Source organism: Podarcis filfolensis, assembly GCF_964270895.1.
Source record: "Podarcis filfolensis genome assembly, chromosome: 11".
Taxonomy (NCBI): Eukaryota; Metazoa; Chordata; class Lepidosauria; order Squamata; family Lacertidae; genus Podarcis; species Podarcis filfolensis.
In genome coordinates, this window is record NC_139613.1 from 51,978,548 (window position 1) to 52,108,505 (window position 129,958).

At 43.4% G+C, this 129,958-nt stretch overlaps 1 protein-coding gene and 2 long non-coding RNA genes across 5 annotated transcripts; 1 reads left to right on the forward strand and 2 right to left on the reverse strand.

Annotated features, from left to right (window-relative positions):
* Positions 1–19,948: 19,948 nt before the first annotated feature.
* On the reverse strand, positions 19,949–20,796 carry LOC310745172. The gene is made up of 2 exons (XR_014540011.1): positions 20,717–20,796; positions 19,949–20,286 (listed from the first exon to the last, which is right to left on the reverse strand). It is a non-coding gene; the product is annotated as an uncharacterized lncRNA (long non-coding RNA).
* A 7,351-nt stretch (positions 20,797–28,147) lies between these two features.
* LOC310745146 lies at positions 28,148–29,853 on the forward strand. Its single transcript, XR_014539984.1, has 2 exons — positions 28,148–28,834; positions 29,203–29,853. It is a non-coding gene; the product is annotated as an uncharacterized lncRNA (long non-coding RNA).
* A 5,273-nt stretch (positions 29,854–35,126) lies between these two features.
* LOC310744926 (kelch domain-containing protein 3-like) lies at positions 35,127–114,742 on the reverse strand. 3 transcript variants are annotated; one of them, XM_083576956.1, is made up of 19 exons: positions 114,549–114,742; positions 113,008–113,079; positions 111,859–111,931; positions 111,441–111,483; positions 109,530–109,608; positions 101,075–101,163; positions 96,435–96,581; positions 94,725–94,776; positions 85,620–85,720; positions 83,800–83,885; positions 81,575–81,656; positions 76,714–76,799; positions 68,998–69,082; positions 63,003–63,051; positions 57,913–58,003; positions 51,193–51,293; positions 45,613–45,697; positions 42,970–43,074; positions 35,127–36,148 (listed from the first exon to the last, which is right to left on the reverse strand). In XM_083576956.1, the coding sequence occupies exons 2-19, from the start codon at positions 113,067–113,069 to the stop codon at positions 36,044–36,046; spliced, it is 1,521 nt and encodes a 506-aa protein (XP_083433082.1). In that variant the 5' UTR covers positions 113,070–113,079; positions 114,549–114,742; the 3' UTR covers positions 35,127–36,043. The 3 variants fall into 3 exon arrangements, with proteins under 3 accessions (XP_083433082.1, XP_083433083.1, XP_083433084.1); XM_083576957.1 differs by having other exon boundaries at positions 113,008–113,076; positions 114,549–114,692; XM_083576958.1 differs by lacking the exon at positions 42,970–43,074 and having other exon boundaries at positions 114,549–114,692.
* Positions 114,743–129,958: the final 15,216 nt, after the last annotated feature.

Sequence of the window (129,958 nt, forward strand, 5' to 3'; positions counted from 1 at the left end):
TATAAGAAATATGTAACTGTGCGGTATAAGATAATCAACAGATAAAGTACAGTGAGACTAATTGGAAGTCATTTTTAATTTCTTGTTTTACAAGCTTTACAATCGTTCACATCATTGGGAGTACAAAGGATGTTAGTTATAAGAATTGTGTTGTTTCATATATTGCTACTGTCTGCCAATTTATAGTTTGTTTGAGTGTATTTTTTTTGTTGGTTTGTTTGCTTTTCTGGCATAAATTTATCTATTTTAAATATATATATATATATATATATATATATATATATATATATATATATTTTCACCACCCCCTCTTCTTCCCCAACCTTATACTGTACACAACACTAATATCTCATAACAAATGTAACTGATCTGTAGAAAAGACTGTGCAACTTGAAAAAAGAGACAAGGCATGTACTTTTGTAAACCAAGAAAATCTTTAATAAAAAGTTATTTTTTTAAAAAAAGTCACCCTTTTGTTAAGCAAACAAGATGTCCATCTTTACCCGTTTTTCACTAAGGTGGGTGAGGAAAGGATTCGTCAGGAAACAGTGCCAGATTACCGAACAGGCAGAGTAGGCACTGGCCCATGGCTCCCCGCGAGAACAGGTCAAAATAATATTTATTTGATCTGGAAAGAAAATTACAAAAATGTATTAGGAGATAATTTGCAATGCGCCCCCCCCCCCCACTCCAAGATTTCGACTGCCTGGGGGCCTCCACAGGGTTTAATCCGGCATTGGTAGGAAATTCCAGAAGGAACTATGGAAACTGAAGAATCACTCATTTACAGCCCCCTCTCCACTGACATGCCTTGGCAGAAAAGTATTTTTTTAAAAAAAAACACTATTAGATTCAGAGGTTAGTTCGCTCGAATCATTCCAACAGGAGAGCACTTATACAGCTTTGCTTTAAGGACAGGTGTATTTTCCTTCCCTCTCTCTCCTTCTAGCGTGGGTTTATGGCAAAATCGTCATGCCCATGTAGGCCTCTTAGAATAGTTAGGGAATGTTTTACTCTTTAATTAAGGTGTGTATTGGCTACCTGATTAGTCTGTGACATTGTTGTCTAAAGCAACATTTTATGTGGAAATTGTTTTCCATTTGGTTGTGTACCTCTTCATGCGTTTTATTTATTTATGATTTTTGTTATGTTGGTAATTATGTAAATCTTGTCATGTTGTAAGTCACCTTCAACATTGTTTTAATTATGGAAAGGCGGCATACAAAAAAATTAAAATAATGATGATATATATTCTGTCACTCCTGTTTTATATAATAAACCAAGCTTTCTTTATTTCTTTGTGTGAGAATTTCTTGCGGGTTAAAGAGTTAAGAGAGTTAAAATCATAGAATTTAAGAGTTTGAAGGGACCCTGAGAATAATCTAGGTAACCCCTTGTGATGCAGGAATTTGCAGCTGCCCCATAAGGGAATCGAACCTGCAACCTTGGTGTTCTCAGCACCAAGCTCCAACCAACTGAGCTAACTCTTTTAACTGAGTTAGGGTCAGGGTTACGGTTAACTGAGTTAGAGTTAACTCAGGGACTGAGTTAGAAGTTAACACACATCTAAGGTAAAGGTACCCCTGACCGTTAGGTCCAATCGTGACCGATTCTGGGGTTGCGGCGCTCATCTCGCTTTATTGGCCAAGGGAGCCGGCATACAGCTTCCGGGTCATGTGGCCAGCATGACTAAGCCACTTCTGGCGAACCAGAGCAGTGTACGGAAACACCGTTTACCTTCCTACCGGAGCGGTACCTATTTATCTACTTGCACTGGCATGCTTTCGAACTGCTAGGTTGGCAGGAGCAGGGACCGAGGAACAGGAGCTCACCCCGTCATGGGGATTTGAACTGCGTCCTTCTGATTGGCAAGTCCTAGGCTCTGTGGTTTAACGCACAGCGCCACCCACACCCCTAACACACATCTAGGGTTGCCATATTTCAAAAAGTGAAAATCTGGACAGAAGAGCATTTTTTTGGCCAAAGTCATTGAACTTTTTTTTTGCAGAATCACAAAGAAATTGGATGGTTTTTGAGCTATTTCTGAGGGAAATTGGCAAAAACGGCACTCCCGGACATTTCACCAATTTCCGCCCACATACTGCTTGAGGCTGCAGTATTCCGAATATGTCCGGAAAATTCCGGACGTATGGCAACCCTACACACATCCCTAGCAAGTGCATGTCCAGCAAAAGATCCTAAACCTCTCAGCTGGCCGCACACAGGTGAGTCCAGGTACACACCCATAACAGCATCTCATGAAATCTGGCATGATGAAGCACATCACGGTACCTCTGGAACATTTGTGTTGGGAAGGAATCGGCTGGCATGATTGGAAGAACCCGAAGTTGTGCAGGAGGCAGATAGAGTGGAAGAAGGAGTTTGCCATAGTGATATAATAATGAGTTGACCAAATCTGCCATAGTTAAATAGTCAAGCTCTTTTCACAATGTTAGGGCAGGTGGAAATCATACCAGGCAGCTCACCATAAAACCTATGGAAAGCTAGTCTGCACCTGGATTCGCTTCCTTCCTTGAATAATTGCCTAAGGTGATCAAAGACAACTTTCAGGACTCATCCTGTGAAGTTATGTTTTGTAAATTCTAATGATCAAGTCTTAACAACAATTACCATATGAATACACAACTTTACCTATGAATGCCTCTTGATTAGTTTCTAGTATGCGCCTCTTGTTCAAAGAATCAAGGTAGTGAAGGAATAATAAAGCCTTTTCTTTCTTTATGGTTATACTTGCTATGTTAATCCCTGTCTTTATTGACTCTGAGGACAATTACAGTAATTCAGTTTAAAATAACAGCTCTGTCTTTAAAAACTCATGGGGGGGGATGTAGTAGCTGGTTCTTTGACCATTTTTAGCCATCCTAGCAGCATTGAAATGATGGTTAACAGGCATATCCCTTAATCTGCACTATGAATGCCTCACTGGACTCAGGCCTGTGGGCACATATCTTCTAGAAATCTAAGGTTCCTACAGGCACAGTGGCATACCTGTTTCCCTCAGTGACATCAAATCATCAAATTGTAGAATTGGAAGGGATCCCAAGGGTCATCTAGTATAAACCCCTGCAAAGCAGGAATCTTAGCTAAAGCATCCATGAGAAATGATCATACAACATCTCCTTAAAAACCTGCAAGGAAGGAGAGTCCACCATCTTCCAGTGGAGTCCGTTCTACTGTCAGACAGCTCTTACTGCCAGAAATTTCTTCCTGGTGTTTAGTTGGAATCTCCTTTCTTGTGACTCACGAGACATTAGATGTTGGGGTAGGCCAGGCATGGGCAAACTCGGCCCTCCAGATGTTTTTGGGACTACAACTCCCATCATCCCTGACCACTGGTCCTGTTAGCTAGGGATGATGGGAGTTGTAGTCCCGAAACATCTGGAGGGCCAAGTTTGCTAATGCCTGGGTAGGCTCAGCCCCCTTTCATCCCAAACTCCCTTCTTCACTCATTTTCTTCCTTCAAAGCCCCCAGACAAACCCCCTTGCCTAGACTTCTCCCACTGCTCCCATGTTCTCCCTTAAGGCTCACCTCGACTGAGCCTCTTTGAATTTTGTTTAGATAATGGCTGTCACTCAGGAAAAGTTGGCTACAAGCCGAACTTGCAGACAGGGGGATGTTTCTCTGCATCCCTGTGGTTCCTCAACACATGGAGGATCCACTCTTCTCACTGCTAAGATGTGTCCCATCCTGTTCCCAGCACTGGCTGGCCTTCGCTTCCACGGACCCCTCATAATCTTTGTTCCCTGCAAAACTGGGGTCCCCCAGCTGTGCTCGGTTGGGGTCCTTCCGCACACACCCAACCCTTCCCGGGTTCCATTTTTCTATGCAAAGCTTGGTTTAGGACTAGCAAAACAACAACAAACAAACCTATGGTCACGTAAAGCATACTCAATAAACACACGAGACGTAACCGGCTGTGTTCTTAGATAAATAAGGTCTACTATTCATGTATCAAATCATAAATTTCAACGGAAGTAACTCATTAAGTTCAACAAACGAACAAAGCAGAAGACCCAGTGGATCAAATCATTCTCTAATCAGTTCATGCATAAGGTCCATCCGCGTAATAGTGTCTATTCCACCTGTCTGTTCATAAGGTCCAAACAATCCACATTAAAGGTTGTTACAGTTCCACAGAATCCTTTCACAGAGTCTAAGACAAGGATTTCCGGAATATTGGCCTTGTTTCGCTATCCTGGGCTTCATCCAGAAAGCTCATATGTGATATTACAGGACAGTGGATCTTATGGGATAGTTTGCCATATAGGGTAGCATTTCTGCAGGCCCTTCCTCCCCACAACCTCCATGCCCCACAGCAACTAGGATTCACTAGCTGGGCTCTCTTGGGGCCTTCCATCTAACCAGCCCCTTGCTTCCTGCTTCCCTCCTTTTTTAGCCGCCCAGAGTGGCTGGGGAAACCCAGCCAGATGGGCAGGGTATAAATAGCAAATTGTTGTTGTTGTTGTTGTTGTTGTTTTGCTTTCATGCCCCCATGTAAGAAACACCAACCCATCCTTGGACACCCTGCTTGGATCTGGAGGGTTTGTCGAGGCAGCACCTGCTTAAATTGGGGTACCAATGGGTAAGCTGCTGAATCAGTGCCGGATTTACATATAAGCTAAGCAAGCTATACCTTAGGGTCCCACTCTCTTGGGGGCCCTCAAAAAAATTAAAGGAAAAAACCCACTGGGTGTACATTTACAAAATACAGTCATACCTCAGGATGAATATGCTTCAGGTTAAGCATTTTCGGGTTGCGCTCTGCAGCGACCCGTAAGTAACGGAACGCGTTACTTCCGGGTTTCACCTCTCGCGAAGGCACAGACGCTCAAAATGACGTCACGTGCATGCGCGGAAGCGGCGAAACGCGACCCACGCAGACGCGTCTTATGTTCGTTTCAGGATGTGAATGGGGCTCCGGAACGGATCCTGTTCGCAGCCAGAGGTACCACCGTATAAGATAAAAAACAAATAAAATAAAACCTACATACAGCAACAGTGTTTTGTGTTGTGTAGGCTCCTATGATGTAAGCCTGTTATATAAAGGGCCCCATTACCTTCAGTAGCTTAGGGCTTCATCAAACCTAAATCCGGCCCTGCACTGAATGAATCTTCCCCAACACTGAATGGACTCAGCTTTGCAGCCCCAACAGCAAAGTGGATCCTGGATTTTGCAGGGAGGACAAAAGATGGAGACATGTGGATTTGGGTAGGGGGCTGCACACCCAGTGGGGTGCAATGGGGAAAGGGAGAGGGTTGCTCTGGCTTGCTTCTGGCTCAGGACCCCCTGCAATTCCCTGGCTGGGCATCCCATTCTATTTGCCTCGCTTTAAGGTCTAAACCACAGAGCCTTGGACTTGCCAATCAGAAGGTTGGCGGTTCGAATCCCCGCAACGGGCTGAGCTCCCGTTGCTTGGTCCCTGCTCCTGCCAACCTAGCAGTTCAAAAGCACGCCAAAGTGCAAGTATATAAATAGGTACTGCTGCGGTGGGAAGGTAAATGGTGTTTCCATGCGCTGCTCTGGCTCACCAGAAGTGGCTTAGTCATGCTGGCCACATGACCCGGAAGCTGTACGCCGGCTCCCTCGGCCAGTAAAGTGAGATGAGCTCTGCAACCCCAGAGTCATCTGTGACTGGACCTAACAGTCAGGGGTACCTTTACCTTTACCTTTTAACATACACATAGGTGGAATCTATAAGAAACGCTGTGAAAATGCTTTAAAAAAAAATGTTTCGGAAAGCACATTGAATTTCGCATAGCTCACATATTTAGAACATTTTAATTGCAGCTGAGTCCACAAACATCTAAAGGGGTAGCTATACTAATCTGTTGCAGCAAAAACCTAAATGAGTGATGCAGTAATTTAAAGCCTAACACAACTTATAAATGCATAAACTTTATGTCAAGCCAACCACAACAGATAGATGCATGGGTGCTCTCGATGGGTTGGTTGGTTGGTAGGTAAACATACAGTGACACCAAAACATCCCCTAGAGGCACAATTAGTTTCTATAGTAAGGTTTCTTGTTCCTATTAAGCCATAGCTGTCAACGTTTCCCTTTTTTTAAAGGGAAATTCCCTTATTCCAAATAGGATTCCTCACAAGAAAAGGGAAAAGTTGACAGCTATGTATTAAGCCCAAGATGGAGGGATTCAATTGCAAATATGGCACAAAGTCAGCCACTTCCCTCAAATCTCTCGCAAGCATTTCTTTTTGTTGTCCTTCGGTATAGTGGTACCTCGGGTTAAATACTTAATTCATTCTGGAGGTCTGTTCTTAACCTGAAACTGTTCTTAACCTGAAGCATCACTTTAGCTAATGGGGCCTCCCACTGCTGTGTGATTTCTGTTCTCATCCTGAAGCAAAGTTCTTAACCCGAGGTACTAATTCTGGGTTAGCTGAGTCTGTAACCTGAAGCGTATGTAACCTGAAGCGTATGTAACCCGAGGTACCACTGCAGAAGCTTTTTTGTTGAAGAACAGGCACTTTCGTTTGTTACAAAACATACTGAACATTGAAATACACCTTCCTCAGTTTCTATATTGCTGGTGCGGCCTGCTGTGCTGGAGTTACTTGAATATATAGGGAAACGGAGGGTCCCCCCCCCCAATTTTTATATTTGATTTTCAATTTATATAGTTGGCATCACAGTCTGTTGTAGCAGCTGTTTGCTCAGTTTTGATGAGTCAAGCAGAACTGTTAAAAATCACAACTGAAACAGGTCCCTCAAAATTCCATATCCAATTTTATATTTTAGCAGGAAGGTATTTATTGGAAGGAATCAATAATAATAATAATAATAATAATAATAATAATAATAATTGTATCCTGCCCTCCCCTGCCGAAGCTGGGCTCAGAGCAGCTAACATCATATAAATAATACAATATACATAAAAACAAGCAATCAAACGATTAAAATGAATCCTAAAATTAATTCAAATAAATTGAAATTAAGATTAAACTGGACAAATAGCAATCCTCAGATTAAAAATGAAAACAGTTAATACTCGCCAGGACCAACTATTCCCACTGATATTATAAGGACCTGTGAGCAGGCTGGGAAACCTCCTTCGTGTTTGTTCTTATACAAAGAGAAAATGAGTCAGGCTGGTAGAAAAGTTGGTAGAAAACATGATTAAATAGAGAACAGAATTATAAGCATATAGGAGAGCAAGCTTTGCTAAGGAAGACTTGGAATGATCCGGCAAGGAAAAGTCCTGCTTCATGACATTCTTTGGATTAAAGAAGTCATCATCCATTAGATAAATAACTGGTTAAAGTACAGGAAGCTGAAGGTAATAGTAAGTAGGCAGATTTTGCAATAGTAAGTAGGCAGATCTTGCAACGCAGGCAAGTAAATAGTAGGATCTCTCAGAAATTTCTAACAACCAATTCTTCTTCTTCTTCTTCTTCTTCTTCCTCTTCTTCTTCTTCTTCTTCTTCTTCTTCTTCTTCTTCAATCACTTGTAGCCGAGTAAGATTGTCTTCCATAAACACGGTTTTAACAATGAGTCTGTAAGTGACTGTGGAGGTCAATTCCGGATCCACACGCCCTTCCATAGTGGGGACACTGGTTTCTGGGTGGAAGTTGATCACCCAAGCATGCCTTTCTCTTTGCATGTTTCTCCCTTGTGTCCTGAGTCTTCAAAGCCCATGACACCTTTGGTAAAGGCTGCTCTCCAGTTGGAGCGCTCGCAGGCCAGTGTTTCCCAATTGTTGGTGTTTATACTACATTTTAAAAAATTTGCTTTGAGACAGTCTTTAAACCTCTTTTGTTGACCACCAGCATTACACTTTCCATTTTTAAGTTTGGAATAGAGTAGTTGCTTTGGAAGACGATAATCAGGCATTTGCACAACATGACCAGTCCAAAGAAACTGATGTTGAAGAATCATTGCTTTGACACTGGTGATCTTTGCTTTCAGCTTGTTGAAACCCCCTGCACACTAGAAAGAGTTCCAAAAGGATGTGTAATACGCCACATGTTCACACACAAAAATCATTCACAGTATGCTAATGAAGCCTAAGGTGGGGGATTAACCAAGAAACAGATGTTGGATCATATTGATTAGTTCAATGAAAACATCAACTCGCGAGAGAAATGTGTAATCCTGTAGAGCAGGACCTGTTGTGCTGCCAAATTCAACACCTGTCTATGGTCTTCAGCCCAAACTAGGAGGACCCCACCCAAAACACATCCACAGGCACCTATGAGTCAGTGCAGGGTCAACCAGGGGGACTGAGGCTCGACCAATAGCCTAATTTACCTAATCGGCTGACTCTTATATGCCTCAAAGCACCTACTCTTATTCTGCACCTCTTCCTTCATCTTATCCAGCCTCACATTTCCAAGTTCATTTGGTTGATTGCTAGCACCTGCTGGTTAATAGCCTAGCAGATATTACTATTCATCTCAGAGACTGCAGGGGTGCCAACTGGAATAAAATATTTGAGGGGGGTGGGGGAGGGAATGGGACAGGTAAGCTCTGCTCCGCTTAATCAATCGCAAGATGTGGTGCACACACACCATTTGAATGGCAATACCCATCTACTTTGGGGGGCCCAACCCTCTCAAATATTTTTTTGGGGGGCCAAAGGGACCTCGGCCCCTGGGAGTTGGCTCCTATGTCAGACAGGCAGTGTGGTGTAGTGGTTACCGTGTTGGGCTAGGACCTGTGAGATCAGGGTTCAAGCCGCCACTCAGCCATGAAGCTCACTGTGTATCATGGGGGCCAGTCAGTCTCTCTGAGCTTAACCAACCTCACACAGTTTTTGTTTGGATAAAATGGGTAGATGGGGACTGTGCTGGGCCCGGGGGTAACCTGTGAAACGTGGTCCAGGACCGGTCCAGAATCTGAAGATTCTGCTGGGAGACAGTCCGACAGGGCCAATGCAGGACACGAGGCAGGAAACCAGGCAAGGACAGGTACAGGATCTCAGGCAGGATCTAGCATACAGCAATGTTGCTCCTGCAACCCAGGGTGGGGTCCTACAGCCTTCTATCTTTGTCGGGGTAGCGGCCGGTCCTGATCCCCTGGTGACTCACCTCCCTGTTTTGCCTGAAAGCGAGCACTCCTCCTGCGAGTTCTCAGGTTTTTCCTTCTCTCAGACCTTAGTCTCTGCAGCTCGGGAGACGCTGGTGGGTTACTAGACCCAGAGGCCGCCTCAGCCTCCGCTGACCCAACCGGTAGTGGAGCAGCTGTAAGTGATGGCCCAGCTGGAGGCAACGAGGTAATCCCCACATCTGGAGCCAGGGCAGGCTCAGGCCCCTGACTTGGCCCAGCTGGTGCTTGTTGCAGGGGAACCTGTGCAGACTGGGACTCTTCAGGATCAGGCCCCAGACTGGGTTCAGATGATGCCTGAAGCAAAGGATCCAGTGCAGACTGAGTCTCCTCTGGTTCCGAGTCCGAGCCCGAGTCCCAGGCCAACACAGGGACCATGCATGCTACTTTGAGGAACTATGGGATATAAAGGCAATATGCGATTACTAATTATCAACTTCAGCTCCTCCACTGTACGCAGCACAAAATGACTTGCACATCACACCAACAGGGCGTTGTGAGTTGTCGGACCCTGCCCTGCTTTCCTTTGATGGCTCTCAAGTGATAAAAGGAGGCAATATCTGTCAGATAAAGAGTCCAGAGATTCAAACTGAAGACAGGTGAGTAACAAGCAGTTACCTATTACAGTGGTACCTCGGAAGTCAAATGGAATCTGTTCAACTCCCAAAACGTTCGAAAACCAAGGCGCAGTTTCCGACTGGCAGTAGGAAGCTCCCCGTCTGTGGAATACTCTCCCCAGGGAAGTTTGCGAAAAGGTTCCTTTTTAACCAGGCCTTTGGTTGACCTGACTGATATCCTATACCCTTTTAAAACATGGCTCTTTTTTGGAGGGTGTTATTGGGTTATTGTTTTTATCTTGATTTTATATATTGAGATCTTTTTTGTGAATCAGGTTGTGGATTCACTTCCACCTGGAGCTGGATTGGGTGGCTCCTGCGGACCAATCAGACTGCTGCATTTTGGATCCTATTGTTCTAGGACCAATCAGACTGCTGCATTTGGATCCTATTCAACTCAGTACATAACAAATAATAATAATAATAATAATAATAATAATAATAATAATAATAATAATAGTAATAATGAGTTGCAGTCCTCCAGATGTGGCTGAACTCCATGTTTGCCATCCCTACTCAAAAGTAAGCATTGCTGAATGAAGTGGTGCTGATTTCTGAGTAGCCATGCGCAAGATAGGCTACCTGAGAGACTCATTTCAACTACCATTCTGCAGAAATTTTTCATTGCCGTCCAGGAGGGATCTCTACAGAAAAAACAAGGTGTGCTCTTGTCCTTCACAAAAATACTAAATACAGAATATATTCCATCTTTTCCAGAATGGCTGACTTGATAAAGAACAAGCTAAGCACTCCTTAATATCTCATGCCACAGTGTGGTCAACACCACCCCCTTCAGAGTTTTGTATTACACTTCTCAGATTTAAAAGCAACCCTAAAGGCCATTACTTAAAATTAAATAATCACTCATTTTTGTAATACCCTTCTGGGCCTCTGATCTCTCTGCTTGTTCTACCTCACTTTCCCTTATTAAACCATCCTTTTTCTGTTGCTATCTCCAGGATGATGCACTTCCTTTCTGTGAACAAAATAATTGCCATCTTTTGGAATATCACAGAAACTTGCACTATATCTGGGGTGCAAGTATGCAATTACAGAGGAATGTAGCGCAACTTTACAGTGTTCTGCTTTTTGCCAGGTGGTCAATGCATTTTTTTATTTTTAAGGTTCAGCTGCTGTCTGTTGTTTTTGTCACATTTATTTACCCCTTGAAGAAATATTGTTAGCCTCACAAAAATAATGTACAGTGGTACCTTGGTTCTTAAATGCCTTGGTACTCAAACAACTTGGAACCCAAACACTGCAAACCTGGAAGTAAGTGTTCCAGTTTTTGAACTTTTTTTGGAAGCCAAACATGCTCTGTTTTGAGTGTTACGCTTCCATTTTGAGTGCCACACTTCCGTTTTGAGTGTTACGCTGAGGTCTGTCCGTTTTTGCTATTTATTTTGCTTTTTTGTTTTTGCGGCTCTTTTTCTTTTGTTTTTGTGACTGTGTGGAACCCAGTTCAGCTGCTGATGGATTGATTGTGTGACTGCAGTACATTGTTTATTGCTTCCATTTTATGGATCACTGGTCTCGTTAGATCGTAAAATTCATGTTAAACTGCTGTTTTAGGGATTGTTTTTAAAAATCTGGAATGGATTAATCCATTTTGCATTACCTTCTATGGGAAAGCGCGCCTTGGTTTTGGAACGCTCTGGTTTTGGAACGGACCCCGGAACGGATTAAGTTTGAGAACCAAGGTACCACTGTAGATGGAGAGATAGCAGCCTGTCCAGGAAGCAAGTTGCTAAGCTTTGTAGCTCAACAGGGATTAACCTGACTTTCTTATGCACACATTCATATTTGCTGCAGATGCCTCCTGCATCCACAAATTGCTCTGGGAATTTAGTTGTGTTCCTATGACGAGAATGCACCAACTCCATATAAGTCCAGACTACCTGAAAGATTTCTTTCTCCCATGATATGAGCCTTGAACTGAGATCATCCAGAGATGCCCTTTTCTCTGTCCTGCCAACACTTGACATGGAAATAGAGGCAATCTTAGTGCCCAGATTTTTTAATTCCCTAAAGGGTGAAGCCAAACTAGCCACTTCATTGATGGCCTTCTGCCAACAGATAAAACTCTGTTTAGTTAAATAGTTGTTTGATCTACTGGGCCAATTTTTGTTTGTTTGCTGCTCTGTGGTTTAATATGCATTCATCCTTTTAATTACGTTTTTATCTACTCTTACTTGACTTTTATTGTCACATTGCTTTCGTGTTTGTGGATGTTTTAACCAGTCTTAATCTTTCTTACTGTGCCATACTATAAATATAAACTCTTTTAACAGGAGCGAATAACAGCAAAGGCATTGTGGCAGTGCTTCTGTAATCATTGACAAAATAGCTGTGCAAAGGAGGCCCGGTCTGGGATGCTCTTGGCAGATACTCAAATATAGGAGATAATAAACCAATTAGATGCCCACTATTGTTTGTTTTCGGTAGTTTGCCATTACATGGCACTGTAACAAACTGATTAAGGTCATTCCCGGAGCAAGTTGCAACAGAGTTAGGATGTTTGCAGAAGCGATACAATGGAGGCGATCCTCTGTACCTTACTTAAAGGGATGCTGAGGATTTTTTTCTGAGTAAACGTACATAAGATCAGTCTGCATAAGGCTTTGAAAAATCTGCAGTGGCTCATTTATTTGCATTTACTATTTTTTCAGGGCCAGTGCTATCATTAGGGCAGCTAGAGTGCTCAACTCAGAGGAATGCAGTATGCTACAGATTAGTTTTTGTTATATTTTATAAATTTCTGATAACGTTTTACTTTCATATTTGGAAGAATTTTATCATTTTAAAGCCATTCATAAATTGGAATTGTTTTTTTTATGTATATACGAAATAGACCGTAGAATCAATTGGAGGTTTTGCTATATGCACATAAAAGGTGAAAATCCACTTAATTTTAAATCTTACAGTTACCTGTACATCTAAATCTTATTTAGAAAATGGATTCATTTTTCTTTTTCTACAATTTTTATTAAATTTCCTGTTTTACAATTTAAAATAATCATTTAAACATCCTTACAACATCAGTGACTTCCCTTCTTCTCTTTCCATGGTTCATTTTGCATAACATAAATCCCTGCATATTTTATATAAACCATTCAGTATTCCATTATTACATCCTTCGAAACTTATTTGCACTGTTGAATTTATCTTAAGGCTGCCCACGTTTTCAAATATATTTTCCTCCATATAATCAATAAACATTTTCCAATCTTCTCTAAACATATGTTCTTCTTGTTCTCTTATACTGAAAGTTAGGTCCGCAAGCTGCGCATACTCCATGAGTTTAAGTTGCCATTCTTCTTTAGTTGGGACTTTGCTCATTTTCCATTTTTGGGCTAACAAAACACGGGCCACAGTAGTGGCATACATAAATAACCTTTTTTGACGACTGGGAATTTCCATCTGAATTATCCCCAACAAAAATGACTGGTTTTTTTTGGAAAAGTACTTTTAAACATTTTTTTTAATTCATTTAAAAAAATGGATTCATTTTTCCAGTGAGCTATGACTGGTAAAAAATTAACACCTGGAGCCCAGTACAACAAACGAGAGGCAGATAACAAAGCAAAGAGGGACTTTTCCTGAAATACCGTTGCACACAGAAAGCAACTGAACAACAAGAATATGACGAGGCTCTTATCTTGTCGAAAGTAGCAGTGAGGGAACTGAATGTGGTGCTCCTACTACAAATGATATAAACTTTGAGACAGAAGTCTCACAAATTGGAGATATCTCTAGAAAACACCCAGAGGAAAAAGATGTCATGAAAAAGTAAGAGTACTGCAAAAGATTGTGCCTGACTTGAATTACAGTGAAGGTGCTAACTATTGCAGTGATAATTTACAGTTTATAATATAACATGGACCACAGCAGGTTGTATCACATGTGTTGTAAACAAAATCTGCCCTTTTCCCCTTATGGGATATCCAAGAGCCCGTATAGAGTCCTTACATGGGTTCCATGTTGGTAGGAGAAAATAACAGAGGCCAACCAGAGAATATTGAGGAGCAAAGCAGCTAGTAAGCCTGATCTTTATTAAAGCTGTTGCAACAGGCTGCTCCCCTCACACGCAGGAAAGGAGGAGGACCCTGAACTCAGGTGTGCCTGCCCTTATATAGACATTTTAAATTCCCTGCCCTGGAGCTCAAGACCACCCCTCCATACAGCACAAATACATCACAGAAGGGGTGTAACCCAAGACCACCCCCCACAAACATCATACCTACATCACAGAAAAGGTGGTCTACAACAGAAATTTGAATGTTGTTGTTTTTCCTGTCTGCCAGGTTATCTGATAATGCCTTATCTGAATGCCCTTCCTGGTAGTCTGTCACCCTTTGAGATGGTGATTTCCCACTTCCGGAGACAATGGGAAAGTTCCCTCACCCCCTCCCTCTTTGCAGAGAAACATTTGGTCAGTTTGGGAGTCAAAATGGTCTCAGAAAGGTCTTCCTGTGCTGCTCCAGACATGGGTACATTTATGAACATATATATATATATATATATATATATATATATATAACCTTAAAATTCTATTACACATGCTTTTCCCAAACACAAAAAATAAAAATAAAAAATTCCCCTATATAGTACAAAAGGAGACTAGCAAATGGTGAAGAAGTATGCAATCAATGGTTGATATATTCAGCCTCAAAATAAGTTTTCTTTAAAAATAAAAAAGTTGCAAGAAACATGTTCAGAAGACTAGGATAATATTGGAGCAATTTTGTCTTCACATGAGAGGAATACTAACCATTTAGAAAACCAACTGGGGGAAAAGCGGAATTGTGCTTATCTAAAGGAAAAACAGATGAGATGTCTGAGCCTGAGGTTATCATAAGAGAACATTTCTTGGGATTTGTTCCACTAAAGGAGAATGCAGGTGCCTTTATGAAACTCTTTTTCAGCAGCTTGAGCAGATGGAATTAGCATTTGAGAACCTGTATGCTCAAGGTTATAATAAGGGGAGTAAACATGGCAGGCAGGCAGGCAAAAAAAAAAAAAAAAAGGCGAAGAAAACAGTGTCACGCCCAACCACATGCGCCAGCCTTCCCTTGAACGTGGGGAATCGTGGTCTGCCAGGAGGTATGACAAATTTAGAAAATGATTCCTATTTTTCTAAGGATCACAAATATTTTGAGAGAATTTTAGAGCGTCAAAGCAGTGTTTGCACTGCTGCATTATTACTGTGACGGAAGTGTTATAAGAATTTTAAGGTCTTAGATATATAATAAATGTTCATAAATGTACCAAGCAACCACGTACATAAATATATAAACCACATGTCTGAAGCAGCACAGGAAAACAGTTCTGAAACCATTTTGACTAACCAAATGTTTCTCTGCAAGGAGGGGTAAAGATAAAGGACCATTAGGTCCAGTCGTGACCGACTCTGGGGCTGCAGCGCTCATCTCTCTTTATTGGCCGAGGGAGCGGCATACAGCTTCCGGGTCATGTGGCCAGCATGACTAAGCCGCTTCTGGCAAACCAGAGAAGCGCACAGAAACGCCGTTTACCTTCCCGCCAGAGCGGTACCTATTTATCTACTTGCACTTTGACGTGCTTTCGAACTGCTGGGTTGGCAGGAGCAGGGACCGAGCAATGGGAGCTCACCTTGTCGCAGGGATTCGACCCGTCGACCTTTGGCAAGTCCTAAGCTCTGTGGTTTAACCCACAGCGAAAAAACCTTATTACAGGAATTGGGTAATTACCATTTCAAAGGAATGGCCAGACTACCAGGAAAGGCATTCAGATAAGGCATTATCAGATAACCTGGCAGACAGGAAAAACAACAACATTCAAATTTCTGTTGTAGACCGTCTTTTCTGTGATGTACGGATGATGTTTGTGGGGGTGGTCTTGGGTTACACCCCTTCTGTGATGTATGTATGATGTATGGAGGGGTGGTCTTGAGCTCCAGGGCAGGGAATTTAAAATGTCTGTATAAGGGCAGGCACACCTTTGTTCTGGGTCCTCCTCCTCTCTCCTGCGTGTGAGGGGAGCAGCCTGTTGCAACAGATCAATAAAGATCAGGCTTACTAGCTGCTTTGCTTCTAAATATTCTCTGGTTGGCCTCTGTTATTTTCTCCTACCAATAGGGAACCCACGTAAGGACTCTATACGGGCTCTTGGATATCCCATAAGGGGAAAAGGGCAGATTTTGTTTACAAGAGAAGTCACTCTTTAAAAAAGTGGAAGTGAAATAGGGTGATCTCGTGCTGACACCACTCTTGACTGATTAGTTCTGTTGCCAAATCTGCCTGCCGTTCAGCACAGTATAAAGATTCCACAGGGACCTGCACAATTCTATAACTGAAGACATAATGTCTTGGGCACCTCTGAGCTTGATACTGCAAGCAAGCCCCTAGTTTTATCCTATACCAAGTGAAGAAGGAGAGTGGACAGGGGGCTGGTGAAGGAATTATATATATAATTTTTATTTAAATTTTCCATTTTACAATTTAAAATACTCATTTTACATCCTTAAGATACCAATGACTTCCCTTCTCTTTCCATGGTTCATTTTACATATCATAAATCCCTGTATATTTTAGAAAAACTACCATTCATTATTCCATTCTTGCATCCATCAAAACCTGTTGACACTGTTGAATTTATCTTAATGCTGCCAGCGTTTTCAGCTGTACACAATTATTTCCCACATATTCAATAAATGCTTTCCAATTTTCTTTAACCGTATGTTCTTCTTTTTCTCTTATTCTATATATCAAGTCTGCAAGCTGTGCATATTCTGTCAATTTAAGTTGCCATTCTTCTTTGGTTGGGACCTCGCTCGTTTTCCATTTTTTGGCTAACAAAACATGGGCCACAGTAGTAGCATACATAAATAACCTTTTTTCTGAAACCTGGGAAATCAGTCTAAATTATCCCCAACAGAAAGGACTCTGGTTTTTGGGGGAAAGTACTTTTAAACATTTTTTTCAATTCATTATGAATCATTTCCCAATACAGTCGTACCTTGGAAGTCAAACGGAATTCGTTCCGGAAGTCCATTTGACTTCCAAAATGTCCATAAGCTCCTGCAGCCAATCAGAAGCCCCGTCCGACTTCCAAAAATAGTCTGCAAACCAGAACAGTCACTTCCGGGTTTGTGGTGTTTGGGAGCCAAAATGTTCAAGAACTAAGCTGTTCAAAAACCAAGGTACGACTGTACTCTTTTACCCTTTACAAGTCCAAGGGAGCTGGTGAAGGAATTAGGCATGGAATAGCAGCAGGTGCATTGCTTTGGAACCGTTAAAATTGTATACAATGTTACCTCAGGTTACATACGCTTCAGGTTACAGACTCCGCTAACCCAGAAATAGTGCTTCAGGTTAAGAACTATGCTTCAGGATGAGAACAGAAATCATATTCCGGCGGCCCGGCGGCAGCAGGAGGCCCCATTAGCTAAAGTGGTGCTTCAGGTTAAGAACAGTTTCAGGTTAAGAACAGACCTCCGGAACAAATTAAGTACTTAACCCGAGGTACCACTGTACAGTGGTACCTCTGGTTGCGAACGGGATCCGTTCTGGAGCCCCGTTCGCAACCTGAAAGGAACGCAACCCGCATCTGCGCACGCGTGGGTCGCAGTTCACCGCTTCTGCACATATCCGTGACCTCATTTTGCGCGTCTGCACATGCGCGAGTGGCGAAACCCGGAAGTAACCCTTTCCGGTACTTCCAGGTCGCCGTGGGACACAACTTGAAAAAACGTATCATGAAGCAAACGTAACAAGAGGTATGACTGTACAGGATTTGTCGGTTGCAATATGGCAACTTTATGCAAAGGGAAAAACAGCAGTCTTCTGGCATAAGTCAGAGGTGGATTTTGGGAAGTGCGACCAGTTCTGCCACACTGGGCACGGAGCTTTGGGGCTACTGCAGGGCATCACAACTATGGTGTAGTGAACTGAGCAGAACGAAGGGTGTGAGGCAGGGGGCACCACTAAAATCTGAACACCCAAAGTCCGCCCCTGTGTAAGTTGGAAGTAGGAAACCGGTGGCTCTCCAGATGGTGTTGGACTACAACTCTTACCAGACCTAGTTGACATGAATAGCGACAGAGGAACATGAGAGTTGCAAATGCAATACAGGAACATCTGAAGGGTGAAAAGTTCCCCATTCCTTCCATAAGCTTTTTGTGGACTAGCACCTGTTCTTAACAATGGAGCACTGTGAAGAAAATGACAGAGCTGCATTGTGAAGAGAATGCAAATGCCCCAACATCACTAAGTATGAAGGAATCAGAGTTTATCGCCATGGACTGTTCTATTTTACTTGTATGGGAATACATATATAACCAGGCTTCATTTCAATAAATTGTTTGTATGGATTTTTTGCATACTATAAGGCATGGTTAGGCAAACTAAGGCCCGGGGGCCGGATGCGGCCCAATCACCTTCTCAATCCGGCCCACAGACAGTCGGGGAATCAGAGTGTTTTTACATGAGTAGAATGTGTCCTTTTGTTTAAAACGCATCTCTCGGTTATTTGTGGGGCCTGCCTGGAGTTTTTACATGAGTAGAATGTGTGCTAGGGACGTGGGTGGCACTGTGGTGTAAACCACTGAGATTTGGGCTTGCCGATCAGAAGGTTGGCAGTTTGAATCCCCGTGACAGGGTGAGCTCTTGTTGCTCAGTCCCAGCTGCTGCCAACTTAGCAGTTTGAAAGCATGTCGAAGTGCAAGTAGATAAATAGATACCAGTCAAGCTTGCAAAAATCTATCATTTGCCCGATAATAAATGTTGGAAATGTAAAGAAAATGAAGGTACATTCTTTCACCTTTGGTGGACGTGCCCAAAGATTAAGGCTTTCTGGGAGATAATATATAATGAAATGAAAAAGGTATTTAAATATACCTTCCTGAAGAAACCAGAGGCCTTTCTCCTGGGTATAGTCAGCCAATTGGTGCCAAAGAAGGATAGAACTTTCTTTATGTATGCAACAACAGCAGCAAGAATACTTATTGCAAAGTATTGGAAGACACAAGAGCTACCCACCCTGGAAGAGTGGCAGATGAAGGTGATGGATTATATGGAATTGGCGGAAATGACTGGCAGAATCCGAGACCTGGGAGAAGAGTTGGTCGAAGAAGACTGGAAGAAATTTAAAGACTATCTTCAGAAACACTGTAAAATTAATGAATGTTAAAATGATGTTGGATTGAAAATAACTGGCATTAGCAACAAAGTTAATAAGAATATGCAAAAATGAATTGATAAATGGATGAAAATATAGAGTTATAATATGTTAAGATATAGAGTTAAGATAAACGAAAGAGGGTAAGGATTTGCTGATTTGATTATTTAAATGGGAATACAAAAAGGGGAGGTGTGAGGAGGCCAAGGAAATAAGATAATGAGTTAGGGTTACAAAAATGGATTTGTTTTTATTTTCCTTTTCTTATTTTATGTATTTTTCTATGTTTCTTTTATTGTATTTCTTTCTTTTTATATGATCTTTTAAATTCATGTCTTTGTAAAACTCCAATAAATATCTTTAAAAAAAAAGATAAATAGATACCGCTCCGACAGGAAGGTAAACTGTGTTTCCGTGCGCTGCTCTGGTTCACCAGAAGCGGCTTAGTCATGCTGGCCACATGACCCGGAAGCTGTACGCTGGCTCCCTTGGACAATAAAGCGAGATGAGCGCCGCAACCCCAGAGTTGTCCACAACTGGACCTAATGCTCAGGGGTCCCTTTACCTTTAGAATGTGTGTTTTTATTTAAAATGCATCTCTGGGTTATTTGTGAGGCATAGGAATTCATCCATTATTATTTTTTTCAAAAGATAGTCCAGCCCCCCACAAGGTCTGAGGGAAAGGGACCGGCCGCCTGCTGAAAAAGTTTGCTGACCCGTGCTATAAGGGTTTCATATTTTTACCTGTTTGTTCATTTACGGATATTAGGGTTTACTTGGAAACCTAGCAAACAATTTGAAGCTCAAACATCAAGGTAGCAACTCATTTGCGGAGGTGAGAGATGTTATATCTCTCAGCAGAGGAGCTTTTTGACTTCACTGGGAGGAACATGTAGCAAACTCCCTCAGTAAAAATGGGAGTGAAGTAAACTTAAACTTCTGATGCTCCCTCTCAGAAGCAACTTTGAATTCAGAGATTCTATGTATGTTGTAGCATTTCTTATAATTCCTCTACAAGGACTCTTATTGCTGTGGGGTTCCTGGGACCACTTATTCCTTGAAATGGGAATAAATTTAAGAGGAGGCACGATGAAAACAAAACTGGAACTTAATTAGCAAGCATCCAATGTAGGATAAAGCTTAGTGGTTTTATAGTGTAATTAGTTTCAGTCAAAACTTCTTTTACAGATGTGATTGAGAACTTAAGATTTTTTCTCTATAAGACAATTCCTAATAAGTCCAGTACCTTCTAGAATGGCTCTCTGTTTCACCCCCAGCCTCTTTCTAGGATTGTTCAGGAAAGTAAAAAATAAAAATAAAAGGGTTAATTCTGAATAAGTTAGCAGAGGTAACTCATTCCCCATCTTGCAGTTTCAGGCATCTTGTGACTGTCTTATCAGTGTTGCTGGGCGGAATTGGCACATAACCCTGTGTAGATAAGGAGCACAGGTTACAACATTCGGTGTGGGGGACAGTAGGAGAATTTTGTGAGACTGCGTGGGGCAAGAAGAGGAAGAACTGGAATTGTGGACAAGACTGAAGACTTTGTGAAGAGTTGCAGGACCTTGAAAGCTATGGAACTAAGGACTTAGCTGCGGACTTTAGCCCAGAAAGGACTTTGAAGAACCCTCTCTGGGCTCAGAGAGAGAAGACTACTTGTAACATCTGTAAATAGTGTGTGTATGCATAGTGGTGTATGTTGGTGTCGGCCTAGGAAAGACAACTCTGCTAAATGGCATGTTAACCATGAGCTTAACCACTTGATTTTCTGCAGCGCATACACAAAAAACACCTAAAGAAGCACGACTGGTGTCCTTTGACAACACTGTTTCTGATGGTGAGGCATGCCTGTTAATACCTTAACTTCTAATTTCCTGGCTTTGTGGAGCTTGAGCTAACACAAGAAGGCCTTAGCTCCAATAAACTAGGTTTTTTTAATCATTGAATTGAGATTTTTCAAAGACAAGTGTCCGCAGAGTGTAGAACACAGGGCTTATACTGACTTATACTTGGTTAGCGTATTTGTCCATCTAGCCCACAATGTTGTCTGCTCTGACTAGTGGCAGCCCTCCAGGGTCTCGGGCAGAGAGGAGTATTTCCCATTTCCTGATCTTCTTATTGCAAAGGAGTGCATCTTGGGCCTTCTTCATGCTCAGCATGTGGTCTGCCACTGGCTCCAGGTCTTCGCTCTATTTATGATGTGGTGTAGGACGTGGGTGGCGCTGTGGGTTAAACCACAGAGTCTAGGACTTGCTGATCAGAAGGTCGGTGGTTCGAATCCCCATGACGGGGTGAGCTCCTGTTGCTCGGTCCCTGCTCTTGCCCACCTAGCAGTTCAAAAGCACCTCAAAGTGCAAGTTGATAAATAGTTACCGCTCCGGCGGGAAGGTAAACAGCATTTCCGTGCGCTGCTCTGGTTCGCCAGAAGAGGCTTAGTGCTGCTGGCCACATGACCCGGAATCTGTACACTGGCTCCCTCGGCCAATAAAGTGAGATGAGCGCCGCAACCCCAGAGTCGGTCACGACTGGACCTAATGGTCAGGGGTCCCTTTACCTTTTAGCAGCAGCTGAAACTAGAGGTTAGGAAGCAGACAACTCTGACTTATCTCGGGGTGGCTCTACAAAGTCGGGGCCAGTACTGAAAAGGCCCTGGCCCTAGTTGAGACCAATCTAACCACCTTGTGACTTGGGACCTCCAAGGTGTTGTCATTTGTGGATCTTAAGGTCCTCTGTGGGGCATACCAGGAGAGGCGATCCCGTAAGTACATTGGTCCTAGGCCACATAGGGCTTTAAAGGTCACTTAGTATTTATATGCAGCCCTGTCCCTAAGTAGTAGTAGTAATTCTATACTTCATTTACTTCACCTGTTTAATAAAAACCTGGTAGCAATTATGTAGACTCCCCCCTCCCCCAATGCAATAGACTGAAGCAGGACTTTTATTTTTGGAGTTTCAGTTTGCATCTCTCCCAAATAAACTTGGTTTGAATTAGTCTTGAGTTTGGTGTGTGTTGGGCAGGCGGGCTGGAGTTATGTAACCAAATACATTTTCCTTCCATGAAAGAGTTTTCTTGTTGAAAGGGTGAGAAGTTCTTCCATGATTCATAATACTGGCATTTTGTTCTGAACCACTTTAAAGTCAACACCTCGGATGTCTGCAACTTGTATCACCACAGGAAAATTCTTGATTCTTTCTTTCTTTTTTTCCTTTGTAGGTTTGGGAAAATTGGAATGAAAAAATAACAGTGAAAAATGAAGGAAGTTGTGTGTGATGAGGAACAGCTGAGATTTTTATGGTCAACTTGCATAAACATTTGTAACCCAGAAACTGAAAGTGAGTTCAGCTCTCCTCGAATAAAGCAAAATAATAGTAAGTTATCACAGCTGTAATAGTTAAAAAGAAACCCCAAAACATTGGTATGCAGCTCACTCTCATAATGCAACACAATTGCATTGAAACACCTGTAGGAGGTTTCCAGAAAATGGGAGAAAACAGCATCTTCCCATGTCAAATCCTTAAATTCAAGTTTTAGGTTATGGAATTCTATCCTGTGTAGATAATAGATAACATTAAATCTTTGCAAAGGGAGCCTGGGGGCTGACGCAAAATATGCGGCTTCTCTGGCCTTCTATTCAGCCCTTGGGACCCTTCACAAGTGACACCCCTACTTCACCTTTCCTGGTCCTTTCCAGGATTTCTGAAATGTATCTTCTGGTCCTATGTGCTACCAGCATATCAGACCCTTCAACTGCCCCAAATAAATTGGACATCCCATTTTGGGCAAGTTTTGGGTTTTCGAACTGCTAGGATGGCAGGAGCTGGGACAGAGCAACAGGAGCTTACTCTGTCACCGGGATTCGAACTGCTGATCTTCTGATTGGCAAGCCCAAGAGGCTTGGTGGTTTAGACCACAGCTCCACCCACTTCCTGAATAAACAAGCACACAATCACTGATGGGTCCACCCACCATTGTGAGGCGCAAAGCAATAAAGATGATTCCTCCCCAGCTGTTGCCATTGGCTGTAGGTTTCTTGTGATGTCACAAAAGCACTTGGCAACTGAGTGGATATAAAGGCAGGCCAAGGGGAAAGCCTGTTTCCAGCAGGACACACCTGGCAATGGATGTGACCTTCAGCACTGTCCAGGTTTCTTCCACTTGCAGGAGGCAAACTGGTGAATGGAAGGAGGCAATCCTCTGGCAGTGGGATGCTAGGGAGCGATAATAAGGCAAGTTTGCTTGCTTGAAGGCTGCTGATATCCATGGTTGGAAGCTGACGGACATCTCATGATGGACCTAAGAGAAGCTGGCAGATGTTGGTGAAAACATTATCTGGAGAGCTCATCTCAGACTGCAGCAAGCAGATGAAGGGTAAAGCTAAAGGTAAAGGACCCCTGGAAGTTAAGCAACTATGGGGTTGCGGCGCTCATCTCGCTTTCAGGCCAAGGGAGCCGGCGTCTGTCCACAGACAGCTTTCTGGGTCATGTGGCCAGCAGGACTAAACTGCTTCTGGTGCAACGGAACACCGTGACGGAAACCAGAGCGCACAGAAACGCCGTTTACCTTCCTGCCACAGCAGTACCTTTTTATCTACTTGCACTGGTGTGCTTTCAAACTGCTAGGTTGGCAAGAGCTGGCAGGGATTCGAACTGCTGACCTTCTGATTGGCAAGCCCAAGAGGCTCAGTGGTTTAGAACACAGCGCCACCCGCAACTCTGAGGTAGTCTCATATATATTACACTCTGGCATGAGATGACGGAGTTTAAAAACCAGACTTGAGTTCTCTCAGATTGTTGTCGAGGTATTGTGTCTGGGAATGTTCAGAAGTGGTTCAGCTGCATCACATTTCTACAGTACGATATTCGGCTATTGAGAAATTAAACTACTCCCCCCCCCCATTGCCATGGCAGCCTCCATCTCTCACATAATCTCTCCCTTTTCTTAGTATATTTGTTACTAATGAATGTTTTGTTTCCAGTACATTAAAAAGGCTACGTTTGAAGATAAATCATCTACTTATACCGCTTTTCCTGCCGCCGTCAAGAACACCAAGAAAAAAGGAAGTAATTTTTTTAATAAAAGAAACCAGAGCAGAGACTTTTTAGAAGTCTGGAAGGAAACGAAATGGAGTTTTCTGTGTTGCTGAGAAAGGCTGCTTGACTTCTTAGCCTTCTTAGCAGTCAGTCAGTAATTGTCAGGTTTGCTGAACTAGACTGTGGTTTTGCCTCCTGAGTTATAAAACCACAGTTCTACTTTTGGACACCCCCAAGTAGCATAAAAGGGGAATTTCTTGGCAGCCAAGAAGTAGAAAGAAAAAGCAGAATTGGCTGGTGAAACAAGGAACAAAAGATTTCAATTTTGTGGAAATTTTGTCTCTTATTCTCCAGTAAGTAGTCTGATGGTGCTATATGAAAATGTTTTCTTGAATCTTTCACTCAGGGAACTCATTCATCCTTTTAGATCTGTTGCCTCGTGATGGCTCCCTGAGTGACAAAAATTAGATCTGTTAGGATATGGGACAGATCCTCTGCACTGTGGCTCCCACACAGTGGAACACCCTTTCTGAGATCTCTATCAGGCAACATATCTCAGTCTCAGGAATGGCAAATCTATCAATTTCAGTTTCTCTATCTTTTTGCAAGTCTCTCCCCCCCCCCCAACATCAAGCTCAGTTTGCCACCTTCATGATTTCAGGGGGGGGGGAGTCCTCACGGAAATCAAGCAACATTTTAGTGCAGATTTCTCATATATACATTGGGCAAGGCCCACTCAGTGCACGACTCCTGAAAAGTAAGGTAAAGGTAAAGGGACCCCTGACCATTAGGTCCAGTCGTGGCCGACTCTGGGGTTGCGGTGCTCATCTCGCTTTATTGGCCAAGGGAGCCGGCGTTTGTCTGCAGACAGCTTCCGGGTCATGTGGCCAGCATGACTAAGCCGCTTCTGGCGAACCAGAGCAGCACATGGAAACGCCGTTTACCTTCCCGCCATACCTATTTATCTACTTGCACTTTGACATGCTTTCGAACTGCTAGGTGGGCAGGAGCAGGGACCGAGAAACGGGAGCTCACCCCGTTGCGGGGATTCGAACCGCTGACCTTCTGATCGGCAAGTCCTAGGTTCTGTGGTTTAACCCACAGCGCCACCCGCTTCCCTTAAAAGTTCAGGACCCGCATCCTGAAAAGTAAGGATGCTCAAACAGGGGCTGTTCCAAGGATGTGATTAGATTAGATAATTTATTACGGTTGGAGACCAGCTTATAAAACACACTTGGGGGTACAATCCCAGAAGGGAAACAAACATTTAAAACAATGTACAACAATAAATTTAAAATTTATAAATGTGATAAGCGTATAGACACTTAAACTGTGGTAGATAAGCTACCACAGAGAGATGACCCAGAGTCACCCATGGAACCGAGTTTGGGGATTTTCTTAACGAACTAGTTTGGGTTGGGGGATGCTCTGCACCTACAGATCTGTACACAGAATCTGGCGACCATCCAGGTCGTCTTATGTTCCAAGGGTGTGGTTCGAGTATATATGCTTTTGCATGCATGCACCATCCCTGGAACACATCTCTCATGCAAGCCACAGTTGTACTGTTTATGGTTTTTGTTTAGACATATACAGAAGTTAGGCATAAGCTGGAAGGGCTTAGAGCAGCGTTTAACAATTAGCTGCGGAACCTCTGTTTTTCAAAAGCCAAGCCATGGACCCCGTACTTTTGAAATTTTTGGCATCTCTATTGTAGTTTTCGTTATGTGAATGGTGCCGCAAACCCCCCTGGGTGGTTTTTGTCCAAAGACCACCAATTGGGAACCAGTAGCTTAGAGCATTCACACTCCAACAGAGCTTGCTGCCCGGTTTGGTTTCTAGAGGAGCCCTTCAAGTCATCGATTTGGACCAGCACAGAAAGTCTTCCGAATGTCTTCACAGCTCTCAGTTCTGCATGAGACCAGCCCCTGGTCTATTGCTGTCTTACACACCCTGATTACATCTCTTTTATATATAAAAAAAAATTAAAATATTTTTTACATCCTTGAAATATCAATGACTTCCCTTCTTCTCTTTCCATGGTTCATTTTACATATCACAAATCCCTGCATATTTTACAAAAACTATTCCATTCAGTTTTCCATTACAGTGGTACCTTGGGTTAAGTACTTAATTTGTTCTGGAGGTCCGTTCTTAATCTGAAACTGTTTTTAACATGAGGTACCACTTTAACTAATGGGGCCTCCTGCTGCTGCTGCGCCGCCGGAGCACAATTTCTGTTCTTATCCTGAAGCAAAGTTCTTAACCCGAGGTACTATTTCTAGTCAAAACAAAAAAAAAATTTTCCTTCCAGTAGCACCTTAAATACCAACTAAGTTAGTTCTTGGTATGAGCTTTCGTGTGCATGCACACTTCTTCAGATACACTGAAACAGAAGTTGCCAGATCCTTCTATATAGTGAGAAGGTGGGGAGGGGTATTACTCAGAAGGGTGGTGGGAATGGGTGGTTGGCAGATAGCTGTGATGAGCCTGTTGACGACTCTTAACGACTGCAATAGGTCTTACAGGAAAAAGCAAGGGGTGAGAAGGTGAAAAATGGCTTTGTCATGTATAATGAGATAAGAATCCAATGTCTTTGTTCAGACCAGGTCTCTCCATGGTTTTAAGTTTGGTAATGAGTTGCAATTCAGCAGCTTCTCTTTCCAGTCTATTTCTGAAATTCCTTTGTAGTAATACAGCTACTTTGAGATCTTGTATAGAATGTCCTGGGAGATTGAAGTGTTCTCCTACTGGTTTCTCTGTCTTGTGATTCTTGATGTCCGATTTATGTCCGTTTATTCTTTGGTGTAAGGTTTGACCTGTTTGTCCAATATAGAGAGCTGAGGGACACTGTTGGCATTTGATGGCATATACAATGTTAGACGATGAGCAATTAAATAGTCCCGAGATGGTATGTGTGATGTTGTTGGGGCCAGTAATGGTGTTGTCCGGGTGTATGTGGCAGCAAAGTTGGCATCTGGGTTTATTGCAGGCTCTGGTGCCAGTGTCCGTGTTACGTCTGGTTGTAGTATTATTGTGGGTTAGGAGTTGTTTAAGATTGGGTGGCTGTCTGTAGGCAATGAAAGGTCTTCCTCCCAGAGCTTGAGAAAGAGAACTGTCATTGTCCAGGAGAGGTTGTAGATCTATTATTTCTAGGTTAGTGGAGTCTGTAACCTGAAGTGTATGTAACCTGAAGCGTATGTAACCCGAGGTACCACTGCATTACATCCATCATAACTTATTTACACTGTTGAATTTATCTTAATGCTGCCAGCGTTTTCAGCTGTACAAAATTATTTCCCATATATTCGACAAACGTTTTCCAGTCTTCTCTAAATGTATGTTCTTCTTGTTCTCTTATTCTATATGTTAAGTCTGCAAGTTGTGCATATTCATTCAACTTAAGTTGCCATTCTTCTTTGGTTGGGCCTCGCTCGTTTTCCATTTTTGAGCTAACAAAACATGGGCCACAGTAGTAGCATACATAAATGACTTTTTTTTTACACCTGGGAATTTCAGTCTGAATTATCCCCAACAGAAAGGACTCTGGTTTCATCTGGGGGTGAGGAGAAAGACCTGCCTTCCTTTAGCATCTTTGACTTAGTTTCTGTGGCAATTGCACACCTGTACACATTAGCCATGTGAAGAGATGCTTAATGGCTTTACCTAAGTTTGTTAATAAAGTGACTAGTTTGAGGAGCCTTGGGCGGAACCTGAATATGATATCCAGACCAACCCACCAATCCTATAACAATTTTTAAAAATTGTAGTTAATCATGTTTTATTCCCCCCCACCTCCTTATTAGTTCTGCAAGTCTGTTTCTTTTTTTAAAATTTTTTTATTTATAAAATTTTCAAATTTAACAATAAAAAAAAAAAATTCCATTTGAATTATGCATCCAGTTCTAATCTTTCCACTTTCAGACTTCCTTCAGTCTATCTGGAAATTTTCATGTTTTCACAGTTATTCACATTTCTTGCATCTATATTGTTTTTTTAAAAAAACCAAATTAATCTTAACAATTATTATAAAACAATATTTCTTTCCATTATTATCACAGAGCTTCTTGAAAACCTACAAACGTTAATTGACCTTCACATATATTCTTAATATACTCTGTAAATTTATTCCAGTCCTCGGTAAATCTCTGGTCTCGCCGGTTCCGAATTCTCCCCGTTAGCTTGTCTAATTCTGCGTATTCCATCAACTTCATTCTCCATTCTTCTTTCGTCGGGATTTCTTCCTGTTTCCAGTCTGTTTCAAGTGTTTATTTTTCATGGAAAATTGATTTACATAGCAATTGACATACCCAGGTGAATGGGCAGTCCACATTTTCAGCAGGATTCACTTTGCTGTTGTTTTTTCGACAAACAGGAGACTGATATATGGCTCTCCGAGGAATGGGGCAACAGCTCATTAAAACAACTACACCAAGAGTCTCCTATTCCCTGCACAAACAACATGAAGATTTAAAGCAGAAGGCAAACATGCCCTCCAATTCAACTCTTGGAAGCACAAAATATTTCCCCCTTGATCCTTTTATCATCTAATCAAATTCAGTTGGGAAGCACCACTGCTTAGTGTCGAAGTACACATTTTGCATGCAAAGGTCCCCAGTTTAATCCTTGCTATGTCCAGGTTTCTGTCTGAGTCCCTAGAGAACTGCTGCTAATCTACGTAGACAATGCTAAACCAAATGGGAGTATGGTTTGACTTGGACAGACTTGGTGCTGCTCATAATGTCAGCCTATATTTTTTGTTCCTTTCATCTGGACGTTTCCTTACCATGAAAAATAAAATAAGCTGATCTGTTATACATCTGCAGTCCATGTTGCTGTGAGAGCTCCTTAGCACTTCGGGGTTTTTTGCAGAATGTTACTTGACATTTAAAAGGGTGGCCTCTATTGCCATAACCCTCTTTTTCTTTGCTCCTCAAATAAGTAAGTAAAGGTAAATGGACCCCTGACCATTAGGTCCAGTCGTGACCGACTCCAGGGTTGCGGCGCTCATCTCGCTTTATAGGCCGAGGGAGCCAGCGTACACCTTCCGGGTCATGTGGCCAGCATGACTAAGCCGCTTCTGGCGAATCAGAGCAGTGCACGGAAACGCCGTTTACCTTCCCGCCGGAGCAGTACCTATTTATCTGCTTGCTCTTTGATGTGCTTTCGAACTGCTAGGTTGGCAGGAGCAGGGACCGAGCAACGGGAGCTCACCTTGTCGCGGGGATTTGAACCACCGACCTTCTGATCGGCAAGTCCTAGGCTCTGTGGTTTAACCCACAGCGCCACCCGCGTCCCTGCTCAAATAAGTAGATTTGTTATAATAAAAACAAATGTTGGGGGCTGCTTAGTGCCCTGAACGAAGTGGTTTTTGTGTGCCAACCTTTCTGTAAACTAAGATATTTCCTCTTTCCCATCCTCCTCCTCCCCCCCATCTGCTTCCTCTGCCCACACATTCCCCCACTCCTCAGGCCCATTACTGACAAACTGCTAGGTCTGTATGGCCTTTTCTTACCTAGCATGCTACCTAAAATTAATCTCCAGCTTTATTCCTTTTTTAAAAACCACTTAGTTTTTCCACATTCATTTTCTTCCTGTGTGTTTCCCCTGTGAGAAGGAGACAGATGTGGGAAACACCTGGATTTTGAATTTTCAAAAGAATACTCAAGCATTGAATGTTTCTTTTCCCCATCAGCCTTACATGGAACCTGAAACCTGCAAAGCATGAAAGAGAGCCTCATATGAGTATCGGCTGCCTCTTTGCACTTTCTTTCTGAAGTGTGTAACTCGATGCAGGCTCTATCCATGGATCAAACAGCAGCGGATTCCCTCCCTTCCGTCTATAATTCCCACACTTGTTTTGTTTACCATCTCGTTTGATTAAGAGTCCCAAAGAAATCAAAAGCTTGTGTGCTATTTTGTAATGTTTCGGCTTCCCTAATAAAGATATCTCCCTAATGTGAATTATAATATTTTATTTATATCAATTTTCTCCTCTGGGTTCAGTAGGGTGAAATTGGTTGCATTTAATGGAATAAGATCACAAATAGGATGAACCATGATCAAGGTTGATTATTATTGTCCTTAGATTCTATGTAGAGTTATAGGTGCATAAAAAAGGTAAAGGACCCCTGGAAGTTAAGTCCAGTCAAAGGCGACTATGGGGTTGCGGCGCTCATCTTGCTTTCGGCCTGTGGGAGCCAGCATTTGTCCACAGACAGCTTTCTGGGTCATGTGGCCAGCAGGACTAAACCACTTCTGGCGCAACGGGACATTGTGATGGAAGCCAGAGTGCACGGAAATGGTGTTTACCTTCCCGTCGCAGCAGTACCCATTTATCTACTTGCACTGGCGTGCTTTCGAACTGCTAGGTTGGCAGGAGCTGGCATAGAGCAATGGGAGCTCACCTCGTCACAGGAATTAGAACTGCTGACCTTCTGATTGGGAAGCCCAAGAGGCTCACTGGTTTAGACTACAGCTCCACTTGTGTCCCGAATAAACACGCACACAATCACTGATAGGTCCACCCGCCATTGTGAGGCTCAAAGCAATGAAGATGATGCCTCCCCAGCTGTTGCCATAGGCTGTGGGTTTCTTGTGACGTCACAAAAGCACTTGGCAACTGAGTGGATATAAAGGCAGGCCAAGGGGAAAGCCCTTTTCTATTTCCAGCAGGACACACCTGGCAATGGATGTGACATTCAGCACTGCCCAGGTTTCTGCCACTTGCAGGACGCACACTGGTGAATGGAAGGAGGCAATCCTCTGGCAGTGAGATGCTATGGAGCGATAATAAAGCAACTTTGCTTGCTTGAAGGCTGCTGGTACCTGTGGTTGGAAGCTGGTGGACGTCTCATGATGGACCTAACAGTAGCTTCTGGCACAATGGGACACCATGATGGAAACCAGAGCACACAGAAATACTGTTTACCTTCCTGCCTCAGCAGTACCTATTTATCTACTTGCACTGGTGTGCTTTCAAACTGCTAGGTTGGCAGGAGCTGGGACAGAGCAACAGGAGCTCACTCCGTTGTGGGGATTTGAACCGCCGACCTGATCAGCAAGCCCAAGAGGCTCAGTGGCTTAGACCGCAGTGAGCGCAGTGTGTCCCTCTATAGGTGTATGAGATCTATTGAAAACCTGTGGAAATGTATGCTGTGTGTTTTTCAACAATGGAGGTCAAAGAAGCAGTGCCCAACCAATCTACTGAATAAGGGAAGTGGGACAGCTCCTAATCCATTGGTTGCTGTTTCAAGCACAGAAAAAGAACTGGAAGCCTGGAAAACCACTAGAGTACATGATGACTTCAGTTTTGTACTGAAACACGTGTGTTTAGAAACATGGGAGAGAAGGCTCAGTGCCTCCCGAGACAGAGGCCAAGACTTTTCAACCATTACAATTTTAGACTGAATAGCAGCCTTGCTAGAGTGTAGCTGCACCTGCAAGAAACCAAAAATGTATCAATAACTATCTATGTAGTTGGCAGACTTTGTTTTGAGATTTCCCAGGATTTGAACAGCATGATGCTAACTGAAGCTGAATAGAAGCCTCTTCGATTGGGGAGGGGGCTAAACGCTATAGCAACCATTTTTCATGCTAGTTGGAACTTTAGCATTCTTACAGATCCGAGGAAAGTGCTTTAAGATATATAGCTTTAAGGGCTCACCATAGAATACCGATGAGATGACATACTAAATTCTTGGAAACGTCTTCTTGTTGATGTTGGGGGATGGGAGAATAAGTCATCGATCTTGTATTCCTGAAGAATGATATGCTTGGAGTCAAATGCCCCTTAGAACAACTCTCTATTATTTAAAATGCTTCCAAGGACAAAGGCAACATCCACTGAGAAAGCTAAGCTTTTCTTTTTTCCACTTATCAATTTTGATGTGATTGTGGTGTGTGCAACAACCCTCAAAACCATCTAGAGTAGCTCTACCAAAGTTAGCAAGATATCTTCAAAGCAAATGGTTCTCAATAAATTCTAGATAAGAAATGTCCTACTGTGCAAAGCCTCTTTAGGCCTGGCCATAAATCACTTCAGTCAGGATGGTCTACTCTACCACCCGGATACCCAGAATGTAATTTTAAAACCATCTACCTATAGAGTGACATAAGAACTTAAGTTGAGTCAAAGGCCCATGTACGAGGGTCGCTCATTAAAGATTTCCCCTGACACACTTCCGGTTATTGTAGGAGGATGAAATTGCACATGTATAATAATACATCTCTCCACAGGTAACGTGGTAATTTGTGGGGCTGAACTCCTAACAGGTTCTTTGCTACTGGTGCTAATGTGGAGTAACGTCTGATAATGGAACCAGTTGAATGAAGAGCGGTCATCAGGTTCCTGTACTTGAAAGGGCGCACACCACGGGAGATGTTCAATGAGATGGAAGGGACTTATGCCCCATCGTATGACATAGTCGAGCATTGGCATCATCAGTTCAAGTGTGGTTGGACTTCGGTGGAACGGCTCCAATTCCTGGGCCATTGCTGAAGACACCATCCGGCAAGTGGAGGACGCCATTTTGGAGGATCACTGCATAACTGTACACCAACTAACTGCAGATGTCAAGATCAGTGTGGGCTCTGTAGAAAAACATCATCCATGACCATTTGCACATGGGAAAGGAGTCCGCAAGCTGTCCAGCATGAAGTTTGGTTGTGGAGTGGCAGGGAGTAATTTAATTTAATGCAAGTACACATATCAAAGTTGAGAGTGTGCCTTGTGCACCACCCTCTCTGGTTGTTCCTTTCTCTCCTCCTTTGGACCACTCCCTCCCCTTGCAAAAGGTAAAAAAGGTAAAGGACCTCTGGACAGTTAACTCCAGTCAAAGGGGACTATGGGGTTGCGGTGCTCATCTCACTTTCAGGCCGAGGGAGCCAGCGTTTGTCCACAGACAGCTTTCTGGGCCATAACTCAACAGCTTCTAGCACAACGGTACACTGTGACGGAAGCCAGAGCGCAGGGAAATACCATTTACCTTCCCACCACAGTGTTACCTATTTATCTACTTGTACTGGTGTGCTTTCGAACTGCTAGTTGGCAGGAACTGGGACAGAGCAATGGGAGCTCACTCCATCACGGGGATTCGAACCGCCGACCTTCTGATTGGCAAGCCGAAGAGGATCAGTGGTGGAGTTTTTTTTTACAATAATATTTATTAAGTTTCAGTAGTTTATTAAGGATCTGTGGTTTAGACCACAGCACCACCCGCATCCCTCCCTGTGCACATGTGTGCACACACACATACACGGGCTCTTTGTCTTCCCATGGTATCTGGGTGAGCGCTGGATCTGAACTGGAATGGGTCCTCTTGAATTTGCGTTACTATGCATGCAGCCCTGCCAAAACACAATCAAATTAAAGCTTACATTGGTAGACTGCCTAGCAAAAACTAGGGCTGTGTGAGATCCGCCCCCATCACACTGGCTCAGGTGTCTATTCACTTTGAATCACTTTTGGGGAGGGAGCTCCCCATGGAAGACCTCAGCTCTGGGCTGGGCTCTGGACTGTTTCACCTCAATATTTGGGAGTTTGATGAATGACATCACCATCAAATCACAGGACATATCTGTAGATAAAGAGGTAACTTCTGATTATAGTTTTGAGATCTAAATTCTAATTCTAAAAATTATGTGACTCCATAAGGATCTGTGGCTTGGAGCCATATTTTTTGTACTGTGGCAGTGATGGATCTATAGTAGCCATGGTTTTATTGTTCAGTTAATGGAGACAGGTGTGAAGTGTGATTTGATGGTCATGGGGGATGCAAACCCACAAAAAATGTCATTTCAAGAGAATCCATTTTAGTGGCTCTAGCTTGTGTGCATGCTGGCACTCCATTCTCTCCCAATTCCTGCGACACTTTGCTTTCTCTCCCTACTTCCCCTGGTCACTCAATTTTCCTCCTTCCTACAATTTTCACCCTTCTATAGCAGTGGCCACCCTGCTTTCTGTTCAGCTGCTGATATGAGCCTAGAGAAGAACACAGAACTGAAAAAGCAAGCGAGAAAGAGCATTGTTCTTCCCACTTTCTCTTTCAGCCTCAAATGCTTTTCAGGGTTCTGATTGGCAGCTTGGTGCCAATCTGAGCCTTGAAGAGCACACTGAGCTTAAAGAGGACGTTCCCTATACTTTTGACGGGTGGGTGGATATAACTATCCTTGCCACCTTATGGGAAAGGGGACAAGGAATGGTGGGGCAGTGGTGTCCTCAGAGGCTTTGCAGGCAGGAAGACAAGTCCGTAAGGCAGTGGTTTCCAACCAGTGTGCCATGGCACCCTGGGGTGCCCTGAATGATGGTCAGGGTGCCGTGGACAAGCCTGGCCTCTGTTCTTCTTTCCTTCCCCTCCCTCCTCTGATGACCTCTCACGTCTCTGCCTCTCGAAGTTTGTTGCAACAGCCCTGGCTACAAGCTCCCCAGGCGTATTGTGCCTCTGGGGTTGGCCAGGGGATGCTTCCCAGGCCCCCGTGGGGCAGTGTGAGGAGGCACCTCCTCTTTGGGACAGGGGAAGCAGCAGCAGCGGCTGCCCAGAGGACTCCCAAGGAGTGGGGAGAAGAGAGAAGAGATGAGGAACACTCCACAAGTGAGGGAGTTTGAAAAAGGGCGAGAGGCTGCCAGCTCTGCAGGCAAGGGGTGACATAACTGGGCTCCTGAGCCCCACAGGGGTGTCACAGAAAGAATGCAGTTGGTCAAGGGAGCCATGGACTCAGAAAGGTTGAAAACCACACAGTAGCTACATGCAAGGCACTGCGGACTCCAGTTGTAATGCTTGTTGTTGTCCGACTCTTCGTGACCCCATGGACCAGAGCACGCCAGGCACTCCTGTCTTCCACTGCCTCCCACAGTTTGGTCAAACTCATGCTGGTAGCTTCGAGAACACTGTCCAACCATCTCGTCCTCCGTCATCCCCTTCTCCTTGTGCCCTCAATCTTTCCCAACATCAGGGTCTTTTCCAGGGAGTCTTCTCTTCTCATGAGGTGACCAAAGTATTGGAGCCTCAGCTTCAGGATCTGTCCTTTCAGCGAGCACTCAGGGCTGATTTCCTTAAGAATGGATAGGTTTGATCTTCTTGCAGTCCATGGGGCTCTCAAGAGTCTCCTCCAGCACCATAATTCTTAGCCTATTAGACTGCTTAACTTCCCAGGGAAAGTTTTACTGGACTTATTTATGTGTTGCCATGCTTCAGTTGATGATTAATGTGATATTTAAGGCACTAAATAAACAAATATTACGAACACAAACTTTATTCAGATAAAAATTCTCATTTTCTTTCTCTCACTGTATGGCACAAGGTGCTTTCTGATCCTCAAACTACCTGCAGGAAAGTGATTTTCAAATAATCACATCAATGGTACGGTATGTTTTTCAGACTTTTCCACTGGCACAGTAGCGACCTATCTTTGATTCCAGCATGATTGTTCTATCAATCCTCCCAAATCAAAATGCATTAACACACACACACACACACACACACACACCTACCTCTTACTGAAAACTCAGAGAACACTGTAGCTATGACACTCACGAAAAGTTAAGAGTTAATGTGCACAGATCCAACATGCCCAAATTTTTGACAAGGAGGGAAAATGAATTTACATTTCGCCCTTCCCTCCACCAGTCCTTTCCTCCTAAAGTCATATGTTCTCAGTAGTCCTCAGTACTGTCATTTCAGATAGTAACTTCTACCAGGTAAGTATTGTAGCAGAATTCGTGGTCTCCTAGTGTATCCCATTCCAAAATCTGAAAAAGGGGGAGGGAATCAAAGCGGCTTTCTGATCATAATCTCTCTCCCTGTTTCCTAGCTTTGCAAATCCATTAATCTTTCTTAACAAGAACAAATTTTCCAAGTTATGAATACAGCATTATATTCCTTTTGTCCATTTTAAAATGCCATGTCAGCACATACAAGCACCTGAGATATATAAATACACATATAAAATACTGAATCAAAAACTCAGAATATTTCCCAAAGTGGGTGGGGATTTAATTGAACCATCGTCCTGGGGCCGGATGGAAAGTTATCGAGATCAAATTTCAGTTTGTATGGTAACGGGATCTTCGTTACATAAGAGCTCAGTTGTTCAAGTTGTGCTGTGTAGCTGCTATGATCTAGAGCATGTGACCAGGCTTTATTCAGCAAACGGTTCACATTCCTTTGAACTGCTGCATTATAGAAAGGAGCTGCTGATTGCGCTGATAAACACTTTGCTGTTCGTCTCTCAATCTTTCCTGGTCATTGAGAATCTCTTCCTGCGACAAAACAAGAAAACCGGGTTTTAGATTATTTTTTCCAGCCACGGGAATGAAGAAGAGTTTGGATTTGATATCCTGCTTTATCACTACCCGAAGGAGTCTCAAAGCGGCTAACATTCTCCTTTCCCTTCCTCCCCCACAACAAACACTCTGTGAGGTGAGTGGGGCTGAGAGACTTCAAAGAAGTGTGACTGGCCCAAGGTCACCCAGCAGCTGCATGTGGAGGAGCGGGGAAGCGAACCTGGTTCCCCAGATTACGAGTCCACCGCTCTTAACCACTACACCACACTGGCTCTGCAAGATAGGACATCTTCCTTTAGACCTGCCCCGCAATGCTGTAATTTGAGCATGCGTTTTACAACCTATCCATGTTTCTTGCAAAAAACATATAACAGGTTGTTGTTGTTGTTTAAAAAAGACAAGTCTCTGGGTTGTAGTTAACACTGTGTAACACTTGCTTATGCAGCAAGACTTCCTGTTATTCTGCCCTCCCCATCATCCCAATCTGCTCTACAAGGTCTCTTGGTGCAGATTTTGAGAGGTGCATGGTTGGCGACAGGGAAGAGAAGGGAGAAGTTATGTTGGGCAACAGGAAGCCTGCTGTACAAGCAGAACAGCGCAGTTGGATACAACCCTCTGTCTCAGGCCATGAACACATTAGCTGCTTAGAACACAGTGAGGCCATCCCACCGTCCTCCTGTGCTTCAAGTTGCATTGGTACATTGCATTACACGCCAAAGGGGGGAGTGGGCCAATGTTCAGGGATGCTAGGACTTGTAGTCCCGTGACATCTGGGGAATCACAGATTCCCAATTCATGCTATGGAGGATTAAGTGGAGTTGAAAGAATCCAAAAAGAATTAAAATACTTGACGGCAAAATCCAACTCCAGAGTGGACCAAATGAGGCTCTGTTGGTTTCTCAATGGGCCAACTCATAGAGAGTTTATTCATTACTGAGTTACTAGTTGTACCTTGGAAGTCGAACGGAATCTGTTGGAAATTCATTCGACTTCCAAAATGTTCGGAAACCAAAGCTCGGCTACTGGTTGGCTGCAGGAAGCTCCTGCAGCCAATCGGAAGCTGCAGAAGCCCCGTCGGACGTTTGGGTTCCAAAGAACGTTCGCAAACTGGAACACTCATTTCTGGTGTTGTGGTGTTCAGTAGCCAAAACGTCTGAGTACCAAGGTACGACTGTATTTGAAGCTCAACAGATCACTCTCCTTCCCAGGCTGAGAGAAAAATGGCGAAAACAGGATATTTATTGGGAGTTGGACAGTATGATTTTTGCAGCTGCTGCTAAGGTTGCAAAACAATGGGGCACAGGACGGAGCAATGGAGAAGTTCTGAAACAACAGTGGGATATTAGCTCCGCCCAAGGCATGATGGAGAACAGCAACAACCAGGAAAGGGTTGACATAATATTTTACAAGGACAGGAAGAAACATCACGGACAGAATAATTGCCACGCACAGGGAGAACAAGGATATAGTTTGAATGCTTCACCTGTAGATTTATAAATCATTTAATGTGTCAATACGAATGGAAGTCGTTAGTATTGCAGTTGTTGTATGAGGGAGTGTAGTTGAAATTAATATGATTTTGGAATGCAGAAATAAAGCAAATCATCAAACTATCAGTTCTAGCACGCGGGAGGCCAACTAAATTGTATAATTTGGCATCTGAAGGATTGGTATTAGTAATTGTATTATTATTGGCATTGTTATAATGAGGCTATTATTGGATTTTTGTAACTGAAAACTAATAAAAATTATTATAAAAAATCCAAACTCATAGAGACCTTAGATAGGCCAACTGGCTTATGCTTCACCTAGACTAACATTTTCAGCTCAGGTTCAAGTGGGCTTTCAATGGAGCAGTTGTTTTAAGCTGCAATCTGATACCCACAAGAATATGCCCAGCTGAATTCAACGGAGCCTCTGAATAGATGCATAGACCGAGCTGTGAGTCTGCCATCAGAGGCACCAACCACGATTCAATTCAACATCACAAAGACATGTGATGTGCAGAGAGGCACCCTGAATCCAGAAGATCTTGAAGGTGCACCTTGCTTGCAGTGCCGGTGTACTGCAGCATGGGTTACATGAGTTAATAATAATAATATTATAATAATTTATTATTTATACCCCACCCATCTGGCTGGGTTTCCCCAGCCACTCTGGGCGGCTTCCAGCAAAATATTAAAATACAATAATTCATCAAATGTTAAAAGTTTCCCTAAACAGGGCTGCCTTCAGATGTCTTCTAAAAGTCGGATAGTTGTTTATTTCCTTGAGATCTGGTGGGAGGACGTTCTACAGGGCAGGTGCCACTACCAAGAAGGCCCTCTGCCTGGTTCCCTGTAACCTCATTTCTCACAGTGAGGGAACCACCAGAAGGCCCTCAGCGCTGCACCTCAGTGACTGGGCTGGACAATATGGGTGGAGATGCTCCTTCAGGTCTACTGGGCCAAGGCCGTTGAGGGCTTTAAAGGTCAGCACCAACACTCTGAATTGTGCCCAGAAATGTTAAAGTGTGAAGAGGATCCTTCTTGGGAGGTGAAGGTTAGAATGCATGACTTCTTAAGTTCTTCCAACCTTGAGGCTATAGTTTCGTTTGAGGGTACTATATGGAAATGTCAAAAAGGCAGACATGTGGAAAAATGGTCTTCTGCAAAGCATTAGTCTGAAGAGATTCTCTCTGAGAGCAAGTGCAGCACTGGCTGATGTAGGTGCCTTTGTTGGGAATTCCATTCCACCCTGGCTGCAGATATGTGGGTGGGATTGTAACATGTCACATGTCTGTTTACATTCCAGCACAGATTGCTGGAGTCCTGTGAGCGGAACATCCGCTCTGCATTGCTTTTGTTTTTCTCTGTCTCTGAGAAGAACGACAAGGAGAGAGGCCATGTATTTCTTTGTCCTGATTTACCGTATTTTTTGCTCCATAAGGCGCACCTAGTTTTTAGAGGGGGAAATCAAGAAAAAAATATTATTGAAATATTTTTCCCACTCGCTGTCTTGGCTTCTTTAGCCACGCGCAGCCTCTCCGGCAATTCCTCCACCTCCCGCAAAAGCCCACAGGAGCCGCGCACCCTTTAAGGAGCGGGCAGCTCCTGCAGGCTTATCTACGAGGAGGGAGAAGGGACTGACGCTGCCAGTCAGTCCCTTCTCCCTCCTGGAGAAAAGCCCGCAAGAGCCGCACAGAGCTTGTGTGTGGCTCTTGGGGGCTTTTCCTGCCTGCCTCCCCCCTGCATTCGCTCCATAAGAAGCACACACATTTCCCCTTGCTTTTTAGGAGGGAAAAGGTGCGTCTTATGGACCGAAAAATACGGTATGTGTAATAAATGCATAATTTAGTATAGTATCCACGCCTCGAGCCTGGTCTGTTGTGTGTTTACTCTGCTGAGTAATGTGTGCTCTTGCATGCAACAGCAGCATGAGTCATGGATGAACGTCAGAGGAGGATGACTGATGGATCTCTGCAGCAGCAAGGCTGAGAAGGAAGATGCTCTGGCTGGGGCCAAGTCAGCTGGCTTTCCATCCCACAGTTCCGACAGCCTTTTCCCCACTGATTGGGCGCATGCCCACACCATTTTGTAGCCCCATCTCTTCTTCTGCTTTTTGGCAGCCATTTTCTTCTATGTCATGTCCCCACAGCGGTCATTTTGGGACTGGTTCCCATGGTACTTTCTCAAAAACTCCAACTGTACTAGGAAAAGATAAAAAAGGACTGTAGAGAGGACTGTTGTTAGGCTATGGCTCAGTGCTGCAAAAAAAGTGCTGAAATTGATCTAATTTCGGTTATTTATGCCATAGTTACCACAGTCCTGGAGGGAGAATTATAGCACAGTTCCGTTGTTTTTACCATTTCTCAAGATGCCTGGAACATACCGTACTTGGATGTGCTCTCAACAAACAAAAAGGAATGATTCCGACTTAGATTGGTAGCTGCGCACCCCGATCTGTATGACTTCAGGATAACTTATTTCCAAATAAGTGAACAAAGAGTTCTCTTTAACATTTCAAGATACATATGGATTTTAAGAAAGATTTAAAATGACATAAAAAGTAAAGCTGCTTTGGTAACAGGCCCATATCTTTCTGAAGAGCAGAATTATGTGCTTGGTTTAAAGTGAACAGCAAAAATGATCTGAAAAGCATACTTCAGAACCTCCAAGTGTCCCTATTTTCCAGGGACGTCCCTGATTTAGAAAAGCCATCCTAGTTTCTGATTTGATCCCAGAATGCCCCACTTTTCCTTAGCATGTCCCTATTTTAATTGAAAAAATGTTGGGAGGATATGGCGTCTGAAGGCAATCCAGTATAGGGAAGTTTTTTAAAATGTTCAATTTTTTATTATGTTTTTATAATTGTTGGAAGCTGCCCACAGTGGCTGGGGCAACCCAGTAAGATATGTGGGGTATAAATAATAAAATTATCATTGTGGAATGGGACGTCCCTATTTTCACTGGAGAAATGTTGGAGGGTATGATATTTTACATGCAGAAAGCCAAAAATAAATAAATCACTTGTTTCATATACTGTTTTGTTTAAATAATATAAACAGTAGACAGCGCAAGAACTATGGTTTTGTTTTAAAAACCGAACCCTCAGCACAGGAATTCTCTAAAATCAGTGATGAATATAGGTCTGAATGGGAACAAACTATGTTTATGGCCCCACCAACATGGTATCCCTGAAACACTGACAGTAGAAAAGTCTGTGCACACACTCACACAGCAAGGAACTGCAGGCTATAGCAAATTACACTCTCCGAAAGCAATTTAATGCTGTGAGTCAGAACAAGCAATATGTGAGTCATCTCTGCATTTCTGTTTGGGTCACTTCCTTGTGTAAAGGCAAAGGGAAACAAGGCCCATCCGTTAAACTGTGCTATTTCTACTTCTGCAGTCAAAGAGAGCTTGCTGCTGATCTTTTAATCTTGGAATACTGTCTTTGTGAAAAACATACGGTAACTTTGGTCCTTTCACCAGGCACATGGCAAGTGAGCTAACTCCATATAAGGGCAAACTTGCATCGGAAACTTGCAGTGTGGCCAAGACTGGAAATTTAGTACATGAGAAAACACCCAGATAGCATAAGAACATAAGAAGAGACTGTTGGATCAGGCCAATGGCCCGTCTAGTCCAGAATCCTGTTCTCACAGTGGCCAACCAAAAGCCCATGGGAAACAGGTGAACAGGAACTGAGCAACCCTAAGCTCTGTGGGGGGATAAGGTTTCTCCTGACAACTCCCATCGCCCTTGACAGTTCCCAAGATTACACTGGGGAACATTTTTTTTTTCATTTTCTGTTGCGTGAAATTTTTCAACTGTTCTTATATGTTCTTTCAATGCCTATTTCAAATCTGAAATCGATTTTTGTGTACATGCTATAGTTATCTTTCAATTTCCGATTTTTGCCGATATGTCATATTTACACTGGGGATAAGTGGACACTGACACGTTGATCTACCCTACCCACATGGTAATTATTGTTTTGCAAACTTATTTTTTCTTTATTTTTATAGTTTTGTAACCTAAATATTTGTATTTTTCAGATCGGACCATGGCTTCTTCAAGTAGACAAAAATGTGTAAACAAGCCTGATGCCTTTTGTTATGCTATTTTTGTCTGGTCAATACGAAGGGTATTGGCAAGAAAAACCGACATTCTGTCGCCTATCCCAGTATTCCTTCACCAATTAGACATATCCCGCACTCTGAGGAACTCCCAATTCCAGTTGCAAGTGTCAATGCAACAAAAAAATTGTTTCCCAGTGTTATTTGAGGGAAGCTATGCATGTTAAAGCGCTACAAGACTGCCTTAAATATAAGGTATGAAACAGATTAACTAACAAGTTTTATGGCTGGCAGAACTAAATGCTGGAAGTACAGTTCTTGCAAAGCGTGTTCTCCCTCATGGAGAGCATGGGTTGCAGTTGGAGATGACAAGACACCTCACTGTTGCTGGGCAAAAGAGTTTGGCCATCCTTTAAGCAGGGGCGGGCTGCTACTGGGGAGAATTATATGTTGCCATTTATTGATTGACAGCCCTATTTGTTAAATACAATGCACACAGCGACGAACTTCCTCTTTTCACTGCGTGCTTCGGATCACCCGCCCTCCCTTCCCTAATTTTAGGCTGTTTGCTTGACCTTGCTATGCCTGTCATGGGGTCGTCTGCTTTGGGGCAGGGGCCCAGTAGGAATTTTGTCCATTTGGCTGATTAGTGTGTGCCATTTGGTTTTGCCTACTGCGTAGCAAATCGTCACAACTTGTAAGGTTGCGGTTAGGCATTGGTCTGGGAATTGGTTGGTGGAGGGGTATGGATTCGGCTGTGCCTGCCCCTCCAAAATGCTGCTGCTGCTGCAAGGGTTTTCCGTTAAAGGAACCCAGGGGCTCCCCATGCTTTTGTCCAAAAACCCCTGGCAAGGGGCTAGGGCCACGCAAGCCCCTGGGAGCATTCTGGGGAGAGGTGAGGCATGGTTCCCAGTCCCGTCTCTCTCCCCAGGTGACTTACCCTTGCTGACTTCGCGGGGGGTGTGAATGTCAGAGCTGTCCCCGTGTGGGGTCAGTTAGTGCTACCAATGCCTAAGCAACCACTCACATTGCTGTAAATTGAATAAAGTTGTGGCCAAAATTATGCCAAAAACCTTAAACAAAAATTAAGTGTCAATTGTGTTTTTCTTTGGGGGGTGTCTTGGGGACCTCGACGCGCAACAGCAGTGTACAGTTCTAAGTAAACGTTCCGCGAATAGCATGGAAAGCAAGCCTTAGGGACAGGGCATTAGGAAAAGCCCAAACTTGTAATAATTACCCTCAATTTGCAGAGCTCTTTTCTTTCTTTGTCATTCTCTTCAGCTCTAGCTTGGAGCCACGCTTCATTCTGAGCTTTGTGCTTCTCCAGCATCTCTTGGAGCTCCTGTTTTTTTTGCAAATAAAATAAAATCCACACTCGTAAAGGTTTTAAGTGTTTTTCAGTCACACATTTAAAGTTATAGGATGAGATCCAACATAACAGTGAAAGGAGTGGAAGAGCTGGCACAGCTCCACAAGCTATTTTCATTGCACAGCCAGGAGTGAAAGCAGAAGTAGCAGAACAAGACCAAAAAGTACCGTATATGATAAATCAGGGTGGTCCAACTTTCAGTATGAAGTGGGCCGCAAGATAACTTTGACACAGAACCCACACACTGAATTAAATTTCCACATCATAATTTAAAGTTACAGGTAGGTAGCTGTGTTGGTCTGCCGTAGTCGAAACAAAATAAAGAAATTCCTTCCAGTAGCACCTTAGAGACCAACCACCGTATTTTTCGCTCTATAAGACGCACCAGACCACGACGCACCTAGTTTTTGGAGGAGGAAAACAAGAAAAAAATATTCTGAATCTCAGAAGCCAGAACAGCAAGAGGAATCGCTGTGCAGCGAAAGCAGCAATCCCTCTTGCTGTTCTGGCTTCTGTGATAGCTGCGCAGCCTGCATTCGCCCCATAAGACGCACACACATTTCCCCTTACTTTTTAGGAGGGAAAAAGTGAGTCTTATAGAGCAAAAAATACGGTAAGTTTGTTATTGGTATGAGCTTTCGTGTGCATGCACACTTCTTCTAAGGTGCTACTGGAAGGAATAATTTAAAGTGTTTGCAATATATTCAGTACTATTTAATATCATTTTAGATGCACAATTAATACATATAATTACATACACAATAGATTTAATAGATGTAATTTTGAAACAAACTTAATACACAAACAGATGTGTGCGCTTTCATTAACAATGCATGACAATGGAAGATAACAAGGGGACAACAAAGATGGATTCTCCGCGTGTCAGTGGTAGCCAAGAGACTCACATTGACGAAATGGAAGAATAAAGATATGATCCCCTTTAATTAATGGATCGACAATATGATAACACTCGCAACTTATGAACGGACTGCTTACAGACACAGATTTTGCTTGGATAAATATGACAGTATTTGGAATGAGTTTATACAAAATGTAGTAGGCTGTTAATATTTATATACATATTGGGATAATAATATCAAATCTATAAAAGAGTAGGGTTTTTTATATATATTCATATATTGGTTTTTTCTCTCTCTACACATTTTTGTGCCTTTTTATTTTTCTCTTCCTCTTTTTTCTTTGTATCACTTTGCAGTCAAACATCAGTTCTCTAATGGCTCCGTTTTTGAACGTTTCGGCTCCAGAATGCCGAAAACCCAGAAGTAAATGCTCCAGTTTTCGGAACCCGAATGTCCAACATGGCTTCCGCATGAGTGCAAGAAGCTCTTGCAACCCATCGGAAGCTGTGCCTCGGTTGTCGAATGTTTCGGAAGCCAAACTGTCTTTCGGAATGGATTACGTTTGACAACCAAGGTTTGACTGTATTTCTTTATACAGTGGTACCTTGGGGTTAAATACTTAATTCATTCCGGAGATCCGTTCTTAACCTGAAACTGTTCTTAACCTGAGGTATCACTTTAGCTAATGGGGCCTCCCACTGCTGCCGCGTCACCGCCAAGTGATTTCTGTTCTCATCCTGAAGCAAAGTTTCTTTAATTCTTTAATTTTCAATGGAAATCTTTTTGCACCAGCCTCCGATTGGTGGATCTTGGGGTTGTAGTTTAAAAAGTTCCCACAAAACCAAAAGTCCACCCATCCCTGGCCTAGAATTCTTCCAACTATTTTAAATATTATTTTACCATAGGTAACAACAACAAAAACCAAGCAAGCGGACAATATTTCAAAACGATCTAGCGACAGAAGCATCACTGCATCAAACCATTAAATCACAATTAAGGTAAAAGGTAAGGGATCCCTGGATGGTTAAGTCCAGTCAAAGGTGACTATGGGGTTGTGGCGCTCATCTCACTTTCAGGCTGAGGGAGCTGGCGTTTGTCCACAGACAGCTTTCCGAGTCGTGGCCAGCATGACTAAACCGTTTGTGGCGCAACGGGACACCATGATGAGTGCCAGAGTACCTGGAAACGCTGTTTTCCTTCCCACTACAGTGGTAACTATTTATCTACTTGCACTGGTGTGCTTTCGAACCTGCTAGGTCAGCAGGAGCTGGGACAGAGCAATGGGAGCGGACTCCGTTGCACAGATTCAAACTGCCGACCTTCCAATCGGCAAGCCCAAGAGACTCCGTGGTTTAGACCACAGAGCCACCCGCTCCCACAAATCACAATTAGCGGGACTCAACCCTCAAACATCTCTCCAGAGCAGGTCATGTGTTGATGGTTGCTAACCATGTTCTCCATGTCAAATGTACCCCATTAAGCAATACCAGCCATCCCAAAAGTTTACTATGGTCATCACTGGATTTCCTCTTGCTTCAACCTGTTTTGACCATTTACTCATCAGTGTACCAAACAATTGTCACATGTGAAAGCTACCTAAGAAGATGTAGGAATGTTAGGCCCAGAATTTCATGGAGGAGCAGAAACTTACCTTCTGTTGATTTTTAAAATGTTTGTTGAACTGCTCTTTTTCACGTTGAAAAGTCAGTGTTTCCTGGACCAGTTCAGCTTTTGCACTGAAAAGACGATCACAGGAGAAAATAAAAGGTTTAAATGTTTGGATTCAAGAAGCCACAATGATCATGAAGACTGGAGGAGCAGAAAAGATCCTCCTTGAATACAGGGATCATTCTTCCTACCATACAGATGTTGAGATTGTTACGGCAAAAATCTGGGTGCGAGGCTGCTCTGCCACCCAGCTCGTCGGACTAAGTCCGCGGGTCCCTGCGGAGGAAAAATGAGCTCAGCCGGAGACAGGAGCAAGCTGCAGAAGATCCAAGTTTATTGCGCAACAGGTTCAAGGCGAGATTGAACAGCGAGAAAGGGGTGACATAAACTTTTGAAACTTCCCTCCATGTCCCAGAATACAGTGCAAAATACATCCCAGTTACATCATGAATACATTAAAGAGAGGTTGGGTTACACAGATTACATCATGAATACATTAAGAAGAGGTTGGGTTACACAGGATTAACATATGGAGGAGGGAGGGGGGAATATGCAGAGCTGGAGATATGCGCAGATAAGCACATCCTGATGAGAAGACAATGGTCCATGTACTGGCATTTCCTGGAGGAAAGGCATGGCAGAGTGATTTGACAGGATTAGGGTCTTGACACCTTGCTTGAGGGATTATGGAGGACAGGGGAGGTGTGATGGAGTCCTAGAGAAATTGAGCAAATTGGCACGTTGGTTTTCTATGAATTTTATAGATTTTAGTCCCTTTTGACATTGACAATTGGAAATAAATTGATATATTGTAGCGAAGAAGAAGGTGAAGAAGACATGCCCCCCCCTTCCGTATCAAGATAAAAACAGTGGTAGTCTCTACATCTTCCTTTGAAGATGAGTCTTGATGGTTGATTGAGCTTGAAGAAACCCTAGACAAGTGAATCCTGCCCCCCCTATTTTAATTAAAAACAAGGGAAAAAAGAGAGAATCTCTGTGACTGATTCAGGCCTGTGCCAGGACAACACAGAACTTTTTGTTTAATTAGGGATGAAATATCTTAATGCTTTAAATATTTTTGAGAACCTTTCCATTTTACAAGTTTCCTGCTCAGGGTTAAGAATTACCTATGCTTCTGTTTGGTTAAACTGGCAAGCAGTAGTTCATGGAAAAGCACCCTAATAATAATAATAATAATATTATTTATACGCCACCCATCTGGTTTCCAACAAAATATTAAAATACCGTAATGCATCAAACATTAAAAGCTTCCCTAAACAGGGCTGCCTTTAGATGTCTTCTAAAAGTCTGGTAGTTGTTGTTCTCTTTGACATCTGGTGGGAGGGCGTTTCACAGGGCGGGTGCTACAGAAGATAGGATGAAAGAGCAGGGATCTAAAAATATGAACTGGACACGTCAAGGTCAAGGCAGGTGAGCAATCACTTTGCCTGTTGACTGGTAATTACTCAAATGTGTGCTTTTATGTTAAACTCAAAGGTAGAAATCTATAGATCACTTTTAAGTAAATCATAGTTAAATGTTACGCTAATATAGGTCCAGAAGATTTAATTTCAGGGCACGGGGGAGTAGAAAGCTGAGTTTCATTCATCTGTGAATTATTTTAGTGAGGTTGGCACCACCTGTTTGCTAAAAAGAAATATTGTGTTTCTCTCAGACAACTCCTCCCATCCCCCATTTAGAGACAGAAGCTTTTGGTCTGGGCAATTAGTTTGAGAAAACTGTGTCAGGGAGTAAAGTCTCTCTTTCAGAGAGAGACAAATGCTTGCAATGTTCTTTTTTTCTGGCTTGGGTGGGAAGTATGATGTAGTTTTGACAAGATTCAGGGACAGAATTAAAGGAAGGGGAAGGAAGAAGACCTAGAATCTTGGTATAAGTCCTTAATTAAGAGAGGACTAATTTTTAATGTAGGGACGCGGGTGGCGCTGTGGGTTAAACCACAGAGCCTAGGACTTGCCAATCAGAAGGTCGGTGGTTCGAATCCCCGCCATCGGGTGAGCTCCTGTTGCTCGGTCCCTGCTCCTGCCAACCTAGCAGTTCGAAAGCACGTCAAGTGCAAGTAGATAAATAGATACCGTTCCAGCGGGAAGGTAAACGGCATTTCTGTGCGCTGCTCTGGTTTGCCAGAAGCCGCTTAGTCATGCTGGCCACATGATCCGGAAGCTGTACGCCGGCTCCCTTGGCCAGTAAAGCGAGATGAGCGCCGCAACCCCAGAGTCAGTCACGACTTTAATTTTTAATGAGGAGTAAAGTTATTCAGGGGTGTAACCAGAATGTAGCCTATGAGTTGAAATGAGATGGGTTTTATATTAGGGAAGCTTATAAAGAAGTGGAACTTAGTTTGGCTGGGGGCTGACTTTTTCTCTCCTGGTTTTTTCATACAACTTTTCAGCTTGCCTTGGTTTTCCTCCGTGGATATTTTTATCCCTCCTCGAACTGCGCCTTCCCGGGTGGCATGCCGGCTTGGTGTTTTGGAGAGCTGGAAAGTGGCTCTGCGCTTTCTGCATTTCCTTTGGCAAGCCTGTCTGTTTGCTAAGAGGAGACTTTGGGCTGGAAACCAGGGAGCTATTTCTACCAGCACCCCTGCTGTGTATCAAATCCCATTTGTATGTCATTGTACACATCAGCAAAGCCTGATGTGTTTCCAAGTCAACCACAGTTTGTCCACACAGGAAGACACAAAGGGGGCATGGATATCTTCATGCGACTTACATTTTCTCTCCACTCCCCCAGTTTATTTTTTATTTTAACCAACCAACCAACCAACAAATGCACAACCCCCATTTAAATTTTCAAATTGGATCTAATCTGGAGGTTTTTCAGGGGACAGATCAAAATGCAGTATTTTTCAAGAAACTACAGGAACACATGTGAATTGTGGCTAAAGTCTGAGTACACAGCTTCACAAACCAGCAGTGGGAGCATGCTAGATGCAGAGGAAAGCAGAATGTGTACTCCTTCCAGGATAGGCCTCTCAAGCTGTGTACATAAAGGTAAAGGGACCCCTGACCGTTAGGTCCAGTCGTGGCCGACTCTGGGGTTGCGGCGCTCATATTGCTTTATTGGCCGAGGGAGCTGGCGTACAGCTTCCGGGTCATGTGGCCAGCATGACTAAGCCTCTTCTGGCGAACCAGAGCAGTGCACGGAAACACCGTTTACCTTCCCGCCAGAGCGGTACCTATTTATCTACTTGCACTTTGATGTGCTTTCGAACTGCTAGGTTGGCAGGAGCAGGGACTGAGCAACGGGAGCTCACCCAGTTGCGGGGATTCGAACCGCTGACCTTCTGATCGGCAAGCCCTAGGCTCTGTGGTTTAACCCACAGTGCCACCAGCGTCAAGCTGTGTACATACTAGAGTGCAAATTTTATTATGTACGCTTTTGTCCAAACCTGAGGTGAACTCAGTTTTGGACAAAACCTGTGTTGCAAAAATTCTAAGGTCCCAAATATAAAATGATGTACAAGGCAAACACATACATAAGTATATAAACCACATGTCTGAAATAGTACAAGAGAACAATCCTGAACCATTTTGACTCTCCCAAATTGACCTCAAATATTTCTCTGCAAGGAGGAAGCAAATGGTGAAAGCCTCTACATTGTCTTTTGCTTACCTGTCTTAAGGGCATATTTGTGTATGAATAGGGTGAGTATGTGACCTGGATTCAGGAACTAAAAGTATTTACCATCACAAAAGAGTGGCCAGGCTGCCCAGGTAAAGCACTCAGTGACCATTATCAAGTATCCTGGCAAACAGGATTTCTGCTGGAGACCACTTCCTGTGATGTATTTCTGCTGGAGACCACCTCCCTCTGTGATGTATGTATGATGTTTCGGGGGTTGGTCTTGGGCTACAGGGTGGGCAGTTTCAAAAGTCTATATAAGGGCTTGTGCACCATTGTTTTGGGTTCCTCCTTCCTCCTGCATGTGGTGAGTGAGGACCCTGTTGCAACAGTTAATAAAGATCAGGTTTACTAGCTACTTTGCTTCTCAATATTCTCTGGTTGGCCTTTGTTATTTTCTTCTACCGATAGGGAACCCACTTAAGGACTCTATACGGGCTCTTGGAACCCCCATAAGGGGAAAGGAGCAGGTTTTTTCTTCTTATAACACCTGAGTTCTCAGCTGAACTCTTGTCAGTGTTTCCTGTCCACACTAGTGGGATGTATTGATGGAATCTATTCACACTCTGTCTTGTCCCCTCTCCTCAATTAGTACTTCCCCACTCTCCCTGAGATCTGGAAACCTGAGATCCACTGTGGGCATGTCCTCAGGTTTTTGTTGACCTATGCCAAGGCCAATCACTTTGTAAAATATTTAAGATACAAGCTTTCTGATATACCAAACTTCCACGAAACAGTGGATTAAAAACTGGGGCAGGGGAATACATGTGTGTCGCGCCCGGTCCCACCAACGAGGAGCTCACCAATGTATACAGGGTGTAGTGTGGTGATAGATTGTACCCCGCAAAATGACACCCCACAAGGTTGGGTAACATGTGGTTTTATATTGGATTCTCCCCTCCCCCACCTTACCACATTGGGGAAATCCAAATTAAATTTGCAGTGAGGTTTTCCCACGCCTTAAAGTAATGAGAACAATCATCCAGCATTTTCACAGCAATAAACTTTCTATGACTTATTGTCAAACATATGCTGATTTCAATCATCTAAAGACATTGACCGTTGTCTTTCACTAGAGACCAAACCTGGGTCTCCAGTTGTTTTTGGACTACAACTCCTATCGTCCCAAGCTAGCAGGACCAGTGGCCAGCGATGATGGGAACTGTAGTCCAAAAACAGCTGAAGACCCAAGTTTGGGAAACCGTGCATTAGATGCAACAACATTTCCATTAAGTGTAAAGAGAAAGAAGGCACATTCTACCACATGTGGTGGACATGCAAGATGACAAAAGCATATTGGGAAATGATTTATAGTGCGTTGAAAAAAATGTTTAAAATTACTTTTGTGAAAAAACCAGAAGCTTTTTTACTAGGAATTCTAGGTCCACAAATACCAAAGGAGCAGAAAAGATTGTTTATGTATGCTACGACAGCTGCACAGATGTTATTTACCCAAAGATGGAAGACAAAGTACCCACAAGAGAAGAATGGCTGGTAAAGATGATGGACTATGCCAAAATGGCGAAAATAACTGGGAAGATCAGAAATCAAGAAGATGATCAATTTAATAAAGAATGGGGAAAAATTATATGTTACTTAAAAGAGCACTATAAACAATTAAAAACAATGGTAGGATTATATATTTTTTAAAAAAAACACTTCCAATGTAAGGAGAACTATGGTGAGATTGGAGTATTAAGTAAATATGGAGAACCATAGACGATGCAGTTGGAAAGGAATAACGAGGGAAACCACTGAGGGGTGGAGGGAAGTCTGGGGATTTGTGATGATAATTGTTAAAGACAAAAATGAATAAAAAAATAAGAGAATGAAGGATCCAGAAGAAGAAGAAGAAGAAGAAGAAGAAGAAGAAGAAGAAGAAGAAGAAACAACATTTCCATTGATGCCAAACAATACCTACGTGCTGAGCTTCTGAAACTCGGAGTCCAGCAAAGTAAAGGCCTTTGTAATCATGTCCATTGCTTGGTTACGCACTGAATGTAAATCCTGCAGCTGAGGTGTCTGAGTGGAAAGCCATTAAGTATTAGTTAATATGAGCTACTATAAATAAGGATTAACGCCCCCCCCCCCGGCCACCTCTTTTCTAAAAAATAACTTCTCTACTATGAGAGACAGCAGGCTTTCAGTGTTAAGAGTCACATTTCTCCCCCCTCATAGCGCAGCCCCCTTTTCGGCACAATTATTTCTTCCTTGGTGGCAGTGAAAAGGGAGAGATGAATATTGTTGTTACAATATTGATCCAGAATTAAAGTGGTCCATAATCTTGTTCTCTCATTCATCCTACTGTCGAACCCCCTCTGCAACAACTTATTAGGAGATCTTCCTCTGATTTTGTATTTGATTATCCTATCTTATGTTCCAGCACCTAAAGCGATTAGGGCAAATCCTCGGCATTTATTTAATTAATAAAGCTATTATTAATAAGTCGTAGCACAATGTAACCAAACCTATTCTTTTAAACACAATGCCCTCCTGCTTAACAAGTCATTTCTCAACGTTCACTACTAATTAATTCATTTGCCAGGGAGTATGTTATGTAGACAAATATTTAATTGGTGGTTTAATTGCTAAGCAAATTAAGTACAGAGTAATTAATCTGCTAAGCAATGGTGATAATGGGGCAAGCCGGGAAATGTATATAAGCAAATGATTCAAGGATCGTTTAAATGGGTCCCTCCAGCAAATAGTTTATTTGAAATAGCATCTGAGCAATGCTTTTCAATTCACATCTGCAGGAGACAATATATGTAGATTGTAGAGAGGCAAAGACTTTCTCTTGCAGTGCTGGAAGAAGTACAAAAAGGAGACCTGAAGGGTTTCTAAGGGGTCCCTTGCACAACAAGAATGGCAAACACAGCTGCGATAGAAAAAGGGTTCATTTATTTATATTTGTTAAATTTTAAGCCTGCTGTTTGGTCCTCTGGGGCAGGGATGTAGGCAAAACTGCTCCAGTTGCACCTGTGCATGGGAATCAGTACTTACACAACAGCGGCCTGCCGAATTTAGCAGCGGCAAAGCATCTCAAGGAATATCTCAGCACCCCAATATGTGTGCAAGAAATCAACTATGCCCTTGGATCCATTTGTTTAAAATCTGCAAACACCACCCTTAATCAAAACTGACCGCAGGACAGTTTACAATAATATAACATTTCGGACTCAGCTAGTCAAAAAACAGCACTCTGAATGTGTTATAAACATGCAACACCAGATGGCGCTGCAGAGTAAAGAAAAAGGTCTTTGTGATTTTACATAGCGTTTTTTCCCCCTTTTGTCATAACAATTTAATTTATGACTTATTTATAGCGTTTTCTTCCTGTGTGCAGATCCACCCTGAGTTAGATATGTGCTTTCAGCTGTATATCTTGCACCCCGTGTTAACGTGGAGAGCTCACAGGAGGAAAAGGTAATTCAATTTTTCAATTTTGAAAATCGAATTAAGTCTACAAGTCGATCTCTTGGCTACAGAACTAACTTAGCTTTTGAAAAATGCATTGTTTTCCCCTCGCACACTACCCCGTGTAACATCTTGCCTGGTGAAGTTCTAGAGAACTTGAAAGCTTGCTGTGTTTTTTAACATCTTGATTAGTACTGGGGTTCTAGAGGGTTTTCCCTCCCTTAATAAAACTGCCACCTTTGCTTCTTTTTCAAGGGGCAGTTTCCACACTTCCAAATTTAGCATTTAATCCAAAGGGCGGGAAGCTGTGCTGCGGGTGTGTTGTGGGAAAGAAAGCTATGTCTCTCCTTGCTGTTGCTGCCCAATGCCAGGAATCAGCCACATCGCCAACAAATTACCATGTTTGGGCTCTGTGGGTCAGAGACAGCCTGGGCTATTTTGGTCCGGAGGCACAAATCCAAATCAGGTGGGGTAAAAATATAATCATTTTTCATGGTACCCCAAAATCTACTTCTTGAGGCAGGATATCTCTTGGTGCCCAATAGCACAGGTTGCCAAGGGGGTCAGGAAGTGATGCAGTAACCACGAGCCTGTGAAATATTACCTGTCTCAGTAGGGGAAATAGCAGACCCACCAGGGACAGTCCCAGATTTACAGAAGCCATCCCGGTTTCTGATTTGAACCTGGAATGTCTTACTTTTCCTTAAAGGTAAAGGTAAAGGGACCCCTGACCATTAGGTCCAGTCATGGTGCTCATCTTTCTTTATTGGCCGAGGGAGCCGGTGTACAGCTTCCGGGTCATGTGGCCAGCATGACTAAGCCGCTTCTGGCAAACCAGAGCAGCGCACGGAAACGCCGTTTACCTTCCCACCAGAGTGGTACCTATTTATCTACTTGAACTTTGACGTGCTTTCGAACTGCTAGGTTGGCAGGAGCATGGACCGAGCAACGGGAGTTCACCCCGTCACGGAGATTCGAACCGCCGACCTTCTGATCGGCAAGCACTAGGCTCTGTGGTTTAACCCACAGCGCCACCTGCGGAGATCTCTATTTTCATCAGATAAACGTTGGCAGGTATGGAGTTATCTGACCCCTGAGCCATCTGAAGACAGCCCTGTATAAGGAAGTGCTTGGTTTTCTTAAAAAAATGTTCAATGTTTTATTATGTTTTTATATATGTTGGAAGCCGCCCAGAGTGGCTGGGGCAGCCCAGTCAGATGTGTGGGGTATAAATAGAAAATTATCATTGTGGAACTGGACGTCCCTGTTTTAATTGGAGAAGTGTTGGAGGGTATGAAATAGTATTCTTTCCTTACTACTCCCTAGGAAAAACATTGCTTCTTTCTTTCTTTCTTTCTTTCTTTCTTTCTTTCTTTCTTTCTTTCTGATGGAAAAAAAAAACTTCCAAAAACCAACCAAGCAGAAATCCTAGACACATATGTCAAATCCATCTGGCAGGAAGTCATTCTTTTTAAATTAACGTAAGGCTTACGGCACTAAAGGAAGAATGCTCAAGACATTCAGCACACTTTACCTTTGTCTTATTTTTCACCGATGCCCCTGCGAGGATGACCTATGGCACCAGAACCTGGTTCATCTCAGTGGACTGGGGCCTGGCATAAGTCATGGCATACCTAGCGATATATATATATTCCCCTTTTGCATTTTCTCCTGCTCTGACCAAATTGTCTCCACAGAATACCCCATGACATGACAGAGATACCTTGGCTTTAAATGTAGGAGAAGAGCCAGGCAACAACAGTGGCAAACCATCGGATGAGTCCTTAATACAGGTCCATACCCTCCAGGTGCCCCTATTTTCCAGGGACAGTCCCGGTTTCTGTTTTGATCCCGGAATATTCCGCTTTTTCTCAGGACGTCTCCATTTTCATTGGAGAAATATTGGAGGGTATGGAGTTAAGCAACCCTGGATCCCAGGAGATAAGTAACTATATACCAACCTTTAGAAGACATCTGAAGGCAGCCAGGTGTAGGGAAGTTTTTTTTAATTTTTAATGTTGTTTTTATATGTGTTGGAGGCCACCCAGAGTGGCTGGGGCAACGCAGTCAGATGGGTAGGGAATAATAATAATAATAATACACCCCTATTTTCATTGAAGTAATCTTGGGGGGTATACCGGTCTTGAAGAATTCTTATCCAGCCCTGTGGGCAAATCGCTCCCCCTGGCTAGGAGTGATTTTCTCCCAATTATAAATTTTATATGGCAAGGCTCAAGGGTTATGTATCAAAAAGGTGTTCAGAAAAGCTGAAGCCATGCTGCACAACTGCCTGGGGTGGCGACAGTGGCAGGGAAGATGAGTCAGAAACATATGATATGCCCCCTTACCATTTTCTGAGAGTAAGGAAACATTCTCACTATGGGTCACCTTTGATTTGGATCTCACTAACAGCCCTCCCTCATATAATACAACTAGGAGAGGGAAAAGCGCATTTAGGCAGTTGTGCTTTGTTTTTTTAAAAAAACGTTTATTGGCCTTTTTTAGCTCCGCCGTGTCACTTTCGCTCTGCCCTCGCAAAGACAGCTTTCATTTCATTTTAGGCCATGAAGCTTTGCAGAAGGGTTTTGATGCCTCAGGTTCGGAGCGGCGAACGAGAGCAAGAGACCTTGCAGGCCTAAGGCACCCCACTCCTGATTCTGATTAAGAGGCTTCCCCCCCGACATTTTTATCCTTCTGCCGACAAGTAGTGGCTCAGTTGGAGCCAGAAAAAAGGTCTAACTTGGCAATCCCAGCCGATTTCTACAAATTTGTATGAACGTCCGCCATAGTTCCAACCCTCGCCATTTTCCTTCTCCTAGCATGGAATATCTTAAATGGTTTTGCTTAAGAGTTATCAGTGTGTCAGGACTATAATCAAATGCATCTACAATTGCAATTACAGTGGTACCTCTGGTTACGTACTTAATTCGTTCCGGAGGTCCATTCTTAACCTGAAACTGTTCTTAACCTGAAGCACCACTTTAGCTAATGGGGCCTCCTGCTGCTGCCGCGCCGCCAGCGCACGATTTCTGTTCTCATCCTGAAGCAAAGTTCTTAACTGAGGTACTATTTCTGGGTTAGCGGAGTCTGTAACCTGAAGCGTATGTAACCCGAGGTACCACTGTAGATGCCCGTGTTGCCACACTTAAATTAGTCCTAAAACTGCACTGTTCTTTATATGCTTTTGATAACAACAATATTAATTTTATTATTTATACCCTGCCCATCTGGCTGGGCTGCCCCAGCCACTCTGGGTGGCTATAAAAACATAGTACAGTAGTATCTCGGTTTGCGAACTTAATCCATTCCAGAAGTCTATTCTTATACCAAAACCATTCTTAAACCGAGGCGCGGTTTCCCTAATGATGCCTCCCACCGCCAGTGCCCTTCCACTGTTCGGATTCCATTCTTAGATTGAGGTAAAGTTCGCAAAGCGGGACACTACTTCCGGTTTTGTGGAGTTCGTAAATCGAATCGTTCGTAAACAGAGCTGTTCTTAAACCGAGGTACCACTGTAAAAGATCAAACATTAATAATAATAATAATAATAATAATAATAATAATAATAATAATAATTTTATTATTTATACCCCGCCCATCTGGCTGAGTTTCCCCAGCCACTCTGGGCAGCTCCCAATCAAGTGTTAAAAACAGTACAGCGTTACATATTAAAAACTTCCCTGAACAGAGCTGCCTTAAGATGTCTTCTGAATGTCAGGTAGTTGTTTATCTCTTTGACATCTGGTGGGAGGGTGTTCCACAGGGCGGGCACCACTACTGAGAAGGCCCTCTGCCTGGTTCCTTGTAACTTTGCTTCTCGCAGCGAGGGAACCGCCAGAAGGCCCTCAGTGCTGGATCTCAGTGTCCGGACTGAACGATGGAGGTGGAGACACTCCTTCAGGTATACAGGACCGAGGCCGTTTAGGGCTTTAAAGGTCAGCACCAAAACTTTGAATCGTGCTCGGAAACGTACTGGGAGCCAATGCAGATCTCTCAGAACCGGTGTTATGTGGTCCCAGTGACCACTCCCAGTCACCAGTCTAGCTGCCGCATTCTGGATTAATTGCAGTTTCAGGGTCACCTTCAAAGGTAGCCCCACGTAGAGCACGTTGCAGTAGTCCAAGTGGGAGATAACTAGAGCATGCACCACTCCGGCAAGACAGTCTGCGGGCAGGTAGGGTTTTAGCCTGCGTACCAGGTGGAGCTGGTAGACAGCTGCCCTGGCCACAGAGTTAACCTGCGCCTCCATGGAAAGCTGTAAGTCCAAAATGACTCCCAGGCTGCGCACCTGGTCCTTCAGGGGCACAGTTACCCTAAACAAGGCTGTCTTCAAATATCTTCTAAAAGCCAGATAGTTGTTTATCTCCTTGACATATGATGGGAGGGCGTTCCACAGGGCGGGCACCACCACTGAGAAGGCCCTCTGCCTGGTTCCCTGTAGCTTCACTTCTCTCAGGGAGGGAACCGCCAGAAAGCCCTCGGAGCTGGACCTCAGTGTCCGGGCTGAATGATGTGGGTGGAGACGCTCCTTTTATTCTTCAGTTTCAATAAATGAACTTTTCCTTTTCCAAAACTTGGTTTGTGTGCTTGTTCTTGGGTCACACCCCACTTAAGGCATACTTAGAGCAGCACCTTTCGCAGGGCCGTCTTTAGCAGATGCAGCGCCGGAGTGCAAATATCCGATTAGCGCCCCCAAATTACCACGGATGGGGGGCCCAAGCTGCACACTGCCAGCCATGGGGGTGCACCCCTGTGCAACTCTTCCCCCATACCTCTGTGGGAGGGTGATCCCCACAGAGGCTTGGGAGGGAAGCTGCGCGCCCGCCCGCCATATTGTTGACAGAGCACAGCTGGCGGGCGTGCAGGGAAAGGGTAGGTCGCTAGCAAAGCCGCGCAGCTCCTCTACTTGCTAGGGTGCCCCTGAGAGGCCGGCGCCCTGGCGCGATGCACCACTTAGCCGTATGGGAAAGACGGCTCTGGCCTGTTGCCTTTTCAGCAAAAGATCTTGTTCTTTGCTGGGAGGTGGGTGAGTTGGCAGATACGCACAGGGATCCCCTCAGATACTTGAAGCACATTTAAGGTGTAATGTCACAGTGAGAAACATATCCTGCAAATCCACAGGCGCCCAGCTGCAAGGCAAAGGAGCCTCTCACATGTTCCTATGTCCAGCACGGAGAAATTGTAAAGATTTCTTGATCAGGCAAAATGGAAATAAGGCACTTACCAGAACAGGAGGCGGCGGAGAAACGGATCCAGTTAGCAAAGGAGATTCTGTCAATTCGTATTTCACTTTGGGGATTTTGGTGGGAGTAAACCTGCACATTCAAACACAAGGTGTTTTTTTTAAAAGATTGATTTTAGGATTATACTAATTTCACACGATCATAATGAAACAGAGAGAGGCAGAGAGGGTATTTCACCTGCTTTGAATGTAAAATATGCACGTAATTGGAGATAAGGTTTTGGAAAGCTAATTGCTTAAGGGATTCAAAGCCGTTCCTGAACGTGTCTCTCATCTATATTGTTATGAATCTGTGGATACAAGACACCTTAAATTCCAGATTAAGCTAGTGTTAGAATTTAATTAAGGTTGGAGTGTTAAAAACTGCTTGTTAGACCTGTTTATGAAGATATGTATTAGACACATACTATATAAATAAGATGCTATGAAAAAAATTAAGATTTTCAGAGGTGAATATTCTTTTGAACTATATGCCTGTTTTATGGAAAGTGATAACAGGACAGCAAAATTGGATTTGACATGCCCTAATGGTGGCTAAGAGATGAATACTGATGAACTGGAGGACCAGAGATATGATTCCCCTTAACAAATAGTTTGACAACATGACAATAGTAGCAACATGTGAACAGACCGCTTATAAACGCAGACTTTCTTTGGATAAATATAAAGATAATTGGAATGACTTTATACAGAATATAAAGTATATATAAAGGTTATTAATAAAGAAATTTTTACTAGGATAATAAAATTATATACATCTGTATACTAATGTATAGAGATGTAATTGAGCATTTTTCTTTTCTTTTCTTCTCATTTTCATTCACTTCTCTCTTTTTCTTTTCTTTTCACCACTAAAAAAGAATAAGAAAAAAGAGACACTTCCAAATCCTAGGAAATTAAAATGTGTTAAGAACTAAGCCAGGTTTAGTTGCCATGTGTCCTCTTTTTCCAGGACATGTCCTCTTCTTCAGGGATAAAAATTCTGCTGGGTGGATTTTTTTAAAAAATTGCCAAAACGTTTCTGGCTGTACTTTTTGGATGAGACATAGACAGAACTTGTGGTTGAAGACTTGCTTTGCTCTTCTCCTCTCCTGCCCCTTTTGGCAATATACCGTATTTTTCACCCTATAGGACACACATTTTCCCCTCCAAAAATGAAGGGGAAATGTGTGTGCGTCCTATGGGGCGAATGCAGGCTTTCGCTGAAGCCTGGAGAGTGAGAGGGGTCGGTGCGCACCGACCCCTCTCGCTCTCCAGGCTTCAGGAAGCTATCCGCAAGCCTTGCGAGCCCGCGGGAGTTCCCGCCGGGCTCCCTAGGCTTGCGGAGAGCTGCCTGCATCCCAAAGCCTGAGCGGATAGCAGCCTGTCCTGGGGGCTGGGGTCGGGGGAAGCTCGGGCTTCCCCAGCCCCGCACCTGGGGGGAGAAATAATTTTTTTTCTTTATCCCCCTCCCCAAACTAGGTGCGCCCTATGGGGCGAAAAATACGGTATTTCAACTTCTATAGCCTGCATATAGCAGGGGTATTTAAAATGAGAGTCGTCCTAACATCCCCTTTTTGGCGCTTCAAAATATGCCAACCCTACTCAGGCTGTGCTACTGCATGAAGTGGCAGCCTGCAGGGTAATAAGCCATTAGAACACGAAGCATGAAAGGAATTCAATGTGTGAGGTTGCAAATAGGTGGGGTACAGATAAAGGGAAGCCATGTGTTTTAGAATAGGTCAGTGTTAGGAGTTAAGCAACAGAGAAGGTAGTAGTGGTCTAGACCAGGGGTCAGCAAACTTTTTCAGCAGGGGGCCAGTCCACTGTCCCTCAGACCTTGTGGGGGGCCAGACTATATTTTGAAGGGGGAAAAATCAACAAATTCCTATGCCCCACAAATAACCCAGAGATTCATTTTAAATAAAAGGACACATTCTACTCATGTAAAAACATGCTGATTCCTGGACCATCCGCGGGCCGGATTTAGAAGGTGACTGGGCCGGATCCGGTCCCTGAGTCTTAGTTTGCCTATCCATGGTCTAGTAGAGAGACACTTAGAGGGCTATAGCTGGGGGTTGTTTGAATCCAATGCTGAGCGTATGGGAAGAGGGCAGATCCTCTTGGAGTGTGACTGCTGTGGATACCGCCATCCAAGGCTCAGGCTGTATAGATTTGTAAATAAACCATATATCATAAAGACACCACATTCTCCGCTGTGCCTCATCTTTCCCAAAAGGAAACACAGACCCTGGGTAAGTGCCTCCAGCTCCCTGGGATCCCACGTTGGAGATTGGGGTGTGTGTGTGTGTGTGACAATATATACTAGGAATAGCTGAAATGATGAACATTTTGCAAGTGGCAGGACCTGAATTGAGGTTTTTGTCGGTCTTGTCCTTGAATCCTTAATCACTCCCTCTTCTCTCCCCATCCACAGCAAGCCTCTTTGAAAAAAGTCAGAGACCCATCCCTTCCTTTGACGTCTTCAAGCAATTTATTTCATCAACATCCCATTATGTAAAAAGGAAGTCAGCTAGATATTTATAGGCACAGGGGGGTGTTGTATGTGAGCAACCAGATATCTCACGTCATTTGGAAACTGTGCAGATAACCTGACCATGTTCGTATGGAACCCTTGAGAAACAAGAAAACATTTTCTTCGCCCGTGGTAACAATTCTATTGTTGCACGTGCAAAAAGCAACATCTGAGCGCTGGATTCTAGTGTGCCAATTTCAAGCTCATTTTCTTGAATTTATGTGCCACAGGTTTTAATAGAATCTATGAAGAACAATACTGCATTAAGGCAGTGATGGGTTTATGGCTTATGGTTTGCCTTTCTGTATAATCAAGTTTCCATAGTCCATATTTCTTTTTAACATTACTGTATGATGATTTGTTTCTTTTTTTACCATGTTTTTCTCATGGTTGGATTTTCCTTTATTCCGCTTTTTGTTAGCTCGTTTTAGATTTATGCAGTGCGCTGTCCCATACAGTGGTACCTCTGGTTACGTACTTAATTTGTTCCAGAGGTCTGTTCTTAACCTGAAACTGTTCTTAACCTGAAGCACCACTTTAGCTAATGGGGGCCTCCTGCTGCCACCGCTGCGCGATTTCTGTTCTCACCCTGAAGCAAAGTTCTTAACCTGAGGTATTATTTCTGGGTTAGCAGAGTCTGTAACCTGAAGCGTATGTAACCCGAGATACCACTGTAATGCTTTTTAAAACTGAAAAATGGCATATATGATGACGAGTAAGTATATATACAAAGTATCAAATGTTGTGACAGTAATAATAATACAACAAAACAACAACACCACAAACTGGCTTATAAGTATAAAACCAGTCTACTAACATACTAAGGTGCCATGTGCAAGACAAAACCTGCAGATACTGAAAACATGGAGTGGATAAATGTACAACTCTATCTTAACAAGTTACACGTGCAGTAAATGTTATACAGACTGAGCTGCAACTCTGATTATCCCTGACCAGTGGCCTTGTTGGCTGGGGCCATTAGTGGTTGGAGTCCTAACCTCTGGTGTATAAGCATGCGGCCTAACAAGTCAACTCTATACATGTCTGCTCCCACTGAGTCCCACTGAGTTCAATGGGGCTCAATCACAGGGAAGTGGATATAGGTTGCAGCCTAAAAACTGAGGGAACAATCCCAAACTCATTGTGTTGATATATATGGGAGAGAAGAATGGCAGATTAAGTTGATGGATTATGACGAAAGGGCAAAAATGACCGGAAGGATCAGAAATCAGGAAGACCAAGATGTTAATAAGGAATGGGGAAAATTTATAATTTATCTTAAAAACCATTGTAAACAGTTAAAATCGTTAGTAGGTTTGGAATAATTGGTGAATTTTGGACACGGTGGAGAGGTAAAAGATTCGGATTATCAAAAAGGATGCAGGAGGAAATGACTAACAAAGCGTGTTCTCACTAAAGGAGAGCACGTGTTGCGGATGGGGCCTAGCAAGACACCCCATAGTTGCCAGGCAGTATAAGATAGAGGGGCCTGGCAAGGATTGGCTGTTTGAGTTGCTGGGATAAAATTGATGTTGCCAATTTGGGGGTGGGAACAGGCTATTTAAACAAGGTTCACAGCAAGCTGCTTTCTCTTTCAATGTGGGAACCGGATCGCCCGCCCGCCCTCCCTTTTGGGCTTGTGCTTTGACCTTGCTATGCCTATCATGGGGTCGTCCGTCTTGGTGCGGGGGCCTGGTAGGAATTTTTCCATTTGGCTGATTAGTGTGTGCCATTTGGTTTTTGCCTACTGCGTAGCAAATCGTCACAACTTGTAAGGTTGGCGGTTAGGCATTGGTTTAAATTGGTTGGTGGAGGGGTATGGATTGGCTGTGCCTGCCCCTCCAATGCTGCTGCTGCATGGGAATTCTGTTAAAGGAATTCAGGGGCTTACCATCCTCTCGTCCAAACCCTTGGTGCAGGGTGCGGGCCGCGTAAGCTCCTGGGAGCATGCGGGGAGAAGCTGAGGGTCTGTGTCGCAGCTCCAGTTATCCCTGATCTTGTTCCTCCACACTGTCTTTCGGTGGTGCCCGGAAGTCAGTTCTGTCCCCAGGCGGGGGGACAGATAGTCATAACCAATGCCTAAGCAACCACTCACAATTTGTATGTTTAATAAAGTTGTGGCCAAAACTATGCCAAAAACCTTAAACAAAAATTTATGAGTGATGTGTGAGTTATTGGGGTAGGGGTGTTTTGGGGGACCTCAGCACGCAATAGGACCTACAAAGGGGAGGAGGGAAATCCAGGAGATTCCTTGGAATCTTGTTTTTATGTTGTATGTTGGATATGTGATTATAAAACTTTAATTTGAAAAACTATATATATATACACACACACACTGTGTGTATGTGTATATATATGTATATATATGTATATATGTGTGTGTGTGTGTGTGTGTGTGTATATATATACACACACAGAGAGAGACAGATATACGGGAGAGGTTTTCCTTACTATTTCCTTACATACAAACTACCATTATTACAAGAATAATTTGTGTTTCCAGCCCCTTTCCCTCTGAGAATGTATAAGACGAAAAGAAGAATGACAGACACAATACCTGCTGCTTACTCCCTGGATTCCCAGTTCTGAAAGAATCTCCTTCATAACTGAAAAGAGACAGAAACATCCATTGGCTCGGCACTAGGTTTCAGTTAAAAAGAAATCAACAGCTTACCATTTGATCGTTAGGAAAAAACCGTGAGGTCTGTTTTGTCCAAGGCAACGCAATTACCATTATGCATATACAGGGCTTGCTTGGTAGCTTCTGCAGGTGATAAATGAGCCTAGCAAAAATGCTATGGCTTTCTTCCTCCAAGACTGAGGGTATGTTCACATCAGCAGCGTAACACTTTATATCTTCCAATATTTATTTTTACAATATTATAGCCACCTTGGGTGCCTCAGGAGAAAGGCTGTACATAACGCAATACATAAATAAGTCTAAAAGTATAGTCGTTTTTTATCTATTTGTTTGCTGACAAAATTTAGTCTGAGAGAGTGGCGTCTAAGCACTAATAACAGATACGTTGCTGAACATCCAGCTGTCAAAAACAACAGCTGTTTTAAATTCTACCCCCCTCTTTGTAACAACTGAACAGAACGTAATACGTTTCATGATATCGGAAATTTCACATTTAACTCTCCATCCCACGCGACTGCCAAAGATGCGGAGTGTGGGAGGAGAAATGCAGAATGTTGTGATGTTCTGCTAAACGTAACAGAGATGGAGCCAGCCCAGGTATTAGGCAGAGTGAGGCAGGTCCAACCTGCCTCAGGCGGTGCCCCAGTCAGCTCCTTGCCTGCCCTACTGGCAGCATTCGTGCTGATTTGGGGCAAGATCATGTGAGATTTTGCAGAGCCCCAAACCAATGCGGATGTTGGTGGGGTGGGGTGAGCAGCCTAGATGGTGGTTGCCATGCGGCACTTCCCATTTTACCCAAAGTGGCGGAATGGGAGGTGCAAAGGTAAAAGGTAAAGGACCCCTGGACGGTTAAGTCCAGTCAAAGGCGACTATGGGGTTGTAGGGCTCATCTCGCTTTTAGGGCAAGGGAGCCGGCGTTTGTCCACAAACAGCTTTCTGGGTCATGCGGCCAGCAGGACTAATCTGCTTCTGGCACAATGGGACACTGTGACGGAAACCAGAGAGCACGGAAACGCCGTTTACCTTCCTGCCACAGCGGTACCTATTTATCTACTTGGACTGGTGTGCTTTCGAACTGCTAGGGTGGCAGGAGCTGGGACAGAGCAACGGGAACTCACCCCGTCGTGCGGATTCGAACTGCTGACCTTTTGATGGGCAAGCCCAAGAGGCTTGGTGGTTTAGACCACAGCGCCACCCGTGTCCCAAATAAACAAGCACACAATCACTGACAGGCCCACCCGCCATTGTGAGGCTCAAAGCAATGAAGATGATGCCCTAGCTGTTGCCATTGGCTGTGAGTTTCTTGTGATGTCACAAACGCCCTTGGCAACTGAGTGGATATAAAGGCAGGCCAAGGGGAAAGCCCTTTTCTGTTTCCAGCAGGACACACCTGGCAATGGAAGTGACATTCAGCACTGCCTAGGTTTCTTCCACTTGGAGGAGGCAAACTGGAACACCGTGATAGAAACCAGAGAGCACAGAAACGACATTTACCTTCCTGCCACTGCGGTCCTATTTATCTACCTGCACTGGCGTGCTTTTGAATTGCTAGGGTGGCAGGAACTGGGACAGAGTGATAAGAGCTCACCCCGTTGCAGGGATTTGAACCGCTGACCTTCTGATCAGCAAGCCCAAGAGGCTCAGTGGTTTAGACCACAGCGCCACCCGCATCCCTGCACAGAGAACTACATATGCCCCTACAGCTTTGGCTGAAACAGCACATTTAGTATAAAGTCTACTTTAGTAGCTCTGTGCAGATATGCAGTAATCCAGACACTAATTTCTTACTCTGTTTTATAGGGTGGAATAGTGACATTAATTCTTCAGGAACATATGAGTGTTCGATGGCTTTCAATAAAGCCACAAATTATCATTGCTTCTGCACAATGGCAAGGGTCAAGTCAATGTATAGTAATTCCATTATATCCGCAATGCTAACATTATGGTGTTCACTGTTTAAATTTACAGAGAGAGATCTAGGAGGATTTGTTTCTTGTTTTTAAATAATGTTCCAATGCTCAAAGCAAAATAAAATTGGTAGCTTATATGGATCTCTCAAGCCTTTGATGCATAAAATGTAGTTAACTACTTGGAAGAACCTCTGAAATGTATTTCAAATTTCAATCATTTCTACAGCAGTTTTAATGTTCAAAGTGCTTTTCAATCATTATAAGTCAGCAATAATCTTATCAATCCCCTTTCTGTGATAATTCTGTGATAATTTATCAGTCAAGGAGAAATGGCAAGTTGTCCAATGAACTATAATTTGTTCTTTTTCTCCTCCTGTGTTTAAAACCCTTTTATATTTTTGGATTATCAATTGATTTAAAGCATTTATATATTGTCTTTCTTTAATGAGCTCAATGTGGCTAATGAATAAATTAAAACAATGAGTGATATCCAAGCCCATTCTTCTAACAGAGAAACATGATTGTAGTCTCTCACAAATTAGAACCTAAAATAACATTAAAATGGGAAAAGAAACTAAAGTCTATTGATTTCAGTGGATCTACTCTGAGTATAACTTAATTGGCTATTGCCCAATAATGTTACAATGAAAAGAGACAGTTTGACAAGAACAGTAATTGATTTACATGGTTTTAACATTCTATTTCATATTGCTCTAACCTGCCCTAGTGGGTAATAAACCTAATAATGACAATAAACAATGAAGCACTCAAACCACAGCTGGAAAACACGAACAACCGTTATATAACGTTTAATCACAGCAATTAAAACCACTTCAAGAAGGGAGCAAACACTTATAGCCCCATTCCCATCATTCTGCATAAGACCATAAGAGAGAAGTGTGGTGTAATGGTTAGAGCATGGGTAGGCAAACTAAGGCCCGGGGGCCAGATCCGGCCTAATCGCTTTCTAAATCTGGCCCGCAGACGATCCTGGAATCAGAGTGTTTTTACATGAGTAGAATGTGTCCTTTTATTTAAAATGCAACTCTGGGTTATTTGTGGGGCATAGGAATTCGTCCATTATTTTTTAAAAAATATAGTACAGCCCCCCACAAGGTCTGAGGGACAGTGGACTGGCCCCCTGCTGAAAAAGTTTGCTGACCCCTGGGCTAGAGCATTGGACTATGACCTGGGAGACCAGAGTTCAAATCCCCACTCAGCCATGAAGCTCACTGGGTGACCTTGCGCCAGTCACCATCTCTTAGCCTAACCTGCCTCACAGGGCTGTCGTGAGGATGAAATGGGGAAGAGGAGAACCATGTCCAACCCTTTGAGATCGGGGGGGGGGGGGAGAGGTGTTATATAAATGTAACAAGCAAGCAACTGCTTTTCAGAAAGCAGCCTGAGGAGCTGCTGTATAGAGTCCCCCCACTCTCCAGACCAGATATTGGGGGGGGCGTGGGGGGGAGAGAAAGGGAAGTTTTGCCGCACAGGGATGTCCTTGCAAATTGACACAAAACCATGAAAACAAGCAATAGCATTGAAATGGCACCAAAAGGAAATAACAATCAGCCCAGCAAAACCAGAGTATAGTGGTACCTCGGGTTAAGAACTTAATTTGTTCTGGAGGTCCGTTCTTAACCTGAAACTGATCTTAACCTGAGGTACCACTTTAGCTAATGGGGCCTCCCGCTGCTGCCACGAGATTTCGGTTCTCATCCTGAAGCAAAGTTCTTAACCCGAGGTACTATTTCTGGGTTAGTGGAGTCTGTAACCTGAAGCGTATGTAACCCGAGGTACCACTGCAGAAGAGTAGAAGAGGGTGCCCCAGAAGGTCTCCCTCAAACATTTGCTCAGTTATTGCCATGGTTCAGTCTTTTTCGGCACAAATTTGCAGGAAGGTGGATTTCATATCTAAAAGGCAATCCAGATTGTAATGTAACCCTAATTACACAAGAACTTGAGAAGCTGCCTTTTACGGAGTCAGTCCATTTAGCTCTGCACTGTCTGAAGGAATGGGTTTCCCAAACCCAAAACTGACTGTGCAGGCAGTTTGAAACGGGCACCAAAATCCCTATTTTCCCTTAGCTAAAATCCATTAACTTGAGCTCTGAGTCAATGTATAAACAAAAACCCGGCTGAATAAACAAGTGCTCAGAGCCCTCTCCTTTATCCGTTCATGACGGGAAGGATGGCCTTGACTGTTCCAGTAGAACAGGGATGACACGTCTAGGTCTTATCTTACGTCCTGGACACACTCTGACACACAGACCTAGTCTGGGATCAGCGCCAGAGTGTGTTCTTGGAGTTGGTGACCTCTTGCTCCAAGATAAGAGTAGGAACAGGAATAGCCTCTTATGGTCAGAAGTACAGGAAGGAATACCCTTTTATGGTTAAGAATACCGGAGCAGGAACATATGTGATGTCAACCTGCGTGTATAGGTTGATGTGGTTGGATTCCTGGGGAAGGGGGAGAGGGTGCCTGGAGGATATATATACTGCATGAAATTTCTCATTTCTTTGGACTTGCTGTGGACACACCACGCAGGTGCCTTTCTGCTGTTGCAGAGAGCAGAAATAAAGAACTCTTTCTCTGAACCAACCCTTGGTGTCATTTGACTTCCTTCCTCCTGTCCGGGAGCAACGCAGAGCCCACCAATCGGTAAAGTCTAATATGGCTACAGTCTACTCTGGCTATAGATCATTGATTCATACAACTGTTGAGCTGGAAGGGACCCGAAAGGTCATCGAGTCCAACGCCCTGCAATGCAGAAATGTGGCGGGTTTCCATGGCTTCGCACAGCAGCCTCTCCTAACGCAACCTGGAGATGTCAGGGACTGAATCTAGTTCCTCCTGCATGCAAAGCAGTGCTTTACCACTGAGCTACAGCCTTCCACAGCAGCTGCAATCAAATCATATTATTCCTCCAAATATGGTTAGCTAAGATTGAAGGAATGGGTTTCCCAAACCCAAAACTGACTGTGCAGGCACCAAAATCCCTATTTTTCCTTAGCTAAAATCCATTAACTTGAGCTCTGAGTCAATGTATAAACAAAAACCCGGCTGTGCTCAAAGCTCTCTCCTTTATCAGTTTGTGACGGCAAGTATGGCCTTCACTGTACCAGTAGAACAGAGAAGACACGTCTGTGCCTTATCTTACGTCCTGACCACAAAGACCACAGACCCAGTCTGGGAACAGTGCCAGAGTGTGTTCTCGGAAATGGTGACCTCTTGCTCCAAGATAAGAGTAGGAACAGGAAGATCCTTTTATGGTCAGAAGTACAGGAAGGAAGATCCTTTTATGGTCAGAAGCATAGGAAGGAATACCCTTTTATGGTTAAGAGTGCCGGAGCAGGAACATCTGTGATGTCAGCCTGCATACATAGGCTGACGTGGTTGGATTCCTGGGGAAGGAGGGAGAGGGTGCCTGGAGGATATATATACTGCATGAAACTTCTCATTTCTTTGGACTTGCTGTGGACTAATCACACAAGTGCCTTCTGCTATCCGGAGAGCAGAATAAACTCTTTCTTTGAACCAACCTCGGTATCATTTGACTTCCTTTCTCCTGTCCGGGAGCAACGCAGACCCAATCGGTGAACTCCAATAAGGCTACAAGATTTATAGCGTATAGAAATTTACCTTTGGTGAAATCAGTTTTATGAGGCTTAACTCATTCTGTGATACTGATTCATGAGACAAACTAATAGAGCATATTCAGCAATGAAATCAGGCGAGCGAGGAAGTTATGCACTTTGAGTTTGAATTATTTTGTTTTTTAAAAAAAGCTGGACAGTAACACTTTATGTGAATATCCAGCACACAAAACTAACGTTAGAGAAGTGTGTTCAATGATTAGTTGGTTCTGTGAAGAATAAATGATTTTGGAAACCTAGAACTTTCTAGTTGCCTCTTCACAATGGTGAGAGTGGTGCGGAACTGAGTGATGGGAACGGGTTCAAATTTAATGGCGCGTCATCAAAAACTTAACGAAACTTACTCGGCTGTCTGTCAGAAGGATTTATCAGCTTCATTCCCATGAGATCATTTAATTCTTTTTCATTTGTGCCGCCAAGGATATAAAGCTGTGAATACAGAGAAAGAAGAATGAGCAGTAACGTATTAGCTTAATTTGCATTCAAACAATGGTAACACAAATCACATTTATGGAAGCTTTTGGTCTGGAGCACACACAAACACACACACAATTTCGTAATTTCATAATTGTCTCTTTGGAAATTGCCATTGTGGAGGGTTTATCCAACAAAGTCAAGATGCCAGGGATCTCCACTGGTCTCAGATAATAAACTGTAAGCAAACTCCCACTCTGAAATCTGCACTTTGAAATTAGAGCAGACAGTGTTCAAATTTTGCTGTCATTTGTCCTATACTTGCATAGTGTGTTTCATCGAAGAGCCAAAGAGGGTTGACATATCGCAAATTAACAGTCTTTCCTCCCAAACCAGGCCCATTAGGTATGACTAACAAGCACTGGAAAATGCATGGAGCTTATAAATTTTGCTATCCTTGCTTGGGCCCTGTAAGTTATCTACTCCCCCACCCCAAATCCTGACATTGTCTAATGGGGAAGGGCTGTGCCTGCTTATTGCTTTCTGAAGAACAAAAACAGCAGCAGCAACTCTTGAACCTTTCAGAAATATGATAGGATAAGACTGTCTTCCTCAATCTAATACCCTTCATAAATTTGGGGTTACAAGCACTGACCAGTCACTTTTGCCTTTTTAATGGATCTGGCTTTGACTGCAGTGCTCAGGCCAGGATCCAGGCATCCCTCACACTCCCAATATTCAGTTCTCGATATTAGTAAATCCCTCTCCCAAATGATCAGAACACATATAAGAATATAGCTAACATTCAGTAATTGCTATCTATGGATGACCTTATTGGAATTCCTAGTATCATTTTGTTTTGAACAAAATGGGGGTGGAAGTCAGATCAGGACTGCAATACAGGGGAAGGTTAGGGCGAATTAGGAACTCTGTCCCATTAATTTCTTTTCTATTCTCTCTTCCACGTTGCACCCGTTTGCACCCTCCTAACCTGCCACCCAGAAGGACGCGGGTGGTGCTGTGGTCTAAACCACTGAGCCCCTTGGGCTTGCCGATCAGAAGGTCGGTGGTTTGAATCCCCGCGACGGGGTGAGCTCCCGTTGCTCGGTCCCTGCTCCTGCCAATCTAGCCGTTCAAAAGCACACCAAAAATGCAAGTAGATAAACAGGTACCACTCTGGTGGGAAGGTAAATGGCGTTTCCATGCACTGCTCTGGTTTCACCAGAAGCGGCTCAGTCATGCTGGCCACATGATCTGGAAAAACTGTCTGTGGACAAACGCCAGCTCCCTCAGCCTGTAAAGCGAGATGAGTGCTGCAACCCTAGAGTCGTCTGCGACTGGACTTAACTGTCAGGGGTCCTTTACCTTTTAATCTGCCACCCAGGGCACATGCAGTGCCGGATTTACGTATAAGCTAAACAAGCTATAGCTTAGGGCCCCACTCTCTTGGGGGCCCCAAAAAAATTTAAAGAAAAAAACACCTGGATGTACATTTCCAAAATATAAGGTAAAAAACATATAAAATAAAACCTACATACTGTTGGTTTCTGCTTTCCTTCACTGTGCAGCGAAAGGGCTTGTCACGAGACAGGTGTTTACATTCCACAGTCTGTACTGTTGGAGTTTCTCACGGGAAAGGGAGACTGGATGTGACGTACACTGGTTTCCTGTTTTTCACTGTTCTTTGCAGTTTCACTTTGGTGATTCTCTCCGAGCTGTCGAGGAGAGAGGATGCATTTCTCTGCTCCGGCAGAGGCAAGATGTCTTTCTGTAATATAATCGCTTTGAACTTTAAATAAAGCAATATAGAGTATGCAGCACGTACTCCTCATCCTTCTGCTGTGCACGGGACTCTGCTTTAAACTAACACGTGGTTATGGGCCCAGAAGTCGAATCGGAGTACCGGCAAGGGATCGGAATGCAGAGGGACAGATCGGATTGGAATCTGCTCTGCGTGTCAAGATGATTGATGAGGTATGTGCTACTGCTCCGGGCAGCCTGCCAGCTTCTAGTTAATGGCCTTATGGCTGGACTTTTAACTTTAAAGCCGTTTTGCTGGGAAGAGGCAAAAGGCTCCCAGGCACAAGTTACTATGCTGGGGAAATCGAAAGTAACTTTTAAGTGCGCTTTTGGAATAAGGCAGCTGCAGCAGTGACGCAGCAAGATTTAAAGCAGCATATATGACGCTGAAGGCTAATGCCAGAGTCATGATGGCCCTTCAGGATGCTTGTGGGATTCCAAAGCTCAATAAGAAGAATTACGCGGACTGGGTTCTGTATGCAGAGGCAATTCTGCGGAAAGAGGGTTTGTTTGAGGTGATTACAGACAACCCCCCAGCTCCAGTTACAGATGTATGGGCAGCTAAGGATTCCAAAGCAAGGGGAACTCTTACATTGATAGTATCCCCGGAAGAGCTCTGTCTGTTGCGTGATAAGACCTCAGCCAGAGAAATTTGGGACGCTTTGAGAGAGGCTCACTTAAGGACAGAAGCTGGATCCACTATGTTTTACTTCAACAAGCTGCATAATATGGCTCTTGCTGAAGGTGGAGATGTGCGTTTACATCTGATGGAGATGCAAAATCTGAGACATGAGCTGCAACAGAGAGGACTCAACTTTCCAGAGGCTGTGTATTCTTTCATGATACTACAATCTTTGGGTTCAGGTTGGGAGTCTGTTGCAACCCAGATTGCTGTGCAACCAACAGCTCAGCTAACAGTGGATTATGTTACTGCCGTGATTTTAAATGAAGCAGATCGCCGGGGTGCTAGCTGCATGGGCAAGGGGGAGTCTTCACAGACGTCGTCCCATAGTGCAGTGGAACCACCAGATGGCGCCAAAGCTTTGAAGGCAGTGAAATGCTACTCGTGTGGACGTCTAGGCCATATGAAGAGGGAATGCAGATATCCCAGGGCCAAGACAGAGCAGCGCAGCGAAAGCTCATCGCGCGGAAAAGGCCGAGGCAAAGGCAAAGGTCCGGTGTCAAGGACAACGCAGCACAAGGCTATGGTTTCACGCTTCACTCCAAAGGTTGCAGAGGTCCAGAAGACGTCTAGATCTTTCTTCGTTGTTGATTCAGCGGCGACCCACCACATGTGCAACGATAAGAGACTGTTTGTGTCTTTTACACCGCAGGAAGGTGCGATTCACCAGGCGGATGACCACACAATTCCCAGTAAAGGCTACGGAACTGTTGTTCTTCACAGTTTGGACTTATCGATACAGAATGTGCTTTACGTGCCAGATGCCAAACATAATCTGCTCAGCGTTGGACAGCTGAATGAGCGGAACATTGACGTTTCCTTCAAGAACAGGAAGTGCATCATCACAAAGAAAAATGATTATGTATTGCATGCTGAATATGTTGATCGTTTGTTCGTTTTGTATTATGATGATGTTGTGCAGGATGACACTTGTTGCATTGCAGGTTCTAACAAAAGTTTGCATGCAGAATGTATTCATGATTTTCATAGAAAATTTGGTCATTTGCATTTTGAGGCAGTATCTAAAATGCCTGCCTTGGTTGAAGGTATGACTATTAAACCCTGCAGGTACCACATGAAGTGCAAAGCATGCGCAGCAAACAAGGTAAAAATGGCTGCGAAAGGTAAGGTGTCTAGTAGGCAAGCTACGGAACCATACCAGATTGTTCATGCAGATTTGGTTGGACCACTAGCGCCCTCTTTGGGTGGCAATAGGTACTTCATGGTTCTCATTGATGCATTTTCCAGATATATTTTTGTGTACAATCTCAAGCAGAAATCAGAGGCTTTTCCTAGGTTCAAGGAATTCTGTGCTTGGTTGGAAAATGTGCATGGTAAGAAGATAAAGACTCTTTTCAGTGATCGCGGGGGAGAATTCACTTCTCAGCAGTTTGAAGCTTTTCTGACTGAGAAAGGAATTCAACACGATTTGTCTAGTCCTCGCTCGCCATGGCAGAATGGACTTGCGGAAAGGGCAAATCAGACATTGCTTCAAGGGTTAAAAACCTTGCTGCATGATGCCAATCTTCCAGAGAGTTATTGGGCCGAATCTCTCTCGTGTTTTGTTTACAGTTACAATCGCAGGTTATCTTCAGCGATTGGTTGTACCCCCTATGAGAAGATGTTTGGCAAGAAGCCATACATTAAACACATGAAAATTTTTGGTTCTGACATGTGGGTTCATTCACCACAAAATTCCAAGTTAGACAAGCGTGGATTGCATGGTATCTTTCTAGGTTATCAGAAAGGGTCTTACAGAATAATGATGACTGACTCTAAGGCAATTAAGCTCACGAGAAGTGTTGAGTACAATGCAAAGTGGGGGGAGAATGTGGGAATTTTCCAATGTTATCCTGATGACGGTGATGAGACTGAGGAAAGTCAAAAGCAGCCACAACAACCCACACCCACTGATGAAGGTTCTGAGTCTGAATCTGAAACTGAATCGGGTGATTCAGAGGATTTCAAGAGTGCGAAAGCCTCTATGCGACCCTCTGAAAGCTCTGATCAAGAATTGGAGGAACCATTGTTCACAATAGGTCGTTTTTCTCCTAAGAAGGAAGAGGAGAGTGTTGAAGACTTAAGGCTAATTCGTAGGTCACAGAGAGCCACAAAAGGCAAACCTCCAAAGAGATTTGCTGATGAATTTGCTACGATAGCAGTAACAGCTGTTAAAAGCTCCAAGAAGGTATTTGAACCTTCTAGTTTCCAAGAAATCCAGGGTTTGGATTCAAAGGAAGCTGAGCCATGGTTAAATGCCATGAAGGCTGAACTTGATTCCTTAGAAAGGAACAAAACATGGGAGCTAGTTCCAGTAGTTCCAGGAATGAAACTGCTTGGAAGCAAATGGGTCTTCAAAGCGAAGACAGATCAAAATGGCAAGATAGTCAGACACAAAGCCAGATTGGTAGCCAGAGGTTTTGCACAGGTACCAGGTGAAGACTATCACGAGACCTACTCACCCACAGTGAGGTATGAAAGCATAAGGCTTATGCTCAAGCTAGCTGCAGAGGAAAATCTACACATTAGTCACCATGATATTAATACAGCTTTTCTGTATGGATCTCTAGATGAATCACTTTATATGCTTCCACCTGATGGCGTACAGGTAAAACAGGGATTTGTTTGTGCTCTGAAGAAATCCCTTTATGGTCTCAAACAAAGTGCACGGTGTTGGCACACAAAACTCACTGAAGTATTGTTTTCTCTAGGTTTTCAGCAAGGGAAAGCTGATCCATGTGTATTTGTCAAAGAGGAGGGGCAGAAGAAACTGTACTGTTTGTTTTATGTTGATGATTTATTATTCTTTTGGAAAGATGTCGCAATGTACAATAACGCCCTAGCTCAACTGAAAGAGCACTTTGACATGAAAGATCTTGGTGAGGTAAACAACTACCTATCTCTGGAAATAGAGAGAGATCAAGATGGTAACATTCTAGTACACCAGTCACGGAAAATTGCTGATGTGTTAAGCAAACTAAATCTGATGGATGCTAACCCTGTAGACACACCGATGACAACAGGTTATCAGATAGATGACACTGAAGAAGCATTTTCTGACACTACATTGTACAGAAGTGTGCTAGGCAAGCTAAACTTCATTGCCAGATGTTCAAGACCAGACATTGCTGTTAGCTGTAATTTGCTAAGCAGACAAGTCAACAATCCTAGTATCAAGGATTGGAAAGCTCTGAAACGCATAGCGCGGTATTTGAAAGGCACTATGCATTACAGACTGAGATTTAACAATCGAAAGTCTGGTGGTCTTGAGATATTTGCAGATGCAAGTTTTGGAAGTGACACTACAGACAGGAAAAGTACGTCTGGAGTTTGCTACATGTACAATCAGGGTCTGTTTGATTGGTCATGCAAGAAGCAAACAACAGTTAACTTAAGTTCTTGTGAAGCCGAACTGAATGCACTGTCTTATTCACTTAAGGATTGTGAATGGTTAATACAATTGTGCAAAGATATGAAAATTCCTGTCAAATGTCCAATCCGGGCTTACCAGGACAACAAAGCATGTTTAGCTTTGCTGAAGTCTGAAGGTTGTAAGCAAAGCACAAAGCACTTGCAATTAAAGTTGCAGCATGCTAGGGAATGTATTCAGAAGGGACTCGTAACGGTGTCCTATATGCCAGGTAATGAAATTCCTGCTGATGTATTGTCCAAGATTGTATCCAGGGATCAACACTGTACCTATGTGCAAAAGTTGGGTTTGTACTGATATTGTACGAACACGCTGCCCAGTGATGTTCACAGAAAGGGGGAGGATGTTGGTTTCTGCTTTCCTTCACTGTGCAGCGAAAGGGCTTGTCACGAGACAGGTGTTTACATTCCACAGTCTGTACTGTTGGAGTTTCTCACGGGAAAGGGAGACTGGATGTGACGTACACTGGTTTCCTGTTTTTCACTGTTCTTTGCAGTTTCACTTTGGTGATTCTCTCCGAGCTGTCGAGGAGAGAGGATGCATTTCTCTGCTCCGGCAGAGGCAAGATGTCTTTCTGTAATATAATCGCTTTGAACTTTAAATAAAGCAATATAGAGTATGCAGCACGTACTCCTCATCCTTCTGCTGTGCACGGGACTCTGCTTTAAACTAACACATACAGCAACAGTGTTTTGTGTTGTGTAGGCTACTATGATGTAAGTAATGGGCCCCGCTTGCTAGCCCAAACCCTAAAATATCACTGGTTTGCTCATTTCTATATATAGGGTTGGGACGCGGGTGGCGCTGTTGGGACGCGGGTGGCGCTGTGGGTAAAACCTCAGCACCTAGGACTTGCCGATTGTCAGGTTGGCGGTTCGAATCCCCGCGGCGGGGTGCGCTCCCGTTGCTCGGTCCCAGCGCCTGCCAACCTAGCAGTTCGAAAGCACCCCCGGGTGCAAGTAGATAAATAGGGACCGCTTACTAGCGGGAAGGTAAACGGCGTTTCCGTGTGCTACGCTGGCTCGCCAGATGCAGCTTGTCACGCTGGCCACGTGACCCGGAAGTGTCTTCGGACAGCGCTGGCCCCCGGCCTCTTAAGTGAGATGGGCGCACAACCCCAGAGTCGGACACGACTGGCCCGTACGGGCAGGGGTACCTTTACCTTTACCTTTATATATAGGGTGCCTACATTCTGCATGTGCAAATGGCTTTAGATACCTATCAGGTCCATAAATTACCACATAGCATATATTCAACACAAAAAACAGTGGTGATTTGTTGTTGACAAAGGACAGCTGGACATATAAAGGGCCCCATTACCTTCAGTAGCTTAGGGCGTCATCAAACCTAAATCCGGCCCTGGGCACAAGTCAACTTCCCTCATCCCACCCTTGATCTTGATTGCTCCCATCCCCCACAGCTGATTCTCTGAAAAGAGAAAAGATGACAGGAGTATTGAATTCAATGGGGCTTACTCCCAGGTAGGTGGGATTTGGGTTGCAGCCTTAATCACTAAACCCATATGATGCACCCAGTCTCACTTTCTGAGAGTGATCTAGCAGTCCCCGTTACCTGTTTCCATTTCAAAGCTCAGCATATTATTAAGTGCTCTCTTGTATTCTGCATTCTTTCGAAAGATGGAAAAGCTCTATGGATCCGTCCACTGAGAGAGGCTGAAATGCAGTAAAATTCGAAGAATAGCAGGCTCCTGGCTTCAAAATGATTTTCACTTACATGGCTATGAAGAATAAACGCCACATGGTTCCGTCTGCAAGCGGGGGGGATTCCTACGTAGAGTGGCATCTTCCATTTCATCCGCGCTGAACGGCACAAAAGAAAATAATAATAATGAAAGCAAACTCGCTGGCAATAATCTAAACAATCATTCTTTCCCGTGGATTATGCCGAAGGTGCTCTCAGTGCTATAAATATAGTGCTGAGAAACCTCTGAATGCCTGAGCTTTGTATAATTGTTGTAAGAAAAGCTACAAGGGATCTGTAACAAAAATGAGTTAATCCTCCATTTGTGCTTGGGTAGTGGAAAAAGAAAAAGAAAGATCATTGGAGAGAGATTATTGCCTCTTTTTTTTTTACCGACTGCAGTTACTGAATTTAAAATTACTAAAGCCAGCCACAACTTCAATCTAAATAGGCTAGATTCAGGAACAGAAGGGGAAAGCCAACTGTACTGCAATAAACCTGCCACCTATATAAACTATCTTGCATTTGTCAGTTCTCTCAAAATGCTTTACGAGTGCTGAGAACAAGAATCACATAGTACATTATTTTGACCCCTTGATCTAAGACATTGATCGTTTAGATCACTCACAATTTTTATTATTATTATTAATCTAGATTTTCACAATAGCCCACAAAAGAGAACCATAAAACAAATATAAAACAGATCAAAAACATCAGAAACAAAAGCAATTATCATAGCAACAGTAAAAAACAAAGAAACAAACAAAAAACCCCACCAACAATAGGTATAAAATCAGTTAAAATCCTGGGCAATCTTTTATTTTGTTGAAAATGTCTAAAACTTGGCTTGCCCGGAGATACGCAATACACACCGAAAGCGGAACCGACAACCGCAAGCCTGCAGAAGTCAGTAAGGGTAAACATTTTTGGGGAGAGAATAGAGCTGGGCGCCAAGCTCACACCTCTCCCCAAATGCTCGCAGGGGCTCTTGAGTGGCCCTAGCCCCCTTGATAGGGGTGCGGACAAGAGCATGGCGAGCCCCTGGATTCCTTTAACGGAATACCCTTGCAGCAGCAGCATTGGAGGGGCAGGCACAGCCAACCACATCCCCTCCACCAACCAAAATTAACCAATGCCTAACCACAACCTTACAAGTTTTGACGGTTTGCTACGCAGTAGGCAAAAAACCAAACGGCACCAGCCAATCAGCCAAATGGTAAAAATTCCTACCAGGCCCCTGCCACAAAAGCAGATGACCCCAGGACAGGCAAAGCAAGGTCAGCACCAACAAACCCTAAATAAAGGGAGGGTGATCTGATGTGCACAGTGAAAAGAGGCAGCTCAACAGGGAATAAATAGCACCTCCATCAATCAAACAATTTTGCAACATTAAATTCTCCCCAGCAACAATTGGAGGTGCCTAATCAAATTTGTGGCTATCCATACTAACCCGCCCAGCAACAGGGGATGTCATGGTTGCCCCCACCGCAACACATGCTCTCCATGAAGGAGAACCCGCTTTATTACATTTCTATCTTTCCTCCAAGGTGCTCAAAGTAGGATGCATGGTTTCCACCAGCTTTGGAAGCCATCTAGCCAAGTCCATCCACCAGGAAGGAGTATGTGAGACCTAGAATCACAGAACTGTAGAGTTGGAAGAGACCCTGAGGATCATCTAGTCCAACAATGTCCAACTGGTCGACCGCGATCGAGAGGTAGAACGCCATGGTGCTCCTGGTTGATTGCGGTAGTTAAAGCAGTGATCGCCCAGTTGCTCTTGAGCGATTATGACATGCCCCGCCCCCGGCACTACGTCCCATTGCTGCCGCTGGCGCTGTTGTGAAGGGTTTTATTCCCTGTATCTGTGACAGAGTGGGGGGAGGTCAGCGGACTGTCGGGCGAGCAGCTCAACAACTCTGGTCAATCATTCCTAAAAAAAGCTCAACAAGTATGGGCAATGACTATGGGTAGATCACTGCCAGTTTTATTATCTGTAAGGGATGCGGGTGGCACTGTGGGTTAAACCACAGAGCCTAGAACTTGCCGATCAGAAGGTTGGCGGTTCGAATCCCCGTAACGGGGTGAGCTCCCGTTGCTCGGTCCCTGCTCCTGCCAACCTAGCAGTTTGAAAGCACGTCAAAGTGCAAGTAAATATATAGGTACTGCTCCGGCGGGAAGGTAAACGGCGTTTCTGGTTCACCAGAAGCAGCTTAGTCATGCTGGTCACATGACCCAGAAGCTGTATGCCGGCTCCCTCGGCCAATTAAGCAAGATGAGCGCTGCAACCCCAGAGTTGGCCACGACTGAACCTAATGGTTCCCTTTATCTCTACCTTACTGGGAATAGATTGCAGTCTCTAGAGAGTTGGGTGTGCCTGATTTAGACCAACCCCCTGCTATCCAGGACTATGCAGCTGCCCCATACTGGAATCAAACCTGCAACCTTGGCAAACAACTGAGCTGTCCAGGCTGGCCAGCCAGTAATTTGCTCCCCTTCTGTTTACCCTTGTGTCTTGTTCATGCGAATACAAGTGTAATAAGAATTTTAAGCAAACACGTACATAAATATATAAACCACATGTCTGAAGCAGCACAGGAAGACAGTCCTGAAACCATTTTGACTGTCAAGATGACCAAATGTTTCTCTGCAAGGAGGGAGGAGGTGAAAAAACCTTCCTTGTTACAGGAATTTAGTCATCACCATTTCAAAGGGTGTCAGACTACCAAGAAAAGACCACCAGGAAAGGAAGTCTGATAAGACATTATCAGATAACCTGGCAGACAGGAAAAACAACATTCAAATTTCTGTTGTAGACCCTCTTTTCTGTGATGTAGGTATGATGTTTGAGGGGTGGTGGTCTTGGGTTACACCCCTTCTGTGATGTATGTATGATGTATGGAGGGGTGGTCTTGAGCTCCAGGGCAGGGAATTTAAAATGTCTATATAAGGGCAGGCACACCTTGGTTCTGGGCTCCTCCTTCTCCTGCATGTGAGGGGACCACCCTGTTGCAACCATAGCTGTCAAGTGTCCCTTATTTGAAGGGACAGTCCCTTATTCCAGCGACATGTCCGCTGCTGTCCCTTATTGATGAATGTCCCTTAAATGTCCCTTAAATTATGTCCCTTAAATTTCAAAGGAAGCAGCTCCTCTCCCTCCCTCCCTGCCAGCCAGGGAGGAGGGAGGCTCCAACTGTGTTGCTTGGCTGTGTTGCTCACCCAATAAGAAGTCTAAGAACGACTGGGGTGTGGAGCTTGCATGCCTTGTGTGTGGCTAGTCCATGCAAGCTGAGGAGGTTTTTGAATGCTGGACGCCATTTTGTTGCACGTGCTGCTGCAAACTTTGCAGTGCAAAGCCAGGCCAGGGAGCCATCTTAAGTTGAGGCTGCATAGGCCTTGTGGTGCATGTGATTCAGATTCTATTCAGTTGAACCTCTGGTTACAAAGTTGGTTGGAGAGTGTTCTCGAAGCTACCAGCATGAGTTTGACCAGACTGCAGGAGGACAGGAAGACTGGAGTGCCTGGAACAGGTGAGGCTGCAGGTCCCTTATTTTGGCTGCTGGTCCCTTATTTTCAAGGCTGCTGGTCCCTTATTTTCAAATCTGTAAGTTGACAGCTATGGTTGCAACAGATCAATAAAGATCAGGATTACTAGCTGCTTTGCTTCTCAATATTCTCTGGTTGGCCTCTGTTATTTTTCCCTACCAATAGGGAACCCACGTAAGAACTCTATACGGGCTCTTGGATACCCCATAAGGGAAAAAGGGCAGATTTTGTTTACAACACAAGGAAGGTTTGGGAATACATTCTAGTGTTGACACAAGGAGTTCCTAAGTGAAGAAGTCTTTTTTTCCTTTTAAACTTGAGAGGTTCTTGTGGTTTAGACTCCTCGGAGCCTTTTTGCTGGAGTATGCGGTTTTGACAGCAAAAAATCTTTTCATTCCGATGTGTGAAAGGGATGTTCGGAGTTCAAACATGGATGAAACAATTATCCTCAAAAAGATATTTGCGTTCTTTGTTCTCCAGTCATTTTTAAAGTGGCAGGTTAATGACACAACCTGTAAAGCATATGCATCATAGTTCTTAGATCAGCCCCTGAAGAAGGGAAGAATTGTTTCCGAAACGCATCTGGTACCAATAAATAAATTTGGCACTTTTTGAGAGAAACAACTGTTTTCTCTCTTGTTCTTGTGTCAATCTTTGTTTTCCCAAGTTATTCTGATGCCAAAGGCAGTAACTCCCATAAGCGCTCTCTGGCAGTAAAAATAATAATGCAACAATAGAAGATTAAATAACTTCTAGACATAGCTGTCACAGGTGGCTGCCTCATTCTGCATAATACGAAGGCTGCCTCTGATTATGTGAACCAGGTCTCTCTCTCTCTCTCTCTCTCTCTCTCTCTCTCTCTCTCTCTCACACACACACACACACAGACAATTTTCCGCAGTAACATGTAAGCACTTGCTAAGCACTTTCTGCCCAGAAAAGCTTCTGTCACAACAAATATGTTAGTCTTTAAGGTGCCACAAGACTCTTGAATTCTTCCCCCCTCTTCCCTGCGACATGATAAATTAAGAACAATTATCAGAAACTACCCTGAAGTTATAAATGCACAGCAAATTTTGCTGGAGGAACTATTTTTTGTTGCTACATTTCCCTCCCCCAGAAGTGGGAACAAAGAAGCGCAGATTCAAAGAAAAAAACATTATAAGGGATAACCAACAGACAAATGGATCGGCCGAAATGGAAAGAAGTCGGTGTGTTTTGAAGTGTAGAGATAAAGGCAGTATTCAAATAGCATAGCAAAAATGCACCTCAAAAATCAGTAACTTTCAAACAGGCAACGAAGGACAACGTTATCTAATCCACCCATTCTTCCACTGCTCCCCCATCTCACCTAAACTTAATTTCATAATATCATTCCTTGGTATTTGACTCCCATCTTCAGACTTAGAAGCTCCTCCAAACAAATAAATGTCCTGAAAGGAAGAACAAAAGAAACTGTAGCAAAAGTAATAAATAACTCAGCTTTATCTTTGCTTTGTCCTTCTCTACGGCAACATCCACACAAAAATATAGTTACTGGAGTTGGGTTTTTTACATGTCTCATTAAAGGCCTTCTTTCGATGAATAGTCAGAAAGTCCATTTTTTAATAACAGTAAACTTTTCCTGCCAAATATCTTGCAGAGGCTTGACATTAATACCTATGCTGAACTTTATTGGTAACGTTATTTGTCCACTTTTTAAAAAAGTTTTTATTTATACTTTTTAAGTTTATACATTTCATTAGTTTCACAATCAATTTAACATTTCGAAGTTTGACTTCCTTCCCCCTCTTTCTGCAGTTTCTTAATATATATTTTTTATAAAATATCTTCTGCATATCCAAATTCATTTAATTTGCTCATTTAATTATCTACTTTAAATATATACTTTTATGAAACTGCAGGTTATTACGATAATTCTGCCAATGCTTTTATTGGTTTGCAATTTATCTGTAAATATTCCATAAACCATTTCCATTCTTTTATAAAAAGTTTGTTATCTTGATTTCTTATTCTTCTGGCAAATTTCGCCATTTCTGCATATTCCATAATTTTTGGATCTATTCCTCCTTTGGTGGGACTTCTGATTCTTTCCACTTTTGGGCAAGTAGCATTCTCGCTGCTGTAGTAGCATACATAAATAAATTTCTATACAATTTAGGTAGTTCTGTCCCTATAATTCCCAAACACATATATTTGCCCACTTTTGCTGGGGGCAGAGAAGCAGCTGTCTGCTAATCTGAGTTACCGTTAGAAAACGCAGATGGCTATGAACAACTTCCATCCTACAAAGTAGACTCAGGGGATCCCTTGATCCCTTCTCATTGTTGATGTCTGGACGTCTGCTGTAATCCTTTGTCTCACCCTACACACCTCAATGAAACATCTGAGGACACATGCGGACCAATACTGTTGGTTGCCTTGGAAATGGCCGGCTTCTGCTAATTAACAATCTGCTAAAACACTCTGGGATTGATTGGACTGCGGCCAACTCGCCTCGCCTTGCATTTCAGAGGACTCCCAATGACAGGTGTGGCCTGGCAAACCAATAGGGAGGCTTTTCTGCATAGACATGGCGATATTCCACATAACTAAGCACCGCTGAAATTCGAAGCGCAATGAGGAAGGATGGGGATGGAAGAAAACAACAACAACTGCTCTTTGGTGCTCAATCAGAACTAACAGGAATTTGGGTTTACCCTAGATTGCCATTTGTTCTGATATACCACGAAAGAGCAGGTTTTCCCTTGGAAAGGAATGGGGCAAGGGGGAAAACTCCTCGGACCCATGCTTAGAAAGTGTGGGTCAAGCAGGAAACTGCCAGGACTGTGCTTTCTAGGCACAGCAAATGCGGAAGTGTGGATGAACCCTGTATTTATATTTACAGTGGTACCTCTGGTTACGAACTTAATTTGTTCCAGAGGTCTGTTCTCAACCTGAAACAGTTCTTAACCTGAGGTACCACTTTAGCTAATGGGGGCCTCGCGCTGCCGCCGCAGCGCAATTTCTGTTCTCATCCTGAGGTAAAGTTCTTAACCTGAGGTACTACTTCCGGGTTAGTGGAGTCTGTAACCCAAAGTGTTTGTAACCCGAGGTGTTTGTAACCTGAGGTACCACTGTGTGTATATATATATATACACAGATAAATAATTGCAGTCACCTGTGTATGACAACTATGTACATTTTACAATTTTTTATGTGCTGTAAGCCACCCAGTGTGGCTGGGGAAACCCAGCCAGATGGGCGGGGTATAAATAAGAAAATTATTATTCAGAGGGGAGTGAATGGGGCTGGGCACCATAACGTCACCCCTCCCCACATGCTCCCAGGGGCATGCACGGCCCTAGCCCCTTGCCGGGGATACGGACTAAAACATGGCAAACCCCTTACTGGTTTTCGCTGGAATCTGGAAGTCAGTTCTGTCCCTGGGCATTTTAATAAAGTTGTGGCCCAAATTATGCCAAAAACCTTAAACCTTAAAAATTTTGTGTGAATTGTGATTTATTTAGGGGGTGGCTTTGGACCTCAACATGCAGCATCATTTGAAACAGAAGATTGAAACTGACAGGCTTTTACCTTATCATGGTGAGCTGTAAATGTGTGCTGCGTCCTTCCGATGGGCTTTTCTCCCTTGACATCACACTTCTGCCACGTTAACAATACTTAGGAAGAGGAGAGAAGAAAACGAGCAAATAGAACCTGCATTGCATCCTGGGGTTGTTGTTTTTTTGCATCAGGGAATGCAGTTCATTGCCTTCGATATTTCCATCCATTTATTCTTATAAAAACAGCGCTAACCTCCCATCGTCCCAGACTGGAACTTATTGGGCAGCCAAATAACTAAATAGTGTAGGGAATTCTAAGCATTCCTAACAGCACTCTTTTTGATATAATTTTTATTACATTTTATGTTTTACATTTTAGAATATTCATTTAAACAACCTTAAAATATCAATGCCCTCCCTTCTACTCTTTCCACGATTCATTCTGCATAACATAAATCCCTGCATATTTTATATAAACTGAACCATTCAGTATTCTATTATTACATCCATCAAAACATATTTACGCTGTTGAATCTGTCTTAATGCTGCCCTCATTTTCAAATATACACAATTCCCCCCCATATATTCAATAAACATTTTCCAATCTTCTTTAAACGTAGGTTCTTCTTGTTCTATATGTTAAATCTGCAAGCTGTGCATATTCTGTCAACTTAAGTTGCTATTCTTCTTTAGTTGGGACCTCACTCATTTTCCATTTTTGGACTAACCAAACATGAGCCGCAGTAGTGGCGTGCATAAATAACCTTTTTTGACACCTGGGACTTTCCGTCTGAATTATCCCCATCAATAAGGACTCTGGCTTTTTGGGGAAAGTACTTTTAAACATCTTTTTCAATTCATTACGAATTATTTCCCAATACTCCTTTACCCTTTTACAGGTCCACCACATATGACAGAACGTACCCTCAGTCTCACTGCATCTCTCATTGTACTCTTAAGTTGCATTATCTAATTTTACGCCCACAAATTTTGGAGCATTTGATTAGAGACTGCAGGCTTGTGAAGCAACCATCAGCCTAGTAACGGCTGACATTATTAAGGGAGAAGATTTCAGAGCTATTTTTAGGCAATCTGAGAAAGGACTAGTTTTTGGAATGTTTCCTGGCAACACGGTACCATCTCTGAAAGCAAAGCACTGAAAAAGCTAGTGTCCTGACAACATCAGTCGGTGAGGGTCAGGGTGGTATAAAACTGCAATGAAGAATTTCACAGCATTTGACATGATGAAAAACTGAGCTCTGTGGAAGCCAAGGAGTCAACATGGCTTTTTAGGGAGATGGCCAGTGAGCCAACAGGAAATGGTGTACAGTTATACATAAGGGAACTAAACCAAGTTAATCATACTTAGTTCCCATTATAATCAATATGACAGGCTAGCTGTAACTAACTTTTTACAGAAGTATAATTGATTTGGCCTGGATTCACTAAATTTTTAATACAGTTTAATTGCATTAATTGTATAATGCAATTTTGATACAATTAAGTGTCAAATGCCCCAGTGCTTATCAGTTATCCAGGTGCCTTTGCAGAAAAGTGGAAACTGGGAGCAGGCAAACTTCTTACTGAATAATGATACAGAATGCATGTTTTTACTTATATCTCCATAAATTGTGTGTTTCTTCCTGGTTTATAGTGTGTTCAAAGCCGATTTTCATGAGTAAAGATCCATCTGAAGTCTGGCTCTGATTTTCTCAGAAGTTTGTACTGAGGTACAAACAAAAGTGGTACAGTGTTGTTGCATTCCCTTTCATCTATTTGTAACCCCCCCCCCAAAAAAAAATCCCAGTTATTCATACAGTGAGGGAAATGATCTGTAATAATGAAAGACACCTGTGTCCAGTGCAAACAGATCAGTGCAATATTCATCTTCGTCGGAACAACCTCCAAACATATAGATGATTTCTCCGGTCGTTGCAAAAGCATGGCCTGATCTGAAAAGTTAAAACATCATTTGTATTTAACAGTGTGCCTCGCAGCTCACTCAGACAGAATTAGAAATGCCATGGAAATCAAAAGTATATAAGGTTGCCCCCCCGACTGTTCTCTTTTGGGGGGGGCAGGTGTATTCTGCAAGATGCCATTGCTGCTGTCATAAGAATTTAAGGTCATATATAAAAAAATTAAATGTTCATAACTATATATATAAAGCACATGTTTGAAACCCCACAGATTAGGTCCTGAACAAATTGACTTCAAATATTTCTCTGCAAGGTCAAAGTGGAAAACTTCCCCATTGTCTCTTTCCTTACAAATCCTGTCTTCAGGGCACATTCAAGTTATGAAGAGGGTGTGAGCCTGTGACCTGTGACCTAGATTCAGGAATTAAGTAGTTATAACAACAAAAGACCAAAACCCAGATAAGGCAATCAGGTAACTTGCCAGACAGGAGATAAACAATGCACTCAGGTTTCTGTTGTAGACCGCCTTTTCTGTGATGTAAGTATGATGTATCTGGGGGGTAGCCTTGGGCTACCTCCCTTCTGTGATGTATGTATGATGTTTCTGGGGGTGGTCTTGGGCTCCAGGGTGGGCAATTTAAAATGTCTATATAAGGGCAGGCACACCTTTGTTCTGGGTCCTCCTCCTCTCCCCTGTGTGTAGAGGAAAGCAGAAAAAGATGGAGACAGAGACAGAGAGAACGCAGTGGCCAGCTACATTATGGTTACCAGATTTTTTAAAATGAATCCGGGGACCCCCCCCTTTTTTAAAGCTGAGTAGCAATAGGGAGTCAGTTGTGGGGATGGTGAAGCAAAAGATCCCGGGCCCAAGTACACATACATATTGTAAAAAGGTGCAAAGCCCTTCTTTCACACCTTGTGAAAGGTAAATGCACAGCGTTTTTTAAAAATTGGGCAACGGCCGCCCACTAACAACTCCCGAGCCTCCCCTGATCAATCAGGTACAGATCTGTACCACCAGACGTCCCCAGTTCCCCTTCAGGAGTGGTAGCAACAGTGGCAGTCAGCAGTCCAGGGCTAGCCTGGTAGCACAGTTGACTCTGGCTGGCTTCGGGAGCTGCTTGCTGCCGTGGCACTCGCCAGTTTGCCTCCCAGAAGTCCCCATATGATGTGTCTTGTGCAGAACACATCATATGGCGACTTCCGGTGAGGAAGAATGGCGGGCACCACGGCAGCGAGCAGCTCCTGAAGCCAGCCAGAGCCAACTGCGCTACCAGGCTGGCTCTGGGCTGCTGAGGATGCCACCGCCACGTTTCCCAGGAACAGATTTGCAAATCTGGGGACATTCCAGGGACAGATTTGCGGAACCAGGGATGTCTGGTAACCCTAATGTGCTGGTCCAGGGGGGAGGTTACCGTGGGGCGAGGTCCAGGACCTGAGTTGAGGGTCGCCAGACAGTCCTCCTCGGGCAAAGCAGGGTCCACAGCGAGAAACTGGGCAAGGACAGGAACTCTGGGGGAACAGGACTGGATGCTGGCCGAAACAGCTCATCAACGACGTTGCTCCCGCAACCTGGGACCGGGCTGACTGGCCTTTATCTTCTCTGAGGCCAGGGGCGGTCCCGGCCCCCAGGAGACCCGCCTCTCCTGGCCTTAGGGCAAGCACTCCTCCTGGGAGAAACCAGTTCCCTTCGCCTCTCTGCCCTGAGCCTCTGCAGTTCAGGAGAGGCTGAAGGGTTACTGGACCCAGGGGGAGACTCACCTGTAGGCACTGAGTCCTCAACCACCTCCAGAGCCAGAGTGGATTCACCTGGTGCCTGCTCCTGAGGATCCGGCACAGGTGCAGGAGCTTCAGAATCAAGGCCCTGCCCCAGTTCAGCTGGCCCTGGAGGCGGGGACTCCTGTGCAGGCTGGGATTCCTCCGGTTCAGCCTCTGAATCTGATTCCCAGGCCATCACACCTAAGCTAGGTGCCTCTGGGAAGCCGAGCAGCAGAATATGAGTGCAACTGTGCTCTCCTGCCATTCTTCCTGAAGCATGCCGCTCAGTCACTTAGCCACTCCTCTAGACCTGCACTCTAGGAAGCCCTGAGAGTTGCGTCTATACAGCAGCAAGTGTGCTTTTCATGAAATAACTGCTATCAATACTCACCACTGTCATCTCCTCTGGCGGCAGGTCTGCAGAGGTCAAGTGCTCTCTCTCTTACCATTTTGCTGATCCCTTCTGCTCTCTACCATCCAGACCCTCTGAATTAACTCTAAGGGGTTTCAAGTGCACAGCAACTATATCAAGTACCTGCTAAGGAGTTGAGCGAGAATACCAGGAGTTTATGTGGACTGTCAGTAGGCCCTTGTTTCCTTACTAAGGTGGCCATGAGTCACACTGGCTTACCCTCAGCCATGTCTCCTCTTCTGTTTCTTACTGGTCATCTTCCCCCTTCACTAAATCAGAATGATTTCTAAATCTGCATCTATGCATCAGAACCGACGCAGGATTTTGTGCAAATCGGTGCCTTCTTCTGTCCTCTTTTCCGGTGATGCATTCCCTGTGTTTTGGCAACACACCCTGTTCCTGAACTTCCCCCTTCCCAGTCTACTCACTATATGCTCAATCCTTCCTCCCAAATACAGTGGCACCTTGGTTCTTAAGCTTAATCCATTCCGGAAGTCCGTTCCAAAACCAAGGCGTTCCAAAACCAAGGCGCACTTTCCCATAGAAAGTAACGCAAAATGGATTGATCCATTCCAGACTTTTAAAAACAACCCCTAAAACAGCAATTTAACATAAATTTTACTATCTGACGAGACCAGTGATCCATAAAATGAAAGCAATAAACAATGTACTGCAGTCACACAATCAATCCATCAGCAGCTGAACTGGGTTCCACACAGTCACAAAAACAAAACACAAAGAGCCGCAAAAACAAAAACGCAAAATAAATAGCAAAAACAGACAGACTTCAGCGTGTAACACTCAAAACGGAAGTGTAACACTCAAAACGGAGCACGTTCAGGTTCCAAAAAAGTTTGCAAACCAGAACATTTACTTCCGGGTTTGCAGTGTTTGGGTTCCAGGTTGCTTGGGTACCAAGGCATTTGAGAACCAAGGTACCACTGTATATGCTCCTTCCTTTCCTCCCAAATACCTGCTGCGTCTTGCTCCTCTCCCTCGCTGCAACTTCCCTGCCTCATTCCCTGTTTGTGTGTCGTGGCTGAACTTTCTCTCTCCTGTCCCAGCAGCACCACCTCTGAAGCTCAGCCAACACAGCCTTGGCCCAGTATACCTGAAGGAGCGTCTCCACCCCCATCGTTCTGCCCAGACACTGAGGTCCAGCGCCGAGAGCCTTCTGGCGGTTCCCTCACTGCGAGAAGCCAAGTTACAAGGAACCAGGCAAAGGGCCTTCTTGGTAGTGGCACCCACCCTGTGGAGCGCCCTCCCACCAGATGTCAAAGAGAAAAACAACTACCAGAATTTTAGAAGGCAGCCCTGTTTAGGGAAGCTTTTAATGTTTAATAGATTATTGTACACTCATACCTCGGGTTACAGACACTTCAGGTTGCGTTTTTTTTGGTTACGGACACGCTGAAACCCGGAAGTACTGGAACGGGTTACTTCCGGGTTTCGGCGGTCGTGCATGCGCAGAAGCACTAAAATCGGGCTTTGCGCATGTGCAGAAGTGCTGAATCACAACCTGCGCGTGCGCAACCCGAGCATCCACTGTATTTTAATATTGTGTTGGAAGCTGCCCAGAGTGGCTGGGGAAACCCAGCCAGATGGGCGGGGCTATAAATAATAAATTATTATTATTATTATTATTATTATTATTATTATGCATATGCATATGCATATGCATAATAATAGCCTTATTACACTTCAGCTCACTTGCCTTAGGAGACTTGGTGCTCCTTCAAAATGCAATTATTATTTATTTACAGTAAGGGAACTTGTATACACATTCAGGTCTTTGATATTTGAAAATGTGTCAGCAATGCAATCCTGTACAGGCCTCACTAATTCCCAATAAAAGCAGCGCCAACAACCCATGGCTTTGCCCACCTGCTATGCCAGTCCCCACCCTGAATAGTACTATGAAAAGCAATGGGAACAATGAAACTTATTATATGATACACCTGTCAAATAGCTGTGTGAGGTGCCAGTAACACCTTGCTTCCTGGTTGCTCTTCCACACGTAAGGAGACATTCATGTTCTGCAGAAAGCCTATTTTGTATGCAATCCTATACAGTCATACCTCGGGTTGAAGTAGCTTCAGGTTAAGTATTTTTGGGTTGCGCTCCTCAGCGACCCGGAAGTAAAGGAGCACATTATGTCCGGGTTTTGCTGCTCGTGCATGCGCAGATGCTCAAAACGACGTCACGCGCACACGTGGAAGCAGTGAAACACGACCTGCGCACATGCGCAGTAGCATGCTATGTTTACTTCAGGATGTGAACGGGGCTCTGGAACGGATCCCATTCGTATCCAGAGGTACTACTGTATAGGCAAACCTGGAAGTAACCCTCATGGAACTTAGTGGGACTTACACAGGAGTAGACCTGTACAGGATTGCATTGCTGCCACATTTTCAAATATCAAAGACCTGAATGTGTATACAAGTTCCCTTACTGTAAATAAATAATAATTGCATTTTGAAGGAGCACCACATCTCCTAAGGCAAGTGAGCTGACGTGTAATAAGGCTATTATTATTATTTATTGAATTTATATACTGCCCTATACCCGGGAGTCTCGTGGGGGTTCACGGAATAAAATCAAGATATAAAACCACAAAAGGCCTAACAGAAACAAAAACAGGTGGGATGGGATGGGATGGGATGTGGGGTGAGTTGAAGTAGGAACAGGGAATTGATAAAAATGTATGTGTGTGAGGAGAGGAATCTTGTTTGAGCAAAAGGCACCACTTCCTCCCATGAACAAATTATTGCTTTCCTTGTAGTAAATACAAATATACTGAATAATTTGTTCCATCACAATAACTGTTTCGTTGCCCAACTCATAAGGAATGTGATTATACAACTGGAACAATACCCATTATTTTTATGCTGGGAACTACATTTGTCGATTCCTTAAACTTATTATGTTTATTACAGTAGTTTAGTAACAGAAAAAAACACACAAAATCAATCTTGGCAAAGGCAAGGCATGATAATGTGTTTGCGCACGCTTATGCCAAGGCAGAATTTCATCCAAAACTACTTAATTGTCATTTATTTATAAACTCAGTCCAAAGATTTCTGCTGTGAAGCATTCTGATAGCAATCATATCAATATCTAGCATGAGTTTTAGTGTCTGAAATCTGACGCATCTGCATTTGTATCAATAGCCCAACTTCATGAATCGTGACAGTGACGAGACTTTGTCACTTGCTGATAGACAAAGTAACACTATGACGGTTAGCCTGAACTCTTGTGTGGGCTACCTATGCCCAAATTTAACTGGAATTTCGTTCAAAGGTATTACAGCTCAATGCTGTACACCAGGGCCAGAGAATCTCAGGCCTGGTGGGGAAGGTAAATGTGGCCCTCCAAGTCACTCTATCTGGCCCCCAAACTCTATACCATATCCCCAGTGCTTTGCACCCTCTTTGCATGTTTTGGCTGGCTGGAATGTGTCCCTCAAGCTCCGATAATGCCTTTTGCTGGTCTGGCTGCAGGACAGAGATGATGGTGGTGGTGGTGATGAAGATAATAATTTATACCCCACCCATCTGGCTGGGTTTCCCCAGTCACTCTGGGTGGCTTCCAGCAAAATATTAAAATACAATAATTCATCAAATATTAAAAGTTTCCCTAAACAGGGTTGCATTCAGATGTCTTCTAAAAGTCAGATAGTTGTTTATTTCTTTGACATCTAGTGGGAGGGCATTCCATAGGGCAGGCACTACTACTGAGAAGGCCCTGTAACTCCGCTTCTTACAGGGAGGGAACCAACAGAAGGCCCTTGGAGCTGGACCTCAGTGTCCGGGCTGAACTATGGGGATGGAGACACTCCTTCAGCTATACTGGGCCAAGGCCATTTAGGGCACCAACACTTTGAATTGTGCCCAGAAACGTACTGGGAGCCAATGTAGGTCTTTCAGGACTCGGGTTATATGGTCTCAGCAGCCACTCCCAGTCACCAGTGTAGCTGCTGCATTCTGGATTAGTTGTAGTTTCCGGGTAACCCTCAAAGGTAGCCCCACGTAGAGCGCATGGCAGTAGTCCAAGCGGGAGATAACCAGAGCATGCACCACTCTGGCGAGACAGTCCGCGGGCAGGTAGGGTCTCAGCCTGCGTACCAAATGGAGCTGGTAAACAGCTGCCCTGGACACAGGGTTGACTTGTGCCTCCATGGACAGCTGTGAGTCCAAAATGACTCCCAGGCTGCACACCTGGTCCTTCAGAGGCACAGTTACCCCATTCAGGACCAGGGAGTCCTCCATACCCACCCGCCCCCTGTCCCCCCAAAACAGTACTTCTGTGGTTCTTTGTGCGTGCAGAAGCTCACCTACTGCACAAAGTTGATATGTACATTGTTTGCTCCTCCTACTTTTCCTTCTGGTCCCACCCACCACAGGAATTTGGCCCCCTCAATGTTGCCCAGGGTGGAAGAAGCCGGGGTCTGAAAAGGGTTCCCCAACCCTGCTAGTCTTATCTACTCAGAAGTGAGCCCTGTGAAGTTCAATGGGGCTTACTTCCTTTTGCCTGCCTGGCACAAGTATCAGAATTCGTGGAGGCTGAGGAAAAATCACCACTGGTAATTTGTCATGCTTGTGTTTTGCGCTAGTGCATTGTGTTGCCTAATGATTTTAGGTTGGTGGCAATTTGTCACGTTCAGGTTCCTGGGCATTCTCCAGAGCGTTATTAATGAACAAAGCGTTCCTCACTGCGCTCTGAGTGAGCAAAGAATAATTTTTCATAAGCTGGTCTTAGCTATTCCAGTTATGGTGGTACTAGTGGAAGAGAAAATGGATCCAGCGAAGGAAAAAAACCATACTGGGAACAAGACTCCTTTAATATAGTTAAGCAAACATCTGAGGTGAGCAGCAATTATTCTCGGCCAAGCACTTGAGGAGCAAAATGTGCCATTTCATTTCATATTTTTTTTATTTATTGAATTTATATACCGCCCTACACCCGGGGGTCTCACAGTTTATTATTTACTTATTATTACATTTTTAACCCAAGTTTCCTCCAAGGACCTCAAAGTGGTATATTTGGTTTCTTCCCCTTCCCATTTTATCCTCAGAAGGACCCTATATAGATGCATAGATGGCCAGGAATCAAAGAAAATTATACACTATTAGCCTTCCCCAAAGTCAAACCCTCACAATTGTATCAAACTCCCTGTAGAACTAGTTGAAGACCCTTCAAGTGCCCCCGTTTTCCTTTTAAGCTATTTCTCCTCTCCTTCAAAGGAAGACTCGGCAATATTTAGCCAGGCAATAAAAGTCACATCCATTCATGACATGGCACAGAGTGTTGACTAGGTCATAAAGGCAGCATTCAGATACCATTGAATATGGTTGAATATTTCACTCCCAATTAAACAAAAATTATGCGCTGTTCCAGCTCAAGCTTCAATGGGTCACAGAGATAATTATATTCTCTTGTTTCCTTGTTTATTTGGAATGGCAAAGGAGGGTATTTTCTCAGAATCCATTTGGTGCCACCATTAACAGAGCTCTCCCCTTTGTCAGGAAAAGAATATATAGGGATCAACCTTTTATGATAGGAAGAATGACCACTGTATTCAAGAATGTTTGGTCAGCATCTTTTCAGCTCCTAGGGCCTTTTGCCTATGCATAGAAGAAACTCATGGCTTCCCAAAACAACCTTTGGTTTAGACAATAAGTGGGTCTTATCCTTCTGTACACCACCCCAGAACCCAGAAAACAAATCCCCACAGACTTGCTTACTCATTTTTATGGCCTCTATCCTCATGCTAAGTAAGATCCAAGGGCAGAATTAATTTATTTATAATATTTTTTTTATTTTGACAAAGCAAAAATCATAAATAAGGAAGAATAAAAATGTGCACCCCACCAACGAGATCATTCCATTGTAACTATCCAAACCTTCCAAAATTTCAACACCTCTTGAGATAGTTTGACCCCCTTCTGTTTTAACAGTACAAATTCTACAAACACCATCCATATCTTCTTAAATAATTTCTTCTGTGTATTCCCCATCTAACCTTAACGACACATGTTAATTTATCATTAATAGCTATATCCCACACCTCTTTATACCGGGGTGTACGAAGGGGGGGCGGTCCACCCCGGGTGCTACCCTGGGGGGTGACAAGATGGCCTGCTGCCTTCCCCCAGCTGTAGAGCAGCCGAGGGTGCGCACGTCTGTACGGTCTGCCACACGTGCGCCGTCCGCATGTGCGCCGCGCATGCACAGTCTGTATGGGCGCTGCACATGTGCCACCGGGCAGTTCACCCCGCTCTTCGGCACCCTGCACCAGGTGGCGGAGAGGCTTCCTCCGCCATTGCTTTATACCATTCTTCCATTTTATATTCTGCTTGCCCCTTCCAATTCCTTGCTATAATAATGCGTGCAGCTGCCAATAAGTTTGTGGGCAAGTCCTTCGTAGCCTGTGAACCTTCCACCCCACTGTAAATGGATAAAAATGCTACTGTACCTCTGGACTTTAATCTAGTGATGTCTGTTATCTCCTTAAACACCCTTTGCCCCCAAAATTGTACAGATTTACACCCCCACCACATGTGAACATAATTTCCTATTTCCTGGCATCCCCTCCAACATAGCATGGAATATTCCCTTTGTACTATTAAAGCAAGACCTTCCTTTACTCTTCTTCTGTATATATGAATGGCAAGGTCACACGAACAGTGGAGGGTCTGACAAATGGTCCTTACACTTCAAATATTATTCCACCTTCATCAGCAGTTTCTCTGGCGGAGAACATGACTAAACTATCTTTTACTTGTGCTTTTCTTATTCCGGTTCAACTCTAGTGTTAACAAGCAACTAAACTAAAAATTAAAAATATTTAAAAAATCAGCAACTAACCTGGCACCAGGGGCTGAACCAGAGGTTTTGACTGGGGTCCAGTTTTGGGACACTGAAAGATAACATAAACTGTCACAATAGCAAAAGGTACTTCAGGACGTTATGACAAAAAATGCAACAAAAGTGGCAGAATGGCATTCCATATAACAGTGGGTGGGAGGCAAAAATAGTGGCCCTCAGGTATTCTGGACTCCAGTTCGCATCATTCCTGGCCATTGGCCTTGCTGACTGGGGCTAATGGAAATTGGAACCCAAACACACTGGCTACCTCTGCAGTTTAATATTATTTTTTTCCTATCAAAACAGGGAACCATATGAGTGAAGGTGAGTCTATGTACCACATTTTTTGCTCTATTGGACGCACTTTTCCCCCTCCAAAAATTAAGGGGAAATGTGTGTGCGTCCTATGGAGCGAATGCAGGCTCCCTGGCTTCAGCGATAGCAACGCGAAGCCTCCGAAGCCTGCGCTCCGGGGGCTTTGCGTTGCTTTCGCTGAAGCCAGGAGAGTCTGGTCTTTGAGGCTGGTGGTGGGGGGAAAGCAGCGCTCCCTCCCCCCCCCCAGCGCCACAAGCTCAGTTGAAAAGACTGCAGGAGCTGCACGCTCTTTAAAAGGTGTGTGGCTCCTGTGGGCTTTTGCGGGAGATGGGGGAATTCCCCTACCTCTTAGAAAAGCCCACAGGAGCCGCACAGCCTTTAAAGAGTGCGCTGCTCTTGGGGGCTTTTCCCCAAGGAGGGAGAAGGGACTGACTGGTTGAGTCAGTCCCTTCTCCCTCCTGTGGGCTTTTGCGGGAGATGGGGGAATTCCCCCACCTCCCGCAATAGCAGGGAGAAGGTCTGGGAGAAGTGCACAGGCTGTGTGCAGCCTGTCCGCTGCTCCCAGAGCTGGGGGGGGGGGGGAATCATATTTCTTTTCCCTGATTTCCCCCTCTGAAAACTAGGTGCGCCCTATGGTCAGGTGCGCCCTATAGAGCGAAAAATACGGTACTTTTTAATCCACAGTTACCAACATAAAAAGGTGTGTGCCCTCAAAAAGAGTGCCTTCTCTAGGTGCCGAAATCCCAAGGGAGCAGAAAAGACTATGTATGCGACCACGGCTGCACGGACATTATTGGCCCAGAAATGGAAAGAAGATAAGTTCCTTCCAGAGAAAAATGGCAGATCAAGTTGATAGACTATGCTGAAAAGGCTAAAATAACCGGGAGAATCAAAAATCGGGAAGACCAAAATGTTAATAAGGAATGGGGAAAATTTATAACTTATCTTAAAGACCATTGTAAACAGTTAAAATCGCTAGTAGGATTGGAATATCACTTGTAGTTTAAGGGTGAATTTTGGACACAATGGTAAAAGATTTGGATCATCATAAAAGATGGAGGAAATGATGTAGCAAATAACAACAAAGAGAAATCAAGGAGAACTTCTATATATTATACTGACAATACACCTCTTCACCCTGAGCTTTGACACCAGAGATATTTAAATTTTTAGGACCCTCCCTATTTTTCTGATGTAAATTATCTTAACTGATCTTTAGAAATATATCTTTATATTATTTTAACCTGACGTAGGGCTTTATGCTGAAGAGCAAGAAAGAACCCTGGAAACAAGTTCTATTTGCACTTACGGCTATAGTCTGCACTATTGCATGATTGTGGATTGATTGACCACATACGAAACCAAATTTCTTAAAGGAGATTTAATTCTACTCACCCGTGTTGAACACATGCAGGTCATCAACAGTTTTTCCGCATAGTGTACCCCCATATACGTAGATGTTTTCTCCAACTGCAGCTGAACTGTGATTGAGAGTCTGAGGTGCGATGCCAGTGGCTGCAACTTTCTGCCACATTAAGGAACCTTAAGATAAGGAAATAACAGTAAATTAGTCTCTTATCCTAAAGTGGGCTGGGGGAGGAAGGAATTCACTTTCTCATTCTGCTTGTTCCAAAAAATACTGAAACCTGGCTTAGAAACCTGTGTGGCCAATTTCAAAAGTTGGTGAAAACCTTGCCTTGTCAGGAAGGTTTTCGGTTTTTAAATGGCTATTTTATCTGAACTGTTTCTTTTTTTAAAAAAAACACCTGTCTCTTTGTATTTTTAAAAAATAGTTTTTACTGCTGTATTGTGCTAAATCATTGATAATTTACTATCTGTTTTGCCATGAAATTATGACATCTATTCCACTACTCCTCTCATGCATATTTCAGCAAAATAGCTCACAAATTGGGTATTAGCTTTCAGTACCGTACAATATATACAGTGGTACCTTGGATTAAGTACTTAATTCGTTCCAGAGGTCCATTCTTAACCTGAAACTGTACTTAACCTGAAGCACCACTTTAACTAATGGGGCCTCCCGCTGCTGGAACACGATTTCTGTTCTCATCCTGAAGCAAAGTTCTTAACCCGAGGTACTGTTTCTGGGTTAGCAGAGTCTGTAACCTGAAGTGTATGTAACCCGAGGTACCACTGTACTCAGATGTGCAATCAGATGCAAAAAGGTGTGTGTTGTAGTATGTGGTGGTCTTGTAGTCAGGTTAAAGCTTACTGGGAAATGATATATAATGAAATAAAAAGGATGTTTAAAATAACCTTTGTAAAAAAACACACCAGAAGCTTTTCTTTTGAGAATTATAGGGACAGAACTATCGAAAATGCATAGAAATTATTTATGTATGCTTCTACAGTGGCAAGAATGTTACTCGCTCCAAAATGGAAAGAAGCAGAAGTCCCAGCAAAGGAAGAATGGATACAAAAACTTATGGAATATGCAGAATTGGCAAACCTTACCAGAAGAATAAGAAATCAAGCTAACAATTTTTTTTTTACAGAAGAATGGAAATGGTTTATGAATATTTACAGATAAATTATAAACAGTACATTGGCAGGATTATTGTGATAACCTGCAGTTTTATAATAGTATCTACTTAAATAAGATGAATAAATGAGTAAATTAATTTCATTTGGATATATTAAAAAAATAAATTGAAGGAACTGCAGAAAGAGGGGGGAAGGGAGTCAAGTTCTGAAAAGTCAAAATGATTGTAAAATTAGTGAAATGTATAAAATTAGTGAAATGTATAAATTTGAAAAGTATAAATAAATAAATTTTTATTCTTATTAATATTATTATTATTTTAAAAAAGATAAGGAAGACACCCAAAAAGATGTGTGTTTGCTCAGGATTTTACTACATTTACAAAACTGGTCCTTTTCAGACAGAATGCCAATGCATGCTTCATCACTACATGAATGAGACAGGATGCCACCTGTCATGGGTAGGCAGGTATCTTTGCCCTGGTTCTGTGGAGTAGTGGAGAGTAGCATAGCCTGAAATAGGTAAAAAAGGTAAAGGACCCCTGGACAGTTAAGTCCAGTCAAAGGCGACTCTGGGGTTGCGGCGCTCGTCTCGCTTTCAGGCCGAGGGAGCCAGCGTCTGTCTGCAGACAGCTTTCTGGGTCATGTGGCCAGCATGACTAGACTGCTTCTGGCGCAACAGAACACCATGACGCAAACCAGAGTGCATGGAAACGCCATTATACCCGCTGGAGCGCTACCTATTTATCTACTTGCACTGGTGTGCTTTCGAACTGTTAGGTTGGCAGGAGCTGGGACAGAGCAACAGGAGCTCACTCCATTGCGGGGATTCGAACCGCCGACCTTCTGATCTGCAAGCACAAGAGGCTCAGTGTTTTAGACCACAGTGCCACCCGTGTCCCTATAGTCTGAAATATCTCCAGGGCATGGGCCAGAAATCAGGAGCAATGGTGGCTGAAAATGAGACTACCAGAATCTGCCACGGAGCACCACCGGAGAAGAAGAAAATTAAGAGTTTGGATTTGATATACCGCTTTATCACTACCTGAAGGAGTCGCAAAGCGGCTAACAATCTCCTTTCTCTTCCTCTCCCACAACAAACACTCTGTGAAGTGAGTGGGGCTGAGAGGCTTCAAAGAAGTGTGACTGGCCCAAGGTCACCCAGGAGCTGCATCTAGAGGAGAGGAGACGCGAACCCGGTTCACCAGATTACGAGTCCACCGCTCACTACACCACACTGTGACCTGGCACCCTTATCAGGCACTGGAGGAAGGATGGTATCTCCGAGCATAGCACCATGAAGATATTTGACTACGGTGGAGCCATAACACTCTGGGTGCTTCCCCCCCACTCAGCTGCTATTTTCTCTCACAGCGCTCAGTTAATGGACCCCACAGCCTGCTCTGCTACTTTGAAACACTCTAGCAGGGCATTCCAAGTTATTGTACTAAGCAGGCCACAAGAGTGCTTTGACATGGAATGTGCGGGCCTTGTCGTGTAAAATAAAATAAAATAAAATAATAATAATAATAATAATAATAATAATACTACAATGGACGCTCAGGTTGCGAACATGATCTGTGCAGGATGCACGTTCGCAACCTGCAGCGTCTGTAAGCGTCTGCTTACACACGGGTTGCGATTCGGTGCTTCTGCGCATGCGCAAAGCGCAATTTAGCGCTTCTGTGCATGCACAACTGCCAAAACCCGGAAGTAACCGGTTCTGGTACTTCCGGGTTTCGGCGGTCTGCAACCCAAAAAAACGCAACCGGAAGTGGCTGTAACCCAACGTATGACTATAATAATAATATATTTATACCCCGCCCATCTGGCCACTCTGGACGGCTCCCAACAGAATATTAAAACATGATAAAACACCAAACATTAAAAATTCCCTAAACAGGGCTGCTTTCAGATGTCTTCTAAAAGTAAGATAGTTGTTTATTTCCTTGACATCTGACGGGAGGGTGTTCCACAGGGCGGGTGCCACTACGAAGAAGGCCCTCTGCCTGGTTCCCTGTAACCTCACTTCTCCCAGTGAGGGAACCGCCAGGAGGCCCTCAGAGCTGGACCTCAGTGTCTGGGCTAAACAATGGGGGTGGAGGCGCTCCTTCAGGTCTACTGGGCCGAGGCCGTTTAGGGCTTTAAAGGTCAGCACCAACACTTTGAATTGTGCCCAGAAAGGTACTAGGAGTCTTTCAGGACTGGTGTTAAATGGTCTCAGCAGCCTCTCCCAGTCATCAGTCTAGCTGTTGCATTCTTTAGTTGTCTTCCCAAAGCCAGCTAAGCAAGATACCGGGCTTTGGGAAAGAGGCACGAAGCTCTGGCAGGGTCCCAGAGACCTTCTACCTCCTTTCCAAACTGAAATAGGTTTTAGGGAGGACTCTAGGACTCTGCTCGAGCCCTCATGCCTCCTTCCCAAAGCTCAGTACCTCACTTACCAAGATTTGGGAAGGCAAAGTGGGGGCTGCAAGGGGGGCCCTCAAATGTTGTTGAGGGCCACCCAAAAAGGCATTGAGGGCCGCATGTTGCACCACCCTGCTCTGCTGTAAAGGTGCCAGTTTTGTTCCCCCATGCAGAGACGCTCAGTGGAAGTGAAGCTGGTAAGACTCTCCAGTGAAAAACTGCATGAGCTGCTGCCGACCGGGAGTGCCAAAACTGCACCCCGAACCATCCATTCATGTAACCTTGTGCAGCAGATCTGGGAAAACGTACATTTTTGCTTTCCAGAAAGCAGTCAGCGTTTGTTTTCATTGCAATTTCTTTTTAAAATTCCGGCCAAAATTGGGGTTGGGTTGTTGCTCCAGGCTAAACTCCCCAGGCTAAAACAGCCAGCGTCTTACAGTATTTCCCCTTCTGGAACTAATCAGTCTAAAGTGGGATTTAAAATATGGTACATTATGAACTGGCATTCAGTAATGAGGGAGCCTTTGACTTGGAACATTCTCAGCAGGGAACCCAACCCAAGAGCCAAATCACCTTCACTGAGCAAAGGGAAGATATATCTTAAAAGGAGCTTGAAATGAGCTACATTCCTTTCCGTTCTCTAGGTGCCCTGGGAAAGGCAGCTTCAGAGCTCCATGGCAATAGACCTAATTGAATGGCATTCATCTTTCATTTGTTCAACCACTATGAGATATATTTGTGCAAAATGAGCTCCGGTTTGCCATGAATAGAAATAATAAATAAACTTACTGGAGGGAAATAATAAGTTAGGAACAAGGAGCCGGGACACCCAGTCGAGTTTTTGTTTATATCTTTCAAAGCTTGCAATTTTAAAATGATTAGCTTTTTCAGCAAAGCTGGTTTGTTCCTCCCCAATCCCACCATCATGACCAAGTTACATCAGAAAGACAAGTTTGAGGGAAAGGGTGGGATCATCAAAATTCGTAGTTCCATGCTGCCACGGTCGCCCCCAAACAATAATAAATTAATAAATGCTTTTTATTCTACAAGAGCAAAAGGCTCTTTGACTTGCCATTAACTAAATGAACTATAAATCCCTGGCAATCTAATTCCATGTTTTTACTCACCAAGATCAAAGGTGTAGACTCCTGGAAGGGAACGCTCAGCATTCGTGCTTGAACAACCTCCAAATAAATATATCTTGCCTTTTACTACACTGTAAAGCAAAGTTGAGAAATTTTTACAGTCAGCCGTAAACCACCTCCCCCATGGCTAGAATTTTGTATGGAAAATATACACTTATGGTCACAGTGGACGTTACCAAGCTCTTTTATCCTTTGGCAGCACAATTGTATCTATAATCTACATTCTGGGCAGATTTTACTTTTGACCAGCTCATAACCTGCAGCTGTACAACTGCTTGTTTCACATTTGGCAATGGGCTGACTCAGTGTATACATTTGTAAACAGATTGCTCTGTGGGAAACAGTTACAGGAAACCAAAAGGTGAGCAATTCCAATGAGGAAAGATGTAAGTGGCAGAATATACCACTACCTAACTAATGAAGTGGCTGGGCTGTTGGTGGACAAACTGGCATGCTCTGTGAATACTACCTTGGATGAGGAAAAAAGTATTGGCGGTATGGAGAGGGGATGTTCCATGTGTCTCTAAGACCCTTAAACATGCTTGTGAGGTAGAATAAGCTTTTGGAAGGTCGGTCGGTCATGTACTGCCCAGAGAATGCACCCAAACAGTTCAGAGTCCAAGAACTCACACCCGCAAGAATTTATGGTAGGTTGAAATAGCAGAGGATCCATTTATTACAGCGGGATAGGGAAAGGATTTCAATTGTACATTAAACAATGTGGCACTGCACAAAACCATTTGGGCATTTTCTCAAGGGAATGTTGTTGAGGGCTCCATGCCAGAGGCACATAGACACAAAGCCCAAAGCAGGAAGGGCAAGACACACATACATGCTTCTTCTCTGGCGATCAGTCATAGCCGAGTAAGATTGTCTTCCATGAACATGGTTTTAACAGTGAGTCCATAAGTGACTGCGGAGGCCAATTCTGGATCCACACGTCCTTCCACAGTGGGGATATAGGTTTCTGGGTGGGAGTTGATCACGGTCAGGATTTGCCAAATGTGCTTCTCTCTTAGCACGTTTCTCCCTTTTGTCCTGAGTTTTTGCTTCTTCAAATTCCATGATGTCTTTGGTACAGGCTATTATCCAATTGGAGCGCTTGCAGGCCAGTGATTCCCAGTTGCCAGTGCTTATATTACTTTTTTTTACATTTGCCTTGAGAACATCTTTAAACCTCTTTTGTTGTCCACTGGTATTATGCTTACCATTCTTAAGTTGGGAATAGAGTAGCTCCTTTGGAAGACGATAGTCAGGCATCCCAACATGACCAGTTCAATGAAGTTGATGTTGAAGAATCATTGCTACGACACTGGTGATCTTTACTTCTTCCAGCACACTGACATTAGTTCACCTGTCTTCCCAAGTGATGTGTAAATTTTTTCAGAGACACCATTGAGGGAATCTTTCGAGGAGCTGGAGATGGTGTTTATAAGTGGTCCATGTTTCACAAGCGTACAGTAAAGTTGGTAGTACAATAGCTTTGTAAACAAGCAAAACACACACTACAAAACTCTCTCACACACTCACACATACTCATAAACACACATGCAGATGTGTGATCCAAAAGGAGCTCCCTCTAAGCCCTTTTGTGCATATTGGACATAGTGATATATATATAATCAAATAAACTATCTGGTTAGAAATACAAATCCAGACATTTCTTTAAAGAAAAATCCACTGTTTTTTCAAGCTAGCTGACATATTTGTGGGGGGAGAAGGTGTGAAATGCCCCAAGTAGCTTTGACAGATGTTGGCTCACAAATGTTTGTAGACCTTTTGCACATTTTTGCTAGTGTCATGCTCAGGTTGGCAGAGATATGCATTTTATTTGTGAACATTTTTTACAAAAAAAAACTTCAAAAGAGAAGCTTTAAAAAAATCAAGGGAAAATGATTGCACGCTATTCCAAAAGTGAAAGGCAGTGGTTTTTTCCCTTCTAAAAAAATATTTAGGGGTACTCTCATTTTCCTACTCGTATTGGAAGACTGCCCCTCAATGAGGCCAAACTTAGATTCACAAAATGTTTAGGGGTATGCATACCCTGTGTACCCCCAGAAAAAAGCACTGGTGAAATGTTTTCCAGGCCACCCGCCCCCCTATAAAAGACTTTTTAAAAAATATAAATTGTGTTGGCATCTATCCGTAGTAGACATTTGAGGGAGGAAAAAAAGTTTCATTGTTATTTAGAGAAAGTTGTCCCAGCTTTTTCCTGTGAACAATCGGACCCTAAAAGTAACAACCCGTGAGTAGTACGGAAATTGGACTTTTAAAGGAAATTTTCTTTGGAATTTGGCACGATCGGGGAAGGCGCAAACAGGAAGTCCGCCTCCCCGCCTTGTAAAAAATCTAAAGCAAGGACTAGTTAACTAAGGTCGAGAGAATTGTTTCTTCGATAAAAGATATTAATTTCACGATTTGGCGATACAAGTATAAGTAATTGTGCTGGAGGATAAGAGTTAATTTTGAGAGTTGAAGTGCCACCCCCCCGGACCCGGGAGTGATTCGCGAAAGAGCCTGCTGAGGAGATATAGAGGAGTTTGACAGCTGTCAAAATTAGCTGTCAAAAAGGAAAAAGAGAACTTTGTTTCTGCTGTCTCTGCTGGATACAGTTGCTGCAACCTGGTTATATTTTGTTGAAAATAAGTAAGAACTGATACAAATTAACCTGACTTTGGGATTTTAACTGGAAAGAATACTAAGTTACCAAAATCCCTCTAGAGGGGGATTTGGGACACTACAAGAATGGCTGGAAGAGGGAAAATTCAGGCTGGGCTGGACAGAGTATTTGTTCTCCTGGGAAAGTTACAAGGCCAAATTGATGTTTTGGCTACAAATGTAACAATCTTGAGCTTAACAGTAAATAACATTACGGAATTTGATAAGGACTTGACTCAGGAAGCCCATGCAGCTGGACAAAAAGAGAACTTTGAGAATCTTGAAAGTGTGGAGAAAGAGATATATGTTGTTTCTGAGGAGAAGGAAGGAGGAGCTGTAATTTTGCAACCGACAAAGGAGAGCCAGAGGCCTGATATCATGCTCACAAAGGGAAACAAGAAATCAAACCAAAGGCCTGACAGGATGACTACAAAGGAAAATAAGTATTGGATGATGAAATTCTGGTTTAAATTGGCGACTGAAGAATGGAGAGATCTTCTTGTGTGGAGACCTGAAGACCTATGGATTACAAATCTGATTAAAGTGGAAGCTGGAGTTTTTGTGACAATTGGACTTTTGGACCTTGCTTTTAAGTATGGAGGTCTGGCTGGAAGAAATATGGACTTTATAGGGACAGAGCTCCTCCGAGATTTGGAGTTTAATATTAAGGACTATCAAAAAAACCGGCAGAGAGGAACTGAGAGAGAATTAAGAGCCTCGGACGTGAGATCTCCAGGCTGATAGAAGATTAAGACTGTTGGATATTTGTTGGGGATCGAAACCGGGAAAGGGGGTGGTGGGGTTTGAGAATCCAAAGGGTGTATAATTATGATCTGTTTTACTTCTTTTTGTTTGGTTATTAATATGAAAATTGGGAAATTCATGGAATGGAATTTGGGTCGACTTTAGAAAAAGGTTTGTGTATTGAGGTATAAATATTGATGTCTATAAGTTAAAATTGGTTTTTGTTTTTTTAAAAAATGAATTAAATATAAAAAGGTTAAAAATTGGGGATAGGAACTTGTTGAACAAACAATTTGAATTGGAATACAAGAAGGGGAGGTGTGGGGAAGTCTGGGAAATATGGTAATGAAAATATGGAATTGTAAATTTCATGTGTTTTTAAATCTTTTCTTTCTTTGCATTTTTTGTTCTTTTTGATTTTTTTGTATTGAATTTGAAAAATCTTAATAAATATTTCATTAAAAAAAAGAGAAAGTTGTCCCAGCGTTGGCTTTAGGAGGACTCCGATTCAGATGGTGGAGTAGTTGCCTCTCATGAGAGGAAGTCATAGAATTGTAGAGTTGGAAGGGACCACAAAGGTCATTTAGGCCAACCCCCTGCAATGCAGGAATCTTTTGCCTGACATTGTCTGACATTGAGATTGTTGTAAACGAAAATCTGCCCTTTCCCCTTATGGGGTATCCAAGAGCCCATATAGAGTCCTACAGAGGTTCCTTATTGGTAGGAGAAAATAACAAAGGCCAACCAGAGAATATTGAGAAGCAAAGCAGCTAGTAAGCCTGATCTTTATTAACTGTTGCAACAGGGTCCTCGCTCACCACATGCAGGAGGGAGGAGGAACCCAGAACAATGGCGCGCAAGGCCTTATATAGACATTTTAAATTCCCTGCCCTGGAGCTCAAGACCACCCCTCCATACATCATACATACATCACAGAAGGGGTGTAACCTAAGACTACCCCCCCAGATACATCACAGAAAAGGCGGTCTAAAGCAGAAATCTGAGTGGTTTGTTTACCTCCTGTCTGCCAGGTTACCTGTTTAACGGTCACTTGATTGGATTGCCTGGGGAGCCTGGCCAGTCTTTTGTAACGATACTTACAGTGGTACCTCTAGATATGAACGGGATCCGTTCCAGAGGCCTGTTCGCATCTAGAAGCAAACGTAACTAGCGACGGCATGTCTGCACACACACGCGTCGCTTTTTGCTGCTTCTGCGCATGCGCGTGACATCGTTTTGAGCGTCTGCGCATGCGCAGGCGGTGAAACCCAGAAGCAACGCACTCCGTTACTTACAGGTTGCCATGGAGCGCAACTCGAACGCGCTCAACCCGAAGTATGACTGTAGTTCCTGAGCCGGGTCACAGCTCACACCCTATTCATATCTTAAATGTGCCCCTAAAATAGGATTTGTGAAGGAAAAGGCAATGGGGAGGCATTTCCATTTTCCTTTGACCTTGCAGAGAAAACATTTGCTCAGTTTGGGAATCAAAATGGTTTCAGGTTGGTCTTCCTGTACTGATCTATGTACGTGCTTGGTTGGTACACTTATGAACATTTCACATATATCTAAGACCTCAAAATTCCTATCACAAGATCCTTGCCCTAGTGCTGGGACTTGACTGGAAGCAGCTGCTTCCTTGGCCACTGCCACCGTCCTGGGTCCTAAAAGTAGCAAAACTGAGCTGCACGGGTGACATTTTCCCCCACTCTCAAGTGGACCAAGCTCCAGGACTGAGGTGCTACAATGTTCACTACTGAAACCCATGTAGTTCTTCTCTTAAACTTTCCTCCCCCAACTTTCCTCCAGCATTTTGAAACCTGTTACAGGCAATATGGTTTCCATATGGGCCATGCCTGTGCAAAAGGCAGCAAAAGAAGCAGCATAAATCAGAGGCAAAGTTAAAAAAAAGAAAAAGCATGCAGAGAATCCAAATGATTAACATATGGGAACAGTTAAATGTAAGGGGAGCTCAATGAGCAGATATTAGCTGCTTAAAATAGCTCCTGAGCCCCTTCTTCTGGGTTTGGGAGATTGCTCGGCTTTGTTTTACTTCCCTGGGCTAATAGTGAATGCAAAGACATGCAGCCTGATCTTATTCTTGCTTACTAGGCCTGTTGTCCATTTTAATGGAAATTAAGGTGCTTTCAGATGTGAGCGATTTGTTGTTGTTTTGTTGTTTAGTCGTTTAGTCGTGTCCGACTCTTCGTGACCCCATGGACCAGAGCACGCCAGGCACTTCTGTCTTCCACTGCCTCCCGCAGTTTGGTCATACTTATGCTGGTAGCTTCGAAAACACTATCCAACCATCTTGTCCTCTGTCGTCCCCTTCTCCTTGTGCCCTCCATCTTTCCCAACATCAGGGTCTTTTCCAGGGAGTCTTCTCTTCTCACGAGGTGGCCAAAGTATTGGAGCCTCAGCTTCATGATCTGTCCTTCCAGTGAGCGCTCAGGACTGATTTCCTTAAAAATAGATACGTTTGATCTTCTTGCAGTCCATGGGACTCTCAAGAGTCTCCTCCAGCACCATAATTCAAAAGCATCAATTCTTCGGCGATCAGCCTTCTTTATGGTCCAGGTGAGTGATTTAGCAGCATCAAATAATTGCTCTTCAAGCTGCAAACAGAATAGCAGCTCTGCTGCTAGACCTCTGGAAGACAAAGGGCCAGGGCAAGGATTCCCCCTTTTCCCAGACTGAAATTTGGGGGGACAATTTTCATGGGTATCACATCCTCCCTTATTACAATCATGTTTGTGGTTGAAGCTGCCCACTCACTTGTTTGGGAAAGTTTGAGAAGGAGAAAAAAAATTAAAGCAATGCTATTTGTAAGGGGAAGGGTTAAAGCGTTGAAGATGATTCCTAGAGTGGAAGACCACAGAGAAGGGAATGGCTAGAGCAGGCTGGCCTGACTTTTCATACCTTCCATGAGTTCTGTAAGCCTGAAACACCTTGAGGGCTCTGTCCCTGGTCGCAACATAACAGACTCCATTAGGAAACTGCTGGATCTGATTGAACACAGCAAAACAACCAAACTCCCACTGACGGTCATGTCCCTGGACATCCTCAAAGCCTTTGATTGTCTGGAATGGAAATACCTAATAGCAGTATTAACCAACATGAAATTTGTCCCCATCTTCCTACAGTGTGGTTTATCTGGGCCTGCGCATTCCTTGCTGTGATGGGGTGCAACACAGCCTTCAACACACTTTTTAATTTTCTTAAGCTGCAATTTTGTCCAAATCAGAGGACGACGACTCAGGAGTTTTTTAAAACCAGTGTGGTGTAGTGGTTAAGAGCGGTAGTCTCGTAATCTGGTGAACCGGGTTCGCTTCCCCGCTCCTCCACATGCAGCTGCTGGGTGACCTTGGGATAGTCACACTTCTTTGAAGTCTCTCAGCCCCACTCACCTCACAGAGTGTTTGTTGTGGAGGAGGAAGGGAAAGGAGAATGTTAGCTGCTTTGAGACTCCTTCGGGTAGTGATAAAGCGGGATACCAAATCCAAACTCCTCCTCTTCTTCTTCTTCTTTTTCTTCTTCTTCTTCTTAAAAAGGCATTTATGAAAATTCGCTTTGGGATAAGTTTGCCAGTGTTGCAATAATAAAAAAAAGGCAGGCAGGCACAGGCAAACAAATACCTGCAAATGCCCTTGAGGTGTTTCAGGCTTCCAGAACTCATGGAAGGTAGGGAGGTACTAACTGAGGAGAGCAGCAAACAATAAACTGTGTGAATATATTCCACCAAGCACTGCCCACCAGTGTGGATGGAAAACATCTGCATAGTTTCTGCACTGGCATTGAAACTGCTTGTGTGAAAGCACAAACCCAAACATGGAAACAGTGAGCCACATCTGTATTAATGCCACAGTGAGGAGGACATAGCTGGAGTGCATTTAATAATACCCCAAAGGCATGCACTAGGGAAGCACAGCAAAGGGACTGAGAGGATTAAAGCAATCACTGCCAAGCTTATCTGAAACAGGATACAGGTGAAAGAAATAGCACCTCTAGGGCGATTAGAAAATGGAAATCAGGAAACCAAGTGAGGAATAAAGCAAACAGCAAAAATCGGACCAGAGAAGACGAACATCACGCCTGTAAATGTGCTCTCTAAATACATTTCTCACTACCAAAAACGTAGCTATAGGCTTTCTTTTGTTATAAAGTTAAAACAAAAACATGAGCACCATGTTAATGTTACCAATTTTATTGTACTGGTTGACTCTTGTGTGCAAGCTGGATATGACAGCTTTGTCTGTTACGTGAAGTGCACGGCTAAGACTAATTGAGCATTTTCATCTTCATAACTGCTAAACACAAAGCTCTGGATTTTGGTCATCGGTCTTCTCTCAGATTTGTCAATTCTCAGACGTGCTCAAATTAATAATAATATATGCTTGGTGGTAGTTGGGTTTTCTTATGGCTGTGCAGAGTGATTAATCACTGTAAGTATTTGCGTCTCAATCAGATGCACACTTACATGGGCGGCAGGCTCTTAATTCCAATATATTTCCTTTCACATACACGCATGAAATATACTTGGAGTCGAGTGTGGATTTCATGCTCTTTATTCAGCTCATAGTGGTGAGGAGGAATGAAATTTTCCCCAAAATATCTGCTTTATATACATTATTTACACAATGGGCTGCACTTGATTGGCTAATTCTGGGGTTCTCCTGTAGGCCAATCAGGTTGCGGATTCACTTCCACCTGGAGCTGGAATGGGTGGCTCCTGCGGACCAATCATGCTGCTGCATTGTTCTAGGACCAATCAGACTGCTGCATTCTGGACCCTATTGTTTTAGGACCGATCAGACTGCTGCATTCTGGACCCTATTGTTCTAGGACCAATCAGACTGCTGCATTCTGAATCCTATTGTTCTAGGACCAATCAGACTGCTGCCTTTTGGATCCTATTCAACTCAGCACATAACAACGCGCTGAGGTGAGAGAATAGGCCCACCTTCTTGTCATTGCAGTGATTGGCATAAAAGTACTAGAAATAACCAGCATTTATTTTGCTGAATTGTTTGCTTACCAAAGTGAATGACCTTCTCTTGGACAAGGAATGTGGCCATCTTGTGGTATCCTTTCCCATGTCAAATCAGTGGAAGTAACTGAAAATGAATGAATTTGAGATGATCGGTACGTTTACACATATACACAAACATATATCTATACATCCATACAGTGTTTCGGTTTCAAAACATACTGGCTAAAGCTACAAATGTTAACCAGAAGGTTGGTGGTTCGAGTTTGCCCAGGGATGGCGGTGGGCAGGATTCCGAATCCGACCTCTACAGTTCTCTGATTCTACAAGCATCTATTTTAATGTGCAGGCAATTTTAGTTATTTCTGCCATTATTTCGGGGGTATTGCGGTGGCGGTGGCAGAGATGACAAGAGGAGACCATTCCCATTTTGCCTCAGGTGGTGAAATGGGACAGGTTACCCCAGGTAGGGGGACGCGGGTGGCGCTGTGGGTTAAACCACAGAACCTAGGACTTGCCGATCAGAAGGTCAGCGGTTCAAATCCCTGCGATGGGGTGAGCTCCCGTTGCTTGGTCCCTGCTCCTGCCAACCTAGCAGTTCGAAAGCATGTCAAAGTGCAAGTAGATAAATAGGTAAATGGCATTTCTGTGCACTGCTCTGGTTTGCCAGAAGCGGCTTAGTCATGCTGGCCACATGACCCAGAAGCTGTACACCGGCTCCCTTGGCCAATAAAGCGAGATGAGCGCTGCAACCCCAGAGTCGGTCACGACTGGACCTAATGGTCAGGGGTCCCTTTACCTTTACCCCAGGTAGCAGCACTGCATCTGATGGCAGTGCTTTGAATTGCTTAAAGCTAAACTTGGATCTTATCCATTAGAACTACTCCCCGCAGCAAGTTTTCTAAAGTTAACATCAAAACGTCAGCAATTGCTCTCAAGTTTATACGTCTCTTTTAAAATCTTTATTCCCATAATTCTCTCATATTGTCTAATACCTCTAAGCAAGACTTCTAAGACCAGGATGAAAAGTAACAGGAGAATGTGCATCCTTGCCATGTCCTCTTCTGTATATCACAGGATCAAGTCAAATCTCCACTAACCACTATCTGTGCTGTCTGTGATGTATAAATTGATTTCACCCGTTTAATAACATTATTTCCAAGTTCATCTCTTGCAAAACTTCAATAAAAAAATAAAAAATCCCAGTTCAGGTTGTCCAAGGCCTTTTCTGCATCAAAAAAAATTATAGCAGCTTGCTTTTTCATTATGATTCAAATATTCAAGATGTCTAATGCAGTCATAGGCAAACTTTGGCCCGCCAGATGTTTTGGAACTACAATTCCTATCATCCCTAGCTAACAGGACCAGTGGTCAGGGATGATGGGAGTTGTAGTCCCAAAACATCTGGAGGGCCGGAGTTTGCCTATGCCTGGTCTAATGCATTTCTTACATTGTCTCTTAACTGTCTTTTAAGCAAAAACCCACACTGAATTGCTTAAAGCTAAACTTGGAGATGAGATGTAAGGCCAGCGGAATGACTATTTCTATAGGAAATACTGTGAATATGCAGAGTACATGTGTGTGTGGCTCAAAAAATAAAAAGGTATGTTTATGAAAATCACAAAACCTGTGAGTGAGTGATCACATTTGCACCTAACAGTTCTGCCTATGCCTTATTGACCAAATAACTGGACCACAGGAGGTGCATTCATACCAGGGGGAAAGATAACTTTGTTGTTGTACAGCTGTTCAAACTAGCCTGGGAAGAGAGGAAAAAACCCTCTAACCTTAATCCATTCTAGTCTCATTGTTTGCAATACACTTCCACAATTTTATAGTGATAAGCCTTTTTTTGCATTACAAATGACTGGTCTATTATAGTGAAATATGTGCCACTCCAAAGGGAGGAATAAACCCACAGAAAAAGCTGCCTGCTAGAAAAGATTAATAGTATCTCACTTGTCAACATGTAGAAGTCATTGAAATATGTTGGCTGATCATCCTAGGAGAGAAAGAGAAAGAGAGATTGAAGCTGATATCTTTATTTACAGGGCATCAATATTGTCATCTAGATAAGGAACGCTTTTAAAATTACATTCAGGTTTAAGCTATCTCAAGTGACTACCAGTAGAAATAATAGCTAAACAGTTACCCAGAGAGAATCTGCAGGCATGTCTCCACAATGCACATTAGTAGACAATGACTGGAATGCAGTGATTCTTCAGTAAGTACTTGTGTACAGTGGGAAATTGCGAAGATTTAAAGCAAACAGCAAGAGTACAAGAGGCATGCCATTTATTATACTCCCAACAACAGCAAAATGTCAAACGGTAATGAAATTAACAAAGGACAGCAAACATCAACTTGTGGTACTTACAGACGTATCATTAAAGGAACAGCCTCCAAATATAAATGCTATATTTCCTGCGATTGCCAATGCATGTCCGTGTCTACAGAGCAACATGAAACAATGGTAAATGAATTTGGATGCAGCAATAACAGTGAATCTTTCCCCCCTTGCTCAGAGGAGAGGCCAGCCTTACTGTGGGAGCCTATTTATACAGCTCCTTACTCAGAGTATAATATGGGTATTAATATGAGAGAGCAAGCTAGCAGTTTCTCATGACCTGAAGCCGACGCAGCCTGGGACAAACGAAGCTTATCCACAAAATCTGTCAGAGAACAACCCCTTCACTTAAAAAAGAAAAGGGTGGAAAAAGAAAAAGAAACCGGTTCTGTGAAATATGTAGAGGGATTATCTGTAGTTTTCCACTTTGATGTCATTATTGGAACAGAGATGATGACTGCTTCTGTGCTGCAATCCCTACACACACACATTTTAGTTTTTCAAATTTTGAAATTTACGAACAATTGTCAAGCAAAATAAAAACAGAATTCTGTAGATTCCCCTGGACTTCCTGCCACCCCTTTGTGGGTCCTTATGTTGACATTTTTTCCTCCTGCAACTTCTCTATTAATCCAAATCTATTAAATCTCCATTACAACCACAGTTCTACGTTATGTTGCAAGTATCATTCCAGCCCTACTAATAATTTTAATTGTTTACAGTGATTTTTAAGGTAATTTATATATTCCCCCCATTCCTTATTCAAAGTTTGGTCTTCCTGGTTTCTGATTCTTCCGGCCATATGCATGACAGCTGCTGCCTTTCATGGTGTGCTTTTTAAAACAATGTTCGGCAAATATTTGATGTGATAAAAAACAAAAGAAGAAAATGGTAAAACTGACCGAGAAAATCTAGACATCACTGTTTACTATCTCAAAAGTTTTGCTATGGACCATTAATAGCCGCCTTAGTTTAACTTTATTCATAATAAATACTCAGAACTTCAGTATATATCTCATCTGGAACTTATCCTGTTACTATTTAATGTTAAGTGGTATCACAAGCCAATTCAACACAATAAATGCAAATAATAACTGATGTTCTTTAGACAAAAAAAATATGCAACAATCTGCAACAATTATGTTTCATTATGATACCAGTTTTACCATTATTCCATACCTAGGACTTGGAGCGTCCCCAATCACTTCTTTTGTAATCCAGTGTCCACTTGCTAATGCCATCTTGGAACTACTGAAAAAACATGCATTCAGAAAAAGAGGCGTGAATTTTCTTGAGAGTATAGTAGGTTAAAAAAAAAAGTTTACAGGTAGATATTTATTATGGGATCCAACAGTACAAGTGGAAATCTACTCCAGAGCTGTCCCTCCACCCCAGTTTTTAGGGTGCCTCCAGCCTGCCATTATTTTGTGGGATTCATGTGCAAACTGGAATTTTAAGTTTGCGTGCTTAAAGTGAATTAAAGAACTCCGTCAATCTAGCACAACAAATCCACTTAAAACACACACACACAATCAGACTTATTGTAGTTTGGAAAGTGACTGGGAAATGCATTGAAAACTGTGGGATGGACAAATGACTAACAAGAAGAGTTTAAACTAAGGTTACCAGATTTTTTTCAATGAATCTGGGGACACTTTAATTACTTACATACTACATGTTTGGGACGTTGATGCTGCAGCGATGGCGGTGGCAGAGGGGCGGCCGCTGCCTTGACCTCAACCGCCACGTTTTCCCTTCCTCCTAGGCTTCTATCTCCTTTCTCCATGAGCCTGGGCAGCCCCTGAGTTGTTGGTTCTTCGGTGGTGGTGGGGGGAAGTGGTGCGCGGTGGATCAGGCATGGAAGGCGGAGAAGGAGGGCCGAGAGCGGCAGCGAGGCTCGGGCAGCGCAATGCCTCCCTTCCCATCGGCGCAGCCCCAATCCCATCCCTACCTGTGTGCAAGCAGGAGGGGGTGGGGATCCCTCAGCTGGGAAGGGAGGCTTCCTGTTGCCTAACTGAGAGATCCCTGCCCCCTCCTGCTTGCACACAAGTAGGAGTTGGGAGGCTGCTCCGATAGAAAGCATGAAGCCTCCCTTCACAGCTTAGTTGCTGGGGCCAGGAAAGGTGGAGGCAGCCCGGAAGCTGCATCTTCGAGCCCCTGCACCACCATCATATGGAAACTTCCGAGCAGCTCCTGAAGCCAGCCAGAGCCAACTGCCAAGACTGCCGCTGCTGCGTTTCCCGGCCCGGGGTCATTAGATGAAATCCGGGGACATATTCTGGGGATGGAATTTGTCCAAAGACTTATTTGCAAATCCAGGGACTGTCCCTGGGAAACAGGGAGGTCTGGTAACCCCAGTTTAAACACTATGAAGGCAACTCAGGAAGGATGCTTAATGTCCTATAACTGTCCTGCAAGCAAATCAGAATGAAGACTCAGTAAAGACTGTCTATATACAGTGCACTATACATGTTAACTTTGTGCAAGCAGATCAGGATGAATACACAGGTTGCATGGAGAAGCATCTAGAGAAAGCAAACGTCTGCAATAAGAAAGGGAATCTGGGTAACACTCAGTTGCATTTGCAGAAGTCCCTCTGGATTTCAATTTGTAAAGAGCCTAATAGTTCTGCTAATTGGCTGTTGCTTGGGAGGGGGAAAAAGTCATTACAAAGCATGAATAAGAACTGACTTCCTTTCATCTCCCCATGCTCCACTCACCTGTGGTTCCTTAATCTTTCATCAGGAGCACCGGAAATAGGTATCTGCAAGCTCTATGTATGCCGCCAGATATTAATTTCTAGTCTGCTTTATTCACCAGCTTTATCTAGCTCTCTGCCTTGCTTGACATCAGTTGCTATGACACTGTGGTACACAGAAAGAAACACACACCTCACAGTTGCCTTTCTGACTCCACATTATTTCCGGGTTACCTGGAGCCATGGCAACTTAAACAGAGCCTTCCCATACTGTATATTCCGGCCACACAATGTAAAAAACTCACGTCATTTTAGCTCCAGGACAGGAACCACCTGTTACATCTCTGCATGGCAGGCTGCCATAAAAGCCACAGTACTTTGCTAAAGGTGCTGGAAATGATACCTCTGCAAGGTAGGAACTCCAATTCCCAGGATTCTTTGAGGGAAGTCATGTGGCTTCAATGTGCATGGAACAAGCTTTAAATACCGTATTTTTCGGCCCACAGGGCGCACTGGCCCATAGGGCGCATCTAGTTTTCTTCGGGGGAAATAAAGAAAAAAAATCCCCCCCAGCCCCCAGAACAGCCAGCTCTCCGCAAGCCGTGGGAGAGCTGCGCGAAGTCACGCAGCTCTCCCACTGCTTGCAGATAGCTTCCTTTCAGCGAAAGCCTGCATTCGCCCCATAGGATGCACACACATTTCCCCTTCATTTTTGGAGGGGAAAAAGTGCATCCTGTAGGGCGAAAAATACGGTATATACAGTGGTACCTCAGGTTAAGAACAGGTTAATTCGCTCTGGAGGTCCGTTCTTAACCTGAAACTGTTCTTAACTTGAGGTAGCACTTTAGCTAATGGGGCCTCCCACTGCTGCCACACGATTTCTGTTCTCATCCTGAAGTAAAGTTCTTAACTTGAGGTACTATTTCTGGGTTAGCGGAGTCTGTAACCTGAAGCGTCTGTAACTCGAGGTACCACTGTAGTGCAGATCTGGGGAATCAGAACAGGAAATGGGTCTAGGAGTCCAGTTTTTACACCCTTCTGGACAAAGGCCGCGAAGGAAAATTCAGTATTGATGGGATCAAAGGGGGTGATGAAAGAGATGACCGAGTGGGAGTTGTGAGGTCAGGAAGATGGGATGTTCTTTGGTGGAGACAGGTTGTTGTATTCACTTTCCAGCTAGTCTGATTAGATCTAAGTACGAACAATGTACTTCTCTCTTACTGAAGCAATGCATTTCCTGGCGGGCCAGGATGTGGTTTTCTTTTTGTGGAGATAGGTGGTGGTAACATCACTCTTCAGCTAGTCTGATTAGCTCTAGATTGGAACAATGGGCTGCTCTCCTGACTGTTGCAGTTATTTTTTCCATCACATTGAATTGTGAAACATCAAGCCCTGTGCATATGAGTTGGGACATAATCTCCATCAAAGTGACCTTTATTATTATTATTATTATTATTATTATTAGTTGTTGTTGTTGTTGTTGTTGTTGTTTAATTCTCTAAGCTTTACAGTCATACCTAGGGTTAAAGTAGCCTCAGGTTGAGCGTTTTCAGGTTGCGTTCCATGGCGACACGGAAGTAACGGAATGGGTTACTTTCGGGTTTCGCTGCTCGCGCATGCGCAGAAGCCCAAAATGACGTCACACGCATATGCAGAAGAGGCGAATCACAACCTGTGCAGACGCAGGTTGCGTTCTGCTCAGGATGTGAACAGGGCTCAGGAACGGATCCCGTTCGCATCCAGAGGTACCACTGTATTTGATTTTGCACATTTTGGCTAGTAGGAATAACATAGGTAAAGGTAAAGGTACCCATGCCCGTATGGGCCAGTCGTGACCGACTCTAGGGTTGCATGCTCATCTCGCTCAAGAGGCCGGGAGCCGGCGCCGTCCGAAGACACTTCCAGGTCACGTGGCCAGCGTGACGAAGCTGCAACTGGCGAGCCAGCACCAGTGCCGCACACGGAAACACCGTTTACCTTGCCGCTATAAAGCGGTACCTATTTATCTACTTGCACTTAGGGGTGCTTTCGAACTGCTAGGTGGGCAGGAGCTGGGACCGAACGACGGGAGCTCACCCCGCCGCGGGGATTCGAACCGCCAACCTTACGATCAGCAAGTCCTAGGCACTGAGGTTTTACCCACAGCACCACCCAATAGCATTGATTAAAATCACATTTTGCTTGAGGTAAGTCAAGTGAGTTATGCCGTTGACGGCAAAGCATAATTTTCCAAGTACTGCCCTTCCAAGTAGATATGGGCTCTGGGCATGTGTGTCTTCTTCTTAACGTAAGGCGGCAGTCAGCATTGCTCCACCAGCTGTCACTGCAGCTTTGGTGGCAACGGACAGCCCAACGACACTGACTGACTGAAGTGCGACAACAGCGCTCCCAGCTGCTACTCCTTCACCATTGGCGATGGCCGCTGCTGACATCATTTTTGCTTCCAGAGCCAGCTGCAATTCCAGCTCCAGTGAAACCTGCTGCTCCCAGTGCTGCTGGGACAGCAATTGTGGCCGCTGCCAAGCCGGCTACACCTCCCAAAACTGTAGTTACTAGATCAACCATGCTGGCTTCCTAAAGACCCACTCCTCTTCTTGCGTATCTTGAAGTGACCCATTTAACTACTTATTCCATCAGGCCTCTTGCACCCTCTTTACAAAGAGCCATTAAAAAAACACAAAAAAACCACACCGTTTTTATTGGTTTGTAAACAAATATTAATACCACAGAATACTTAGCCAGCAGTACAGCCAGCAGTACTAATTGTCTTTGTTTTATCCATTGTCTCTAGACATATATTTGCATATTCAATATTCACACATAATACTTAATGTAAACCCTTCACTGAAATATTGAGCGGTTGGTATAACAAGGTCTTGAGTTGGGTCATTAACATAGTTAAAGAAAGGGGTCCATGTTTCTTGGACGGTGTCTCTAATTGTTATGCCCTTATTTGCCCTCATGTGTCTGGTGAAACACTCAGATATTGCTGTATCCCAGATCTTATTTCCCCATATGTGGAGGGGTATTTCAGTCTGGTTCTCCTGTTGCTGAGCTACTGCTAATCGTGCTGCGGTCAGTACGAAGCCTCTGTGGTGCAGGGTGGAGCCCAAGTCTATATCCAAAGATAGTAGGGCTAAGAATTGGAAAAAGGGGTTGGCCTGTAAATGCGGATATAATGGAGAAGGCTCTACTCCAAAAGTTTAACATGGGGGCATTCCCACCAAACATGACTAAATGAACTAAGCCTTCCATAGCCCTTCCAACATAAAGGGGAAAGGGAGAGATCAATTTTTGCCAGTGCCCAGTGTGATCGGAGGATGACTTTGAATAATGCCTCCTATAAGGCAGCAGAGATCGTTTTGAGGAGGGTGGGAGAGGTCCAGATGCCCTCCCATTTGTGATATTCAATTAGGTGGCCTAAATCTGATTCCCATATAATTCAAAGGCCTCTGGCACCCCCTGCTCCATGATCTAAAAGACTGCTGTATATTAGGGATGCAGCACCTTTCAGTTTTATGTGATGGCCTGAAGCATAGAGATTCAAACAAGGTACCGTATTTTGCGCTCTATAAGACACACTTTTCCCCTCCTAAAAAGTAAGGGGAAATGTGTGTGCGTCTTATGGAGTGAATGCAGGCTGCGCAGCTAAGCCAGAAGGCGCTCCCTCTAGCTGTTCTGGCTTTGGGATAGCCCCCTGAAGCCTCCTCAGGGCAGCGGGATGAAGGCTCCCCGCTGCCCTGTGGAGGCTTCACACGGCTCTTGCGGGAGGTGGGGGGAAGGGACAGAGCGTGTGGCTCTGTCCCTTCCCTCACCTCCCAGAAAAGCCCCCGAGAGCCACGCTCCCTTTAAAGAGCGCACGGCTCTTGTGGGAGAAGGGACAGAGGGCAGCTTACCCGCGCGCAGCCTCTTCCGGGCAGGGGGAGCCTTCATCCTGCTGCCCGGGAGAGGCTTCAGTGGCTATCCCAGAAGCCAGAACAGCAAGAGGCTATCCCAGAAGCCAGATTCCTCTTGCTGTTCTGGCTTCTGGGATTCAGAATTTTTTCCCGTTGTTTTCCTCCCCCCAAAACTAGGTGCGTCTTATAGTCTGGTGTGTCCTATAGAGCGAAAAATACGCTACCTTTGGTGAGCTTGCAGAGGAAATCCCCAAAAATCCAGTTGTCCAGAGCGTAGTTTACTGCCCAGAAAGGAAGAGTGAGAACAAACAATATGTCCACAATAGCCATATTGCAGAGGCAGACATCAGTTATAGAATCAAACCTCTTATATAAAACAAATGTCATCACTACAAACATATTTCCCACGAACCCCAGGACACAGATTAGGTAGTAAGCAATGGGAAGAAAGGCTTTCGTAAAGTTTCTGACTTCATCCTTGTCACATGGCATTGCAATCTCAACATACAAATCGGAATAATCTGCGATGGTTGATTCTTCCTGAAAGGACAATGGATTCCCTTAAACTCACATTTCGGCAAGCTCTGGTTTAGGTAAGGAAAGCTTTTGGTAAAAACATTTGGTCTTCATCTGTTTGGTTCTTAAATGTACATTCTGAGGCAGGGGGGAATCCATGCTCCATAGGAAAGGCCTGGAATATAGCAGGGGAGAGGATGGACTGTAGTGGGAATGGAGAATCACCAAAATTAGGGCAGGGACATAATTTCTTTGTTCTGGAGAGAGCAAGGTACATAGAATGGCACACAGGTCTGTCTCAAACTATAACCCAAAAAACTTCCTGTACGAGGCTCAACACACTCCCTCACTCCATCTATTCTAGCAGAGAACATGGGCTGGCAAGCTGGTCGTTCAGAATGTTGTCAATTCTGTTATAATTCCCCACTGTGGAAGGACATGTGGATCCAGAAATGGCCTCCACAGTCACTTACAGACTCACTGTTAAGACTGTGTTCATGGAAGACGATCTTACTCAGCTGCGAGTGATCACCAAAGAAGAAGGAGTTCTAGTTTCACTGTTGGGAGGCAGTATGCCTCTGAATATCAGTTACTGGGAATCACAAGGGGGAAGGATGCAGTTTCATTCAGCCTATTTCCCATAGGTATCTCATTGGCCACTGTGGGAACAGGATCCTGGACCCAACAGGCTTGTGGCCTGATACAGTAGGTTTCTTTGTTGTTAAATGCAGATTATATCTTTAAGGGAATGTGGCGTTTGCCCATTCATCTAGAAAATGTAACAGGTGGGAAAGATAGGGTTAAAAATATAGACCAATAGGAAAGCCGGAGGCGGAGCCTACCTGTGTATAAAAGGGCTTAGCCGGAGGTTTGAGTTAGTTGTTGTTGGTGGGTAGTTGGTTGGTTTTAGTGGGTTGGCTGGTTGGGAAAGGCAGCTGGAGAAGCAGTTGGTAGGCAGTTGGTAATAGAGAGACAGTTAGGGCAGAGGGTTCTTGAATGAGGGGAGGTAGAAGAGATAGAGAGAGGAAAATAAGACTAAGAAAGTAAAGAGTAACAATGTTTGGAATGCCATAAAAGTTTGTGACTGAAATAAAATACACTCTTCTCTATTAATTGAGAACCTGACTGAGACTGAAGTGATTTTACTGGGGAGAACCTGGTTGGTGGCAGTGGATTAGTGGTGTATGGGTCAATAGTCCGTGAAACGACCGGGGGCTCCGTACGAAAGCCACAGGGAGGAATAAACAACTACCTCTCACATTATCCTTAATCATTAGCCATTACTGGGAGGGGAGGGTATGCTGTCGGATTTGTAGATTCTGAACTCTTGGCATCGGTTAGCAGCTGCACTGGCCTCCCATCAGCTCTGCTCTCAGGATGCTCTCCTTTACCCTCAGGTTGGTCATCTGCAAAAGACAATCTGTGCTCTGTTGGTCGGAAAGATCCCAAAGTTTCTGCATCCGATATGGATAGCACTTGCCTTGGCCTCAAGTCAGCTAAGCTCCCAGTATGTACACCTTCAGCATCATCATAAAAGGTAAAGGTACCCCTGCCCGTACGGTCCAGTCTTGACAGACTCTAGGGTTGTGCGCTCATCTCACTCTAGAGGCCGGGAGCCAGCGCTGTCCGAAGACACTTCCAGGTCACGTGGCCAGCGTGACGAAGCTGCTCTGGCGAACCGGCACCAGAGCAGCACACGGAAACGCCGTTTACCTTCCCGCCAGTAAGCGGTCCCTATTTATCTACTTGCACCCGAGGGTGCTTTCGAACTGCTAGGTTGGCAGGCGCTGGGACCGAGCGACGGGAGCGCACCCTGCTGCGGGGATTCGAACCGCCGACCTTTCGATCGGCAAGTCCTAGGCGCTGAGGCTTTAACCCACAGCGCCACCTGCGTCCCCAGCATCATCATAGTCATCTGCAAAAGCCACTCTGCGCTCTCCTTGTTTGAATGATCCCAAAGTTTCCGCATCTGATACTGGTATCTCCTGCACTGGCCTCATATCAGCTCTGCCATCAAGATGCTCTCCTTTATCTTCAGGTTGGTCATCTGCGAAAGCCACACCGTGCTCGGCAGATTCTGGAGTTTCTGCATCTGATCTGGTTAGCACCTGCACTGGCCTCAAGTGAGTTACACTACCAAACTGCACATGTTCGTCATCATCTGCAAAAGCCACTTTGCGCTCTCCTGACATTTCTGCATCTGATATGGGCAGCACCCATATCAGCTTCGGCTTCAACTCTTTTGTGGTATCAGGTTTCTTCTTCGCCATCATATTCATTGATGAAAGCCACTACATCTTCTCTTTTATGGGGAATGTGTTCTGTTTTGTAGATTCAAAAGTTTCTGAATCTGACATGGTTAGTTACTTTTTTGGCCTCAAATCAATTTCACTTACAAATTTCTCTTCATCATCAGCCTCATATGTGTTTCGAAAAGCCAACACATCTTCTTTTTTGTAGGAAATGTATTCTGGATGTTTTATCAACCCACTTTCACTTTTAAATGATGTTTCTGGTGTGCTTAGCTCTTGCATGGGCATCAAATCTGTTTTTCTTTCAAACTGTTCTTGTGAGTCACTATCCAATGTCCCAGCGGAAGATTTTGGTTCTGCTTTTGTCAAAGGCCCTCTTACATCTGACTTCATTATGCTTTTTAACGATTTCACACTGAATGATTTAATACTGAATCTTTTTGAATGACAAGATTGAGTCTCATCACCAGCATAAATTGTTTTTGTGTATGAGCAAGTTAGACTCTGAAAGAAAAGAAATACAGGACTTCCGGTTAGCGCCAGCGCTTAATGGCGGATCTCACCCGGAGCTCCGGGAGAGATCTGCTTCGTGGGTTCGGGTCCTGTCAGCTACGGCGAAGCGGGGACCCTCAAAAATCACAGGCGCGTTGCCTGTGAACCGGAGACTCGGCGGGCACCTTTGCGCCCCCCCGACGCTGTGAAATAGCCTTTTTAAAGGCTGCGGAGCAGCGGAGAAGTTTTGGAGCGGTGCTGAGAGTCGTCTTCACCCAGCCTGCGAAGCGAAGCCGCGTCGCCATTAGCGGAGAGCGCTGATTTCTTCCGGTGAAATTGGATTAAAAGAACAACTATCCGTGAGTAGGATTGACCGCTAAAATATAATTGGACACTAAAAGTAAAGAAATTGGGCACCGAGACGGACAAGCACTAAAAAGGAAGTCTGCTTTCCGTTCTGTAGCAAGATCAAAGCGAAAGGCACTCTAGCTGTAACTGCTTGAGAGGAAACTTGTGGGAATTAAGAAATCCACCACCAAAGCAAAGAACTCCCTCCCCGAAGGCAGGAGGGGGGGGGGGGAGAAGATTTTAAAGTGTTTTCCTGCCAATTGAAAAGAATTGAGTTAAGTACCGCTGCTTTTATACCTGGGATCGGACTGCCGGAGAAAAGGAACCGGCTAAGGACTGTTGCTATAAGAAGGCTAAAAAGTATCTTTAATTGACTTTGGCTACTCCCAACTTGAAACATTTATTTTGTTGCATTGTAAAGTTACTTACAGGACATTATTGATTGGGATCCCCTTGAAAGAGAAAAGAATAATTGGAAGGGACTAGGAAAACTTTTGTTTACTTTTTGAAGAGTGTGGGACTATTTTGAGAAGTAAAGAATTGACTCTACGCCCTCTAGAGGACTTACAAATTGTTTCAGCAACAAGTGGAGTTTAAAATCTGAGAACTTTTGTTTGATAGCTCAAGAGTGTGGGAATGACCTTGACTAAAAGACTTTGTTATGGCAGATGGTAAAGAGAAAGGGGATTCACAAGAAACAACCTTGAGATCTGGCAGACAATACAAAATTGACCCTTCCATGCAAAGAAGGGCTTCTGTAATAGGAGCCTCTGGAACTACAGTTGTCGCAAAGTCAAAAGTGAAAGCAATGTCTACAGAAGAATCATTTGCTAAGGTACTGGAGAAGATAAATGACTCTTTGGAGGAACTAAAAAAGCAAGGCGCAGAGACTAAACTACAAGTTGCTGAAACTAAAGTACAAGTTGCTGAAACAAATAAAAAAATTGAAGAAATCTCTGGGAAAATTGACTTAAATACAAAAAGTATAACTGACCTTGGGAACAAAGTGAACTCAAATGCAGAAGCAATTGGGAAATTATTGGAAGATTCATCTACAACACGAAAGATAGCCGAGGAAGCTAAGGAAATTGCAACTGCTGCGGAGGAAAAATTTCCACCAGTTTACAAGAAACTGGATGAGTATGAGCTGGCACTCTCTATGCAGGATATGCAACGTAAGGAGAGGAATTTAAGGATTAGACTTGTGCCGGAAAAGGAAGGAGACAACTTGGTGGACTATTTGACAAAAGAATTTTCTGATTTTTGGAAGCAGGAGTTGGAGAAAGAAGATTTCAAGATAGAAAGTGCATTTAGATTGGGAACATGGCAGAAGAAGAATCGACCCAGAGATTGTCTTATAACTCTAAGATCAAAGGAGGAGCGAGATAAAATACTGAACCTGCATTACCAAACAACCCTTCGAATTGAAGACTTTCATATTGAGATCTTCAAAGACATTCCTAAGAGTATCTTGGACGCAAGAGGACACTATAAGGACCTGGTGATATTGCTGAAAAGGAACTACATACCATTCAGGTGGGAGTTTCCCCAAGGCTTGTCTTTTAAATACAAGGGGAAGAAGAGAAGAATAAAGACTGTGAGTGATAAAGACAAGTTCCTGGGAGAACACGAAGAAGACCTACAGAAAGAGACATTTCCAGGACAAGGGCATCCGTCACTGGACACGGACACGGTACCACCGACAGACGAGGAACAAAAACAGGGAGCTGTAGGAGGAAGGAGTAAATAATCCCATCATGGCTCTGCAACTTCTAACCTGGAATTGTAACGGTTTGAACATTCCCAGAAAGAGAAAAAATATATTTCACGCCTTAAAGAAAGACCAATTGGACTTGATTTGTCTACAAGAGACTCATGTGACAAGAGCACATAGAAAATTATTAATAAACAAAAGATTGGGACAGGAATTTATATCTTCAGACAGAGTAAAAAAGAGAGGAGTGGTGATCTATGCAAAAGAAAAGTTGCAACCGAAACAAATTTTTAAAGATGATCAAGGAAGATATTTGGCAATTGAAATTCAATCTCAAGGAGAGAAGTACTTGATAGTGGGAATCTATGCACCAAATGAAGGGAAAGCTGAATTTTTTAAGAAGTTGCATGAAATTTTGATGGACCATATGGATTACAACTTAATTTTGATGGGAGATATGAATGGAGTAGTTTCAACAAATATGGACAAAGCACAAAGACAGGTAATAACAAAAGATGGAAGACTACCAAAGACTTTTTTTGAAATGACTGACAATATGGACTTGATTGACATTTGGAGAACAAAACACCCATTAGAAAGAGAGGGAACCTTCTTTTCTGAAGCCAAAATGACATGGACAAGGATTGACCAAATCTGGGTGACTAGTAGTATGGCGCCGAATATAAAGAAAGTGGAAATCTGCCCAAAAACCTTCTCCGACCATAACGCAGTAAAGATGGTGATGAAGCAAACAACAACTGGTTCCTTCAGATGGAGAATGAATGACAACTTATTCAGAGACGAGGAGATCTGCAAGAAGGCCCAAAAAACTTTGAAAGACTACTTTGAAATCAACTTAAGGTCTAAAGTAGAAAAAAGAATAGTATGGGACGCAAGCAAAGCCGTGATGAGAGGGTTTTTGATTCAGCAAAATACATTAAAGAAAAGAAAGCAAAATGAGAGGAAGGAGAGAATTTTGGAAAAGATAAAAGAAGGGGAAAAACAATTAAGATCGAAGCCAAAATCCCAAGAGATTTTAAGAGAAATTAAATTTCATCAAACACAATATATGGAACTGATGAATCAAGAATTAGAGTGGAAAATTAAACAAATGAGACAAAAGACCTTTGAATCTGCTGATAAATGTGGTAAGTTATTGGCTTGGCAAATAAAGAAGAGACAAAAACTCAACACGGTAACAAATATAGAGGTGGAAGGAAAGAATATAAGCAACCCAGCGGAAATCAGGAACTGTTTTCAGAACTACTTTAGACAACTCTACACACAAGGGCCGCAGAATGAAATGGATATACAACAATTCCTCGAGAAAAATGGGCTGAAAAAGGTTTCGCAGGAAAGTAAAACAATTTTAAATCAGGAGATATCAGCACAAGAAATAGAAGATGCCATTCAAGGCATGACGCTTGGCAAATCCCCCGGGCCGGATGGACTGACTTCTAAATATTATAAAGTTTTGAAGGAAGGACTGATACAGCCTTTGAAGGAAGTCTGTAATGAGATTATGGAGGGGAGAAGGGCACCTGATACGTGGAGTGAGGCCTATATCACACTTATACCAAAGACAGAGACTGAAAAGACTCAACTTAAAAACTACCGACCCATCTCGTTATTGAATGTGGATTATAAAATCTTTGCTGATATTTTAGCAAAGAGACTGAAAAGAGTTTTGATGGAGGAGATTCATGGGGACCAAGCGGGCTTTCTCCCGAAAAGGCATTTGTCGGACAATGTAAGGAATATAATTGACATTTTGGAAAAGTTGGAAGTGAATATAAACACCAAGGCGGTTTTGATTTTTGTGGATGCCGAGAAAGCCTTTGATAACATTTCTTGGAGTTTTATGTTGAAGAACCTCCGGGGGATGGGGGTAGGCCAAGGGTTCGAGAATGGTATAGGTGCAATATACTCTGAACAGAAAGCGAAACTAATTGTAAATAATGTGGTTACAGAAGAGTTCAAGATTGAAAAAGGGACACGTCAGGGGTGCCCTATCTCCCCACTACTTTTTATATCGGTCCTGGAGGTTTTGCTTAATATGATTAGGAGGGACCAGTTGGTTAAAGGGATTCAGGTCGGAGCTAAACAATATAAATTGAGAGCATTTGCAGATGATTTAGTACTTACATTGCAAGAGCCAGAAGCTAGCACGAAAAGAGTTTTGGAAATAATTCAAGAGTTTGGTCAAATGGCAGGATTTAAATTGAATAAGTCTAAGACAAAGGTGTTGGAGAAAAATTTGACACAGATAGAAAAAGAAAGGTTTCAGAACGAGACAGGGTTGACTGTGGTTAAAAAAGTGAAATATTTGGGTATAAATATGACAGCTAAAAATGTGAATTTGTTTAAAGATAATTATGAAAAAACTAGGAGAGAAGTGAAAAAAGATTTGGAGATTTGGTCCAATTTAAAGCTTTCCTTGTTAGGCCGAATTGCAGTTATAAAAATGAATGTATTGCCAAGAATGTTGTTTTTGTTCCAAGCATTGCAAATAATGGATAAAATGGATTGTTTCAAGAAGTGGCAAAAAGACATATCTAAATTTGTCTGGCAGGGCAAAAAGCCCAGAATTAAATTTAAGATATTAACGGATTCAAAGGAAAGAGGGGGGTTTGCCCTGCCAGACTTTAAATTGTACTATGAAGCGGCAGCTTTCTGCTGGCTGAAAGAATGGCTGCTTCTTGAAAACACAGACATTTTGGATTTGGAAGGTTTTAACAATATTTTTGGGTGGCATGCATATTTGTGGTATGACAAGGTTAAAGCACATAAAAGTTTTAAAAATCACATTGTCAGAAAAGCACTATTAAATGTCTGGGTTAGATATAAAGACTTGCTGGAAAATAAGACTCCAAGGTGGCTGTCGCCAATGGAAGCTAAGGCAGTTAAAAAGTTAAATATGGAGTCCAAGTGGCCAAGATACTGGGAAATTTTGGAAAAGGAAGGGGACAAATTGAGATTGCAGAGTTTTGAGAAATTAAAAGGGAAGGTGAGAGACTGGTTCCACTACCATCAAATAAATGAAGCGTTTAAACTGGACAGTAAAATTGGCTTCCAGGTGGAAAAATCAAAATTGGAGACAGAACTGTTAGAACCCAGTACTAAGAATTTGTCCAAAATGTACAATCTGCTGCTGAAATGGAATACACAAGATGAAACGGTTAAATCGGTCATGATTAAATGGGCTCAGGACATTGGTCATAATATTTTGTTTGCTGATTGGGAAAAGTTGTGGACCACCGGGATGAAATTTACGGCATGTAATGCCTTAAGAGAAAACATTATGAAAATGATATATAGGTGGTACATAACCCCAGTCAAGCTTGCAAAGATTTACCATGTGCCTGACAACAAATGTTGGAAATGTAAAGAAACTGAAGGTACATTTTTTCATCTTTGGTGGACTTGCCCGAAGATTAAGGCATTCTGGGAAATGATCTATAATGAACTTAAAAAGGTATTTAAATATACTTTCACCAAGAAACCAGAGGCCTTTCTCTTGGGTATTGTCGGCCAAGGGGTGTTAAAGACGGATATAACTTTCTTTATGTATGCTACAACAGCAGCTAGAATACTCATTGCGAAGTACTGGAAGACGCAAGAACTACCCACACTGGAAGAATGGCAGATGAAGGTGATAGACTATATGGGTTTGGCAGAAATGACGAGCAGAATCCGAAACCAGGGAAGAGAAGCAGCGCAAGAAGAATGGAAAAAATTCAAGGACTATTTAAAGAAATATTACAAAGTTAATGAAAGTTAGAATGATGTTGGACTGGAAAGTAAATGGTTACTATTAGTAATGGTTAAGACAAGGAGAATAAGGAAGAATAGTCTAAATTTAAATTAAAATAAGGGAAGATTTGCTGAACAATCAATAAGAATTTGGAATACAGAAAGGGGAAGCATGAGGAAGTCGGGGAAGATGGGATATGAAATTAGGATATGAAATGATACATGTTTTTTGTTTTGTTTTCTGTTTTTTTTGTATGTTTATGTTCGTTGTATTGTGTTTAAATGGAAAATAAAAATATTATATATAAAAAAAAAAAAATTGGCTTCCAGGTGGAAAAATCAAAATTGGAGACAGAACTGTTAGAACCCAGTACTAAGAATTTGTCAAAAATGTACAATTTGCTGCTGAAATGGAATACACAAGATGAAACGGTTAAATCGGCCATGATTAAATGGGCTCAGGACATTGGTCATAATATTTTGTTTGCTGATTGGGAAAAGTTGTGGACCACCGGGATGAAATTTACGGCATGTAATGCCTTAAGAGAAAACATTATGAAAATGATATATAGGTGGTACATAACCCCAGTCAAGCTTGCAAAGATTTACCATTTGCCTGACAATAAATGTTGGAAATGTAAAGAAACTGAAGGTACATTTTTTCATCTTTGGTGGACTTGCCCGAAGATTAAGGTATTCTGGGAAATGATCTATAATGAACTTAAAAAGGTATTTAAATATACTTTCTCCAAGAAACCAGAGGCCTTTCTCTTGGGTATTGTCGGCCAAGGGGTGTTAAAGACGGATATAACTTTCTTTATGTATGCTACAACAGCAGCTAGAATACTCATTGCGAAGTACTGGAAGACGCAAGAGCTACCCACACTGGAAGAATGGCAGATGAAGGTGATAGACTACATGGGCTTGGCAGAAATGACGAGCAGAATCCGAAACCAGGGAAGAGAAGCAGCGCAAGAAGAATGGAAAAAATTTAAGGACTATTTAAAGAAATATTACAAAGTTAATGAAAGTTAGAATGATGTTGGACTGGAAAGTAAATGGTTACTATTAGCAAGGGTTAAGACAAGGAGAATAAGGAAGATTAGTTTAAATCTAAATTAAAATAAGGGAAGATTTGTTGAGTAATCGATAAGAATTTGGAATACAGAAAAGGGAGGCATGAGGAAGTCGGGGAAGTAAGGTACAAGAAATTAGGATATGAAATGGTACATGTTTTTTTTTGTTTTGTTTTTGTCTTTGTATGTTTATGTATGTTATGTTTATATGAAAAAATTCTTGAATAAAAATATTTTTAAAAAAAATGAAAGAAAAGAAATACAGTAAAATTATTATAGGGACTTTAATTTTTTTTAAAATTAATTTTCTTTTTTTCTAATGAGAAATTGTTATAGGGACTTGATAGGATGAAGAATCTGATGCAAACAATATATGATCATAAGAATTGTCTCTGACTTCATATACCCTGTCCCAAGAATCATCACTATTCTTAGAAATTAAGAAAGCTTCATCAAATTATATTGAAATCTAAACATTTGCCTATTAAATAACAAAATGTTAATGATGAGAGGGCAGAGAGCAGGACTTGCATATGTTATGCATTGCACCCTCAGTCAAGTTACTAGGTTTCCAGAATGTGACCATTCAGATCCAGAATTCTCATTTTCAATCAGGGGACAGACTCAATGGGTCCATCTCTCCACGAGAACCTTGTTGCTCTAGCTCTTGACCTTTGTTGACCTTGGAAGATGACAGTCACATGAAAACCTTTTGCGTGTTAACTACACAATGCCATTCTTTTTATCTATTCTCCCGCTTTCTGAGTCGGCAGAGGCTTAGGTTTCAGAACGTCTCTGGACTCCAGATTCGATGTTTCCAGGAAGACAGTTGATCCTTTTCATTTTCATTTATAAATTTATTTATTTGGTTTTTCAGATTAAAGTTTTACAACCAATATATCCAACAAACAACATAAAAACCAAGATGCCAAAGAATCTCCTGGACTTCCCTCCTCCCCTTTGTAGGTCCTATTGTTAATCATTTCCTCCTGCATCTTTTATGATAATCCAAATCTTTTACATCTCCATTATGTCCAAAATTCACCATTATACTACAAGTGTTACTCCAATCCTACTAACAATTTTAGTTTCGTTTATACAGTGGTACCTCGGGTTAAGTACTTAATTCGTTCCGGAGGTCCGTTCTTAACCTGAAACTGTTCTTAACCTGAAGCACCAGTTTAGCTAATGGGGCCTCCTGCTGCCACTGCGCCGCAGGAGCACAATTTCTGTTCTCATCCTGAAGCAAAGTTCTGAACCTGAGGTAATATTTCTGGGTTAGCGGAGTATGTAACCTGAAGCGTATATAACCCAAGGTATCACTGTAATTTATCTTAAAAACCACTGCAATCCCCCCATTCCTTATTAAAAGCTTCCCAATTTCT

Excerpts from the sequence above, each read along its gene's own strand:
- LOC310744926 (XM_083576956.1), bottom strand. The coding sequence starts at position 113,069 with ATGGCATTAGCAAGTGGACACTGGATTACAAAAGAAGTGATTGGGGAC. Across the intron at positions 109,609-111,440 it reads TGACTTCTACATGTTGACAA|TTACTTCCACTGATTTGACA; the intron begins GTGAGATACTAT and ends ATTCATTTTCAG. Across the intron at positions 101,164-109,529 it reads AGAGAAGGTCATTCACTTTG|TGTAGTAAAAGGCAAGATAT; the intron begins GTAAGCAAACAA and ends TTTGCTTTACAG.